Source organism: Micromys minutus (genome assembly GCF_963924665.1).
Source record: "Micromys minutus genome assembly, chromosome: 30".
Classification (NCBI taxonomy): Eukaryota; Metazoa; Chordata; class Mammalia; order Rodentia; family Muridae; genus Micromys; species Micromys minutus.
In genome coordinates this window covers 28,253,151-28,397,329 of record NC_137965.1, presented here as the reverse complement: position 1 = coordinate 28,397,329, position 144,179 = coordinate 28,253,151, and the positions used below count along the sequence as shown (strand labels likewise).

Genomic DNA, 144,179 nt, shown 5'->3' with positions numbered 1-144,179 from the left:
ATACAAACCTACTGAGACAAAGTGAAAACACTTAAGTATAGTAAAATATTAATGAGTTATTACCTGGTTGAGGTCTACAACTGGATTAAGTACATATAAGTTAAGTAGTTTTTTGCAATCATTATTTTTCAGTGGTTTTTCATTCATGGATGACTATTATTCAATGTAGGTACAGAGCCAACAAACCTTTCCTTATACTGCTTATGCAAGAGTATTGGAAAAAAAGCCTTCTCTCATGGATATTATTATTATAGTCAATGATCTCTGTAACAGACATAGAAAAGTCTATTCAGGTTGTAAAAATAAGCAGTGGATAAATTACTTTGTTGACTGCTGTTAAATCTCTTATCATTCTCCACTTTCTGGATACAATTTTTAGAACAAACACTTTTGTTTGATAACAAAATAGTGACATAGACGTAGATTCGTTAACATTCCCTTTAGAAGTATCTCTTTAGTGAATGGCTATTTTTCTATATATGTAATGACCTATTTCATTACAATTTGAAGAGCAAAGCTGCCGGTAAGTCATCAGAGGCTACATTAAAATTGGAAAATTTGATGCCTATGATGTTCTGAATATCTACCATATCACTTTAAAGTCTCTTTCCCTGTCCCTGGTACATAGGAATATTAATCTGCATGAGTTATTGTTGTAAAAGATATATTCTGCATAAATTCATGGGCATATCAACCATAAAAGATTTCAACTTCCACATTGACCCTTATGGTTTCACACAATGAATTTATAGCACACATTGTCTTATTTTTGAAAATTAAACAATTTACTGTGTATATATCTCCTGGTGTGGAACAGGTTTTTACATATCCTCTTGGACCAGCAATCTGTTAACCAATTTACCCCATTAACACAGACAATAGAATGCTCTAGAAACAGTTATGGTTCATAAAATCCAGAACATACTGTTTTCTTCCATTAACACCATAGTCTCTACTGTCAATGTACATGTTATTTTGAACTCTGAAACTTACAGACTTACAATCTCCTTAAAAATGGCCAAGTTCACCACAATTAAAAACACATAAATTTTGATTGCTAAGACTTCTGGCTATGTCTTGACCTCCTATATTAACATGATTACTTCTGATAACCAATTCTAGTTGTCTCTGTTGACCATTAGTCTATTGGAACTCCACTGACTTTTAATTCTCTGGTTCTTCTCACATATTCAGTATTTGTTTGTTAAAGGTCAATATTTCTATAAACAACTATCTGGATTCAGTGTCTGATATGGCTCTATTTACAGCTGATTCCAATTTTTGTAAGATATCAGTGAAGACATCCAATGGTTTCTATATTAAATACAGAAATGAGGCATATTTTTTATGGCCTCTCAATCATATCTGAGGCTTTTAATACCACAACAAACAATATTCAATTATCTCATCATCAGATCAGATTAGTTTTTATAAATGAGCATAATATACTTCACCAAGAAGTTAGTTTTTAGTAACCACACAAAGGTAGGTGATAAAGAATGATACATAGGATAATAGGATTTGGAACTGTTTAAAGGTATTTCTTTGGCTATTCAGAACTGTCTGGGGCTATTATCCAATTATCAGTGACTGTATGTCAAACAAATCACAGACCTAATGATGCTCAAAAGGGAGGAAGGCCAAAATGTGGAAGCCTCAATCATTCTTAGAGTAAAAAGAAAAAATGAAAGAGAAAGAAACAACAACAACAACAACATGTATTCATCATATATTATTATGTAACAAATTTTGTGAGCTATAATAATTAGAAAAGTCAATTAGAAAAATAAATGTAAAAAAGGGTGTATGGAAGTACCATAGCCTTGGGTTTACTCTTCATATTCATTGTTGTGATGGAATTAAAGATACAATGATTCCTGATTTTAAAAAAAAGGAAAGAAAAACTATTTCTTTGTCTGTGATTCCAATCTCTGTACTCAGGGTACCAGCACTCCAGTACAAGAGTATCAGGATACAAGCAGTACAGTTGAAAAGTGTTAAACACAAATGAATTAACCATGGAGTCAAGATCCAGCAGAAACTGCCAGGCCGATTACTCTGAGGAGAAGCCTTTGTTCTAGGAAATGCTTGTTATCCCAGTGTAGGGGAATGCCAAGGTGACTGCCACGATTTCTTTGCTGTGATGTTGTCAATGAAGTGAAATCAAAGAATCCATACCAATGAACAGCTTCAGTTCCATCCAAAAAATACATGCTGTCACTGTCCAGGGAGTCTCATTTATACTCTCTGCAAACACCACTTATAAAGTCATGGGTCTTGTCTCAGTAATACATTATGAGTCTGCATCAGCAAAACAGCACAAGTGTCTCCATCCCTTCACACAACCAGAAAATCCCACTTCAGTTTCGTCTTCCAGAAGACCTTTGTTACATGCACAGCCACCACATGTCAGCTCACAACCATCTATGACTCCAGTTCTGAGGTTTAAACCGTATTCTCTAGCGTCCATGATTACTGCAGACATGTTGTAACTAGACATATATGCAGGTAAAAATTAACTATATATCTATACTTATGACTGGCTATCTGTATATATATATATATATATATATATATATATATACAGATAAATTGGTAGATATGTATGTACATAATAAAACAGGGATCTAGAGAGATATCTTGGTGATCTGGAGGATTAGTTTCTCCTCCAGGGGTCATGGGGTCCTTGGGTCCTGTGGTCCTGGGGTCCAGGGTTCAGTTTTCAGTAACACATATCATTTCAAAACACTATGTAACTCTATCCAAAGTAGCCAATCACCATTTTCTTGACTCTTATAGAACAAGTTTAAATGTAATACACAGACATCCCATATTTAAAAATTAAATATATTTTGCCTTCTCTGCCAACCAAACAATTTAAACAGTATTCTCAGATAAGAAAAAATTTATTTTCTCCTGAAAAAATTAAATATGTAAGAGACATTTTTGTCAGTGGTGATGAGCAGGAACGGGCTGAATGCTGGGAAGCTTGCAGCTAGATAAACAGCAGCATCAATCAACCACTTGTTTGGGTCCCTAGTAAGAATAAGACAAAATGTTGAAATGGAAGAGAGACAGAAGAAGAAAACAAAAGTGGTCACCAATATAAGGATAACACATGTAGCTCTAACCTCAGGGCCAGGTCTTAGGTAGAGGCTGTTGCTACGAATGTATTGAAGTTGCTGTTTGTGTCTGTAGAGAAAACAGATAATGGAACCACCAGCCCAAATTATGAATATCAAACCTAGAAAATCTATAATAAAAAACAACATAGAAAATAATACAACTTCATATTTTTTTGGAATCGGTGATGAACAAAATTTGTAATTCAAATTCATACTTATAGTTTGATTGTACATTGGGCTAGTAACTCTTATAAGACTATCAATATTTACCAAGAATTGAAAGATCCATAAACAGAAGCAACAGAATCCAATACACTTTGGGGATGGCATTAGGTGCTGGTTAGACCAAGATAAAGTGGAACCAAGCTTGGTGGCCTGAAAGCCACTCAGAAGGCAAGTGGTGTAAAGAGAAACACCCCTGGCTACTCGGTGAATATATAACACAAGTTTACACTCAGCATCACCCATGAAACCTTTCCATCCAAAAGATGCCAGTATCTGAGGGATCCCTCTGAAGAAAAGGACTAAATTGTTGGCAAAGACCAGTTGGTTGAGTATCAAGTCTGTGGGTCTCATCTTTTGTCCAGTGAGTAAATTGAAGGTATAAAGACAGAGAAGCAATGAGTTTCCCATGATTCCCAATCCAGTCTGCATTAAGAAAATAATCCCCACTCCAAAGTTGATGTCACTCATCACTTCCAGTTGGGGAATATAGATGATATCTTCAGACAGCAGTAAATCCAAAAAGAGTTATTGGTTCTAGCCCATAATTTATGTTGCTCAGTCTAAGATTACTTATGTTTCTGTAAGATTCCTTTTCTGTTCTCATATTTTTCATTGGTATTTTATGCATATGAATGTTTACCTTCATGTATATATGGGCACTGTGGGTATGTCATGTCTTCAGAATTCAGATGGCATCAGATCTTCTCACTAGATTTGAGCCACTATGTGTGTGCACAGAAATAAATTTAAGCACACTGAAAAAACAGAAAGAACATTTTACTCCTGAGGTATTGCTTTTTCGCATCCTTCTCTTTTTTTTGAAATTAGCTTCTAAATTAATTATTCTAGATTAAGTTTCATTATATACATATACATATATATATATATATATATATATATATATATATATATATATATATATATATATAGTGTATAATGGGTGTGTGTGTGTGTGTGTGTGTGTGTGTGACTCTCAAATAAACAAAGATGCATTGGAGATAAACTTTCAAAAAATAAAGTAGAAGTCATAAAGCAGAATGTTTTATAATTTCTTCTATGTATGAATAAGACTATATATATATATATACATATATATACTATATATATATATATACACACAATGATTATACCAATGATCACATATGTATTTTAATTTACACTTCAGATAAGATTATACCTATCAAAAACATCAATGGCATGGAAATATTAAGAACAAACATACTTGAATCTCATATTTCCTTCAATTTTGAGTTAATTCTTAGACATATTTATAAAATATGTTAATATTTGTGTTACATTATAAAATGTAAAAAAAATTATAATTTTCTATGCTTCATCAGAATCCAAATTCAAGGGCTAAATTAAATCAGATTACATAACAGTTACTGATGAGAATAGTAATATTACGTTCAAGCTTGAAAGGTAAATTTATTTTAAATTTAATTATATTTTTATTTTGAAAAGTATATTTTCTGTGCTTTCTTCAAATTGTACAACTGAACGGAAATTCTTGCCTCAAGAGTTCAACTTGCTGAAAGTTCAGCCATGCAGTGAATTTACAAGTAAACATGTTTATTTTGTTTAAGTTCTGACTACATTTATATTAAATGTGTGTGTGCACATGAAAAGAAATTGGATACTTATATATTTATGTGTGACTTATCTATATAGATTGATAAAATACCTATTTAATATATCGTTATTTAATATTAGTAACATAGTTTTTATATAGTGGATACACTGTGTTTTATAAATATAGAAAAGATATAAACAATTAAATTTGCCTATTTTTTTTTTAATTTTCTGAGGTACCACCAAATTGATTTCACAGAGAAGCCACCTTATCTGGGGATCCACCACATATGTAGTCACCAAATGCATACACTATAGCTGATCCCAAAGAGTTCTTAATGGCAGGAACCAGACAATGATGCTCCCTATGGTCAAGGGTAGAGTCATATAGATACAGCTGAGCATGCCTGAAGCTAACCATGGGTGTGAATTTGAATTTCTCTATGAGGTTGCAAAAGTAAGAACCTAAGGAGCTGAAAGGGTTTGTAACCTCAAGTAAGATAACTTTATCAACCAATCAAATCCTCCAAAACTCCCATGGAGTAAAATACCAACCTTTGTGCTCAATTTGAGAGACGTATTGATCCATTGCATAGGTAGCTGAAGATAGCAGTGTCTGGCATCAATGTGAGAAGAGGCTTTTGTTCCAGAGAGGGCACATTTTTCCAGTTTAGATGAATGACAAGGCAATGGGGTGGAGAGGGGGATGAGAAGGAAGTGCACCTTTGTGAAGGTTACTGGAGGGGGAGGAGGATGGGAGCAAGGCAGGGTAAAGGGATGACATCTGAAATGTAAGTATAGAGTATCTAGCAAAGAAAAGAGAAAAAAAGAAAAAAAAAGCCAAAAGAATATTGGTGGAATTGAAATGAATTTTCTGAATTTTGAACAACTAAAATGTATATATTAATAAAATATAAAATGTTCTAAGTTAATTAAAAAAATACATAATCCAAATCATTCAGATAATCCAAGACACAATAAGAAGATTCAACCAAAGGATAATAGGTATAGAAGAGATAAAGCCTCCAAATAAAAGGCTCAGTAAATATTTTCAACAAAATCTTAAAAGAAAACTTAAACTTCCCCAATCAAAAAAAAAAAAAAAAAAAAAAAAAAAAAAAAAAAAAAAGGAAAAATAGATGACCATGAACATACAAGAAGCCTAAAAAAATCCAACTAGAAATAACTCCTAACAGATAATAGTCAAAACACCAAACGTTCAAAACAAAGAAACAATACTAAAAGTTAAGAGATCACAAATACACCAGACATCTCCACAGATATAATCAAAGCTAGTAGATCAAGGAGAGACATTAAGAGACCACAAATGCAAGCCAAGTTTACTATATACAGCAAAACTCTCAATTATCATAGATGGAGAAACCAAGATATTACAGGACAAAACCAAATTGACACTATCTGTTCACAAAACTAGGCCTACAATATAAAAGAGATTGAAAATTCTAAAACCTGGAGGTAAACTATGCCCTAAGAAAAGCAAGAAAATAATCTTCTTGCAACAATACCAAAAGAAGAAAGCAAGAATATAAATTCTACCTCTAACAACAAAAATAGCAAGAAATAACATTTATTATTCCTTAATATCTCTTAACATGATTGAACTCAATTCCCCAATAAAAATACATCAAGTTATCAGACTGGTTATACAAACAGGAATTAGCCTTTTGCTACAAACAGGAAATTCATTTAAATGAGAAAAACAGACACTACCTCATAGTAAAAGGCTGAAAAAAATTTCCAAGCAAATAGTTGTAAAAAACAGGCTGGACTAGACATTTTAATGTTGAATAGAATAGATTTTTGATAAAATGTTATAAAAAAGATAAGAAAGGACACTTTTTATTCATCAAAACTAAAATCTATTAAGATGAACCTTCAATCCTGAACATCTACTCTTCAAATACAAGAGCACCCACATTCCTATAAAAAAAAAACCCTACTATAGCTCAAAGTCTATATTACACCAAACAAAATAATAGTAGGAGACTTTAGAACTCCACTCTCAATAATGAACAGATCATGGAAGAAGAAACTGAAGAGAAATACAATGAAACTTACAGAAGTTATGAACCAAATGGATTTAACAGACATCTACAGATTTTTTTATTCTAAAATAAAAAAATATAACTTTTTCTTAAGAACCTTGTTGTACCTTCCCCAAAATTGACAATGCAGTCAGTAATAAAAGGGGCCTCAACAGATACAAGAGGATCAAAATAATTCCATGTATCAGATCTGATCACCATGGACTAAGGCTGGTTTTCAATAAAAACAAAACAAAACAAACAAACAACAAAAAAACCACTAAAATTCCGTATTTACATGAAAGCTGAACAATGCTCGATTCAAAAAATTGGTCAAGAAAGAAAGAAAGAAAGAAATTAAGAATCTTTAGAATTTAACAAACATGAAGGCACAATATACCCAAATTTATGGGAAATAATGAAAGCAATACTAAGAGGAAAACACATACCTCTGTGTGCTTTCAAAAAGAAACTGGAGATAGCATACACTTGTAACTTGACAGCACACCTAAAAGCTCAAAAAAAAAAAAAAAAAAAAAAAAGAAGCAGATTCTCCCAAGAGGAGTGGAGGCCATGAAATCAAACATAGAGCTGAAATCAACAAAAAAGAAATGTAAAGAACTAGCAAAATCAACAAAACCAGGAGCTGGTTCTTTTAGAAAATCAATAAGATTGGTAAACCCTTAGCCATAGTACCTAGAGGGCACAGTGAGAGAATCCAAATTAACACTAGAAGAAAGGAAATGGAAGATATAACAAGAGAAACTGAGGAAAATCAAGAAATCATTAAATCCAACTACAAAAATCTATATTCACAAGTCAAAAATCAACAGAAAATGAACAAATTTCTAGATAGATATCAGGTACTAAACTTAAATCAGGCCAGATAAACAATTATCTAATATATCTAAAGAGTATCATATCTTCTAAAAAATAAATAAAAGCAGTCCTCAAACGCCTACCAACCCAAAAAAAAAAAAAAAAAATCTAGGACAAATCATCACTGAAGTCCTAATACCAACACTCTGCAAACTACACCACAAAAGAGAAAGAGAAGAAATATTACCCAAGTCATTTTTTGAAGCCATCAATTACCCTTACACCTAAACAACATAAAGATTATACAGAGAAAGAGAACTTCAGAACAATTTCCCTCATGAACATTGATGCAAATATATTTAATAAAATTGTTAAAAATCAAACTAAAGAACCCAACAAAACAATCATTCCCTATGATCAAGTAGGCTTGATCCCAGGAATGCTGGGATGGTTCAATATACGGAAATACATTAATGCAAGTCACTATATAAACAAACTCAAAAAATAAAACCCACATGGTCATCTCATTAGATGTGGAGAAACTATTTGAGAAAATTCAACACCCCTTCATGGCATATGTCTTGGAAAATCGGGAATTGAAGGCCCATACCTTAACATAGTAAAAGCAATATACAGCAAACCAGTAGCCAACATCAAATAAATGGTGAGGAACTCATAGCAATCCCATTAAAATAATTGACTAAATAAACTGATTGCTTTCCTTCTGCCTATTAAATATAGTACTGAAAATCCTAGCAGGAACAATTAGGCAGCAAAAGGATGTAAAACTGATACAAATCAGAAAGAAAAAAATTCAAAATATCTCTATTTGCTGATGATATGATGGTACATTTCAGTGACCCCAAAAATTCCATCCGAGAACTCTTACGACTCATTAACAACTTCAGCAAATTAGCTGGTTATACAATTAACTGAAACAAATGAGTAGCCTTCCACTAGTCAAAGGAAAACAGGCTTAGAAAGAAATGAGGGAAACCACACCCTTCTACAATATTCACAAACAATATAAAATACCTTGCTGTGACCCTAAATAAGTTAGTGAAGGACTTGTATGACAAGAACACCAGGTCTCTGAAGAAGAAAATTTAAGAAGATCTCAGAAGATATAAAAATCTTCCATGCTCAAGGATTAAAAGGATCAACATAGTAAAAATGGCCATCATGCTGAAAGCTCTCTAGAGATTCAATGAAATCACCATCAAAATTTCAGCTCTGTTTTTCAAAGAAACAGAAGAAACAATTTGTAAATTCATTTAAAATAAAAATCCCACAATATCTGAAACTATTCTCAACAATAAATGAAATTCCTGGGAAATCACCATCCCTGACATCAACCGATATAACAGATCAATTGGAGAATATTCACATTATATTAGTACAGAGACAGGCAGGTGGATCAATAAAACACTTTCAAAAGTGGTGTTGGTTTGAATGGCAGTCAGCATACAAAAGAATGCAAATCAATCCATTCTTGTCTCCTTGTACAAAGCACAAGTTCAAAGTTTGACAAAACACTTCCAAATAAAAGCAGGTACACTGTAACCAAGAGTGGAGAAAAGGGGGTAGAGTTTAAAACACTTAAGGACAGTGGAATTTTTTCTGAACAGAACATCAATGGCTTATGCTCTAAGATAAAGAATGAACAGATAGAACCTCATGAAATTGCAAAGTTTCTGTAAAGCTATGGACAATTTTAAGAGGACAAAATGGCAAGCAACAGATTGGGGAAAACTAATCCTAATTCTGAAAGAAGGCTGGTATCCAATATATACAAAGAACTAAAGAAGTTAGACTCCAAAGAATAAATCATTCTCTTAAAAACAAGGTTCAAGCTAAACAAAGAATTCTCAGCTCTGGATTATCAAATGGCTGTGAAGCACCTAAAGAAATATTGAACATCCATAGTCATTAGGGAAATGAAAATCAAAGAAACCCTAAGATTCCACTGCACACCAGTCAGAATGGCACTATTGCTGATACCTAAAAGTGCTCATTGGCAGGAGCCAGTTATGGAAGCCTCTACGGAGGCTCTGCCAGAGTCATACAGATGCAGTTGAGGATGCTCGCTGTAACCATCGAAGTGAACTCTTGGTCCTCAATGATGGAGCTAGAGAAAAGACTGAAGGAGCAAAAAGGTTCTGCAACCCTGTGCTTAGAACATCATCAACCAACCAAATTCTATAGAGCTCCCAGGGACTGAAACACCAACCAATGAGCACTTATGAAGAGACCCATTGCTTCGGTTACATATTGCAGCGAACAGCATTGTTTGGCATCAATGGGACAAAAGATTTTTTGTCATGTGAAGGTGTGTTTTCCCATTGTAGGAGAATTCCAAGGAGCTGAGGTAGAGAAGGTGTTTGGGAGAGGAAGCACCTTTAAGAAAACAAGGCAGGATTGGAGTTGAGAGAAAGCACTTGAGTAACATTTGAAATGAAAGTAGAGAGAATATCCTTTAGAGAGAAAAGAAAAAAAAAAGAAAATGAATATTCAAGTGTGTATTTTTATTGTATCATTTGTTCATTCACATATTAGCTGCTTCCTAAGATTATGTAAAATGTTCATGAATTAGAAACATTCAATTAAGTGTCTTAAGTGATAAACTAATTAAAATTAAATTTGTTGACAACCAAAAGTGTTCAGCAAGCACAAATTGCAAATATTAATTCTGGGATATCTGTTTCAAAGACTGAAAATAAAGAGAGAATAAAATACATAGAGAAATGAAAGATAAACTTAATATATTTAAAACTTGTTTAATACCATAAATTTTAATAATTCATGACTTAAACTCAGACAAGCAGTATAAACTACTTGAAATGTGGAGAAAAACTTGTTCCCTTTTTTAAAAAATAGTAATCAGCTTTAAAAAAAAATTCTAACATTAGTCTATTAAATTAATTGCCAATGTAAAAATATGTTTATATAGGTGTTTTTAATATGTAATTAAACTTCTAATACCTCACACTTCGTTAACATTCATAATATCATATGTTGCTTTTGGGGCTGATCAAGAAGAAAAGGCATCAGAAACATTTTCCAGCTCTTAACCCTACTAACTACAACACCAACATTTTAAGACATTGCACCTAAAGATGCATGTTCGAACATCTCTTTAATCCAGCACAGGGTGGCTGACATAGGCAGTAATATGACTTTGAGGTTAGTATAATCTACACAGTGAGTTTCAGAATATACAAGTCTACACAATGAAATCTTATATAGAAGTAGGAGGGGAAGGCAGAGGTTACACCAACCTTTGAATTAATAAAAGCCTGAAATATATTTAAAATTTATAGATACATACAAAATGAAAACTAACAAATAAGAAAAAATATTCTGAGAATTTTATGATGATCAGAGAAGAAAGACAAATATTGGGTTAATATTCAGAAATATCTTACACTGCAATATTAAAATGAACAGGAGTATCTATAAGGGAAAAGCTCTAAATATTAAAATAATTCTTGGATTGCATTTATACATTTTTTTAAATTTTGCTTACGAATAAGAAAATAACAGATAAGTGGCATTTTCATTTCCTACAACATTTGTACTTTTAGATCATAAATGCTGAAACTATAACATAACATATCTTGACAGTAATATTCAATTCAAATAAAATGATCATAACAGACTGTCTGCACAGTACATAAATTAGCTCAAGGTTTATTCCTCAGCTGGTTGAAGACAGACTAAGAGCAACTGGTGTCACGGGACATAAGAATATAGGGCAGAAATCTTGAAAAATAAATTTCAGAAAAAACAGCTGCTCACTTCATAATGTACATGTGTTTCATTAAGAATGATCAAAAGAGTAGAACTATCATAAACAGAATAGATGGCAGTGAAGAAACTTTTAGGAATCAGAATGTTGTATATTGCATTGATCTTACTGAAACTAGAAGAGGGCTTGTAGCTGTAATAGTGCTCACCTCTGTTTATGTTAGTGAGGCACACTACCAACACACCAGTCAAGAAAAATCAAACTCATTATATCAGAAAAAAATGTATATGACAATATATAACAAAGCATATGTAGTTAGCATTGTTCAGGAACATTCAACACAATTTCTTCACTGATAGTTTTCCAGTTCAATGGTCCGTTCATTAGAAATTTAACAATAGAGTTTAGAAGACAAGAGTAGCTGGTACTATGACAAGGATTTTCTAAATGTTATCTATCCTTAATCTCTCTTACTCACTATTTGTCAGACTATATTTCCCCCATTTTTTTTTTACCTTTTTTTGTGAATGTCTCCTTAATTTCTTCTGCTTTTTCTATGTTAAGTGTGGTTCTTTACACAGTACTATATTCTAAGTCACAAGAGTCAAATCTAAGTCACAGTAACATACTTTTTAACATGCGATTATATTCTATTTTACCCACGTGAAAAATAAATCAAACATAAATTTTGAACAAGTTTCATAGTGTGGCAGTGTGGTTGTATTTCTCAGTAAATGTAATATACTGTGCCATATGTCCTTTCTGCGTTCTATATCATATTTTATACATACTGATTCCTTATTTTTGGCATTAGTGCAATGGGTTTCTGATGGGAACCTTTGTGAATCAATTTGACCTCTATCATAGATGCACACAGCCAAAGAATAGTTTCTGCATACAGTGACTCTGTTCTCAGTCATTAGATAGATAATATGAGAGATCACAAATCAATACACACTTAATAAAAAACATAAGAGATGACATCTCAGAACAAGAGAAGCTGATTATAGAATTTTTTTAGAGTTTAATCACATGACTAAAATGTACATTTCACTTACTCACACACACAGGCACACATAAACCCACTCTCAGAGAGAGATGGGGGGGAGAAATAAGACAGGCAGAGAGTGAGAGAGAGAGAGAGACAGAGACAGAGACAGAGAGAGTGAGAGAGGGGAGAGAGAAAAAAAACAGACAATAACAAAATCTTAATCTTAACTTTGATGATTCCAAATCATCAGTCACTGAAACACTAAACTCTAAATGAATAGTTCAAACTAAATTGTGTACCTTTCCATGAATCATTTATATAACATTTCACAAATATGAGAATAACGAACATAACACCGCACTATAAGCAAATACCTACATTTGACTGCTTCTTATCCAGCAAGTGTTTGCTGGGTTGCTGTATGTGAATGTGAAATGGTTTCTGTAATATAGGTTTGGGATTGAATGATCTCACCACTTTAGTACCTTTTGAGATTTAATGATCTCAACAACTCAATTTCCCATAAGCTTACTGACAATTCCTACATGGAGACAGATTATATTTGTGGCAGTATGTAAACGGTGCAACACCCTAAGTGCTACTGAAAATTATTGATAATGATGTTTGTCAAGATATGTATAACTGCTATAACTGCTGGTCTAAGATATACAAGATATGTGTCTTTTGTGAACTATAATATGATAATTTTGTGGCTAATAAGTTGTGGGTGTGAAGAGGATCTTGACTAAAGTCATGCTTAGTGAATATAATTTTAAGTGAATTAGTTCAGAACTATGTTTGATGATAATGTGGAGGGTAAAAAAGGAGGAAAAACAAGAGAGAGAGAGAGAGAGAAAGAGAGAGAGAGAGAGAGAGAGAGAGAGAGAGAGAGAGAGAGAGAGAGAGAGAGAATACAGGTGCTTCAAAAGCAGTTTGCAAGATAAGGCATCTTATGCTTCATAAAACAATAAAATTAAGATTTGGTTTCTCTTATATAAAATAGACATTACAACCTAAAGTATTCTACACACAATACAGAATCTGGCCTCCAAGAATCAGTTACAGAAATTATGTTTATGATCTAATTAGTAGTAATGGATAGAAATATAATGGAATGTATAAATAGATCTTCTTTTCACTACTATGACATCTTCATCATTAGAGGCCAGTACTAGACCATCTTTTCTCTGACCAGTGTTTTTAGCAGTGTTGATTTCTGAACAAAAGTATTTATTTCTGAACAAGAAAATATTTTGGATATACTAAGTGACAATCTTCTGACAGCATTACTAGAAATTTGTTTTAGAAACCCTGAGCTACTAAAGTCATGACTTCTGACAGAGAATTTTTCCAGGCTGTTGAATAATGGTTTCTACTGTTATGATCCTGCAAGGACTCTTTTTAAGAAGTCTTAGTTATGGTTTCTATAGTTGGGACAAACCATAATGAAATGGTAGTTCTTAGTAATATTAATAAATAATAATAATAATAATAATAATAATAATAAACTTTTATTGGGTTGGATTATATGTTTATCATAGTAGTGAGCATGGGCACATACTTCCAGACATTACACTAGAGAACTTGAGAGTTCTACGGCTGGATTGGTAGAGCACCCGGTAGATAAATAAACACTGTGCCAGGCAATTTTTTGAAATTTCAAAGTTCAACACAAGTGACATGTTTCTTTCAAAAAAGTCCTACATACTCCTAAAAAAGAATATCTACTAAAATATTCTTCCCTAAGCATATATAGGGAACATTTTTATTTAAAATATCTGAACTATAATAGCTAATACTTTATATATTTTCAAAAATTTCATTACCCTGACAATATTCACATGCATACTCCCATACAGAGTAAAGAGTAAATCTGGGTGTCTTTCTTAGGAAATTCAAGTTTCAAGAAGTCCCTTGAGATCAAAACAAATGCCTGGAAGAAAACAAAAGCAAGTACAGCTAAATGTATTGTTTAGAACAACTGCGTGGAAAGGACATTCTCCACCTGGTTCAGCAGCCTGAATTTGGACTCTGTGTTACAGGTTTCTACCTTTTGTGACTTGTCAAACATCCTAAGGTGGAGTCTGATAGTGCAACTGTCTCTGAATCATTTATGCTCCTGTAAGTAATACCTCACTCATATCACCATATGTAACACAAATAAAACTCAAAGTTCATCAAGATGGATGTTGGTAATTTCCACACTTTGGTTTGTCATGGGTTATCTATTTCTGCTTAGATGACATATGTGTTGTTTCTCTCTAGAAAATGTTTTGCCACACACCCACCTCTTTGCTTGAACAGGATAATGTCTTATTAAATCGTATTGTAGATACCACAGACAAATGTAGCTACCACAATTTATCAAAAAAAAAAAAAAAAAAAAAAAAAAGAAAAAAAAGAAAATCAACCAAGGAAAAATTGCACAACTGAACATATTGCAACAAATCATGTCACAATAGGGCTCATGGAGTTCAAGAAATTGTTGGGCTGTGAGTTCCAGTGGATAATATCTACATCCCATGTCCTGAATACATGAATCACGGATTACCACAGAAAAGGAATAGAAAATTTGAAAGAGGCAGATGTAGGTTGATGTCAAGGTAACACAAGATTGGACAGTGGGGAGTGGGGTATAAAGAAGAGGTTGGTAAGGCAGAAGAGGAGAAGCAGGAGATTCAAGATGGAGGTGGCAGAGGAAGATGGTTCAGGTCAAGATGAACTAGATCAGTTTTATCTTATCTAGGAGGGTGGTTTACTTCTTTATTAATTGGAAGTGAATTTATTGTTTAGACCTATTGAGGATTGAGAATTTAATATATAAAAATGTTTGATATGTTACTGATTGTTGAGTCATGCTTTTACCGGGCTGTGGAGGACAGTGTGTGAAAGCAATGGCTGAGAGGCAAGAGGAGCATGCAGTTTGAGCTCTGTTATTCGTGGGAGGTGAGGGAGCATGGGGCCTGTGGAACGAGATGTGTGGGTGTCAGGCTTGAGAACTAACAACCTAGAGGACGGTGTAGGTCGGAGTCCCTGACTCAACAATGGAATGGTTCCTGTGGAGCAAGACAGTGGGGCCAGTGGAAACACAATTACTTTTTTTACAGCAACAGTCAGAATAAAGGAAAGTCTTCTGAAAGGCTGAATCTGAAAGAAATGGAAGTAGAATTCCAAAATTAATATGTTAATTTTGAAATGAGAAGAAGTTCTAGTGCCACACACTTATACAAGAAGTAGAGCATAGTTATAAGTGAAGAAAGTGGAGAGGTAGCATGTCCCAATTATAAGCCTCATAATACAGTATCTAATAGATAATGTTCAGTGCTTCAATTATGTATGCAAAACAATAAAAACAAGCAGCAAGTTTTGTTTATATTTATAGATTTAAATATTCCATTTATAATAAGGTAAAAAGAAAAGAAGATATCTATGTGAATGGTCATTGAAGTAAGTTTAAAGGAGGGCACAGGTGCTAGAGGAGCAACATGAAGGACAGAAGCCATACAATTATGTATTAATTCAAATGTATTTTTCAAAATTTAAGAACAAAATATGCCAATTTTATACTTAAGAGAAATTTTAGTACATGTAAACCATGTTGTGTTCAATATGGGCCCATTTTGCACAAATAAATGACTATTGTACATAATACATGGAGATAGTTACTAACCTGGATCAGGTCAAATGATATGGTTGATGTATTGGATCCTTTGGGAAATTTGAGAGAATTTCATACATTTCCAAATCAAATAGTATGGTAGAATTTAATTCATTTGTGCTGAAATTACACACATCATCAGGATTAGATGTCCATTACTTTATTGATAATTGCTTTCTTTTTAATTAAAGCATGGTCTTGCTTTATTTTAGACACTAAATATAGGGAAGTTTGGTTTGGTTTCTTTTTTGTTTTGTTTTGTTCTTGAACAGTGGTAGATTTTGGTAAATATCAGAAAACTGAAATCACCAACCCTTGCAAACACCTACACCGAATGTGTCACATGGCATTTGCAGGGTATTTTCACCACATTCAGCAATACATGTTTATCCAACTAGCTATGTACACACTTTTGATTCCAGTCCCATTTATGTCGTGTTAGATATCAAAGCCAGACCTTGACTTGTGCTAAAGTAGAAATATGACAACTGAGCAATATACATGATAAATACAATGAAAAGTAAAGGAAATGTTATAAAATTAAAAAAAAATGTGATTAACAATATACAAAAGTTGTTTCTACAGAAGCAAGTGAGGCAGGGCCAGAAACACATGTGGGACTCCAGGGTTACAAGATGAGAGATCAGACATTCTGTTCTGTAGTTTTGAGTTCATCACTAATTGTCTTTGCCAAAGACATAGTGTGGATTTCCACACAATATATTTCACTGAGCCTCTCTTATGATATTAAGCCTTCCATAAGTTCCCCTTACATTATCTACAGTTTACAACAGGACATATTTTGGCACTTTTATTCTATTTATAAAGCCAGGAATAAGTGTATCTAAATTACATATAGAAAATATGCATTTTTTCATTTTTTACTTATCCATTTATTTGTTCTTTGTTTCTTCCTTTCCTTATTCATTCATTTCTTTTTTTGTGACAGGTTCTTGTTATTTAGCACTGGCTGTTTGGAATTCACTTCATATACTCAAAAGGCCTAGACTCACCAATCTGCTCTCCTTACCTCCTGAGTCCTGGGATTAAATGATTTATTACTAGTGATTCTTCCTTCTTCCAACCTTCCTTTCTTCTTCTCTTTTCTTCTTTCTTTTACTTTATTTCTCCTGCTTATATTGTTTGTGTGTGTATTTGATTCCTATTGGTTAATATTTTTATGCTTTCCTTTTTGTGTTATTATTCTATGCATACATTTTCTTCCTTTTTCATTTTTCTTTGGTCTTAAAAGTATTTAAAATGCTTACTTTATTAGTTAGATTTAAAATGTTATCCACTTTTCTTGTGTTCTCTCCACATAACCCCTTTGTCCCTTCCCTCTGTTTCTGTGAGAGCTCCCATTCACACTGCTCATCCATTCCAAAGCAATGTCTATCTCCATCATCAAGGATTACTACAGTAGAGACTGTCATCTAAAGATCATAACATAAATCTGCCAGAGACAGCCTGTCTTCCAGTATCCCCTACCCCCTGTACTTTTGACTCACTCAAAACTAGACCAGATTCCAGCTCTGTCCTGCAATCACTTAACTATGTCTTTTCTTCCAGGTGACACTCAAAACTAGACCAGATTCCAGCTGTCCTGGGATCACTTAACCATGTCTTTTCTTCTAGGAACAAAGGAGAAGCATGGGTCTTTGGACACTCAATCTCAACTTCCTGTGGTCCACAGTAATTTCTGTAGGCAGAAAAGGCTAAAACTTATATTCTCAACACTTGTAATTCCCCAGTAGGATTTGAGTATACTGCAGATTGAGAACTACAGCATCAATCCCTGATCACAGTGTTTCTCACACCAAATAACAAGGGCTGGGGCCGAAAAATTTGGAATGTGTTTTGTTTTCTTGTTTGACATGTCAAGATTGAACTTAGATCAAAGCAAGGAGAAAGAATGCAGAGAAAATGCACACATGTATCTCCCCATCGCATGGAGGCCTACAGTGTTATTCTTGCAGGGTTTCAAAATATAGTCTTTTTGCAAGTCTCAATACCTGCCATAGTATCCAGGGATACAGTAGTATGTCTGATCTGGACAGATTAACCATTGGTTCCATCTTGGAACACATTTTCATTGTCTGGAAGCACTCATTGTGATTTAGAGAACTATCTAGAATATCCAATAGAGCTGATATAGCAAAGGGTGTTCAGGATATTTATGGTAGTTGACTCAGATTGGATGGTTACATATTAACCTTCCAAACAACACCAAAAATTAGGCATAAAATACTGAAATTTTTGAGAATGTAATATATTTATTACAGAAGCTACCACAAATATCTATATTTCCCCCTTAAAGACTTAATTTTCACAATCCATCAGGTGGTGGTTTATTTCTACCTCCTAATGAGTTGCTGAAATTAAAGATAAACACTATGCTTAACCGCCATTCACATAGATTTCTGGGGACCTAAACAGCCAAGAAACCTAGTGATTTCATAATGCATTCATCATAAACACCAGCTTAACAATTTTTATAACTGCCCATTATTTGAATATGCTAAATCTCTGCTGTTATGTCTTCATGGGAATGTTGTATTTCTTGGCAAATTTTTCAGTATAGTGTAAACCCAGTCTAATTGGGTTTTAATACAATACCTTAATTGTATGTCTTGCTATTTTTGGGAAGACATAGCCTTTATTTTTCTCCATTTTTAAAATAAATTAATCATAAATGACACAGTAGAATGAGTAACATTCATGCAAATTTCAAATTTTATTTAATTTGTGATTTTAAACCCTTAAGACCTCCCAAGTATTCTGCTGTATACAGAGTGACAGGTAATTTGCCCTCCCGAAGAACCACAGCATCTTGGAAAAAAAGGAACATGGCCTCTATCAGATGTGGGGTTGGTATAGACCTTTTCCCACTCTGTTGGCTGCTGTTTTGTTTTCTTGACAGTGTCCTTAGCCTTACAGAAACTTTTCAGTCTCATTAAGTAGGAGTGATCAGGAACAATCTGAATATCAAGAATTCTCTATCATGTCTCTCTCGATAAAGTGAGGATCAGCACAGATGTGAGACCAACAGATAGCTATACATGTAGTTATTTAAGAGTATAGTAAATGTATATTGAATCCTATTTATACTCTCTCCAAGCAACCTCTGTCCTCTTATGGGTCTCTCTTCAGAAAACATCACATGTATCTCCTGTAGCAAAACACCAGGTGAGTCTACATCACATAGGACAACCAGAAACTTCCATTTCACATTTCATTTTGATTAAAACATGTCTTTATCTATAGCGTTAATAATCTACATATAATAAAATGATGTGAAAAACCATAATACTAGAAATTTACATCATATTTTAAATGAACCTTAACTTTGCATTAATGTACAATAACTCAAATATTATTCAGTACAGATGATACTTCTCTTAGCTGATTCTTACAAAACTGTTTTAGAGAATAAGTTTTACATAACCTTGTATTATTTTGGAAGTTGTAGATTGCTAAAGAAAACTACAAACAAAAAATTATTTGGGTTTTAAAAACATTCAAAATATATGACCACAAAAATACAAACCTATTGAGACCAATTGAAAACACTTAAGTATAATAAAATACTAATGAGTTATAAACTGGTTGAGACCTATAACTACATTAAGTACATATAATTTAAGTAGTTTGTTGCAATCATTGCCTTCCAGTGGTTTTTCTTTTCTGGATGACTCTTGTTCAATGTAGGTACTGAGTGAAAAAACCTTTCCTTATATTGCTTATGCAAGAGTATTGGAAAAAAGCCTTCTGTCATGGCAATTATTATAGTCAATGATCTCTGTAGACATAGTTAAGGATATTCAGGCTGTAAAATATCCAGTGATTGAATTACTTTGATGACTGATGTTAAATCTCTTATCTTTCTCCACTTTCTGGATTTAATTATTACAAGAAATACTTTTATAACAAAATAGCGACATAAACTTGGACTAGTTAACATTCTGTTTGGAAGTATCCCTTTAGTGAATGTCTATTATTCAACATATGCACTGATTCTACCTTGAAATCTCTGCTGCTCATTTACCAGTTGGTCAAGTGCCTGCAATTTTTCTTCTGTTATGTGCCAGTTCTCTTACAATACAGGTCTACCCCACATCAGATAGAGGTTTGATATCCATGTTATACAAAGAACTTAAGAAGTTATACACCAGATAATCAAGCAAACTTATTTTAAAAAAATGGGGTATAGAGCTAAAGAAAAAGTTCCCAATTGAGGAACATCAAATGGCTGAGAAGCATCTAAGGAAGTGCTTTCCATCATTAGCCATCAATGAAATGCAAATCAAAACAACCCTGAGATTTTACCTCACACCAAACAAAATGGCTTAGATCAAAAATTCAGATGACAGCAGATGCTGGCGAGGATGCAGAGAAAGAGGAACACTTCTGCATTTCTGGTGGGGTTGTAAACTGATACAACTACTCTGGAAATAGGTCTGGTCATTCCTCAGAAAATTGGATATAGTACTACCTGAAGAGTACAATGGAGTACTACTCAGCTATCATCAACAATGACTTAACGAAATTCTTAAGAAATTGGATGCATCTAGAGAATATCATCCTGAGTGAGATAACCCTGTCATAAATCAACAGACATTATATGCAGTCAGTGATAATTGGATACTAACCCCAGAAAGCTCTGAACACCCCATAAATAACTCAGAGGATATTAAGTTCAAGAAAATACAAAGGCAACAAAAAATTAAAAAACCATTATGCTTAACCTTCACACACCAAGAAATCTTTGACTATTTCCAGGTTATGTCTTGTTTTACATGTACTTTATGCTCATTGTAACTATTAAGTTTTCAATGCATACTATCAAGCCTTTTAAAAAAAATCAAGTTCTGACAAAAATGTATTCATATACTTTTATGCAAAAATTCTTAAAATCTGTACATTTATCTTTTATTCAAAAAACGTTGTTCAATTAAAAAAAAAACACGAAAAAGCTAAGACAAGCAGATTGGAGACATAAATGGGACCCAGAATTTTTCTGCATGTATGAAACACACCTTAGTAAAAAAGGACAGACACTACCTCAGAGTTAAAGGTGAAAGATTCCAAGCAATGGGGCCCAAGAAACAAGCTATAGTAGCCATTCTAACATCAAATAAAATCAACTTTCAACCAAATGTTATCAAAAAAGATTAGGAGGAATACTTTATACTTTTCAAATTAAAGATACACCAAAATGAACTCTCAACACTGAAGTTCTTTGCTCCACCTGCAAAGGCATCTATATTCGTAAAAGAAAAAAAAAAGTTCAAAGCACACATTGCAACTCACAAAAAAAAAAAAAAAAAAAAAAAAAAAAAAAAAAAAAAATATAGTGGGAGACTTAAACAATCCCCTCTTATCAATGGACAAATAATGGAAAAAAAAATAAGTAGACACAGTGAAAGTAACAGAAGTAATGTATCAAATGTATTTTAAAGTTATCTATAGAACATTTCATCCTAATGCAATAGAATATATCTTCTTCTCAGCACCTCATGGTAACTTCTCAAAAATTGACCATATAATTTGTCACAAAGCAGGCCTGAGAAGACACAAAAAGATTGAAATATGCATTCTATCAGATAAGCATGTACAACTTTTGATCTTCAGTAACAAAACTGACAAAAGTGCAACATGCATGTGGAAGCTGAGTAACTTCTACTCAATGATAACTTGGTCAAGAACAAAATAAGACATTTTAGAATTTAATGAAAATGAAGGCACAGCATTCCCAAAATTATGGAACACAATGAAAGTAGTACTAAAAGTAAACCTCATAGCTCTGAGTGCCTTCAAAAAGAAACTGGAGAGAGCATACACTAGCACCCTGACAGCACACCTAAAAGCTCAAGAACAAAAAGAAGCAAATAAAATCAAGTGGATTAGAAGGCAAGAAATAATCAAACTCAGGCCTGCAATTAACAATGTAGAAAATGGACTATACAAAGAATCAACAAAACCTGGTTCTTTAGGAAAATCAACAAGATAGATAAACCATTAGCCAGAATAACCAGAAGCCAGAAAGACAGTATGCAAATTAACTAATTCAGAAATAAAAGGGAGCTATAACAATAGAAAATGAGAAAATTCAAGAAATCAGATGCTACTACAAAAGTCTATAACTTAAAAAAAAAAAAAAACCTTAAAAATCTGGATGAAATGGACAAATAGCAGGTATCAAAGTTACATCAGGATCAGAGAAAAAATTTAACCTGTCTCACAACCACTAAAGAAATTGAATTATTAAAAGTCTCACAACCAAAAAAAGTCGAGGACAAAATGGGTTTAGTGCAGAATTCTTTCAGACCGTCATAGAAAACCTAATACCAATACTCTCTAATCTATTCCACAAAATAGAAACAGAACTACCCAATCCCTTCTATGAAGGTACAATTATGCTTGTACATAAACCAAACAAAAATCCAAAGAATCTTTGAGAACAACTTTGGTTATGATTATCAAAGCAAAAACACTCAAAAAAATTCTCACAAACTGAATCTAAGGACCCATCATAACGATCATCCATCATGATCAAGTAGGCTTCATTCCACGGATGCAATGATGGTTAAATTTATGGAAATCCATCTACATAATCTTCTTTATAAACTGACTCAAAGGGGAAAAAACACACTTGTTAATCTCATTAAATGCTGAGAAAGCATTTCACAAAATTCAACACCCCTTCATGGTAAAAGTTTTGGAAAGATGAGGAATTCAAGGCCCATACATGCATATAGTAAAGTCAATTTACAGCATACCTGTAACCAATATTAATCTAAATGGAAAGAAACTTGAAACAATTCCACTGAAATTATGTGCTAGACAAGACTGCCTACTTTCTCCCTACCTATTCAATATATTACTAGAAGTCCTAGACAAAGTAATTAGATAACAAAAGGAGAACAAATGTATACAAACTGAAAAGGAAAAGAATAAAAATATCACTATTTGCAGATGTTCTATGTCAGATGGATGCCACCCATATGGCTGAGATTGGTAATCATACAGGTGTTCATGTTGTTGTGGTTACCTATAGAGTTGGTTTATCTTCACCTTTCTACAAACAGGAGAAACAGGCAAGCATGTTATTGCCCATATGCTACAAGCCATTTCAGTCCTTGTCCTACCTGAAACAGTAAAAATTTTCAGGACTGGTTAGTCAGAGAAGGGTAAAATGGATTGGATAGTTACCATCCTAAAAACCCAAGAGAGGGTTCCTGGAGAAAGAATGCCAGTTGATCCAATAGTGAGTAAGAAGGATGGTTGTTTCCCAACCTAAGACAGGCACAGTCCACACAGTTTCTAGATGCACCATTTGAATAAATAAAAACTGGGAAAATGTGGTGAGCCCTCACCACAGGACTACTTTCTTGACATCACCTTTGCCATTTTAACCTCATCTACCATTTCTGAAGCTACTATCAAAGCCTGCTTTTCTTTCAATTCCTGCCTAAGTCCTCACTTTAGTTCCTCTTGTACAAGTTTTCATTTACTCTATCTAGAGCTGTATCTTTTACATACTTTCTGCCTGTGGCCAGTTACCATGGTAAAATCTATGTTGTTGTTGACCTGTTTTTTCTCCAGTTTATAACCTGTAACCCATGTCATAATCATTGGATTTTATCAAAATATCTATTCTTGTCCCACATCTGTTCCATTCTCCTTACCCTCTCTCCCAGGTCTATCATTTATTGACCTGCAGGCCAGGTCATTTGTCAAGAGATAAAACCTTCCGGTAGAAAAGACAGGATGATCAGCAAATGGTGCTGATTCAACTGGAAGTGAGCATGTAGAACACAAGTCATACATTTTAATTGGCTGTACAAAGCTCAAGTCCAAATGGATCAAGGACCTCCACAAAAAAAAAAAAAAAAAAAAAAAAAAAAAATACACTGAAACTAATGAAAGAGAAAATAGGGAAACCTTAGGACACATAGGCAATTCTCCTGAACAGAACACAAATTGTTTATGTTCTAAGATCAACAATCAACAAATGGAATCTCATAAAATTAATTGCAAAGCTTCTGTAAGGTAAAAGACACTGTCAATAGAACAAAACCTCAATGGACAGATTGGTAAAAGAACTTTACCAATCATACTTTAAATAGAGGTCCAATATCTAATATATATATAAAGACCTCAAGAAGATAGACTCCAGAGATTGAAATAAACTTATTAAAAATTGGGGTATAGTTCTAGAGAAGAATTCAACTGAAGCATATCAAATGAAGCACCTAACGAAGTGTTCAACATCCTTAGCAGGGAAATGCAGATTAAAAGACCAGTCAGAATGGCTAAGATCAAAAACTCAGGTGACAGCAGATCCTGAGGATGTGAAGATAGAAGAACACTCCTCCATTGCTGGTGTGATTGCAATCTGGTACAACCACTTTAAAATCAGTCTAATCTTTCCTCAGAAAAGTGGACATAGTACTAGATGAGGGCCAAGCTATAATAATCTTATATATTATATAATAAGGCTATACCCAAAAGATGCCTCAACATATAGCAATGACACATGTTCTACTATGTTCATAGTAGCCTTATGAATAGAAGCCAGAAGCTGAAAAGAATGTTATTCAAATGAGGGTGGCAGGACGCAGAGCGGAGCCTGGCCCATCTGCCACCCGGAATGGCGACTTCAGGACGCAGAGCGGAGCCTGGCCCACCTGCCACCCGGAACAGCGGCTCTTAGAGGCTGAGCAACTGGTGAGTGGGAGACCTAGGCTGCTGGGGAGCAGAGGGATCTCTGCGGAGTGCACATGAAAAGTGAACCCCCTGCCTTGACCTGCCCTGTTCTGCCTGATACAGTGACCGGGAATAGATCTTCGGGTGGGAACAAATCAGTAGCCTTCCTATACTCAAAGGACAAACATGTGGAGAAAGAAATTAGGGAAAAGATACCCTTCACAATCGTCACAAAAACTATGAAATACCTTTGTGTGACTCTAAGCAAGTGAAGGACCTGTATGACAAGAACTTCAAACCTCTAAAGAAAGAAATTGAGGAGGATCTCAGAAAATGGAAAGATCTCCCATGCTCATGGATTGGAAAGATCAACATCTTAAAAATGGCCATCCTATCAAAAGCAATCTACAGATTCAATGCAATCAACATTAAATTCCAACCCAGTTCTTTAAGGAATTGGAAAGATCAATGTGCAATTTCATATGGAATAACAAAAGACCTAGAATAGCAAAATCCATCCTCAACAACAAAAAAACATCTGCGTGAATCACTATTCCTGACCTCAAGCTATATTACAAGGTAATTGTGTTGAAAACTGCATGGTACTGGTACAGAAATAGGCATGTGGATCAATGGAATAGAATAGAAGATCCAGAAATGAGCCCTCATGTATATGGTCTCCTGATTTTTGACAAAGGAGCAGTAAACATTCAATGAAAAAAGGACAGCCTATTCAACAAATGGTGCTTGTCCAACTGGCACTCAGCATGCAAAAGAATAAAAATAGACCCTTTCTTATCTCATTGTACAAAGCTCAAGTGTAAGTGGATCAAAGATCTCCACATTAAAACAGATACACTGAAATTATTAGATGAGAAAGTAGGGAAAACCTTAGAACACATAGGCACAGGAGAAAATTTCCTGAACAAAACACCAATGGCTCAAGCTCTAAGGTCAAAGATTAACAAATGGGACTTAATGAGATTGCAAAGGCTAAGGAAATTGTCAAGAAAACAAAAAGGCAACCAACAGAATGGGAAAAGATCTTTACCAACACCACATCAGATAGAGGCCTAATATCCAAGGTGTACAAGGAACTCAAAAAGCTAGACACCAGAGAATCAAATAACCCTATTAAAAAATGGGGTACAGAGCTAAACAAATCATTTTCAGTTGAGGAACACCGAATGGCCGAAAAACATCTGAGGAAGTGTTCAACATCCTTAGCCTTCAGGGAAATGTAAATCAAAACAACCCTGAGATTCCACCTCACACCAGTCAGATTGGCCAAGATCCAAAACTCAGAAGACAGCAGATGCTGGCGAGGCTGCGGAGAAAGAGGAACACTTCTCCACTGTTGGTGGGGTTGCAAACTAATATAACCACTCTTGAAATCAGTCTGGCGATACCTCAGAAAATTGGATATAGTACTACCTGAAGACCCAGCTATTCCACTTCTGGGCATATACCCCAGAGACACTTTAATACACAACAAAGATATATGCACCACAATGTTCATAGCAGCTCTATTTATAATAGCCAGAAGCTGGAAAGAACCCAGATGTCCTTCAGAAGATGAATGGATACAAAAATTGTGGTACATTTACACAATGGAATACTACTCAGCCACCAGAAACAATGACTTAACCAAATTCTTAAGAAAATGGCTGCATCTAGAGAATATCTTCCGGAGTGAGATAACCCAGTCACAAAAGAACAGACATAATATGCAGTCACTGATATTGGGATGCTAACCCCAGAGGCTTGCACTCCCCCAGAAACAACTCACAGACTGTATGAAGTCCAAGAAATAAATAAAACAAAATATATATATATTTACAAAACAAGAAGACTTTGAGTATTTCCATGTTGTGTTTTGTTTTGCCTGTACTTTAAGCTCATTGTAACTATTAGGTTTTCAATTCATACTGTCAAGCCCTTGAAAAAATCAAGTACTGACTAAAAAATATATTCAGTGTTTTATGTAAATATTATTTTAATATCTGAAAAAACACTACTGACAAAAATGTATAATTTTAAGCAAAAAATGTTTAAAATCTGTACATTTATCTTTGTTTTGTAAAATAAAGTCATTTAAATAAAATGAGGGTGGATTCAATAAATGTGGTACATTTACACAATGGAGTACTACCCATTTATTAAAAACTATGACTTAATGAAATTCTTACGTGAATGGATGAAAATAGAAAGAACTATATTGAATGAGGTAATCCAGACACAAAAGTAAACACATGGTATGCACTGATAAGTGGATATTAGCCCAAATGTTTGGAATACCCAAGATAAAATCCACAGATCACATGAAGTTCAGGAAGACCAAAGAGTATATGTTTTAGTCCCTCTTTGAAGAAAAAAACCAAATATATATATATATATGTATATATATATATATATATATATATATATATATATATACACAGGAGAAATAGAGATAGAAGTTTGGAGCAGAGACTGAAGGAATGGCCACCCAGAGATTACTCCACTTGGGGATCCATCCCATATGTAGTCACCAAACCTGTTGAGATAATCATGCCAACTCTTGCATCCCTTGGGGTTGGCTACACTACCTGCTTGCTTTGCCCAGACCCTCTGGAGATACACAACCCCCTTTTGCTACACTATTTGGCCCAGTCACAGCCCTACTTTCACACTTAGCCTTCCTGTTTCCAGCTGCCTCAGCTTACAAACTTTACCCTAGGGGGTGACTTACACATAGTAGCTTGGAAATTTGCATACCTAACCTGTAATTACTGAGTGTATAATACTGAGGTGACTGCTGGCTGTCCTGAGATGGCAGTTCAAGGTGATGTAAACATTCTGGTAACATGAAAAATAGACTGGTGTATTTCATATAAACCCTTAGGCCTTTGCCCGATTCACAATAGCTGTTCATAGTGCAGGCAACAGAAATGGAGGCCCACATCACCTCCCACACAAACCTAGTCACTATTGTATATGCCAACAAGTGTGTAATGACATAGCCTGATATACCTGACTCTAGTGTCCATTTATGCTCTGCAATTTAGGGAAAAAATACAAAATTACACCCCGTATATACATGCGGGCGCACACACACACACACACACACACACACAGACATTCACAAACCACACAACACATACAAGAGGCATTTATGTTGTAGTGCCATTTTCTTATTTACTATATATCAGGTACAAAATACAATCTAAATTTTTAGGCATTAGGCATTTGTCAGAACAGTCAAATGGCATGCTCAACACCTTCATATTGCAGTAGAATCAGACAGACTGAACAAATAATTCAGTATCTATATTGCCAGAAGCCATTAAGGACAATCTAAAAAGTAGCAGGTATCTTGCTGAGATGGGTTCAGCATGGACTATAAATCTATGGTGGTTTTGCTTCTTTAGGCAAAGCTGAAAACTTACATTTTAGGAAACATTACTGTTATTAATATCCTTTCATTAGATGGCTCCTTGCAATATACATTACATCATTCACTGAATAAGTTCTGTTTAAAAGCTATATGTTACTTCTTGTGCAGATGAGGCATGAGACTGAAGCCCTGTCAGATTTGTGGTAATTCCTCAGATAACTGGGGTATATGGGTGTTTTATGGAAGCTATTGTTACACCTAAAGCAATGTGAATGTGAATTCTGCAGGTTAGTCTAGAGGTCTTTGCACATGTGTTATGTGAATGTTTTCTTCTGCTCATGGATAACCTTGTGTACATGGAAATCTACTCCATTATAGAAGATGTTCAGATACTTGGGGCAGGAAAATGACTTCTCTGGTTGCCTAAATGATTAGAGAACTATTTGAAGGTGCCTATTTGTTGAGTCTCTCTTGGTGAGTAGAGTTTGCCTCATTATTTAGGAAAGGTTGTAAAGGCACAGAGGAAGGCAGGTCTTGCCTTAGTACTTCCTCTAGGACATCTTCAGAAGGTGCCCTTGACAAATATCCTAGGGGACTCAATGTCCCTTGAGGTGCTTGTGTAAGACCATCAACACCATAAAGAACACTACTCTCTCCAGATTCAGAATACTCTGTTTGAGTAAGGAGACAAGAATCTATCTCATTTTCAGGGCTGCTAATACCACAGTTAATTTTACCAGCATTCCAGAAAGCATTGAGGCTATCTTCCTTGTCTTTAGTCTGGTCTAGTCTACAGAAAAAATCTGGCTTTGCCTCCATAGTCACATTTTCAGAGGAATGTGTCCTCAGGGACTCTCCTGGGTACCTAAAAGTGCCTACATTTGTCTTTCTGGCTCTCTCGGGGACATGATGAGAAACAGCACTATCTCTAGGCTCTGAATTTTGATCTGTTTGGATAATGTGAATGTGATATAACTCTCCATGACTATCAACACTACTATTTCTTTCACTAGTGTGCCAGGGATTCTTGAAGCCATCTTCACTGTTCTCAGTTCCTGTGAAAATAAAACATTCTATAAAACTGTGTGCCAGAAGGGATTCCTATACAACTCCATTATTCTCTCCAGTGTCCATGCTTACCTGTTGTGGAGAACATGTCTTGGTGTATCTGCAAGTATCTCCTTGAATTCTCTGGTGATAACATTGGTGTTGCTTGCTGTTTCAAATATTTGATGACTTCTTTTAAGGACATGTTTTCAGAACATAGGGCTTTCTGATGCTGCATAGAGACAAGAACCTGCAAACAAAGCCAGCTGAACATTATAAATGAATCTGTGGATGACAGAAAGCCTGCCCTCAGTCTGCTTATATAGGATCACTGGCCTATGGGTTAGCTCATTTATTTAGTCCTTATATCTAATGATATTGTTCTGAAATTCAGATTCTGTCCTGTAAAGTCACTGTTCACACAGTGTCTGCATACACTGAGTCACTTTCAAGAGGAATGCAAAATACTAGTTTTCTATTAACTTTGGCCACAGGTTTTTCTTCAATTATTGAATACATTAAGAGATCAGAGGAAGTCAGGCCAATTCCCAAAGTAGGATGATCCCCTTCAAAATGTTGCTCCTTCATGCAAACATTGTGTTTTCTTTCACCCAAGATGTTTGTCTAAAAAAAGAACTACCAGTGGTGTCTTAGTCAGGGTTTCTATTTCTTCACAAAACGTCATGACCAAGAAGCAAGTTGGAGAGAAAAGGGTTTATTCGGTTTCCACTTACACAGTGATGTTTGTCACCAAATAAAAAGTTGAGACTAGAACTAAAGCAGGTCAGGAAGCAGAAGCTGATGAAAAAGCCATGGAGGGATGTTACTTTCTGGCTTGCTTCCCCTGGTTTGCTCAGCTTACTTTCTCAGAGAACCCAGGTCTACCAGCCCAGGGATGGCTCCACCCACAATGAGCTGGGCCTTCCCCCCTTGATTACTAATTGAGCAAAAGCCTTACAGCTGGATCTCATGAAGCATTTCCTCAAGGGAGGCTCCTTTCTCTGTGATTAACTCCAGCTTTTGCCAAGTTGACACACAAATCCAGCCAGTACTATGGGCCAGGAAAAGCAAAAAGGACATGAGTCTGGAGACTGGGAGTGTCTAACAGAAGCCATAAATGTCTGATACAGAATCCCCCTGAGGTCTTTCACCTCTAGAGTCTCTCTTATCCATTGAAGGAAGCTGTCGTTTTGATAAGGTTTATGTTTGTAACAAAAAAGTCAAGACTGATATGTTTTCGTTTTCTTTAACTTGTGGTTTATTATTATCACTCCTTTACCTACCCCCAAGATTTACAGCCATTTTAAGCCATTTTAAGCCCAAAACCCTTGGCTACATCAAATTAATTTTTGTGACTTCTGTTCTATTGAAATCTCATACAATCCAGCCCATTATCAAAAATTGATATTTTGTATTTGGAATCCTCAGAATTTCCACTTTAATTTTGCAATAGCTGCTGTATTGGTGTCCTGGCTTCTGGGTGGCAATTGTTATTTTGTCTTATACCCCATGATGTTTGCCATTTTAATCTTAATCTTTCTCACTTTTCACCTCTAGCAATTAGTCATTATTTGCCCTTACAAAACTAACTTTAATTTCACTTTGCTATGTGAGTGGGTGGGATTTATTTCTAACACCTACAACTCTTTGTCCTTGTTAGTAAATATGAGCCTAGAGAACCACACTTAACTCGAGGTGATTTTAACATCATAACTTTAATTTTAAGGGATACACAGGAAGCTCGTTTCTTTACTATTGAGTGATTCAAAAATATTTGTCTCCACAAGATGTGCACTTCCTCTGCTCTTAGGAACATGACTGGAAATTATGGTATCTGTTTACTTGGATTTCAGTTGCAATCACAAAATTTTCAACTTAAAGCTGAAAGGAGTTAAATTGTGGAGAAAGATAAATTGTAAAATGACAACTTGTTTACAGACTTAAAAATTCAGAGTAGTGTGGTGGTCAACAAATTTGATTCAGTACCTGGAAAGCAGAGTATAATTGCCTTGAAGTCTACAGCTAGTTGCTACAACACAATCATGTCACAAATACAGTTAAAACGAAACAAGCAGAAACCTCACTCAATCAACCATACAAACCAACCAACCAACCCAAATTTTAATTAAAAACCTAAAAGAATGTTACTTGTACAATAACATTCAGAAATTTCTGTCAATGAGTGAAACAAAGTAATTACATCTGTATTGAATAATTCCAGTTTTGAAGACATTACTGAGGCATGAGTATTGATCAAATCTTGTGGGTGTGTGAATATTAAATATAAATATGAGAGCCATATTTTAACATCTGAAAACATACTCTGTGATTCTGTCCCCTCAGGTTCCATAGACTTTTTAAAAAGTGGTGTAAGCACTTTAAATCCCAGATTCACCACCTCAGATCCTGGGATCTGATCTACTGCTGTCAGCCATATACATAGGTGTGTGCTGAGGTTCCAGCTCAGTCCTGATTGTAATGTAGGCACTGCCATGACTCAACCACATCACAGACACAAGACATCTCCTCTAAATCTTTAATGTCTTGTCCAATTGTCAATTCTGCAGCCTCTCTGCCATCATGTTAACTAGGATCTTAAAACAATTGATGGCCCTCTCTCTGCTTTATATTTGCTAATTTGGGGCAGTGCAAACTCTCTTTGTATGGCTTATTGTGGAGTGAAACTACCAGACCTGCCTAATTTTTTTTTTTTGCAAATCCAAAAGACTACTTTTCTTCCCAAGATATTCATTTCTTCCCCCAGGTACTCACCATGACAGGAGGCTTCAAGCACTCATCAGTCAGACCCTCCATGAATCTCCCCATGTTTCTTCCACTTGACTCCCAATTCTCTAGCAAGGCAAACTTGTCCTTGCAGCGCCCAGTGAGGAAAAACTGCTCTAAGACCAGTTGAGAAATTATCTGCTCCTTGCTATGCTTTTCAGGCCGCAACCATGAAGTAAACATCTCCCAGAGTGTTTGAAGCTCCTGCTTTACCAATGAGCCATTGCCATTTGGTGGAAAATTGAGTTGATCACATGGTAAGGTAGAGATGTCTTCTCTAAACTGCACAACAGATTGCTGCTGTGGAATAAGCTCTTGATTGTCTAATTGAATGGCATTTGTTTGTGACGTAGAACAATATGTTTCTTCTACCCAAGAAGCCATTATGGAAAGAATCCTAAGAAAATTTCAACTATCGAAATTTACTATGTCTTGTAACTTTAGAACCTGTTTCAATAGGTGGCGAGGTGCAAAAGCTGTAGATTCAAAAGAGAAAAATCAGTTTAAGAATTGTCATAGATAATTACATGGTGGGCCTGAAAGAAAATAATTAATAGTGTTACAAAGATGCTTCCAAAAGCAGAACACAATGAAGATAAATTATAAGAATACTTGACACAATAGGAAGAAAAGTCCTGTGTCAAAAATGGGAAAACCTATTTAAGAACACAACAAAGTGTGCAGTAGCTTGGGTCTATCTGTTTCCCCCATTGAAAAACATGAAGTTCTTGTTGCTAAACCTCAAAATAAGGTTCACCCTTTTTCTTATATTATATAGTGCCACAGAATAATACTTTCTTAACAAACAAAAGACATTAAAAGAAAATGATCTATAACATTGAGTTCATGCAACAACAAAAACATTCCATAAACACACACATATATAATTCCTGTCCTTGAGTAACATTCAAAGTTTAAAATGCCAAACCCTTTATCATAATGATTGTCTATAGCAACTTTCTGTATTACAGAGCCCCAGACATAGCAGGCTTCATGAGATTTACCTACCTGGTTCTATTTAGAGGTACAGATCAGACTGTAAAACACAGGTTGTAGAACTGTCCATGGGTAAGGAAAAGTCTTAGTGTATTAACCTTGTTTTTCCCTGCTTTAGTAAGTCTGCTTCTTGCTAACTTTCTATTAACTGACATATCAACCCAAAATAAGATTTTGTGCTTAAAATCTCACTCAGAGAAGGGTCCAAGGCGGGCTAAGAAAAAAAAAAAAAGTCAATTGGCTTACTTACATTCATGACTCCCAAATCCTTTGTTATGAATTGCATAGAAGTTTCACAAAGATCTCAAAAACCAGCCCATTATGCATTCATACTCTCAGAACTTCTGGGATAAAGTTCTGTTGTCAGTGGGTTCTAAATTGTGTATATACTGAGATGTTAAACTCCCTAGGGCTCCCTTTGTGTGGTGATATCTTACTTAGGACTTCAATTGCTATGAAGAGACACTATGACCATGGCAACTCTTAAAGGCAAACACATTTAATTGGGGTGTCTTACAATCTCAGGGGTTTAGTCTATTGTCATCATAGCAGGAGCTATGACAGCATGCAGGAAGAAACACTGCTAGAGAAGAAGCTGGGAGTTTTATGGCTTGAATCCATTTAACTAGACAGGACTAGCTTCCAGGAAGCTATAGGAAGGTTCAAAGACCATCCCCACAGTGACACACTTCCTCAAGCAAGACATCCCCCACCCCAGTCCTAACAGTACCACATTCTATAGGTCAAGCATATATCACACCAACAAGTGGTCACCTCAATTTGTTTGTTTGTTTATTTATTTATTTATTTATATTTTATGTGCTTTTGTCAGTTTTTTCTTGATAAACTAATGGTTTTCTCTGGTTTGAGACCCTACCCCTTCTCAGCTTAAGACCTGTGCCCCCTCCCATTTGTGGGTCTGCAAGGTCATCCAGGGAAACAAAGAAACAAACCTCAACTTTTCCTGCTCAGGGAAACACTTGTTTCCTAGCTTGACTCCTGCTCCTAATCAAGGTGAATGCCTTCTTTCAATAGCCTACTGGTGGCTAAGAATATACATAGGGAAAAAAACTAATTCACAAAGGTAAGAATTTCCTTTTTTCTCTATGACAGTTTGGTTCTAAGAGATTCTAGGGAAAAAGAAAAGTTTCCTCTTTCTGAGGTCAAAGGAAAAGAAAAGGTTAATTACTTCTTCTTTCATAATTTATGTTGTCTTTTTAACAAATTATCCATATATTGAGAAAAAAGAAACAAAAAAACAAAATCTCACACACAAAAACAATTGAACAAACTCAACTGGGCTGGGCAGAGGATTGCTGCTGAACAATATATCTTGGACAGAATGCAACACTGACTAAAGTGACTGTAAACAATTTTAACTAAGTCATTTTGAAAATGATTAGACACAGCTGCAAAGAAAAATTATTTGCGACTCGGAACATCCACCACCAGGAAAGGTGGAGACCCAGACAACACAGGACTGGCAAGAACTGGGTAAGAACGAATTCTGACAAGCCAGGGGGCAGAGAGACCTTAGCTGAGCACATAGAAAGTGTGCGCATGCCTGCTCAGCTTGATCCAGGGATGCAGAAACCACTGGTATTAATCAGGCCCACTGTTCCGGGCCAACAGCTTACGGGGTGCACAACAGGCACTCAGAACATCCACAACCAGAAAAAGCAGATATCCAGAGACACAGGCCAGGTACAGGGGAAAGGTGAGAACCAATCACTGACAACAAGATGGCAAGAGGAAAGAGAAAGAAAGTACCCCAGGGAAACCAAGACAACCTGGCAACACTAGAACCCAGCTCTCCCATCACAAAGAGCAGAACCCCAAACACTCCAGAAAAAGAAGACTCAGACATGAAATCCTACCTCAAGATGATGACAGAGATCCTTAAACAAGAAGGGGAGGAAAAGCATAAAGAATTAGAAGCTTTTAAGGAAGAAACAAGAAAAACACTCAAAGAACTAGAAAAAAACAGAACTAAAGAGATGAAGGAATGGAAAAAGGAATTAAAAAAAAATAGACACAATAAAGAAAACACTAAAAGAGACAACCCTAGAGGTGGAAAACCGAAAAAAGAAACCATGAGTCACAGATGCAAGCATTTCCAACAGACTACAAGAGATGGAACAGAGAATCTCAGGAGCTGAAGACAACATTGAAAACATAGACAAAACAGTCAGAGAAGATGCAAAAACCAAAAAGCTCCTAACCCAAAATGTCCAGGAGATCCAGGACACAATAAGAAGACCAAACCTAAGGATAATAGGAATAGAAGAAGGGGAAGAATATCAACTAAGAGGCACAGTAAATATCTTCAAAAAAATCCTGGAAGAAAACTTCCCTACCCTTAAAAATGAGATGACCACAAGCATAAAAGAAGCCCACAGAACTCCAAATAGGTTGGACCAGAAAAGAAATTTCTCCTGACACATAATAGTCAAAACACCAAGTGCCCAAAGCAAAGAAAGAATACTAAAAGCAGTAAGGGAAAAAGGTCATGTAACATATAAAGGCAGACCAATCAGAATCACACCCGATTTCTCAACAGAGACTATGAAAACTAGAAGAGCCTGGACAGACATCATGCAGACCCTGAAGAGCACAAGTGCCAGCCCAAGCTTCTATACCCAGCAAAACTGTCAATCACCATAGAAGATGACACAAAATATTCCAAGACAAAACTATATTCACACAATATATGACCACAAACCCAGCACTACAATGAATTATAGGTGGAAAACCCAATACAATGAGGGGAACCCCCTCATAATAAAAACAAGAAAACTCCTAAGGAAGAAAACCAAAAGAAGAAAGAACACAGGCAAAATTTTACCTATCAAAGCAACAACAGCAGGAAACAGCAACCACTATTCCTTGATATCTATTAACATAAATGGACTCAATCCCCCAATAAAAAGATTTAGGCTATCAGACTGGAAACAAAAAAACCCCAGCATTTTGCTGCATACAGGAAACTCATCTCAGAGACAAAGATAGACACTATCTGAGAATAAAAGGTTGGGAAAAAAACTTCCAAGCAAATGGCCCAAAGAACCAAGGTGGAGTGGCCATTCTAATATCGAATAAAGTAGATTTTCAACCAAAAGTTATCAAAAAAGGTAAGTAAGGACACTTTTTACTCATTACAGGGGAAATCTGTCAGGAGGAAGTCTCAATCCTTAACATATATGCTCCAAATACAAAAGCACCATATTCATAGAAGAAAACCTACTAAAGCTCAAAAAATACCTATCACCCCACACAATAATGTGAGACATTAATACCCCACTGTCACGAATGGACAGATCATGGAAAAAGAAAGTGAACAAGGACACTGTAAAACTAACAGAGACTATGAACCAACTGGAATAATAGATATTTATAGAACATATCATCCTAAAACTAAAGAATACACCTTCTTTACAGAACCTCATGGCGCCTTCTTGAAAATTGACCATGCAATTGGACACAGAATGAGCCTCAATCGGTACAAGAAGATATAAATACTCCCATGCATCCTCTCAGATCACCATGGTCTAAGGCTGGTCTTTAATAACAACAAAGACCAAAAAAAAAAAAAGCCCATATACACATGGAAACTAAACAATGCTCTATTAAACAATAGCAAGGTCAAAGAAGAAATAAAGAAACAAATTAGGGATTTTCTAGAATTCAATGAAAATAAAAACACAACATACCCAAACTTATGGGATGCAATGAAAGCAGTACTGAGAGGAAAACTCATAACTGTGAGTGCTTCCAAAAAGAAACTTGAGAGAGCATACACTAGCATCCTGACAGCACAGTTGAAAGTTCTAGAACAAAAGGAAGCAGTACACCCAAGAAGAGTAGACAGCAAGAAATAATCTAACATAGGGCAGAAATAGACCAAATAGAAACAACAACAAAAAAAATCCAAATAATCAACAAAACCAAGAGATGGTTCTTTGAAAAAATTAACAAGATTGATAAACCCTTAGGCAGACTAATTAGAGGGCAAAGGGAGAGTATCCAAGTTAACAAAATCAGAAAGGAAAGTGGAGAAATAACGATTAAAAATGAGGAAATTGAAAAAATCTTCAGATCCTATTACATAAGCCTATACTCAACAAAGCTGGAAAATCAGTAGGAAATGGATGAATTCCTAGACAGATACAAGACACCAAAGTTAAACAAGGACCAGGTAAACCAGTTAATAATCCCATAACACCTAAAGAAATAGAAGCAGTCATCAATAGCCTCCCAACTAAAAAAAGCCCAGGTCCAGATGGGTTCAGTGCAGAGTTTTGACAACATAATACCAATAATACTCTCCAAACTATTCCACAAAATAGAAACCGAGGGAACACTACCTAACTCATTTTTTGAGGCTACAATAACACTCATTCCTAAACCACAAAGACCCTACAAGGACAGAGAACTTCAGACCAATCTCACTTATGAACATTGATGCAAAAATACTCCACAAAATCCTTGCAAACCGAATCCAAGAACACATCAAAATTATCATTCATCATGATCAAGTAGGCTTCATCCCTGGGATGCAGGGATGGCTCAATATAAGGAAATCTATCAATGTAATCCACCATATAAACAAACAAAAAGAAAAAAAAAAAAAAAACACATGGTTATCTCACTAGAAGCTGAGAAAGCATTTGACAAAATCCAACACTACTTCAAGTTAAAAGTCTTGGAAAGAACAGGAATCCAAGGCCCATACCTAAACATAATAAAAGAAATATACAGCAAACTAACAGCCAATGGTGGGAACTTAATGGTGGGAACCTTGAAGCAATCCCATTAAAATCAGAGACTAGATAAGACCGCCCACTCTCCCCCTATGTATTTAACATAGTTCTGGAAGTCCTGCCTGGAGCAATTAGACAAAAAAAGGAAATCAAAGGGATACAAACTGGAAAGGAAGTAAAAGCATCACTCTTTGCAGATGACATGATAGTGTACATATGCAATGCCACAACTTCTACCAGAGAACTCCTACAGCTGATAAACAAGTTCAGCAAAGTGGCTGGATATAAAATTAACTTAAACAAATCAGTAGCCTTCCTAAATTCAAAGTACAAAAATGTGGAGAAAGAAATTAAGGAAAAGATACCCTTCACAGTAGTCACAAAAACTATGAAATACTTTGGTGTGACTCTAACTAAGCAAGTGAAGGAACTGTATGACAAGAACTTCAAACCTCTAAAGAAGGAAATCTAGGAAGATCTCATAAAATGGAAAGTTCTCCCATGCACATGGATTGGAAGGATCAACATTTTAAAAATGGCCATCTTACCAAATGCAATCTACAGATTCAACGCAATCTCCAACAAAGTTCCAACCCAGATCTTCATTGAGTTGGAAAGAGCAATGTGCAATTTCATCTGAAATAACAAAAGACCTAGAATACCGAAATCTATCTTCAACAAGAAAACATCTGCAGGAAGCACTATCCCTGACCTCAAGCTATATTACAAGGCTATTTTGCTGAAAACTGCATGGTACTGGTACAGAAATAGGCACATGGATCAATGGAATAGAATAGAAGATCCAGAAATTAGCCCTTACGTATATAGTCAACTGATTTTTGACAAAGGAGCTGTAAACGTGCAATAGAAATAGAATAGCCTATTCAACAAATGGTGTTGGTCCATCTGGCACTCATCATGCAGAAGAATAAAAATAAACCCTTTCTTATCTCCTTGTACAAAGCTCAAGTGTAAGTGGATCAAAATCTCCACATTAAACCAGGTACACTGAAACTATTAGATGAGAAAGTAGGGAAAACCTTAGAACTCATAGGCGCAGGATAAAATTTCCTAAATAGAACACCAATGGCTCCAGCTCTAAGGTCAAAGAATGACAAATGGGACTTAATGAGATTGCAAAGTTTCTGTAAGGCTAAGGAAACTGTCAAGAAAATGAGTTTTGGATCTTGGCCAATCTGACTGGTGTGAAGTAGAATCTCAGGGTTGTTTTTATTTGCATTTCCCTGATGAGTAAGAATGTGGAGCACTTCGACAGCAGATGCTGGCGAGGCTGCGGAGAAATAGGAACACTTCTCCACTGTTGGTGGGGTTGCAAGCTAATACAACCACTCTGGAAATCTGTCTGGCGATACCTCAGAAAATTGGATATAGTACTACCTGAAGACCCAGCTATTCCACTTCTGGGCATATACCCCAGAGACACTTTAATACACAACAAAGATATATGCACCACAATGTTAATAGCGGCTCTATTTATAATAGCCAGAAGCTGGAAAGAACCCAGATGTCTTTCAGAAGATGAATGGATACAAAAATTGTGGTACATATACACAATGGAATACTACTCAGCCACCAGAAACAATGACTTAACCAAATTCTTAAGAAAATGGCTGCATCTAGAGAATATCATCCTGAGTGAGATAACCCAGTCACAAAAGAACAGACATAATATGCAGTCACTGATAGTGGGATGCTAACCCCAGAGGCTTGCACTCCCCCAGAAACAGCTCAGACTGTATGAAGTCCAAGAAATAAAGAAAACAAAACAAAACAAAAAAATATTTACAAAACAAGGAAACTTTAACTATTTCCATGTTACATTTTGGTTTACATGTACTTTAGCTCATTGTAACTATTAAGTTTTCAAGGCATACAATCAAACCTTGAAAAAAAATCAAGTACTGACTAAAAAATATATTCATATAGTTTTTTGTAAAAATTATGTTAAAATCTGAAAAAAAGTACTGACAAAAATGTATAATTTTAAGCAAAAAATGTTTAAAATCTGTACATTTATCTTTGTTTTGTAAAATAAAGTTGTTTAAAAAAAAGGAAAGAAAGAAAATGAAACGGCAGCCAACAGAGTGGGAAAAATCTTTACCAACTCAACATCAGATAGAGGCCTAATATCCAAGTTATACAACGAACTCAAGATGTTTGACACCAGAGAATTAAACAACCATAATAAAAAATGGGGTACAGACTTTAAAAAAAAAGTTCTCAAGGAATATTGAATGGCTGAAAAACATCTAAGGAAGTGCTCATCATCCTTAGCCATCAGGGAAATGCAAATCAAAACAACCCTGAGTTTCCACCTCACACCATTCAGATTGGCCAAGATCCAAAACTCAGATGACAATAGATGCTGGGGAGGATTTGGAGAAAGAGGAACACTTCTTCACTGCTGGTGGGGTTGTAAACTGATATAACCACTCTGGAAATCAGTCTGTCGGTTCCTCAGAAAACTGGACATTGTAGTACTTGAAGATCCAATTATTCCACTTCTGGGCATTTACCCCAGAGAAGCTCCCACACACAACAAAGATACATGCACCACAATGCTCACTGCAGCTCTATTTATAATGACCAGAAGCTGAAATGAACCCAGATGTCCTTCAGTAGATGAATGGATACAAAAATTGTGGTACATTTACGCAATGGAGTACTACTCAGCTATCAGCAACAATGACTTAATGAAATTCTTAAGAAATTGGATGCATCTAGAGAATATCATCCTGAGTGAGATAACCCAGTCATAAAAGAACAGACATAATATGCAGTCACTGATAATGGGATACTAACCCCAGAAAGCTCTGAACACCCCAGAAACAACTCACAAACTGTGATAAAATAAATAAATAAAATAAAAAATTAATATAAATAAAAAAATTATTTGCTCACTCATATTAGCAGAAAATTAATTTAGTGGTATCACTAGGCCCAAATTAGTATAGATAGCTCAGATAGCAAAGGAGAACGGACTAGGACAAGCCCTTTTGGAAAAACTAAAAGCCACTTTCACCATTTCTGATGAAGTGATGCAGTTAGATTTACTGATATTCATAAAATTTAATGTCTTACTGTACTGGCTGGTTTAATGTATCAACTTGTCACTGCAAGAGTTAAAATTTTAAGTTGGCCCCACTGACCCTGCCTTGAGGACAACAGCTGCAGACCACCTGGTCTCGATAAGGTCTGGCTCTGCAGTCCTGACAAATGCTAGTATGATGGTCAGTGTGCTCCAAAACAGGGTGGCATAGAGTTGAACCATGTCCAAAATACGCAGAGTGTGCCAATTTTAATGAACCAATGATATTGCTACGCACCTGTTGCTAACTTCTTATGTGATTTTTTTTTCCCTACAAATACTTCTCCCCATTTTGTTTCAGGGTCAACTCCTTCTATCGCCTGCATGAGACATGTAACATCCTCAGAGCTCTGATCTCCTAAAATAAACCTCTTGCCTGATTGCAGCAAGATAGGCTCTTCATGAGTTCTTGGGTTTGCGTTCTTCCGGTACTTGATTCCCCAATGTGGGGATCTTTCAACACAAGCTGGAGTTAATCACAGAGAAAGGATCCTCCCTTAAAGTAACACCTCAATGAGATTCTTAAGGCAGTTTCTCAATTAGTAATCAAGGGTAGAAGGTGGTGGGTGGTGTCATCTCTGGTCTGGTAGTCTTGGGTTCTATAAGAAAGCAGGCTGAGCAAGCCAGGGGAAGCAAGCCAGTAAGTAACATCCCTCCATGGCCTCTGCATCAGCTCCTGCTTCCTGACCTGTGTGAGTTCTAGTCCTGACTGTCTTTGGTTATGAATAGTACTGTGGAAGTGTAAGCTGAGTAAACCCTTTTCCCTCCAACTTGCTTCTTGGTCATAGTGTTTTGTGCAGGAATAGGAAACTTATGTCAAAATGCTTACTAGCTGTCATTTGTACCTTCAAACAAAATACATACTTGGAATATCTTATTTACAAAGATTCCAGGTGATATGATCAGAACCCAAATTTCTGAGACAACTTGAATGTGAGGACTATTATAAGTTCCTCTAATTGTTAAACTAACTTGTTTAGCTACTCCAATCTTCCTTAAAAAGTAATCAAAGAAATTGGAAACAAAAGAAAATTTTATTTCTTCTGTGAGGTTTGATTTGGACCTATTCAGAGACACCATGAAAGAGACTCATAAGGGTGGTAACTGATGCAAAAACAAGAGATAGTTGAATAAGAACTGACGCTTCTGTCTTTCTTTGAAAAAAATGTGTATAGCACCCTCTCAGAGTGAGGTACACCTAGACCTTAAATCATTAATAACTCAAAAGCTAAGAATGTAGCCTTGTGAAAATTTTGGTATTTAAAAATAATTATGTTTAATCTTTACACACCAAGAAAACTCGACTATTTCCATGTTATGTTTTGTTTTACATGTACTTTATGATCCTTGTAAATTATGATCAATGCATACATTTAAAAAATCAAGTACTGATGAATATATATTCATATGGACTTAAGCTAAAATGTTTTTAATAATCTGTACATGTATCTAACATTTTAAATAAAGTTGTAAGAAAAGAGGTAGTTTAATTATTTCAATATGTTGGGTTTATCCCACTTCAAGGGGGAGATAACCCTGAGCAGATTCTAAGAGGGGATTGAATGCCTTGCAAATAATTGGGGCAGAATTCAAACAACTGTGGCTGAACATGAACAATGGTAACTAGGCCTGTACTATGCACATTTGGTGGAGCTAAACATCTTCGAAGTTGATTCAATGTACAGAACTTTCCTAAGGGGTGTAAGTTGGGAGTTATAGGTAACTTTGACAGTTTGGCTTGTTCTAGGAACTAGCCTTTTTTCTTCCTGGAAGGGATGAGTCTTTGTGCTCAAGAGATTTTTCTTTTGTGCTCAAGGAATTTTCCCAATGGCATTAGACTCAACTCTGGCTCTTTCACTTCATTTTGCCTAGATTGGATACATTTGCATCCTGCCTCCCTGCCAGTCACCCTGCAATACAACTCTCCTACATATTAAGAAATCTGGGACCTCAGATGTTCTTGAATCTGTTTCCTCTATAGAAACAGGTGCACATGTCTTGTATCTGAAAGATTTGTTCTTTATCCAGTAGTTGGCAGAGATTAGTCAACCTATCTTTGCATTGAAAGGGACAGACCTAGAGGGATGTTACATCAGCCTACATACATGGTTCAGGTGGCCCCAGGATTTCAAGGCAGCAAATGCTGGATCTGTGCCTTACCATTGCAGGCATCCCTGGGTAATCCTATAATAGAAGGGTCAATGTGGAAATACTGAAAGGGTTGCAAGGCTATCATGTTCTCTAGTAAAACCCAAATTTGTAGATGAATATCTATCTTGGCTACCAGCTGAATGGAGGCAAAAGGAGCCTGTCTTGGGATAGGAATACTATCCACCTTCAGATGTCACTTTCAAAGACTAGAGCTAAGTTCAAGGGTTCCTAGGTGCATTGGTGTATTCCTGCCTTTAGATGTTGGTTGAAGTCAAAGTGGTACATTATTATGCAGTTGAGACTGGGTGGAGACAGAGTTCTGGTAAGAAGAGAAGAGGTGAAGAAATGGGAGATTTGAGAGGAGGAAGATGGAAGCAGGCATGAATGTTTCAGCACATCTCTAGATTTCTTCTAATTATTTCTAAACGTCCCTATGGTTCTATTAATCTTAAGTAGATAGGCAGTTTATATCTTTGTCCACTGTAATCTTATTGTGTAGAGTTTTTGTGGGTTGAGTGTTTATTATATAAACCTGTTTGATATCTTAATGATTGTAGAGTCATGTTTATACCATGGAGGAATTAGGGAAAACAATATGCAGCTGTGAAAACTATGCAGCTGTGGAGTGAATGGTTGGCTAAGTTAGAGTTACCCTGCAGTACTATTTGGCCCCACTGGTGAAGGCAATAGCACTGGATAAAATGCTTCTACTTTTTTTGTGGAAACATCTGGATACTGGAGTTTATGGAAATAGCAAGGCCACTATAAAGCACACAAGTAGTCACTGATCCTCTAATCTAGTCTGACATTAAACTAATTTTACCTGAGGCTTTATAAAGACCTCTAATTTTGGTTCCATCCCTAGAATTTCCATACATCTTAAAACCTTCTCTGTTCATTAATCAAACAATGAACACTTTGGGGCCATGGAATCTTTCTTTTTATAGCTATTCAAAAAACTGTACCCTATAGCCATAGCATGTCCCACCTGAATAAGAGCAATGGGAACTGTTAGGTTAATAAAAACAAGAAAATATGTTAACAAAATTTTTATGCTCACAGGATCTTATGACAAATCCATCCTCTAAATACCACCAAAATGCTGTCTGATATCTATCTGACACATTACCAACTCCCCTGTAGCTTCATGATGTAGGTGCTCATTTGTTTGGCAAGATAAAGATAAAAACATACACAATAAATACCATAGTTACTGAAACTAAAACTCTGAATGAGACAGGTACCCCAGCCCATAGAACAGAACTGATTGATTTTATCCTGACTCAGATGGGCATTTTGGTGAAAGTCATCATTTCAGATTCCAGGTCTAGAGACCTTTCCTAGAGACCTATCCCCCATGTGTATCTTCAAGTATATTATCATGCATCTCTTGACATGAATGTAAATTTCACTTGTGTGAAGTATATTGCCACAGTAGCAAGTGCTGAAAGGCAGTGTCTGTCCTGGGTTACCATGAAGCTCTGGACACTAATGTGTAGGTTTCTTAGTCATAGGTCACCTTTTCTACTGTAGGGGTGGTTTTCAGCACACTGGAGCCACACCATCTACATAAGGGACTGAGAAATCTTTTAAATAAATGTTCACCAATCTTTTAAATAAAAGTTCTAGTGCAAAGGTGTCCACATCACAGGAGCAAATGCGTTGAAACAATTAGGAGTAATTCGGAACAATCTGTGAGTCCACAGTGTCACAAGGAAGGATACAAAAGGCTCAGAGAACCAATGCTAAGAACAGAAAGTTAGTTCCTGGCCTTGATAACTATGAGACAAACTGAGAACATTTCTAGTGCCCCAAACATCCTAATATATATATATATATATATATATATATATATATATATATATATATATATATATATATATATATATATAAACACATAAACTATATACACATATTTACAAATTATATATACACACATAAACACACAAATACACATGTATTAGTCAAGGTTCTGCAGAGTTATAGAACTTATAGGTAGTCTCTATAGAGTAAGGGAATTTGTTGATGACTTACAATCTCCTGTTTAACTCACCAAGATTAGTCAGCAGCAACTAGCAGCAATCTAGCAGATTCTTAGTCCCACAGAGCAAGCAGGCAAAGAGAAAGAGCCTTTCTTCCAATGTCCTTATATAGTTCTGGCATAGGTGTGACCCAGATTAAAGGTGTGTCCCACCACACCTGAATCTGGATCTTGCTTTTTCCAATGTGACCTTGAATGAAGAGATCTCCTTCTCTAAGTATCCTTGGATTCATAGTGATTATGTCTCAGGGTCTTCATGACAAGGGCTAGGTCAATAACTTGTATCTCTCAGCCTCAAGATGAGGATCACAGGTGAACCTTCCATTAATGGATGGTGATTCATTCCAGATATAGTCACATTGGCAACCAGTAATAGCCACTACAATCAACCCCTTGTCAATTTGACACAAATGATATCTTATGTCCCCATAACAAAATAACAAGATCATGAATACTCCTAACATCATATGACTATTTCTCATATATTCACAAATGCATTTGTAAATTACAATGGGGCAATGTCACTTGGAAACTTAATTTTAGTATCTGAAATTAAATACCAATTGATTTTACTAATGTATTCTTAACAAAATATAACAGGAACATTCATATTACTTTATAATCCTCCTTTCTGCAACTTATTATATGGCCTTAGCTGGTATTTGTAACTACCTTCCTCTACTACCTCTATACCCTCTGCAAGCACCTCAGCAGGTCTTGACTCTTTTCCTGGAAGAGTGAACCTGATAGTTCTGTGTTCTTTGTCATCCTGCTTGGATCAGACTCTTGCAGTTTTCCATTGACTTTAATCATAGGACATGGTAGTATTAAGAAATGCCCTAAGGGATCTCCTGGACTCTGGATATAATTCTTCTTCTATTTGGAGAGGCAATCTAATTTTCCCATGGCAATCTGGATCTATTACCCCTTCTAATGTTGTAAGACCCCAAAGAATCTTAGCTCAGGAGTGTGACCCACAGAGCACAATTAGGCGATACACCGCTGCAATAACAAAACATTTTTATTCCATGTACATGGGGTTGCTCATCCTCACAGGGAGAGTCAACCCTGAATTCAAAAAGTACACATCTTTTATACTTTTTGTAAGGGGGCTGAACTACTATTTCACCATTGGTCAGTAGTATAATTTTTAGAAAGAGGAGAGGAAGGGAGAGGAAAGGGGCAGGAGACTTTGGCAGTAAGATTGTTGACAATTTGCATTCTCCTTGAAATTCAGTACAGGGAGGGGTAGGGGAGCTGTTCCTAAAACAGTCATTTTTGTTTTGTCTTAACTCAGCTTGGTCAGTATAGCTTGACCTGTCCACTAAAACTTTGTTTTTACATTTTCAGAACCTTGTTTATATATTTCAAAACCTTGAGTGGTTTTGTTCTTGTTCTGTTTCTCAGAAATGGGTGATCAGAGCATGAGCTAACTATGACATGCGTCAGGACCCTATCTAGGCTAGAGGATCAAGTGGCTATCAGTCAGTAAATTCTGTGGTTTTTTTTTCTTTTTTTTCTTTTTTTTTGGTTTTGTTTTGTTGTTATTTTGTTTTTTGGTTTTTTTTTTTTTGTTTTTTGTTTTGTTTTGTTTTGTTTTTTTTAAGAATAACTCTGGGCTATTGTTTTTATTTGTCAGGCACAGGAAGGATCTCATAGCCTTGGGATGACTGGAAAATCTCTGAGTCTAACAAACCATTTCTGTGTCCTGAGGATCTCACATTCTAAGAATGGGGTATTTATAAAAAGTCTCAGAGCTCCCTAAAACCGTCTTTATTTTTACATCAATAACCCTGTTATTCCATTCTTAGCCTGCTGGTTTAGGGGGCATTAGAAGCCCAAAATGACCTGGGGAAAGTCTGATATTCTAGTTCAATGGAATGTTTGTTGTGGTTCTTGGTAGGAGCACTCCCCACCATGGAACCAAAACTTTTAGGCCAACAGAACCTAAAGTTGTGGGGACAAGAAACAAATATATTCTGAGAGGGTCACTAGAAGTGATAGTGGGAACTATCCCCTTTTCCACCCCAGGATTCCTGAACCCATGGATCTTGGCAATGGGAGGAACTGTACCATATATTGGATGCTCATTCAAAGCATACACTGCCTTCTGAAAAACTCTGCCCCAGCCCTCCATACCACTGCCCCCCCATTGGCACTGTGACTTGTTGAACCTTCATGGCCTAAAAATCAGGGTGTCCACTCCTACAGAGATACAGATAGACTGAGACACTGATACACTGGGCAAGAGGTTTAATTAATTAATAACTCCAGTAAACTGGGGTCATTCTGCAAGTGAGACAGAGACTACCCTGAGGTTTCAAAGTACAAATTTTTTATACAGTTCTGAGAACAAATGTCAGCAATAGGTGGTGACATCGCATTGGTGGGATAGAGTGACCTTTGAATTCTTTGGAATGAGGGGTTTTAGACTGTTGATGATATATATTTGGAACTTTTCCATGAGACCTTGTGGCTGTGGGTTTTGCATGAGCTAATTATGACATGTGTAAGGACCCTCCCTATCTAGGGCTTTCTAGACAGCCAGGTGGCTATCAGTTGGTATATTCTATAGTTTTTCTGAGAATTACTCTGGGCCATGGTTTTTATTTGTCAGGCACAGGCGGAACCTCACAGCCTTGGGATGACTGAAAGTTTTACTGTGTCTGACTTTAGCCATTTCTGTGTCTTTAGGGCCCCACAGACTGTCTTCAAAAGGCCATTCTATCTTTTAGTCAGACTAGCTGCTTCAGGATGATGGAGAACATGATAACACCAGTGGATTCCGTGATTGTAGGCCCACTGTCACATTTCAGGAATGTGTGTGTGTGTGAGTGTGTATGTATATATAATTTCTTTTTTACTTTATCTCCCTCCCAGCCCACCATCTATCTGACTCTTCCACATCTCATACCTCTTCCTCCCATTTACAAGAAGGTGTTCTCACTTCTCCAACCCCATCCCACCAGACCTCCCTACTTCCTGGGGCCTCATGTCTCTTGTAGGTTAGGTACATCTTCTCTGTCTGATTCTAGACCTTGTATATGTGTTTGGGGCCTCATATCAACTGGCATAAGCTGCCTGGTTGGTGATTCGGTGTCTGAGAGATCTCAGAGGTACAGGTTAGTTGATACTGCTGGTCTTCTTATAGGGTTGACATCCTTCTCAGCTCCTTCTAGCTTTTCCCTAATTCAACTCCAGAGGTCACCATCTTCTATCCCATTGATTGTGTATGTTTTTAAACTGTGAAGAACAAAATTAATAGTCTTGAAGTAGTTACAGTGAATGATCTTTGTCTCAATATTTTCTAATAGATTCATTTTACTGTGTAGTTGTCATACATTCTTTTGAATTTCAGTTTACTGCATTCTATGCATAAAATAATTTATGTTGGAAGTTAATATGTGACTCTTATTAGGATTATTTTGCTCTGAGCTTTTTTTTTTTTTTTTTTTTTTTTTTTTTTTTTTTTTTTTTTTTTTTTATAGTGAACACATACAAGTTTGCCCTGCAGACTGAAGACTACCTGGTTCGTGGAGTTTTGAAATACTGTCTTTTCTTTAAATTTTTTGATATTATCCTATATGTAAAAATTCACCTTGGTTATGTTCAATTTACTTACCGGTCCTTTGTAGTTTGCTAGATTCACTCTATATTCTCAACATCCTGAAGCTTCATGTCTTTTACTTTATATAACCCAATTCCAATTTTTGCTGCTTATATACGCATAATTGTACAAGGCCTTCCAGATTATTGATATTCATGGAGAAACATAAGCTCATCTCTTAGCACCTTCCACATTTCCCCGATAATCAGAATGCTACTCTTTGTTTCAAAAGAAAAAAAAAAGCATTCTAGTGAAAAATCTAAGCCAGGATTAAAAGTAGACTTTACCAACCTTCTTTCTTTAGAGAACATGAAAGTATTTTTGTCAAAATGAAATCTTTAAGAAGATAAGACAAACTACTACCCTAAAGATTTATAAAATGAAAACAAAATTTTCAGATGTTTTGGAGCAGATCCCCAAGTGAAAATTTCTATAATATGCAGAAAAAGCTCACAGATAATGCACTAGACAAAAGACTATAAATTAAATCAGAGATGGTTTAAAACAATGTCCTGCTTCATACAGAAAATAAAGATAATTGTTTGTTTTTTTGCAAATGGGTAAATAAAGAGAAAGTAAACACAATATATATTAATGAAACAACTGTAGAAGTATGGGTATTGTTCCTGTCAATAAAGAAAACTTGAGGCTGTTGCACATGGATTATTATTTTAATTAGCTTCTAAAGAAGGGCAAGCTGGGTGGTGGTGGTGCTCAAGTTCAGCCCTAGTACTTGGGAGGCAAAGGTAGGCAGATTTTGTGAGATCAAGCAAAGCCTGGCATATATTCTTCTATCTCTGCTGCCTTGTCCTTCCTCTATGGAAGAGGAAGTGCTTAGCCTTTCAGATACTTGTAGTACCTGGGTGGGGGATAACAGAGGGCCCCCACCCATTCAGAGTAAAGGAGGATGGGGAAGGCTTGTGGGAAGCAGTGACTGGGAATAAGGCACAAAGTGGGATGTAAAGTTAATAATTAAAATATAAAATAAAAAATAATTTGAACATTAGGACAGAGGGAAACAATTGAAATAGTTCTGTATATATTTGAATTTATCAAAGATGTGGTGATTTGGCTGTAACATTTTCAAAATAAACTATATTTATTATAAAAATGAAAAATGAATGGCAAGCTGGGGTGGTGGTGGCATGTCTTTAATTCTAATACTTGGGAGGCAGAGGAAGGCAGATCTCTGTGAGTTCAAGGTCAACATGGTCCACAGAGCCTATTAGAGTGGGGTATAGATCTAAACAGAGAATTGTTCATAGAGTAATCTCAAATGAATGAAAAAAAAACTTGAAGAAATATTCAACCTATTTAAGAATAGCCATTGTGGAAATGCAAATAAAATAATTTTAAAATTTCATCTTACACCAGACAGAATGGCTAAGATCATAACTCATTTTAGAAAGGATGTGAACCAAGAGGAACACTCTTCCACTGTTGATGGAAGTACAGTCTTGAATAGACACTTTTGTAATCAGTATAGCAGATTGTCAGAAATTTGGGAATCAGTCTACTTTAAGACCCAGCTATAGCACTTTTTGGCATATTCCCAAAAGCATGTTCTACCTTAACACAAAGACACTTGCTCAACTAGGTTCAAAGCAGCTTTACTGATAATAGACAAGAAGTAGAAACAACCTGGATATCCTTCAACTAGAGAATGAAAAACCATATGTGCTTCATTTGTACAATAGAGTATTATTCAACTATTAGAAAAATATGACATTATGAGATTAGCAGATAAATAGATTGAACTAGAAAATATCATCCTGAGTTAGATAACCCAGACCCAAAGGGCAGCATGATATGCACACTTGATCAGAGAGAAGAATTGCTAAGGTTGAGTAAGCCCAAACCCCATGAAACTCAGAATTGAGCATTGTATGTGTGAAGCCAGATCCCTGCCAACTACCTGCTCTGGAGCATATAACCATGATACCCTGCTGAGAGAGCCACAGCAATTAGACACATTGCATAAAATGCTGGATTTCTCCATACTAATAAGGTATCTAGATATGGCTTGAGTGTTCAGCCAATGTGCTCCTCTTCCTGGGCATCCCTTCCTGTCCAGGGTATTTAATTCCTAGTTCACCCTAAGTAAGGCATATGTATATTGATAACCACTATCACATAAAGCAATTTGGAGAATCAAGGAACTTCTCTTTATGAAAGATCAAGGTGGGTATTCATCTTAAGAAACCTTGCCTAAATCACCAGGAGAAGGCTTTCACTATCCCAGCCTCTTCTTACTCTAGATACTGACTTGGAGGTCAAACCAGGTTCTGACCTCATCCTCTTCAGGAAAGCACAGGCCTCCCCTGAATACCAACCAGCCATAGTGTATCAAGTGGCAATAAGCTTAGTTACCTCTTCTCCTATTAAGGCTGGATGACACAACTCAGTAAAAGGAAACGGTCCTAAAAGCAGCAAACATAGTTAGAGACAGCTTCTTCTCCCACAGTTATGATGCCCAAAAGAAGAACAAGTTACAAAACTGTAACATATGTGCAGAGGGCCCAGGTCAGTCTCATAGTGACTCTCTGGTTGGTAGTTCAGTCTCTGTGAGCACCTATGAGCCCAGGACAGTTAGTTCTGAGGGTTTTTTTGTGGTGTCCTTTATCCCTCTGGTTACTACAGTACTGCTTCCCATTCTTCCACTGGATTCATCAAGTTCTGCCTATGTTTGACTGTGGGTATCTGCATCTGTTTTCATTAGTTGATATGTGATGCCTCTGACGTCATTTGGGATAGACCTCGATCTATGAGTATACCAGAATATCATTAGGAAATATTTTAGTGACTTTTGTGCAATTTTGTTTTGGTTCCATCTGAGGACACTGGGTTATTAAGTTCCTAGATACTGGTCCTCTAGGCATTTTCAGGAGTTGGTTTCCTTTCAGAGTATAGTCTCAAGCTGGACCAGTCACTGGTTGACCACTCTTCTAATTTCTGACCACTTTTACACAATTTGTAAGCAGGACAAATGTTTGGTTTTAGAATCCCTCCACTGGAATTTAAGCCTTGTTACAGGAGATGGCCGAATGTGTCTCTATATGCTTCATTTCAAAGAGTCTTAGGTAGGGCTACCATCATAGATTCTCTGACATATTCTATTTCAGAAGATTTATAGATAGTCCTCCAGATATCCCTGATTCTACTTGTACTCTCTTCCTCGATCATTTTCTTGATCTATCCTGGTCCCATCCCTAATAATCTGATTACTTTCTTGATTAGAATTAGATTTTTGGATTTTTGCTACTTTCATTAAGTTATGATATGCTCTGTAACCAATGCTCTGTCCCTTAGTCTTGTTAAAAGTCTAGTAATTATTATTTCATCAAGATTCCCCTGACTAGACCTGACTAGGACTTTAATTCAGCAGATGGTAAGGATCACTTGAAGGTCTACACCATGCTCTATTAGAAGGTTTCAAGCGGGTCCCAGGAGGGACTGGAGCATTCACCCTCAGCCTCTCTAGAGAGGCTCATGAAGGCATCTGCCAATATACACTCTATGACCCCAACAGCAAATAGCACAATGCTACTGTGACCATAACCCTTATAGACCAGGATAGTAAAAATATCAGGAAAAAACTTAAGAGGCCAGAGAGGAATACAAGATAAGTACTTGAGGAAGTTAGTGCAGGTTGCTGCGAAAGTCTACCATAACAGAGAGACAGAGGAAGAGAAGAAAAAAATGAAAAAAAAAATTACGAAAAATCTTGGCTACAGTAGTGAGGGAAAACAAAGAGAGACTCCAACCAAAGATAAAAAAGCCCTTTAAAAGGATCATCACATATTTTCCTAATAGAGGGGCCACTGGGCCCAAAAGTACCCTAACAATCGGAAGCCAGGGACAGGAAATCCTAGACCTTGGAAAAAGCATCCCCAAATGGTGAAAGTGTTAGCCCCAGGGGAAGTAAAAGACTAGAGAGGATGAGTTTCAGACTCCTTCCTAGAACCTAGGGTAACTCTAAGAGTGGAGAGGAAACCTACCCAATTTTTACTGGGTAGTGGGGCTCAACACTCAGACTTCCTCCAAACTGATGGCTCTGTTTCTTCAAAGAGCCACTGACACCAAAATATAATTATGGACTGTCCAAGGCCAGCTCAGACACCCAACAGGTCCTCCCAGAGCCAGATTGAGGATTGAAAGAAAAGCGACAAGTTAGTTAAAGTTGCAGCATGACTTCGGCTGGACTTGAGGCCTAAGCCTCAATTAATTTTTAAATCATTTTAATTACATGCAAAAAGGTAACATCAGTTCTGAGACAGGGATCAAGCAAAATACCAACCAAAGATCCTGCAAACTTCATACTGGAGGTCAGGTGAAAGTGTCAAAGACAAAAAGGGGAACTCAAAAGGCAAAGAGAATGCAGAGCCTACATTCTGAAATCCACCCTGCCCTAAGCTTTGTTCCTAAGCCTGGAGCTTCAATACGAACTTACTTCCCTATGCATCATTCTTAAAAGCCCTGCCCTGAACTTCAGATGTAGATGTACTTTCTTATAGCCTTATTCTTGAGAGGACTGCCCAAACTTCAGATTTAGAAGTGCTTGATAATAGCTCTGTAGCACAGAGGCCAGATTCCTGTCTTGGCCAGCCCCAAAGAAACCCTTTTTGACTTTCCCACTTCTAAAAAGAAAAGGTGACAATGATCCATTTGTGGAGAGTGCTTTTGAGGAGGCTACCGCCTCTGCTGCTGCTGTGCCAGAAGAGGGTCAGTTACAGTCTGCCTGGAGTGCTCAGAGACTCACACAGTGCAGTGAGAGTCCTGCCAGTCTGCCTGGCTGGCCCTCATTTACCACCTTGACAAAAAAAAAATAACAACAAAAAAAAAAACAAACAAAAAACAAACAAACAAAAAAAACCCAAAATAAAACAAAACAAAACAAAAAAATCAAACAAAAACAAAAACAAAATGTAAACTGTTTCAGAGTTCTTCAAGTGGGAACTTGAAGGTCAGTAGACATCCTGGCTTTCTAGTTCTCACTGGAGAAAGGTCTAGTTCTGGCTCTGGGTCTCTTAGGAAGAATATCAGGGTCCCTTTGACACATGTAGTTCTCTTGTCTTGTGTGTTTGTCTCTTGGTGCACCAACCTGTCTGTCAGTCCCTGTGTGTCAATTTATGTCCATGTTTTCTTTGTTTAAATGTTACTCTTATTTCATGTTCAAAAGAAAACTTTAGGTGTTTGTCTCTTGATTCAGTTTTAAAAGGATACATTTTTTTAACTTTATTTTAAAAAACAAAGATAGAAAAAAAATTTAAACATTTTTGCATAAATATATACAAATACATTTTTGTAAGTGCTTGGCTTGTTTTAATTTTTTTTAAGGTTTGATACTCTGCATTAAGGTCTTACTAGTTACAATGAGCAAAAAGTACATGTAAAACAGGATGTAACCTGGAATTAGTCAACATTTTCTTGGTGTGTAAGGATTGAGCATAATGTTTTTTGTTTTTGTTTTTTTTTTTTTTTTTTTGTTGTTGTTGTTTTGTTTTCTTTTTTTTCTTGAACTTTACACAGTCTGTGAGTTGTTTCTGGGGCAGTCCGAGCCTCTGGGGTTAGTATCCCACTATCTGTGACTGCATATTCTGTCTGTTCTTTTGTGACTGGGTTATCTCACTCAGGATGATATTCTCTAGATGCAACCATTTTCTTAAGAATTTTGTTAAGTCATTGTTTCTGATAGCTGAGTCGTACTCCATTGTGTAAATGTACCACAATTTTTGTATCCATTCATCTACTGAAGGACATCTGGGTTCTTTCCAGCTTCTGGCTATTATAAATAGAGCTGTTATGAACATTGTGGTGCATGTATCTTTGTTGTACATTGGAGTGTCTCTGGAGTATATGCCCAGAAGTGGAATAGCTGGATCTTCAGGTAGTACTATGTCCAATTTTCTGAGGAATCGCCAGACTGATTTCCAGAGTGGTTGTATCAGTTTACAACCCCACCAACTGTGGAGAAGTGTTCCTCTTTCTCCACAACCTCGCCAGCATCTGCTGTCATCTGAGTTTTGGATCTTGGTAAAAAGGATAAAATTAAAGATAAAAAAGCAGGCATTTAGGACCCTACACCTAAACACCTAAAGTTAATAGCTTAGCTCAGTTGAAGACCTGTTGGAAGCTGATTTTCAGGGTGCTCCTAGAAAAGGGTGCAGGCAGCTTATTCACTTGGAGCTGTTCCATTGCTTCTCCTAGAAAAATCTGTGTTTGTGGAGCTCAACAGGTGACAAAGTTTTCTTCTCTTAAAATTACAGTTAAAAAAGAAAAAAAAAAATCTGGTTTAAATATATAAGATGTGTGGTCACTTTATGTTTGCTTTTTACTGGTTTTAAAAGGTATAAATATGCTCTGCATCTCTAAATTATTTCCTTACAAGTAATTGGGTATAATTCAAAAATTGCAATATTAGTAAGAAAAAATTTGTTTAAAACTAGTAACTTGGTTACAGTCACTCTAAACAACAACACGTGGCATAAACCAACACAGAGTAACAGGTTTCTAAAATACCTCTAAATTGGGTTATATTATATGTAATAAAATAAGATTTAAGGCAGTATTGCTGCACTGTAGTGTGTTTGTGTACGGGAAACTAGCAGCCAAACTTTGCAACATGAAGCTGATGTGCTCTGATGCACACTATGTGCTGATTTTGGAGAGACTAGATTGTTTAGGGCTCAAGTTTTGCTTTCTAAACTTTTACAAGAGTTCGTTGATAGGCTAATTAAAATGTCTGAGAAAGTGGAGCTGCTAATGTTAGAATGCTTTTGGTAAGAATGGGGATGCAGGCTCTTCCTACTGAAAAAGGATTTTGCCTTTCAGATGCTTATATTGGGTGCAAGCTAGAAAGGCTGAAAGACCTAAGTTAGCCTTAAAAATAAATAAAAAAATCTTGGCCTAAAACAGTTAGTGTTACCCAGTTAGTAGAGATAGGGCAAAGTCAAAGTCCTGAGCAAAGCAGTGATCTCATACATTGGGAAGATGAAGAAGGTCACCTGGGATACTTTCAGCCTTATATTGTCCCTGATTTACCTGTAAATTTGTGGGGCAGGAATACAATGAAGGACATGAGAGTCCCTTTATATAGACTATGTTACACAACAAATGTTTAACTGTGGTTACCTGCCTAATCAAGGTCTGGGAAAGCAAAATCAGGGCTAAATTAGAGATCCCTGCAGTTACCCCTAGAAAAGGAAAAACACATCTAAGGTATTTTTAATTGGCAAGTCTCCAAATCATTCAAATAAAATTATTTTAAAAGGTGATGTCCTTATATGTCCTCCTCCTCTTTCTCCTCCTCCTCCTTCTTTTTCTCCTCCTCTTCTTTCTTCTTCTTCTCCTCCTCTTCCTCTTCCTTTTCCTCCTTCTTCTCCTCTTGACCCTGACCCCTATTTCATCATTCTAGCAATGTGGAACCATGTTGGTTTGTTGTGGTTTCCCAGATGTAAGCCAAGAAATGTATCACAGCATTGCTGGGCTGCAGGAGGATAGATTTCCTGGAGACTGCCCCTGCTCTGTGTGCCCTGCCAGGCTTGGCAGTGGCTGCCTGACCTGTGTTGCCACCTCCATCTTCCTTTCAACACTGCTAGCACTGAATCTTTCTGGCACCAAAGAGACTGTGCTTCCACAATGTCTTCCAGTCACCACTGCTTGTGCCAGGATGCCATGTTCAAAATGCCATTCAATTACCACCACCTGCTGGCATCCGTGGGACTCACAGACTTTCAGCAAGTTGCTACTATAACTGTGTTTAACACACAGACTCCTATGGGGGCTGTTGCCCTCCGTGGCCTAACACCTGCCAATAGCTTCTGCCAGGGGGTCACTTAGGTAGGCTTTCAACAGCTACTCGGTTTCATATTTCCTGATACCAGATTGAGACAATATCTCACACATACTCTTACAAATTGGTAGGTTTATCACTCGAGGTGACAAGGAGACCACTGATTTTCCAGATAAGGTTTGGCCAGGCTTTCAGGGGTTGGAAGTTTGGTGCTCAACAGCCAAGGTCCAAAATAATACTTCGACCATTGGGCGAGATTTCTCTCGAAGGTGTTCCTCACTCCTTTCCCCCAGGGCTCTGACAGCTTAGCTCTCTGCAGCTGAGTGGAAACCCCAGGCCTGAGAGGGAACATTTTTCTTCCAGTCTTGGATCAGTTGTATCCCCAGGAGTCTAAGTGATGACTCAGACCTTTGGGCTTTGACAGTTTTTTTTTTTTTGTTTTTTTTTTTTTTTTTTTTTTTTTTTTCTTTTTTTCTTTGCTGTTAAACTTACCCACTGGTACGCTGGTATGAGATAACTCAATAGCTCCCCCAATGGATGACTCAATATCTCCAAACATACTGCTAGGCTCCCCACTGGGTTGTCTCCTAGAAAATTTCAAATCTCTAAAACTAATGCCTCACCTGAGAACATTAAAACTGATTCACCTTCACAATAAGGTTTGGACTAAATATCCACATAGACAATAATTCAATGTGGTTACGAGATGGCACCCTAGACTTGTTAATTTTATGAGATCTTCATACTACTGCTTATCTGGTAAAGGGAAAACGGTTTACGGTTTATGCTAGATGTCAGGAACGGATCCAAACTGCTGTCATCCCTGTGTCAGTTATCCCATCTAAATATTAGTATCTCTTTATTTGATTTCTCTTTGACCAGAAGAAAGAAATTTAAAAAACATGGCCAAACCAATATGGGGGCTGCCCATATTGGTCTTGTCAGATACATATGCTAAGATCACAGACCCACCACTTCTGATATCAATAATTTAAGGCAATCTTTTTGTATATACAAGATCCATGGGATCCCAGGTGGGAGACAGAAGTTTTTGGTAAGCATTACTATAAAAATCAACCTGGCTCCCCAGTAAGTACTATCCAAATTCAGAGAAAAACATGTCTCAATTGCACAACATCTAAATATCAGAAAGGTAGAAGAAGTAATCAAGGGCGAATGACTCTTCTGAGGGTTATTCACACCCTCTGAAAAGAGCTCACAATTTCCACTAAGGGCTTCTCCAGTGATGTTGGCCACCCTTTGTTAGCTGCACTGACTCTGATGTCACCATGGCTTCATATGTTTTTCTATCCCTATTTCTGTCATGGTAAGTATTTCAAGACACCCGGGACTCATTGTGTAGAGACACCAGCCTCCCTAATCTGGAAACAGGTCAATAGGCGTATGGTATACAGGGAAATATCCCTTGATATTCAAGAAAAAAAATACCTCTATCTAAGAAATATTTATATCACTAACATACAGTGTTTTCAGATTACCATGTCAGATGATAAGCAATTGGCAAAAGTCAAGTGCTCTATGATTAAGTCTTTGGGCATTAAATGTTTTCCAGTGAATATCAAAATGACATAATAAAATAGTATTGAGTAATTGCCGAACAACTGTTATCTGACAGAGAAGAAATATTCCCATCTCAAAATGTTGAGAAGTCATTCTCATTTCTATTTAAAAAAGTAAATACATTTATTGCGGTCTAAAGGTCTTAGAAATACATTGAAAGTGTGCATTACTTCATGTATTGAATAAAAATGCATTATTATATTTATATAGCTTTCTCACTAAAAAGGTGTTTTTGTTTATAAATTATATGTTCTTTATTTTTTAATGTAATGAGAAGAAATGGAGATATTTACTCAAGTTTAATGTTTTCTCTGGATGTGGTGCTGGGTACCATTAAATTTTAGAAGCCAAAAGTCAGAGATAAACAGATCTATGCATTTAAGGCTAATATGACCTTTGGAGGCCTCTTTTTAAGACTGTTAGGGGATACAAACAGAGAAACTCATAAAAACAAAGAAATAAAAACTAAGATTAAAGTTTTGTTTGTTTGTTTAAAACCCAGTGTAAATAGACACTATATTTGCCCCTGTCTCTTCCTAAGAATGAAATTTTCTTATGGTCTTGTAATTACTCCTCTTCCCTAATCATTGAGAAAACTTAAATTCTGCCCACTTCTTCATCTATATTTGTCTCAATAGATTCCCAGTTAACCAAAAGATACCATAGAGGGAGGCGCGTGTGCCACAAACTGTTGAGTCATTAACTTCCTGCGTCATTGACATAAACCGGTCCAGCTGATGTGATTCCATTCTCTCTCTTCAGCTGGGTCAGCTAATCAAATGACCCTAAAATTGTCCTAGTTCCCAGCTTTTGGTCACCTTTTGATTCTACCTGGACACTTACAGCCAATACTCAATTTTAGTTGGAAGTAATTACAAACAGAGTACGTCACTTCTCCATTAATAGTTTGAAATACTAAGTGATAAGCAAATTATCTGTGGTGAAAACTTGTTATTTTTAATGCCATCCATTCAAAAGTATTCTGAAATACTTTAGAAACATGTTATATAAAGAAATAGATGATTTCTTAATGCCTAATAATCATTCAATAAGAATCCCTAAATTTACACTAGTAATTATAATTATAATAAGCTCTTTATAAGAAGAAATGCTAACATTTGGGCCCTCTCTAAGATGAAAACTGGAATTAGGACTCTGCATTTCTTCATGTTTCATAAGATAATTCTGTTTAGCTAGAAAGAAGATTTCCAGTTAAGGAGTATGAATCTTTAGGCTATGAAAGTATTATTTAAAGATTGTAAAGAAAAATAAATTATTTTTGTAAGTGCAAGGACAAAATATAAAATGTTTACTGGTTTTATATATTTTATAAAATCATAATACTATTGAGACATCAGAAAAGTAATCTGCTGCTTGAAAAAATGTGCTTACCTTAAAAGAATTATTTTTAACTTTAAATGAACCTATTTACCTAGTGAAAGATAATGAATATTTAGTTAGATAAATAGTCTTAATGAAAGCATATGTAACAATCATCAATTTTACTTTAAATTGAGCTTAGTATTTGAATTTATGTTTTAAGTTGTTGTAAACTTTTGTGGTCTAGTCTCCTAAAAATGTATAAATAACAAGAATGGTGACATTAAGAAGGCAGAAGGAGAATGAAAGAGGAGAGTAGAAGAAAAATAGACTACCCCACCTGGGGAGCCACCCAATAGGCATCCAATAAACCCATGCACTATTGCTAATGCCAAATAGTGCTTACTGGCAAGAAACTGATACAGATGCCTCCTCAAAGACTCTGCAAGAGCCATAATGATACAAAGGAGAATGCTTGCAGCAAATCATCAGAATGAACACAAAGACCCCAATAAAGGAGCTAGAGAATGGACTGAAGGAGCTATAAGGGTTTGTAACCCCATGAAAAGAACAAAATTATCAAACAAGCCCACCACAACTCCCAGGGATTAAAACACTAACCAATGAGTTCACATGGAAAGACCCATTGCCTCAGGTGCATATGCGGCAGAAGATAGCATTTTCTGACATCAGTGGGAGGAGAGGCTTTTGGTCCAGTAAAGGCTCATTTTCCCAGTGTGCACACGAATGTGTGTATGGTGTGTGTGTGTGTGTGTGTGTGTGTGTGTGTGTGTGTAGGGAGCCGTTTGTACTGCACCCAAACATGGTGCCGGCTTTCCGCCGAGAACTCAGCAAACAGAGCTGTTGCCCAGCCAAGAGACTTAATGCGCATGCGCCACATACGTCACAGCCCAATCTCGGGGCACGTGAATGAGCTACTGGAGGATGCACCAATCAGGTAGCAACACAAGTCTCTTAGGCATTTATAAGCAGTGCATTTCTCCCCCACGTGAGGAGATTGCGGAAGATAGTGGAGAGACCCCACATGGAGAGATCGCAGAGAGATCCCACGTGGAGAGAGACTGGGCAGAGAGATCGCACTTGGGGGACTGCACGTGAGAGGTCGCCTATACAGTAGACCCCGGTAGGGAGTCCCCGGCTCAGAGAGAAGTTTCCTGCTCAAGAAGTCCCATGCTCAGAGTGCTGTACAATAAAGGTTGTCCGCAAAAGAATCTGTTTGTTGCATGCCTGTTCCTACCAGTGGGAAGCGTGGGCACGTGACATGTGTGTGTGTGTGTGTGTGTGTGTGTGTGTGTATGGCTTTTGATAAATAATATGCTAATCGCTGTATCTGTGGCAGGGCAAACCAAAAAATGGATAAAGTGCAGCAATGCTGAAAAAAAAAATAGGACAGAGAATGATGAGAGAACAGGAAGAAGGCCCATGGGTAGAGCAGAGAGAGCCACATGGTAGGCACCAGGTGGCAAGGGAGTCAGTCAGGTCTAGAAGACTATCTGAGAAAGTGTCCCATCAAAAATGCCAACAGCCTTACATGATGCAAGTTTCTCTGTGTCCTTACTATTAATCCCCAAATGGGACCACACAAGACAGTACATTACTTTTGAGTGATTATACCTACAATGGTTTGTTTTGAGCCCTTTCATTTTCACTTAATTAGGCTCTTCTGATGTAACCTGTGGGTAACACCCTAAGTTGTTTACATTTGAAAACTTTCTTGCTTCATATTTTTAGCCAGATCATCCCAAGAGAAGCTCATCTCTGATCTCTTGCTATTTTTAGTACTTGCTGAAATCATAATGACTTTGGCTAGTGAAGAATATGAACAGATGTATTTTCCAAGTTGTTTTTCACCTGAATACAGCAACTCAGCTACAGAGCCAAGAGAAACACATAGTCCCAAAATACCAAATGTAATCTATGAAGCAACAGAAAACTTTGGAATTATTAGTGTGACAGCCTCACTCATCAACTAGGTATAAACTTACATGATCACAAAAATATGAATTGAACCTACTTACTGGATACTGTTTGATCTGTATCAAGCAAACCCATGAAGTAATAGGATGTTCTGTTGGATTTTTATCCAGTTGCTCTTGCAGATTCCTAATTTTTTCTGTGCCTTTATATACTTTAATATCAGTAAATGCTATTACTTAATCACTGAAGATTTTCACCAAAAAGGCGATGTGGTTATTGGTGCATTTTTTCCTATTCATACTTACTATACCATGAACAAAATTCCACATTCATATCTACCATACTATTATATGGACTATTACCTTCAGTAAGTACACTATTTCATTTTATGAGTTCAGAGTTATAATTTAGTCGGTGTACACGTTAAACTTAATCTTTGGGGTTGTCATTTTGACAACTTTTTTATTAGAGATTCAAAAATGTTTTTTTTCTCAATTTTATTTTCTTTTTGGCTTTTTTTTCTCTCAAATGTGAAATTAATTAGTAACTTTGACTTTGCTCATTTTAGTTTCCTCATTTGATGACTATAACCACGAATTTGACATTTCTGTTATTTCACAATGTCTGAGTACTTATCAGTATTATGAGTTAATGAAATCATGATAGAATCTAAGTCTGATCTTGTTTTTCAAAGCATTTCTGAATTCCAGATTTGAGCTTTTGGTATTAGATGATGTCTTTGGATACAATAAGTTGTCATTGTTATAATAATTGAGTAAAGAGGTTGTCTTTTATTATATGCAGTGGATTCCAGACTTTGATAATCACAGTTAAATTGTAAATACTTCTGTTCTCCACAGATATTTATTTCAACTTTTGTCATAAATGTTTGTTTGCTAATTTAATTGTTCTTCTTGCCTTTACTGACTGTGTTTTCATGTGTCTTTTTTTGGTTTCAATTATTTATTCTCATTTTTATGGGTGAGTTCATCAAAACATAGTTACTATGAAAGTATTATCTTTGGGATATTTCTTAGCTTGTGCAATATATTCCAGATTAATGGATAGAATCAGGCAAGTCTAACTGAATTAGAGAGAATTATTAGTTCATGAAGGAAATAAGAATTGTTTATTCTAATTACACATTCCTATCCTAAGAAGTCTTTCCTTTATTTGTACTGATCCAGGTAGTAAGAGAGCAATTACACTTGTAAATTTCCATGAACATAGGAAGAAATGGGCTGGGCATCAACAAATGCAAAATGACCAAATGAATTAAAAGTGTTTGACAATATTATTATTTGTTTTGTCAAAACTTAGTGAGATTATTAAGTCAATAAACCAATAAGACAAACTATTTTATGGCAGTTCTAATTTTTTACAACAGTAATTTTGTCAAAAATACTATCATAGTTCTTTCATATGCATAATAGATGTGGCAAGTTTGGATGTTGAGTGAGGCCTTTTCAATTTCATCATAATTAATGCTCTGTATGAGTCCACTTTTCCTCTACCCTTTACATCAAGAATTTGTACACCACTGAGCATTGGTATGTGCTTGGCTTTATATTGTGTAGCATCAAGCCCTTTGCTGAAATGATTATATATTTCAGTTATGTTAGCATTTTGTGCTCAGCTACTGCTATTTTATTATTAATAGAGAATTGTTTCCTGTCAAAAATGTTCAAGGTGTCATAGATTCAGAAAAAACAAACAAACCAAATTTGTGACAGAAAAACAATGGCTTTAATTAAAAAAAATAACATAATTATCATATACAGTTCAATCTCTATGTGTACTTTGCCAATATAGCATTGACAACAGAAAGAAATGTGTTCCACAAAGCTGAGGATTTCCTTTTATCTTTCTCACTTGATCCTTTATTTACTTGTTTGAAATTTTTTATGCATTTCAAAAGATGACTATTTCTTTGTTTTTTTTAGTTCATATCCTTACTGTTTTTATGAGCTTAAATGCATTAATTTTTAATTATTAAGTTTGTATTTTTCTATATAATTATATATATATATGTATATGTATGCACATATATCATGACAAGTGAACATTTTTGTATTGTAGAGTGTTCTGGAATAATATTATAATGTTGAGAGAAAATAGCTTTTACCACTGACATATTCATGGGAAGTATTTTAACACTTGCTACTGCATTCATTATTTGTGTGTACACATAATTTTGATGAAACTCATATTTTCATGTGAAAGTCAACTGTGGGAACAAATGACCTCACCCTGCAGTGAATATGCTAAGAGCAAACACACGCTCTCTGAGACAGCAGCAGGAACCTGTACTGGCTAAGACAATTTGTTGGCAAACATGTTGAATTATTTCATTGATCTATATATATATAATTCCAAATCAAATTGAGAATTTCCTTTGACGTTTTAGAGAGTTATCTTTTCTCACATCAATTAAAATATTGGTTTATCAACCATATAATCATATCTTACTTGTATTGCTTGATAAAAACCAATGTATCTCAGGAATATACTCCTTGGCAATTTAGATTTGAATCAAATTTATTATTTGTTTATATACCATTATGAGCAGTTCACCATCATAATAGACAAACTTTATGCAGATTGGATACTTTAAAGTATTTTGCAGTGTGATGTGTGTTTTCCACATATTTCACATTTTATACTGGAAATAATCAGTATCCAGTCCCTGAAAATAATAAAACTTTATTATTAGTTTTAAATGAATGCAGAAAATTTAAAAACAAATATACGTCAGTTAAACAAATGTGGATCACATTTATATCAGTATAGAAAACCTATAAAATATTCCATCACAAATTTTTTAGATCATTTCCCATGTAGAAGATACCATCTTGGATTAGTTCTATCTTGTCTCACCTTATGCTTATTTGCAGAGAATATGGGTTCAATACTAACTATACTATGATTCTGCCATTCAGTTATGTGGGTTTTCAATGAATGGAGATAAACTGGATTTGAGTGCTTATTCAGTTCTTCCATGGTATTCATATAATTTATATTGGCTAGAAATGACCATCTTTTGTGTCTCACCTGCCCTTTCATTCAAGTCTATTTAGTGCTTCTCATTGGCACTCAGGTCTTTATTAGATGCCCCTTTCTAAGGAGTATGTAATCTGCAAAGGTCTATTTCATCAAAGCTCGAAGCACAAGCCTCTTACATGATGTACACTGATGTATACCAACCTTTAGGGTGTGTGTTTAAAAATTACTGTGATAAATACTGATGGGTCTTGTGTGTCAGCACTGGAAAGATTATTTCAAAATTCATCATATATATATATATATATATATGTGTGTGTGTGTGTGTGTGTGTGTGCATCCAATTAAGACATTCACATTCAGTCACAAGTCAGAATTTTGCAGACTTGTAGATTTGTAAAAATTCATTCTAAGCTGAAATACATATAAAATTGAATTATGCAATATTTCATTTTGCTTTATTGCAATTGAATTAGTAAACAAATAGTGATCTTATCTAAGTATTTGTTAAAAGTTTTATTATACAAATATATATTAAAACATTTTAAATGATATCTAATGTTTCCAAGTGATTTGTCTTCTTATTCTGCAGTCATTATTATCCTTCATATATTTTTATCAATTCTCTTTAATTAAAATTGCTTTTAGTGTGCATTTGGAAAATTACATTTAATTTTGCCAAATCTTTGATTTCCTGACATATTTAAAAATCTGAAACCTCAATAATTAGACACATTCAAGAACAAATAGGTATTTTACATATATTAATCAAAATAAAATCACATCTAATGATTGAAATGCAAAACTCAAAATCTCTGTAGTAAGAAACGATAAATAATTAGAATAGAGGTAGTTTTGTTCCTATCATTGCTTTGTCTTTTATTGGGTGAGTTTAGAAATATTACCGCAAATGTTTCTTTCTTTTTCCCTGGGTCTTACCTTAGATGTTGTCCTGAATGTGAGGGTCTATTTATGATTCTGAGAATCACTCTATTTTCTTTAACTCTAACTTTTCCATTCTGTCACTGCTTAAGCAACATGTTTCTGAGCTCTCATGTTGCTGAGCACTGCCCATTTCTTTTATTGTCCTGACTTGAACTTTCCTCTGTGCAGTGGCTGACATTGAAAGCTCAATTTATCTTTGGATTTTACAGATAATCTCTAGTGAAATTGTTTAGTCTTTAAAAACCTTTTCAGTCTGTATAATTTTATTTGTATATATAATTTGAGGGTTGAACATCATCAACCAGACAAGGCACTGAGGCAGAGAGGGTGACTGGGAGAGGGAGCACCTTCATGGAAGCAAGTTGAGGGGGAGAAGAAAGGGGGTGGGAGGAAAGGGTATAACTTTTGAAATGTAAATACAGAGAATATCTAATAAAATTCAAAAAAATTCTTATGGAATATTATACCTTTTAAAGACTGTTTCACGGCATTACTTAGTTACCTACAGGTCTGTGTGTGTGTGTGTGTGTGTGTGTGTGTGTGTGTGTGTATAGGGTTGAGTCAGCCAGTGAAATTAATAAAAAAGATTCAGTGAATTTAAGAATGAAAAATGAGGTGCATAAGGTTTTTCATAGAACAGAAAGGACAAATTAATGCAATTATATTGTAATCTGAGGAAAATAAGTAATAAAAAGGGTTTTTATTACCAACATATATTTATTATACCACGTGCTTGCAAAACTGTGTATGCACAGACCAGACCACACGTGCTTTATTAAAGTCTCTCTTATCATTGCTCTGTTATTGGAGAGTTGATCCTCTTCTGCTTCTGTAGTATTAAAAAAAAACAAAATAGTGAATGTTGCATAATTATGTACATATGCAGAATTTTCAAAAATTGTAAGAATTTTTAAATTTACATATGTATTTATTTGAGCATACAGTGTTTATAAATGAGGAACTGTCATTTATCCTTTTCCCTCACAATCAGACATTCTTTTTATCAATTTGTTTCCATTGAAAAATATTGTTTTTAGTTTTTAATATTTAAAATTTTAGGTGCTCTTTTTCTATTTGTTTAACCTTTTACATTGGGTAATTTATTTATTTACATTTTAAATGTTATCCATTTTCCCAGTACCCCTTCAGAACTTCCCTATCCTATCCTATTTTTACACTGCTTCTCTGAGGGTACTCCACTACCCAACCACCCACTTCTGCCTTCCTGCCCTGGCATTCCCATACATTGGGGCATCAAGTCTTCCCAGGACAAAGGGCCTCTCATTCCGTTAATCTCTGAGAAGTCCACCCTCTGCTACATAAGCTGCTGGAACCATGGGACTCTCCATGTGTACCTTTTTTTTTTTTTTTTTTTTGGTAATTTAGTACCTGAGAGCTCTGGGAGGTTGGGGGTCTGGTAGGTTGATATTCTATTTCTTTCTGTGGAGTTGCAAATACTTTGGCCCCTTCAATTCATTCTTTAACTACTTCATTGAGAACCCATTACTCATTTAAATGGATGACTGAGAGCAGCTGCCTCCGTGTGTGTCGGGCTTTGGCAGAACCTCTCAGGAGACAGCTATAATAAGTTCTTGTCAGCAAGTATTCCTTGGCATGGATCATAGTGACTGGGATTGGGTTTGGTGGCTGAATATTGGAGGGATCCGCAGGTAAGGAAGTATCTGGATGACCTTTCCTTTAGTACTTGCTCCAATTTTAGTCTCTTTATTTCCTCTTGTGAGTATTGTGATCCTCTTTCTTTTCTTTTCTTTTACATTATTTTAATTAGATAATCTGTATTTACATTTGAGATGTTATCCCTATACTCTGTCCTGCTCCCATTCCCTGTCCCCCTGCATTTGCCTTCACAAAGGTGCATTGCCTCTTGATCACCCTCTCTACTCCACTGCCTTGGCATTCCCCTACATTGGAAAAACATGCCCTCCATGGAACAAAAGTCTCTTCTCACATTGATGCCAGACACTGCTATCTTCAGCTACATATGCAACTGGATCAATAGATCTTTCAAAGTGTGCATAAAGGTTGGTGTTTTACTCCATGGGAGTTTTGGAGAGTTTGGTTGGCTGATAATGTTGTTATCACCCATGAGGTTTCAACCCCTTTCAGCTTCTTAGGTCCTGTCATTAGCAACTTGATTGGAATCCCTAACTTTAGACCTATGGTTAGCTGCAAGCATGCTCAGCTGTATCTATGTGACTCTAGCATAGTCTCTGAGGGGGCATCTCTGTCTGGTTCCTGCCAGTAAATACTTTTTGGGATCAGCTGTAGTGCTTGGATTTAGTGACTGCATATGTGGTGGGATCCCCAGGTGAGGCAAGTAATCCACCTCATATGCAGTCACCAAAAGATTCCGAGTGATCTTTTCTTCAAGCCCTGTTCCTCCATTTGACCTTGCATTTCCTCCCATGAGAGTTTTGTTCTCTTTTCTAAGAAGGACTGAGGCCTCCCGATTTTGACCTTCCTTCTATTTGAGCTTCATAATGTCTGTGAATTGTTTCCTGGGTACTGGGTATCAGAGCTTTCTGGGGCTAGTATCCGCTTATCAGTGAGTGTATACCATGTGTGTTCTTTTGTGGGTTACCTTACTCAGGATGATAGTCTCTAGTTCCATCCATTTGCCTACAAATTTCATGAAGTTATTTAATAGCTGAGTAGTACTCTACTGTGTAAATGTACCACACTTTCTGTATCTATTCATCTGTTGATAGACATCTTGGTTCTTTCCAGCTTCTAACTATTATAACTAAGGCTGCAATAAACATGGTACAGCATGTGTCCTTTTTATACATTGGAGCAACTTTGGGGTATATACTCAGGAGTGAAATAGCTGGGTTTTAAGGTAATACTATGTCCAGTTTTCTAAGGAACCACCACCCTGATTTCCAGAGGGGTTGTACCAGCTTAAAACCCCACCAACACTGGAGGAGTATTCCTCTTTCTCCACATTCTCACCAGCATCTGCTGTCACCTGAGGTTTTTATTTTAGCCATTAAAACTAGTGTGAGGTAGAATATCAGGGTTGTTTTTATTTGCATTTTCATGATGACCAGGGATGTCGAGCATTTTTTCAGGTGCTTCTCAGCCATTCAATATTCCTCATCTGAGAATTCTTTGCTAAGCTCTGTACCTCATTTGTAATAGGATTATTTGATTCTTTATAGTCTAGCTTCCTCAGTTCTTTGTATGTATTGGTTACTAGCCACTGAAGCATCCAGATTTTTCTCTTTCTTCTTCTTTAACTTCTATAGTCATGAATTGTTTTTTTGAGTATTCTGAGATTTTGGGGTATTATCCATTTACCAGTGAGTGCATACTATGTGTGTTCTTTTGTGACTAGGTTAAATCACTCAGGATGATATTTTCTATTCCATTCATTTGCCTAAGAACATCATGAAGACATAGTTTTTAATAGCTGAGTAGTAATTCAAAAATGTACTACATTTTCTGTGTCCACTCCTTTGTTGAAGGATATCTGTGTGGTTTCCAGCTTCTGGACATTATAAATAAGGCTGCTATGAACATAATGGAGTATGTATCTTTCTTATATGTTAGAGCATCTCTCAGGTGTATAATCACAAGTGGTATAGCTGACAGTAATATTTCCGATTTCCTGGGAAATTTCCAAAATTATGTCCAGAGTGGTGGGATCAGACTGCAATACCACCAACAATGAAGACACGATTCTCATTCTCCCCATCCTTGCCAGCATCTGCTGTCACCTGAGTTTTTGACTTTAGCCAATATGACTGTCGTGAGGTGGGATCTCAGAATTGTTTTGATTTGCATTTCACTGGTGACTAAGGGTGTCAAACATTTCCTTAGGTGTTTCCTGGACATTCGACATTTCTCATTTGAAAATCCTTTGTTTAGATCTATACCACATCTTTAATAAAATTATTGTTGAGAATAGTTTTTAGTATCATGAATTTTTTATTATTGCCCCTTTCTAACTCTATGAAGAATTGGGGTGTAATTTTGATTGGGACTGCATTGAACCCATAGATTGATTTGGTAAGATGGCCATTTTTACTATATTAATCCTGCCAATCCATGGACATTGGACATCTTTATATCTTCTGAGATCTCCATAAATTTCTTTCTTCAGAGACTTGAAATGCTTATCATACAGACCTTTTACTTGCTTTGTTAGAGTCACACCAAGGTGTTTTATATTATTTGTGGTTATTGTGAAGGGTGTCATTTCTCTAATTTCTTTTTATGCCTGTTTATCCTCTGAGTAGAGAAAGGATACTAATTTGTCTGAGTTAATTTTCTATCAAATCACTTTGCTGAAGTTATTTATCAGCTGTAGGAGTTCTCAGCCATAAGTTTTGGGGTCACTTAAGTATACTATCATATCATCTGCAAAAACTGATATTTTGATTTCTTCCATTTAATTTGTAACCCTTTTATCTCCTTTTGCTTCTAATTGCTCAGGCTAGGACTTTGGGTACTATATTAAATAGGTAGGGAGAGATTGGACAGCCTTGTCTAGTCCCTAATTTTAGTGGGATTGCTTCAAGTTTCTCAGCATTTAGTTTGATGTTGGATACTGGTTGGCTATATATTGTTTCACTATGTTTAGTTATATGCCTTCAAATCCTGATACTTCCAAGACTTTTAACATGAAGTGTGTTGAATTTTGTCAAATGATTTCTCAGCATCTAATGAGATGATCATGTGTTCGTTTTTTTTTTTTTTTCCTTTTAGTTTGTTTATATATTGGATTTCGTTGATGGGCTTCCACATACTGAACTATCCCTGCTTTCCTGGGATGACGTTTACTTGATCTTGTTGAATGATCATTTTAATGTTTTCTTGCATTCTGTTTACAAGAATTTTATTGAGTATTTTTGCATTGATATTAATGAGGAAAGTTGGACAGAAGTTCTCTTTCTTTGAAGGGTCTTTGTGTTGGTTCGTTATGAGCACAATTGTGGATTCAGTTGGGTAGTGTACCTTCTGCTTCTATTTTGTGGAATAGTTTGAAGAGTATTGGTATTAGGTTTTCAATGAAGGTCTGATAAAATTTTGCACTGAACCCATCTGGTCATGGTCTTTTATTGCTTGGGAGGCTTTTGATGGCTGCTTCTATTTCTTTAGGGATTTAGATGGTTTATTTGATACTGATTTAACTTTGGTACCTTGTATCTGTCTAGAAAGTTGTCCATTTCCTCTAGACTTTCCAATTTTGTTGAGTATAGGCTTTGGTAGTAGGATCTGATGATTTCTTGAATTTCCTCAGTTTCTGTTGTTATGCCTCCACTTTCATTTCTGGCTTTGTTAATTTGCATACTCTCTCTGTGCCCTCTAGTTAGTTTGCCCAACGGCTTATTAATCTTGTTGATTTTTCTCAAAGAACAAGCTCCTGCTTTTATTGATTCTCTGTATAGGTCTTTTTGTTTCTACTTGGTTGGTTTTACCTCTCAGTTTCATTATTTCCTGCTGTCTACTCTTTTTGGGTACATTTGCTTCTTTTTGTTCTAGAGCTTTCAGGTGTTCTTTCAAGCTACTTGTGTATGCTTTCTCCAGGTTATTTTTGGAGGCACTCTGAGCTATGAGTTTTCTACTTACTACTACATTCATTGCATTGCATATGTTTGGGTGTGTTCGGCCTTTATTTTCATTAAATTCTAAAATATTCTCAATTTCTTTCTTTATTTCTTCCCTGACCAAGTTATCATTGAGTAGAACATTGTTTTGGGCTTCTATGTGTATGTGAGATTTTGTCAATTTTGTTGTTATTAAAAACCACCCCCCCCCCACGGTTATCTGACAGAATGCATGGGAGTATTTTGAACTTCTTATATCTGTTGAGGCCTGTTTTGGAGAAGTGCCATGAGGTGTTAAGAAGAAGGTATATTCTTTTGTTTTAGGATGAAATGCTCTATAGATGTCTATTAAAGCCATTTGCTTCTCTTTTATCTCCTCCATTATGTTGGTGATGCTTGCATCTAGGGCTCCTGATCTTTTTCCTAGGTTTTCTATCTCCAGAGTTGTCTCCCTTTGTGATTTTATTTTATTTTATTTTCTATTTCTATTTTTAGATCCTGGATGGCTTTGTTCAATTTCTTTACCAGTTTGTTTGTATGCTATTATAATTTTTTAAAGAATATTTTGTTTTCTCTTTAGGAGCTTCTACTTGTTTACCTGTGTTCTCCTGTATTTCTTTAAGGGAGATATTTATGTCCTTCTTAAAGTCCTCTATTATCATCATGGGATGTGATTTTAAATTTACATCTTGCTTTTCCAGTATTTTGGAGTATCCAGAACTTGCTTTGGTGGAAGACCTGGGTTTTCATGATGCCAAGTAGCCTTGGTTTCTGTTACTTGGTTCTTATGCTTACCTTTCCATATTTGGTTATTTCTGTTGTTAGTTGGTCTCACTGTTTCTGACTGGAGACTAACCTTTCTGTGAGCCTGTGACTATGTGATCTTTTGTATGTCAACACCTTGGGAGACCAGCTCTTTTGAAGCAGGATTTGGGTATGGAAAGCTGTGTCACAAGGTCAACTCCCAGGTGCAGATGGAAACCTGAAAGACTCTGTCCCCAGTTTCTCCCTAGTTTCTGATGCCAATAGACACCTTGTGGGTCTCTCTTTGGCCAGTTATTGAAGCAAAAGTATTCATCTCACTAAGTAGTGACAACACTACTGGGAGACCAGTTCTCTCCTGACCGGATATGGGTACAGGCAACTGTGCCACAGGGTTAACTTTGGGGCACAAATGAAGTCCAGATTGGTATAATATAATTTGCCAACCTAGATAAGTTAAATGATCTTGTACAATTCCATCCCTAATAAAACATTCATAACAACCTTATTTATGAAGGGATGCATCCAGAAACATCTGCCTCCATCTTTATTTCTCCCCAAGTCCTCTCCTACCCTCTTTTTCTGTTTTTCCTAGCCCCTTTCTGCCTATGTCTTCACTGTAAAATCATGTATCACCTTAACATCAACCTACAGCCCTTATCTTTCTACCCACACAATTTTAAGTTCAACATTTTTCTCCTCAATCAAGCACTCTTTGTGTTTCTCAAGTATTGTTGAGTTCGTACCATCCCAGAATATCATTTCCCTATTATAGATCAGATTATTGAAGAAAAGTTGACTCTTCTTAAAGAAATTATCAAAGTGAAAGGATGCTCATCTTTAAGAAAAAATTTCTATCAGAGAATCACGTATTTGAATGCTTGGTTCATAATGAAAGGCACATTTAAGAGATTGGCCTTGTTGGGATAGGAATGGTCTTCTTGGAAGAAGCATGTTAATAGACCTAGGTCTAGTTTACAGGTTTAAGAAACAAACCTCTGTCCATGATATTAATTTCTGCTACTTGTGGATGAAATGTAGACCCTTTACTTTCTTCTTTAAGATCATATTTGCCTTCATACTGCCATGTTTCCCACCACAGTAAAATGGACAAAACTTCTGAAACTGTAAAGCAGCCCAAATAAATCTTTGCCTTCATAAGAGTTCATATGGTCATCATATCTCTTCACAACACTAAAAAGCAACACAGAAATTGTTACCAGAGATGGGATAATTGCGGTGATAGCCAATGTTTCATTTGTTTGTGTGCTTGCTTGTTTGTTTGTTTGTTTGTTTAGAGCTATATTGACTTTGGAATTTGGTTTAGGAAAGCAGTTAAATGCTTGATATGCTGATTAAAGGACCATTCTGAAAGGAACATGAAAAAAATGTGGTGGTGTGACTTGAAATCAGCATTCCTGGCTCAACTGGTTTCAGAGGGGACAAATGTTAATATGTTTCCAAGAGACTGTTCTTATGATATCTTATCAAAGATTGTTACCACTTTTTTGCTCTTAGACCAAAAGAATCTGCCTGACTCTAAAGTGAATAGTATAAATTAATCACTTTTTGCTAGAAGAAATCAAAACATAGCCTAGAATTGACTCTGTTGTCTGTTTATTAGTATTCATGCTTATGAAGATTTAGAATGGGAAGTAGGAAGTTAAGGAAGAAAATCACAAAATTTACGATTGAAGAAAAAGGAGGTCTAGGAATAGGAATTGAGCTATATCCTCTGTTCAAATAGATAAACTGATTAATTGAAAGCACTGCATCAAATGGAATAAAGAAAGTTGATACCTCAGGGCAAGATTCTACCTAGCTAAGCTACCAACTTGTGTAAATGAATTAAAGAGAACCTTGAAGCTAGATATGATGGTTTACAGCTTTAATTCCTGCTGGTGCATTTCTCATGTTAAGGACTTCCTTGAATACAGATTGAGGTTCAGGATATACAAATGTAGTCAGAAAAAAACTGTAATAAAAACAACAAAAATAGAACAGAGCAAAACAAATAATAAAAATGAAAGCTGGTCAAGATTTAATTGAATGCATAGGTAAGCTCCAGCCACACCATGCAGCAAAACTTGACATTTTAAGTCATGTGGTCCTGAAATTAAAGTCAAGGATAGAAGAAAAGATTTATGAAATCATTCTCTGTGGTTATGAAAAGATTTAAAATCGAGGAGTCTATCAGGGATATCAATAAATGGAGACTCAGAGGTACCATTATGCGAAACTCTGAAAGAAGAGCCTAGAGGGCCATGGACATCCCATAATTTCAAAGACTATAGAGCCCTTGCCTGCCTGCCAAGAAGCACTGCCAAAATGAAATGGAGCAAGCCCAAGCAAAAGATGTATTTTGCAGCCAACAAAGTTGAAATGAAATAGTGACCTGAGAAGCATGTTACCATACTGCGGGGAGACTGTCTGGCCTGCAGTGGGTTGAAGTGATATGGAATTAAACATAGGTCAGCATTTTGGGGATCACTGACTTTTAATTACACAAAGAATACTGTGTTCTGAAGCTGAAGGCTAGAAGGAGGGTCAAAAAATCTTTCTTGATTATTCTGAGGTTCAAGGACACCTACCTAGCTTGGCTTGTTGCTTAACAGCTGAGGATTAAGTAAAAGAGTTCTTTGTTCTTTCTCCAAAGGTCCTTTGCACCCAGGGACCAAAGGCTGGAATTTTATTTAACACTTTGTCAGCTAGAGAAAGTCACTCAGGGTGGGGGGAACTCTGAAATGAAGGGCTAATAAGAACTTTTAAGTAAAAGTTAGAGGACTGACCTATAAGACTTTGCAGGGTCAAAAAAAAAAAAAAAAAAACAAAGAAATTAAGAATTTTCTAGAATTCAATGAAAATGAAAACACGACATACCCAAACCTATGGGATGCACTGAAAGCAGTACTGAGAAAAAAATTCATAGGTCGGCGTTCTTCCAAAAAAAAAAAAAAAAAAAAACCTGGAGAGAGCTTATACTAGCATCCTGACAGCACAATTGAAAGCTCTAGAACAAAAGGAAGTAGATATACCCAAGAGGAGTAGACAGCAAGAAATAATCAAACTTAGAGCAGAAATAGACCAAATAGAAACAACAACAACAACAACAACAAAAAAAAAAAAAAATTCAAAGAATCAACAAAACCAAGAGATGGTTCTTTGAGAAAATTAAAAAGATTGATAAACCCCTAGCCAGACTAACAAGAGGGCAAAGAGAGTATACAAATTAACAAAATCAGAAAGGAAAGTAGAGAAATAATGAATAAAAATAAGGAAATTGAAGAAATCATCAGATCCTACTACAAAAGCCTATACTCAACAAAGCTGGAAAATCTGGAGGAAATGGATGAATTCCTAGACAGATACAAGATACTAAAGTTAAACCAAAAACATGTAAACCATCTAAATAATCGCATAGCACCTAAAGAAATAGAAACTGTCATCAAAAGCCTTCCAACCAAAAGAAGCCCAGGTCCAGATGGGTTCAGAGCAGAACTTTATCAGACATTTATTGACAACATAAAACCAATACTTTCCAAACTATTCCATAAAATATAATCAGACAGAATACTACCTAACTCATTTTTTGTGGCTACAATAACCTTCGTTCCTAAACCACACAAAGACCCTACAAGGAAAGAAAACTTCAGACCAATCTTACTTATGAACTTTGGTGCAAAAATACTCAACAAAATCCTTGCAAACCGAATCCAAGAACACATCAAAATGATCATTCACCATGATCAAGTAGGCTTCACCCCTGGGATGCAGAAATGGTTTAATATATGGAAATCCATTAATGTAATCCAACATATAAACAAACTCAAAGAAAAAAACACATGGTCATCTCACTGGATGTTGAGAAAGCATTTGACAAATTCCAACACTACTTCAAGTTAAAAGTCTTGGGAAGAACAGGAATCCAAGGCCCATACCTAAACATAATAAAAGCAATATACAGCAAACCAACAGCCGACATCAAACTGAACAGTGGGAAACTTGAAGCAATCCCACTAAAATCAGGGACTTGACAAGGTTGCCCACTCTTCCCTAACTATTCAACATAGTACTGGCAGTCCTGGCTGGACCAATTAGACAGCAAAAGGAAATCAAAGTGATACAAAATGGAAAGGAAGAAGTAAAAACATCACTATTTGCAGATGACATGAGAGTGTACTTAAGTGACCCCAAAACTTCCACCAAAGAACTCCTATAGCTGATAAACAAGTTCAGCAAAGTGGCTGGATATAAAATTAACTCAAATAAATGAGTAACCTTCCTATATTCAAAGGAAAAACATGTCCAGAAAGAAAATAAGGAAAAGATACCCTTCTCAATAGTCACCAAAACTATGTAATTCCTTGATGTAACTCTAACTAAGCAAGTGAAGGACCTGTATGACAAGAACTTCAAACCTCTAAAAAAGGAAATTGAGGAGGATCTCAGAAAATGGAAAGATCTCCCATGCTTAATGAAGGATCAACATTGACAAAATGGCTATCTTACCAAAAGCAATCTACAGATTCAATGCAATCCACTTCAAAATTCCAACCCAATTCCTCATTGAGTTGGAAAGAACAATGTGCAATTTCATCTGGAATGACAAAAGATCTATAATAGCAAAATCCATACTCAACAACAAGAAAACATCTGCTTGAATCACTATCCTTGACCTCAAGCTATACTACAAGGCAATTGTGCTAAAAACTGCAGGGTACTAGTACAGAAATCGGCACGTGGATCAATGGAATTGAATAGAAGATCCAGAAATGAGCCCTCACATATATGGTCACCTGATTTTTGACAAAGGAGCTGTAAACATTCAATGGAAAAAGAACAGCCTATTTAACAAATGGTTTTGGCCCAACTGGCACAAAGCATGCAGAAGAATGAAAATAGACCCTTTCTTATCTCCTTGTACAAAGCTCAAGGGTAAGTGGGTCAAAGATCTCCACATTAAACCAGGTACAGTGAAACTATTAGATGAGAAAGTAGGGGAAAACCTTAGAACACATAGGAACAGGAGAGAATTTCCTAAACAGAACACCAATGGCCTGTGCCCTAAGGTCAAAGATTGACAAATGGGACTTAATGAGATTGCAAAGTTTCTGTAAGGCTAAGGACACTGTCAAGGAAACAAGACAGAGTGGGAAAAGATCTTTCCCAACCCCACATCAGATAGAGTCATAATATCCAAGGTATACAAAGGACTCAAAAAACTAGACACCTGAGAATCAAACAACCCTATTAAAATATGGGGTACAGACTTATACGAAAATTTCTCAATTGAGGAATATCAAATGGCTGAGAAACATCTAAGGAAGTGTTCGTCATCCTTAGCCATCAGGAAAATGCAAATCAAAACTACCCTGAGATTTCACCTCACACCAGTTAGATTGGCCAAGATCCAAAACTCAGATGAAAGCAGATGCTGGTGAGGTTGTGGAGAAAGAGGAACACTTCTCCACTGTTGGTGGGGTTGTAAACTGATAGAACCACTCTGGAAATCAGTCTGGCGATTCCTCATAAAATTGGACATAGTGGTACCTGAAGATCTAGCTAATCCACTTCTGGGCATGTACCCCAGATACACTCCAACATGCAACAAAGACACATGCACCACAATGTTCATAGCAGCTCTATTTATCATAGCGATAAGCTGGAAAGAACCCAGATGTCGTTCCATGGATGAATGGATAAAAAAATTGTTGTACATTTACACAATGGAGTACTACTCAGCTAGTACATCAGGTAAATAGCTAGGAATAACTCTGTAGGTTGTCTTGTCTTACCTTCATACTTAGTGACCTCAGTAAAACTGTACCTACAAAAAGACACACAAGCACAAACTGATATGCACAAATATCATAAATATACACAGAGATGGAAAATGTAACAGGCATGTTGGTGTATGACATTATTTTGCAAGTTCAGTACTGGTATATAATACACTAGAAAATCCAGGCTGTCATACTGAGAAAAAAAAAAAAAAAAAAAAAAAACAATCTCAGAGAAATAGCAACTGAGACCTTGAATAGAGTGATATTTACCTTAGAAAATAATTTAAATTAGATATTGCTTTTGAAAATTGATTAGATAGATGATTACATTTACATACATATACATATAAATTTGTATTTATAAATGGAGAGTTCAGAAAACCAAGAAATTGTAACAGCAAATCTGCTATTATGAATGAAAATTATTTCTGATTTGCAGACAGTTTTCATTTAACTTGCCTATAAAATATGAATAAAGTATGCTTTGAGCAACTGAAATTAAAGAATGATAATGCTAAAAGATTTTGCATAATTATAGTAAATGTACTCACTTTAGTTCCACACACTTATGATGAAGAAATTAAATTATATGTTTCATAGAAAAAATGAATTAGAAAATTTGCTGTACAAATATGCAGACATGTATATTTCATGAAATTTTCATTTTGTGTATTTTATGCCATTTACACAGGTATAACTTTAAGAACTACCAGTATATTCTGGCTCTGATATTTGCCATTGAGGAAATCAATGAGAATGCCAATCTTTTACCTAATATATCTCTTGGATTTGATTTCTACAATGTACAATTCACTGAGAAGGACACACTTATGAATGCCTGTATGTGGCTTACAGCTCATAGTGAGAAATATGTTTTACCTAATTACAAGTGTGGAAAAAAGCATCTTACTGCTGCACTCACAGGAACATCATGGACAACATCTGCCCAGATTGGCACCTTATTTCAACTATTTAAATTTCCACAGGTATGAAAACATGCTATTTAGCAACTGGGATATTGCAGGTGTATTTGAAGTTAAAAGGGAGACACTTGAATTTTTCATACATAAAAGCAAGTACTCAAATACATGGAGATCAGTCCACATTTCTCTTGCTTGCAAAAGATCATATGATGAAGTAAATAAAAGAAATGTAAGTTCATTAAATAGCAGGCTTTCTAGGAATTTCTCTAAAATGATGGAAGTGAAAATTTCCTTTAAAATTGGAGAAAAAAATATATTTGACTGTTCTCATCTTTTTATTGTGGAGTAAAATTTTATTTGATATTAATAATGTTCCTCTTCTTTCTCAATTTATTTCAGCTTTCCTTTGGCCCTTATGATCCTATTTTGAGTGACCAAAATCAGTATTCTTCTCTCTACCAGATGACTCCCAATTACTCATCTCTTTCACTTGGCATTGTCTCTTTAGTGGTTCATTTTAGGTGGTCCTGGGTTGGTCTCATTCTCCCAAATGACCAAAAAGGCAATAAAATTCTATCAGATTTTAGAAATGAAATGGAGATTAAAGGAGTCTGCATAGCTTTTGTGAAAATGATTCCTGCCACATGGGCTTCATATTTTAACAAATTCTGGGAAAATATGAATGACACTAATGTCATAATTATTTATGGTGAGACTGATTCTCTAGAAGGTCTAATGAGAAATATTGCACAAAGGTTATTGACTTGGAAAGTCTGGGTCATGAGCACTGAACCTCATGTTACTGACTATGGTGATTATTTCATGTTAGACTCATTCCATGGGAGCCTCATTTTTACACCCCATCATATAGAAAGATTTGAGTTTACTAATTTTATTCAAACAGTTAATCCCTACAAATACCCAGAAGATATTTATCTTCCTAAGTTATGGCATTTGTTCTTCAAGTGTTCATTTTCTGATATTGGTTGTCAACTTTTAGAAAACTGTCAGCTTAATGCATCTTTGGACATATTGCCTTGTCACATATTTGATGTGTCCCTGAGTGATGAGAGTATCAGCATATACAATGCTGTGTATGCTGTAGCTCACAGTCTCCATGAGAGACTTCAGCAAGTACAAATGCAACCATATGAAAATGGAGAAGAAATGTTTTCCCCCTGGCAGGTAATATACTTTCTACTATGTTGTATTGTCAGCACTCTGATATATGATATTTGCCATGACACTTACTTTGATATTGTAAAATATAGTTTAGGCTGTTCACAGTTACAAGAAATATTGTGTTTCTAAATTATCTAGATCAGAAAAGATTCACGTTTGTTTTTGAGATTTGAAGTGACACATACTTTGATATGTAAAATTTAAATTATATAGTTCACAATCACAGGATTTTTTTGTGTTTTATAAGCTTACCTAGAGATTATGATAGTTCCCCATATCTGTTGTTGAAAGATGGGTTGGAAGATACCAAGAGGAAACATGCTTAACCATTATCAAGTTCATGTCATTAACAGCTAGCTGTAACATATTCTTATTGTAATATTTGCAAAAAAAATCAACGTTTTTTCTATAAATTTCTTACACCAGAAATAAAAAGTAGACATTTAAGTAAAACAATGGCAGGGCTTTTTACTTTAACAATGACAATTATTTATTATTTAGACATCAAAACCCTCATTTTAGGTACTGGTCCTCTGAAGATATTCTGCAAACAAAGGGGTTTGTGTAGGTTTCAAATAAGTAACATGTACAAGAGTTAAAAGTCCTTGTTTTATTATCTGAGATTGATTCAAAGGTTTCCATTAGAGTACAATGACCTTTTAGATGAAGAATGGCATCCCACAAATCTGAATTTTTATTTTAGCATTACAGGAAGCTTTACTAATGTTGACATTCACATCAGAAATTAAGAAAAAAAAACATATTCCAAAACACAGGTTCTGATTTGACAGTTGGACACAATGTAATATAAATTTGTGGATCTTTTTCAGCTTAACTCTTTCCTGAAGGACGTTGTTGAGGTTAGAGACAAAATGAGTTTAGATTGGAGGCAAAAATTTAATGCAGAATATGACATTCTTAACATTTGGAATTTACCAAAGGGTCTTGGACTAAAAGTAAAAGTAGGATCCTTTTCTGCAAATGCTCCCCAGGGCCAGCAGTTGACTTTATCTGAGTGGATAATACAATGGCCAGAAGAATTTTCAGAGGTTTGTTACATCTTATCTCAATGCTTTGAATTTGTATTAGTAATAAAAGTATGCTTTCCCAGTATAATAATGCCTGTTTTCTGACTCAAGGGTCCTCAACATTCTATTATCAATATAACACACAATAAAACTAGTACTAGTATTGGCTTTATATATCCCTTTATGTAGATCAATAGAAGTATTGAGGGTTATGTTTCTCAGTTCACTTGTATGAAGATTAGATGTGCTCCACTTTTCACAAAATAGGAAAACTAGGGAAAAGCAAACTTCTGTCTCCAAGTTAACTCATGGTTCAATGTTGTAGAGAAAGTATTTCATTTGAGATGAATATAATAGAAAATATAAAAGGCATTTTATTGTGTAATCAAACACAATTATCAAACTCAACCTTTGGACAACAGAGAATATTGTTTCTTATGGTTCTATAACTATGATATTCTACCATAGGTAGAAGCATAACAGCATGGGGTAGTCATGGAGACAGGCATAGAAACCAGCAAGATACTGTTTCTAACCACACACATTAACAGTTACTAAAATGGAGAAACTGAACCTAAGAGAATGATTATTATTGCCACCCCCAGCAACATAATTGCTCCAGCAAATATTCATCTCCTAAAGTTTCAATAACTTTCCAAATAGGTTCACCAATAGGAAAATAAATATTTTATTTATTTAGTTTTTACTTTAACATACAAGGAACATTTTTTATTCTAAATCCCATATAGTAGCTGTGTTAGAATCACTTAAATCTCTATGAATACTTTGTCCATTGTCTTTCCATGCTTAGAAGTTTTAATCCATAATCAGTTATTCTTTACTCAGTAGGCCATGAGCAAAGAACTGTATGGAATGTACATGTATAAGTTACTGAGGTTTCTTTCTGCAACAAATAAATATATATCTGAAATAATTCAAGAAATAGTTTGAGGGTACAGCACATTGAATTTCAAAATGTATAATTTTCAAGTGTATGATGTTGATGCAGACAGCAATGAATAGAACCGTTTTGTTCTGTCTCCTATACTTTTGTTCCTACAAACAAGCAAATAAATAGTGACATAAAAAATTTAGGTTCTTTTCAAGTTATCTATATTCATGTTTCAATTCTTTCTAAGAAACACACTTATATTTTTTCCATGATCATTTTATATTCTGTCAAATTGACAGTCAAGATTCCCATTTATGGTGGAAATAAAGCTGATCGATATTGTAGTCAAAAACTACAGAGATTGTGTCAGTCTGGAGAAGACCCATAGTCTTGTATATCATATCTCAACTCAACTAACTTTTTCAAATATTTCCCTAACTCATTAAGGTTTCAAGTTCTCTAATACTTCAATAATTCACAGACCAATCATTAAACACATTAGACTCCTCAAAGGTATATTCTCTCTAAACCTCTCTATATTTATAAGAATACATGAGAATTTATTGTATAACATTCAAATCTGTAATTATTAGATTTTTTATAATACACTTAGCAATAGATAACATTCTTTATATACGTCTTAGATCCCACGTTCTGTGTGCAGTGAGAGTTGTGGGCCTGGATTCAGGAAAGTAACCTTGGAGGGTCAGGCCATCTGCTGCTACAAGTGCACTCCTTGTGCAGACAATGAGATTTCTAATGGGACAGGTAAGTGGAAACTTTACAGAACAGGTTTCAATTTCTCCATAGGACTCCACAATATACTGGCATGTATAAATGATCTAAATAGAAGGTCAAAATTCTTTTACTTTATTTGTTTATAAAATTATATGTCACAATCCATGTCTATCCCCTTAAAATGGCCCAACATAACCTTAAAATAAATGTTTCATATCTGTGTTCAACTTCTAATAACTATTATTATAGAAAAATATTCCCTAGTACTTTACTGTATGTCTTATTTCCCTTTGACATTTAACATCTATTAACAAATTATCAAATATTTTTATTCTAACTGTATATCAGCAATTTTTAAAACTCATAAAATGCTCAGATCTGTTATATCTACATGGTGATTGTTCCCCAGTCATTATTCATATTTTCTCTAATTTTTAGGTGTCTAATAATTTCATAGAATGTGTTTTGATCATAATCACCAGTCCCACACTCATAGATTTATGACCCTCTTCCCTATCTACCCACATTTATGTAATTAACATATCTAAGACAGTTGGTGATACTCATTTGCTCTTGGGTATATCAATGTCACTTGTAGGTTTTCAAACAAGGTAGGTGTTGCATGCTAACAAAGAAAACAGACACTCCTACAAATAGCTGTAAATTGCCAATATCTAATTTCCTGGGTGTGTGCCCTCATGACTACCTCCACTTTCTATGCTGGAATTTTGTCTAGCTTAAGCTTGCTTACATTGTCTCATGCACCATGAATTCATAGGGCCATCTAGGTTATTTATATGTTAAGAAAACACTGTTTGCCTGTAGTCATAGAAACAGGAGGGGGAGGAGTGGGATGAGGGTTTCTTGGGAGGAAACCAGGAAAGCGAATAGCATTTGAAATGTAAATAAAAATTATTCAATAAAAAAGCTACCTCAATAAATAATAACAAAAGAATGAAAAAAATATTTTCATGTAGTAGCTTTATTCACTCAACCACTATTTCTTCTGTCCATGCATAGTTTCCTGTATATTTTGCCTTAAGAAAATCTCTGTAGTTAGAATAAACCTGAGGTGATGTATGTGGTTGCATGACCCCTTTCACTGTCATATCCTCTGTATTCTATACCTAAAACCTAATGCTGAGGAACAATTTTGAAAATTTCAGTATTTCTTAATGTCACTTGTAGGGGCAACCAGGATTTTATTCTTGGTTAAACATTAGGAAAAACTTATGAATCAAAACCAGCCAAAGACATTTAAGATACAGCAGCTGTACAATCCCTACATAACTCCTATAAGTTTACATGATGAAAATATTAGAATACTAATATTCAAGAAAGACAACCAATACTTAGCCAAAATAACACTTAGACAAACTAAATAAAAGGTGTAGAGACAATATCCAAATTAACATAATCCGAGACAAAAAAAAAAAAGGAAACATATAATGGAAACTAAAAAATTCAAAAATTCAGATCCTAATAAAAAAAGCCTATATTCAACAAAATTGGAAAATCTAGATGAAATGGATGATTTCTGAAAAAATACCATGTTCAAAAGATAACTCAAGGTCAGGTAACATATCTAAATAAATTCCATAATGCCTAAGGAAATAGAAGCAGTCTATTTCTATGCCTTAACAAGAGACACAAAAATTATATAACATCTTGGTGTAACTTTTACCAAGCAAGTCCAAGTTCTGGTCCACTTGTAGAAGAATAAAAATTGATGGAACCTCATGAAACTGAATAGCTTCTATCAGTGAAAAGACACTATAAAAATGACAAATCGGCAGCCTATGGGTTAAGAAATAGACACTAACCCTAAATCTCATAGAAGGCCAATATCCAAAATATATAAAGAATTCAAGAAGTTAGAATCCAATAAAACAAATATCCAAATTAAAGATGAGATACCATGCTAAACAAAGAATCATAGCAGAGGAATCGTGAATTATGAAAAGTACTTGAGGAAATATACAAAGTTCCTTGTCATCCAAGAAATGCAGTCAAAATGATTCTGAGATCTCAACATACACCAATCAGAATGTCTAAGGTCAATACTTCAAGTGGCAATACATGCTGGTAAGGATGTGGAAAGAGAAGAACATTTTTTCATTGATGGTGGGATTGCACAATGGCACAACCCCTCTGAAAATCAATCTGACAGTTTTGTAGAAAACTGGAAATAGTTCTACCTGTGGACCCTGCTATATCATTCCTAAGAATATACCCAAAAGATGATCTGCCATATTAAAAGAACATGTGCTCATTTATGTTCATAGCACTCTTTCTAGTAGGAACAAGAAGGTAGAAACAACTCAGATATCCCCCAACAAGAAAAAAGGGTACAAAAATTTAGGTCATTTACATAATAGAATACTATTCAGCTCTTAAAACCAAGGACATCATGAAATCAACAAACATATGGACAGAACTAGAAATTATCATGCAGAGTGAGGTAACCCACATAAAAAAATATACTCAATGATAATTAATTATTAGCTAAACAGTATAGAATACTCAGATTGTAAGAAGTTTTTTTATATATAAATTTAACAACTTTATGTTAAAAAAACAAAGATAAATGTATAGATTTTAAGCATTTTTGCATAAAAGTATATAAATACATTTGTGTCAGTGCTTTATATTTTAAAAGGTTTGATAGTATGCATTAAATCTTACTAGTTAAAATGAGCATAAAATACATGTAAAACAAGATGTAACCTGGAAATAGTCAAAGTTTTCTTGGGGTGTAAAGATTGAGCATAAAGGTTTATCAATTTTTTTTCTTTTTATTTGGCCTTTGTTTTTTTTTTTTTTTTTTTTTCTTGAACTTCATATAGTCTATGAGCTGTTACTGGGGTGTTCAGAGCTTTCTGGGGTTAGTATTCAATTATCAGTGAGTGCATATTATGTCTGTTCTTTTATGACTGGGTTATCTCACTCAGGATGATATTTTCTAGATGCATCCATTTTCTTAAGAATTTCATAAAGTCATTGTTTCTGATAGCTGAGTAGTACTCAATTGTGTAAATACACCACAATTTTTTTAACAACTTTATTTTACAAAACAAAGATAAATGTACAGATTTTAAGCATTGTTTGCATAAAATTATACAATACATTTTTGTCAGTACTTTTTTCAGATTTTAAAATAATTTTTACATAAAACTGTATGAATATATATATTTTAGTCAGTACTTGATTTTTTTTAAAGGATTGCTAGTATGCATTGAAAACTTAATAGTTATAATGAGCATAAAGTACATGTAAAACAAAATGCAACATGGAAATAGTCAACGTTTTCTTGTTGTATAAAGATTTTTTTGTTTTGTTTTGTTTTGTTTTCTTTATTTCTTGGACTTCATACAGTCTGTGAGTTGTTTCTGGGGCAGTGCGAGCCTCTGGGGTTAGCATCCCATTATCAGTGACTGCATATTATGTCTGTTCTTTTGTGACTGGGTGATCTCACTCAGAATGATATTCTCTAGATGCAGCCATTTTCTTAATAATTTGGTCAAGTCATTGTTTCTGGTGGCTGAGTAGTATTCCATTGTGTAACTGTACCACAATTTTTGTATCCATTCATCTTCTGAAGGACATCTGGGTTCTTTCCAGCTTTTGGCTATTATAAATAGAGCCACTATGAACATTGTGGTGCATATATCTTTGTTGTGTACTAAGGTGTCTCTGGAGTATATGCCCAGAAGTGGAATAGCTGGCTCTTCAGGTAGTATTATGTCCAATTTACTCAGGAATCACCAGACTGATTTCCAGAGTGGTTGTACCAGTTTACAACCCCAGCAACAGTAGAGAAGTGTTCCTCTTTCTCCACAACCTCGCCAGCATCTGCTGTCGTTTGGGTTTTTGATCTTGGCCATTCTGACTGGTGTGAGGTGGAATCTCAGGGTTGTTTTGATTTGCATTTCCCTGATGGCCAATGATACCGAGCACATTTTAGATGCTTCTCAGCAATTCAATATTCCTCAATTAAGAACTTTTGTTTAGCTCTGTACCCCATTTTTAATAGGGTTGTTTGATTCTCTGGTGTCTAACTTCTTGAGTTCTTTCTATACCTTGGATATTAGACTTTGATCAGATGTGTGGTTGATAAAGATCTTTTCCCAAAATGTTTGCTGCCATTTTGTTTTGTTGACAGTGTCCTTAGCCTTACAGAAACTTTGCAATCTCAGTAAGTCCCATTTGTAAATGTTTGACCTTAGAGCACAAGCCATTGGTGTTCTTTTGAGAAAATTTTCTCCTGTGCCTATGTGTTCTAAGGTTTTCCCTGCTTTCTTTTCTAATAATTTCAGTGTACCTGGTTTAATGTGGAGATCTTTGATTTACTTGCACTTGAGCTTCATATAAGGAGATAAGAGAGGTTCTACTTTCATTTTTCTGCATGCTGAGTGCCAGTTGGACCAACACCGTTTGTTGAAAAGGCTGTCCTTTTTCTATTGAATGTTTACAACACCTTTGTCCAAAATCAAGTGACCGTATACGTGAGGGCTCATTTCTGGATCTTCTATTCTATTCCATTGATCCATTTGCCTATCTCTGTACCAGTACCATGCAGATTTTAGCACAATTGCCTTGTGATATAATTTTAGGACAGGGATTTTGATTCCCTCAGATATTTTCTTGTGGTTGAGAATGGATTTTGCTATTTTAGGTCTTTTGTTATTCCAGATGAAATTGCACATTGCTCTTTCCAACTTTGAAAAATTGGGTTGGAATTTTTATGGGGATTGCATTGAATCTGTAGATTGCTTTTGGTAAGATGGACATTTTGACAATGTTGATTCTTCCAACCTATGAGCATGGGAGATTTTTCCATTTTCTGAGATCTTCCTCGATTTCCTTCTTTAGAGGTTTGAAGTTCTTGTCATATGGGTTATTTACTTGAGTAGTTAGAGTCACACCAAGTTATTTCATATAGTTTTTGACTATTGTGAAGGGTATCTTTTCCCTAATTTCTTACTCCACATGTTTGTCCTTTGAGTATAGGAAGGCTACTGATTTTTTTGAGTTGATTTTATATCCATCCATTTTGCTGAACTTGATTATCACCTGTATAGATTCTCTGGCGGAATTTTTGAGGTCACTTATGTGCACTATCGTGTTTTCTGAAAACAGTGATGTTTTTACCACTTCCTTTCCAAATTGTATCCCATTGATTTCCTTTTGCTATCTAATTGGTCCAGCCAGGACATCCAGTACTATGTTTAATAGGTAGGGGCAGAGTTGGCCACCTGTCTAGTCCATGATTTTAGTGGGATTACTTTATATTTCTCAATGTTAAGTATGATGTTGTCTATTGGTTTGCTGTGTATTGCTTTTATTATGTTTAGGTATGGGCCTTGTATTCCTGTTCTTCCCAACACTTTTAACATAAAGTGGTGTTGAATTTTGTCAAATGCTTTTTCAGCATCTAGTGAGATGATCATGTGTTATTTTTTTTTTTTGAGTTTTTTAATATGGTGGATTATCTTGATGGATTCATATATTAAACCATCCCTGCATCCCAGGGATGAAGCCTACTTGATCATGTGTCGTGCCCAACCTCGACCAGCAAGGAAGACAGGACCCGGGGAAGATCTTCTTCATGCAGTTTATTCAGGATCCTTGAACAAGTTTCTGCTTCTGCTTTCCCTCTGCCTCCGCTGCTGGGGGTCCCCCCCCCCACAGGCTTAAATCCTCTTGTGGCTGCAAACCCCCTTAAGCCATGTGGGCCCTGCAGATAGGCTGCTTTAATGGGAAAACAGGGAATCTGAACACGCACAGCCAAATGGGAACTTGTTTACTACTGAGAGCATTTGCCATCAAGGAGGCAGAAGGCAGAAACCAGTGCAATCTTCAGGGTGAGGCACCTTGTAGCTCTCCACAATCATGGTGAATAATCATTTTGCTGTGTTCTTGGATTCAGTTTGGATGATTTTTTTTTTTTTTTTGAGTATTTACACATCAATGTTCATAAGTGAGATTGGTGTGGAGTTCTCTTTCATTGTAGGGTCTTTGAGTGGTTTAGGAATGAGTGTTATTGTGGCCTTGAAAAATGAGTTAGGTAGTGTTCTATCTGACTCTATTTTGTGGAATACTTTGGAGAGTATTGGTATTATGTCATCAATAAATGTCTGATAAAAGTCTGCATTGAATCCAGATAGGCCTGGGCTTTTTTTTTTTTGTTAGGAGGTTTTTGATGACTGCTTCTATTTCTTTAGGTGTTATGGGATTATTTATATTGTTTACCTTGTCCTGGTTTAATGTTAGTATCCGGTATCTGTCTAGGAATTCATCCATTTATTCCAGATTTTCCAGCTTGGGAGAGTATAGGCTTTTGTAGTAGGACCTGATGATCTCTTGAATTTCCTGTTTCAGTTGTTATGTCTTCACTTTCCTTTCTGATTTTGTTAATTTGGATACTCTTTCTTTGCCATCTTGTTAGTCTGGCAAAGGGTTATCACTCTTGTTAATTTTCTCAAAGAATCAGCTCTTGGTTTTGTTGATTCTTTGAATGGTTCTTTTTGTTTCTATTTGGGCAATTTCTGCTCTGGGTTTGATTATTTCTTGCTGTCTACTCCTCTTGGGAGTATCTGCTTTTTTTTTTTGTTGTTGTTGTTCTAGAGCTTTCAACTGTTCTGTCAAGTTTCTAGTGTATGCTCCCTCCAGTTTCTTTTTGGAAGCACTGAGAGCTATGAGTTTTCCTCTCAGTACTGCTTTCATTGCATCCCATGATTTGGGTATGCTGTGTTTTCATTTTCATTAAATTCTAGAGAATACTTAATTTCTTTTATTATTTCTTCTTTGACCATGCTATCGTTTAATAGAGCATTGTTTAGTTTCCATGTGTATATGGTATTTTTGTTGTCTTTGTTGTTATTAAAGACCAACCTTAGACCATGGTGATCTGATAGGGTGCATTGGAGTATTTCAAACTTTTTATATCTATTGAGGCTTGTTGTGTGACCGATTATATGGTCAATTTTGGAGAAGGTCCCATGAAGTGCTTAGAAGAAGGTGTATTCTTTTGTTTTAGGTTGATCTGTTCTGTAGATGACTATTAATTCCAAATGGTTCATAACCTCTGCTAGTTTTACTGTGTTCTTGTTCAGTTTCCTTTTCCATGCTCTGTCCATTGCTGAGAGTGGGATATTGAGGTCTTCCATTATTATTTTGTGGGGTGCAATGTATTTTTGAGCTTTAGTAAGGTTCCTTTTATGAATATAGGTGCTATGTATTAGGAGCATATACAACAGAGTCCCTGCTCCCCTGAACCAATTGGGGGTGGGGGAAGGCACACTTTCCAGGTGCTCGGCCTAGACCTCTCTGCACCCCGGCTACTCGAAGCACAGTCTCACCAGGCCTGTGTCCCTGGATATTCTCTGTCCCTGGTGGCAGATGGCCTGAGCTTCTCTTCTGCACGCATGTGCCCTTTGGTTGGAAACCAAATCCCTAGAGCAGAGTTCCTGCTCCCCTGAACCAATGCGGGGGTGCTTTCCAGGCTTTTGGCCCAGACCTTTCTGTTCCCTGGGTACTTGCAGCACAGTCTCACCAGGCCTGCATCTCTGGATCACAGCTCTTCCTGAGTGTAAGAAGTTTAATAACCCACAGACTGTAAGAAGTTTAACAGGAGGAAATTTCCAAGTGAGGATTCTTCAATCCCACTTACAGCAGCAAACAAAATAATCACAGGAGGTACACTGAGAGAGAGAGATCTGGGTGAAAGAGGCAGAGGGGAGGAGAAAAGGGCAACACAATTAGGATTGGAGTGGGGAAACATGACAAAAGTCCAGGAGAATGAATGGAACTATCGAGCTTCTGGGGGTTGGAAGTGGGGGACTGTGATGGTTTTCATATACTTTGCCCATGGAGTGGCAATAGTAGAAGGTGTGGCCTTTCTGGAAGAAGTGTGTCACTCTGGGGGTGGGCTTGGAGACACTCCTCCTAGCTGCCTGAAAATGCTCAGTCTGTTCCTGGCATTTTTTTTTTTTTTTTGGAAGAAGGTGTGGAACTCCCAGCTTCTCATGAACCATGCCTGCTTGTATGCTGCCATGCTCCTGCTTTGATACTGGACTTAACCTCTGAACCTGTAAGCCAGCCCCAATTAAATGTTGTACTTTATAAAAGTTGCCTTGATTGTGGTGTCTGTTCACAGCAATAAAACCCTCACAAAGACAGGGAACCTCCAGAAAGCCCCAGAATCCTAGAATATGAGAGACTCTCAGGACTAAATAGGGGTGACCTTAGCTAAAATATTCCAGTAGGCATGAGGAACATAAGAAACCACCTCCAACTAATAGATAGGGCCTCAAATAGAGGGACTAGGTTACTAACATAGAGCAATAGAAAACCACCTGACCCAACTAATTTTGATCCCTAGGACTTCCCAAGAGACTGAGCTTTAAACCAGGGATGCATAGATAGGCTGATCTGATTACCTTTACCTTTGCATTCATATATAGCAGAGGATTATCTTGTCTTTTTTCAGTGGGAGTGTATGTACCTCAAGGAGACAGGAGTTCCAAGGGAAGGCCAATGCCAAGTTGGAACATCCTATGAGAGGCAAAGGGGAGAAGAAATGAGATGGGAATCTATGGAAGGGATGACAAAAGAGGAGAGTGAATTCTGAAATGTAAACAGATAAAAATATTAATTAAAAAAAAACTGAATCAACTTAGCCAAAGACATGCAAGGTATGTTTAATCCCTGAATAACACCTAAAGCAATATATGCTGAAGATATTAGGATATACTAATTCAAGAATGTCACCTAACTTGCCTTAAGTTAGATATCTAATATTTGAATACAAACCACTTATTCTATATTATCAGTCTTAATGCTAAGTCAATTTGAATAAATCATAACTAATTATTAATTTTATGTCTTAGCAGTTGTAACTTACATCAATTTCTATCTCATTTCAATACAAGGAAGAAAATAGAAAATTCTGTTTGATGTCCTCATCATATTTACTTTCTACTATAATTAAAATTTTAAATTTTTTAATGAAGAACTCTTTTTTAAAAAAACAAAGAAAAATGTACCAATTTTAAGCATTTTTGCATAAAAGTATACAAATACATTTTTGCCAGTGCTTGGCTTTTTTTTTTAAAGGTTTAAGAGTGTGCATTAAGATCTTACTAGTTACAATGAGCATAAAGTATATGTAAAACAGGATGTAACTCCGAATTAGTCAAAGTTTTCTTGGTGTGTAAGGAATAAACATATTTTTTTTTTCTTTTCTCTCTCTTTTTCTTTTCTTGAACTTCACACAGTCTGTGAGTTGTTTCTGGGGTGTTCAGAGCTTTCTGGGGTTAGTATCCAATTATCAGTGACTGCATATCATGTCTGTTCTTTTGTGACTGGATTATCTCATTCAGGATGATATTCTCTAGATGCACCAATTTCTTAAGAATTTCATAAAGTCATTGTTTCTGATAGCTGAGTAGTACTCTATTGTGTAAATGTACCACAATTTTGTATCCATTCATCTACTGAAGGACATTTGGGTTCTTTCCACCTTCTGGCTATTATAAATAGAGCTGCTATGAACATTGTGGTGCATGTGTCTTTGCTGTATGTTGTACCGTTTCTTGGGTAAATGCCCAGAAGTGGAATAACTGGGTGTTCAGGTGGTACTATGTCCAATTTTCTGAGGTATTGCCAGACTGATTTCCAGAGTGGTTGTATTAGCTTGCAACCCCACCAACAGTGGAGAAGTGTTCCTCTTTCTCCGCAGCCTCGCCAGCATCTGCTGTCATCTGAGTTTTGGATCTTGGCCAATCTGACTGGTGTGAGGTGGAATCTTAGGGTTGTTTTGATTTGCATTTCCCTGATGGCTAAGGATGTCGAGCACTTTCTCAGATGTTTCTCGGCCATTCGGTGTTCCTCAACTGAAAATGATTTGTTTAGCTGTGTACCCCATTTTTTAATAGGGTTATTTGATTCTCTGGTGTCTAGCTTTTTGAGTTCCTTGTACACCTTGGATATTAGGCCTCTATCTGATGTGGTGTTGGTAAAGATCTTTTCCCATTCTGTTGGTTGTCGTTTTGTTTTCTTGACGATGTCCTTAGCCTTACAGAAACTTTGCAATCTCATTAAGTCCCATTTGTTAATCTTTGACCTTAGAGCTAGAGCCATTGGTGTTTTGTTCAGGAAATTTTATCCTGTGCCTATGTGTTCTAAGGTTTTCCCTACTTTCTCATCTAATAGTTTCAGTGTATCTGGTTTAATGTGGAGATCTTTAATCCACTTACACTTGAGCTTTGTACAAGGAGATAAGAACGGGTCTATTTTCATTCTTTTGCATGTTGAGTGCCAGTTGGACCAGCACCATTTGTTGAATAGGCTGTCCTTTTTCCATTGAATGATTACAGCACCTTTGTCAAAAATCAAGTGACCATATATGTGAGGACTCATTTCTGGATCTTGTATTCTATTGTATTAATCCACGTTCCTATCTCTGTACCAATACCATGCAGTTTTCAGCACAGTTGCCTTGTAATATAGCTTGAGGACAGGGATAGTGATTCCCACAGATGGTTTCTTGCTGTTGAGGATGGATTTCACTATTCTAGGTCTTTTGTTATTCCAGATGAAATTGCACATTGCTCTTTCCAACTCAATGAAGAATTGGGTTGGTATTTTTATGGGAATTGCATTGAATCTATAGATTGCTTTTGGTAAGATGCCCATTTTTACGATGTTGATCCTTCCATTCCAAGAGCATGGGAGATCTTTCCATTTTCTGAGATCTTCCTCAATTTCCTTCTCTAGAGGTTTTAAGTTCTTGTCATACTGGTCCTTCACTTGCTTAGTTAGAGTCACACCAAAGTATTTCATATTTTTTGCTACTATTGTGAAGGGTATCTTTTCCCTAATTTCTTACTTCACATGTTTGTCCTTTGCATAGATGTTTATGATTCCTTTTATATTGTCAAGCTATATGTAGTAAAACTATTATTTGCAACTATAATCTCAAAACAACATAAAAAGTTATAGAATATATAATTTGCACCTAGAAGAATAGGTAATGACCACAATTATGGCAATTTCAACACGAATTTATAAATAATATTACATATTTCTATCCCTACTAAAAGTATCTCAGTTGTATTTACTTTTGTCAGATTCTATTATAGTACAGTTGACTTCCATTCCAACTTGTCCTAGTCAAATATGTTTGAATGTGAGACCGAGAAATCTAAACTTTCAATTGGTCACAGATTTTTAAGAATGGAGACTTAACAAACGAAACTGAGGAAATTTAAAAAGCTATCATATCCTGCTACAAAAGCCTACACTCCACAAAACTGGAAAATCTGGATGGAATGGAGGACAATTTTCTAGAGAGATACATGTGCCAAAAATAATCAGGATAAGGTTAAAATTCTAAATACCTACATAATTCATAAAGAAATAGAATCAGTTGTTAAAATTCTCCCAAGCACAAGAAGCTCAGGACCAAATGGGTTTAATGAATAATTTTATCATACCTCCAGAGAAAACATAATACCAATATTTTTCAAAGTATTCTACAGAATAAAAAGAGAAGGAACACTACCCAATTTGTTCTATGAAATCAGAATTATGCTAATTTATAAACCACATAAAAACTCAAGAAAGATCTTCACACTAATTTCCCTTATAAATATCAATGCAAAAATCTTCAATAAAATTTTTGCATACTGAATCCAAGAACATATCAACATGATCATCCATCATGATCAAGCAATCTACATTCCAGGGATTCAGGGATATTTTGATATACTGAAATCCATTAACATAATCCAGTATAAAATGGAACTTGAAGAAGAAACCACAGGATCACCTCATTAAATGCTGAGAAAGCATTTTGACAAAATTCAGCAACCCTTCATTATATAAGACATAGAAAATAAGGAATTCAAGACCCATATATAACATGGCAAAAGCAATATATAGCAAACAAGTAAGGAAAATCAAACTAAATAGAGAAAAATTTGAAGAAATCCCACTAAAATCAGATATTAGACACGACTGTTTACTCTTTCCCTACCTATTCAATATGACACTTGAAGTCCTAGCCATAGCAATTAGATAAAAAAAGGAGTTCTACATGATAAAAGTTGGAAAAGAAGAAGTAAAAATATCACTCTTTGCAGGTGGCATGATAGTATACTTAAGTTACCAAAGATTTTACCACAGAACTTTTCCACCACATAAATACTTTCAGCAAAGTGGTGGTATATAAAATTAATGCAAACAAATTAGTAGCCTTCCTCTTCTCAAAGGATAGACAGGTTTAGAAAAAAATTAGGGAAACATTTCCCTTCTCAATAGTCAAAAATAATTTTAAAAAAATGCCTTGGTATCACTCTAACCAAAGAAGTGAAAGATAAGTATGAAAAGAAGCTCAAGTCTCTGAAGAAAGAAATTGCAGATCTCAGAAGATGATATCTGTAATGCTCATAGAGTGGAAGTATTAGTATAGTGAAATTGGCCATCTTGCTGAAAGTATTCTCTAGATTCAGTGCAATCACCAACAAAATTTCAACTCAATTCTTCATAGAGTTAGAAAGAGCTATTTCAGACTTCACTTGGAATAACAAAAAACTCATGACAGCCAAAACCATTGTCAACAATAAAAGAAATTTTGGAAGAAAATACATCCCCAATCTTAAACTGCATTACAGAGCATATGTGATAAAAACTGCATGGTATTGGTGCAGAGACAGGCAGGTAGATCAATGGAATAGAATTTGGAAGTCAGAGAACAACTTTGGGAGAATCGGTTCTTCTCACTCACTTTTATATAGATAACAGGAGTAGATTTCAAGTTGTCAGGCTTTTGTGGTAAAAGCTTATAAGTGTAGAGAAAGAAAAGAAAGGAATCAAAGACAAAGAAATGATCCCACAAACATACCTTTACTTTATCTTTGACAAAGAAGCCTCAAAAGAAAAAAAAAAAAAAAAAAGAAAGAAAGAAAAAAGAAAACAATTTCAATGAATGGTGCCATTTCAACTGGAGATTAAGATGTAGAACAATGCAAATTGATGCATTCTTATCTCTTTGTAAAAAACTCATGTCCAAGTTTATCAAGGACCTTGACATAGTAGATAAAGTGAAACTAAGACCAAGTTTGTAAGAGTCTCAAACACATAGGTACAGGGGAACAGAACAGAACACCAATGGTTATGCTCTAAAGTCAAGAATCGACAAATAAGACCTCATAAAATAGCAAAACTTTTCTAAGGCAAAGGGCACTTTCAATAGGACAAAATGACAGTCAACATTTTGGGAAATGATTTGTACTAATCCTATATCCAGTAGAAGGATAATATCTCATATATACAAAGTACTCAAGGAATTATACTCCAGAGAAAAAAACGATGCTATAAAATATGGGGTTCAGAACTACAAAAAGAATTCTCAACTAAAGAATATCAAATGGTAGAAGATGCACCTAAATAAATGCTCAACATCCTTAGTCATTGGGAAAGGCAAATCAAAACAACCCTGAAATTTCACCTCATACCAAATAGTAGGCATTGAGGGACCCATGGCTACAGCTGCAGATGTAGCAGAGGATGGCATTTTCTGGCAGAAATAGGAAGAGAAACCCTTGGTGCTATGAAGAGGAATGCTAGTGTTTTGAGGTGGCAGTTGGTAGATGGGAGAGAAAGCATCCTCACTGAAGTAGGAGAACAGGGATTGAAGATGTGTGGCAGGGAGGAGGATAACATTTGAAATGTAAATATATAATATATCCAATAATAAAAAAGAAATTAATCTAGTTCCTCGGGTAAGAATGGGGCTTCATATTAATCTTTCATCCATGATGATTATGTGTCAGGCATGAGCATGCACCTACTGTGTTCATGCTGTCACAGCTATAAATTTATATGTCTAGAGTTATGATGTTTTAGGATAATACAGATTTTTCAGTTTTCAGAGGCTCTTGATTCTTGTGAAGTTTGCATACTCACTTTTATAAATACCATTCTTCTTTAATAGTAAAACTTACTATCAATTTTAGCCAAAAAAATCTACATATATCATGCATGTAGTAATAAACTGTATACTCATATAAATATACATATATATATGTATACAAATACATATATATTTATGTATTGTGGGGGTTTGCGTGTGTATGTATAAATTCATGTGTGTTGCAAAATCAGTTTGATAATGTATTCTGTATATGAATAATAACTGCGTCACTCAAGACCAATCTGACAGGTGTTGTGTTTAATAACTCTACATACATCACTACATGGCCCAAAGTATTGCAAAACCCTGCAAATTTTAAAATATTGTTGAGTGAAAATTGTACAATAATGTAATACCCCTTATAGTTGAGATATTTTATTATTACTAAAATAATATTGATATTATTAATAAAGTAAAATTAAAAGTCTAGTGAACAATTCACACGAGAAAGTTAGAGACATTTGGACATACTGATAATGTAGCACATAAATATAGGTACATAAAGTTTATGTAAACAATCAAATTTAAAAACTTAAAAGAGCAGAGTGTGATAAAAGTGTTTTCTAAACTCATTCAACTCTTGTGATAATTTTCTATTTATGTGAAATAGATCCTTTTCTCAAATGTTATGAAATAAATTTACATTTCTTCCATATAACGTACTATTCTAGGTACTTTCAAAAGGGATATATCAATGTCAGAAAAGTCAGAGAAAAGTTACAAGTAAAGAGAGAAAAAGCATTAGTTTACTTCAATTTAAATAACTACGATGAAGATGGATCATTGATGAAGATCCTGGAAGTAACTTTCAGGATAAAGGGAAACATGACATTATTTGGGCAGTGTAGAAAAGAATGTCTACTTATGGTCCATCCCCAAAATATACATACTGGTAAAAATAAATAGACTCACTGGTCATTGCAAAGTAAAATGGGGGGGCAGATAGACAAGGATGGAGGCAGGAGACAGTAGGGGGAGAAAGATATTGGGGGGAGAGAGAGACAGAGAGAGGAGAGAAGAGAGAGAACATACTAAGTCTGGAGGAAAAACTGAGGGAAGAAATGGAGGTTATTTTGTCACAGAGAAAGTAATGAAATGTAACATAAGTAACAGTCCAGGTATTGATCAATGTCTCCCAAATAGAGGGATCAACTCAGCTTGGACTCATGATCTCATGATAACCTATATTTCTGTCTAGATGTGGATCAGTGCGTGAGGTGTCTAGACAGCCATTATGCAAATACAGAGAAGAACCGTTGCCTGCAGAAAGCTGTGAGCTTTCTGGCCTATGAAGAACCCTTAGGAATGGCTCTTGCAAGCATAGCACTGTGCTTATCTACACTCACAGTCTTCGTTATTGGCATCTTTGTGAAATACAAAGACACTCCTATTGTCAAGGCCAACAACCAAGCCCTCAGTTACATTTTGCTCATCACACTTACCTTCTGTTTTCTTTGTTCTTTGACTTTCATTGGCCAGCCTAACAAAAACACCTGCATCCTGCAGCAGACCACATTTGGAGTTGCATTCACTATTGCTCTTGCCACTGTGTTGGCCAAAGCTATTACTGTGATCATTGCATTCAAGGCCACTTTTCCAGGGAGAATGATAAGGTGGCTGATGATATCAAGGGCCCCAAACTACATAATTCCTATCTGCACCCTGATCCAAGTTGTTTTTTGTGGAATTTGGATGGCAGTTTCTCCTCCATTCATCGACCAAGATGTTTATACAGAACATGGACACATCATCACCTTTTGCAACAAGGGTTCATCTGTTGTCTTCCATTGTGTCCTTGGATACCACTGCTTCTTGGCACTTGGGGGTTACACCATGGCCTTTTTGTCTAGAACTCTGCCTGATACATTCAATGAATCTAAATTTCTGTCATTCAGCTTGCTTGTGTTCTTTTGTGTCTGGGTTACCTTTCTTCCCGTCTACCACAGCACTAAGGGGAAACTCATGGTTGCTACAGAAATATTCTCTATCTTGGCTTCCAGCACAGCACTCCTTGGCTTCATATTTGCCCCCAAGTGTTACATTATCTTGTTGAGACCACATGAGAATACATTTAATTATATCAGAGACAAAATGCATTCTAGAAATAAACAAGTCTCACAAAATATAGTTGCAAAACCAAATTGAGCTTTCATTTTAATAACATCATAAAAGGTTTTATTTCATTCCCTATATCTTTCTAAGCATGTAAACATGTGCTATAAAATTATAATATGCATTGAATTCTGTTAGATTTTCTTTCTTTTTGTAATTGTATTTGTTTTGTTTTGTTTTGAAAATCATTTCTGCTCTCTGAGCCTCCTCTGTTTCCAGTCTAAGAATTAGTAGTCCTATATATGGATCATGTTGGATTTTCGTATCTTTATTTGATATAAATTCTTTCTTTTCATCTTATTGATTTAATTTGCCTTTGAATTTGATAGATATTTTTACTCTGCCTGATTTAGGAACATTAAACTGCTAAAATCCTTCTTTTTATAATTTTATCATTCTTCCTCAGTCTTTCCTGAGAGGATGCTTCCAATCTCCATGCCTCACTAGGCTTCCCCACTCCCCAGGGCCCAAAGTCTATCAAGGATTAGGTGCATCTTCTCCCACTGGGGCCAGACCAGGCAGTCCTCTGCTGTGTATGTACCTCAAGCCTCAGACCAAAAAGCATAGGCTGTGTTGTTGGTGTCTCAGTCTCTAGGATATCTCATGGGTCAGGGGTAGTTGAGACTATAGGTCTTCCCATGCAGTTACCCTCTCCTTCAGTTTCTTCAATCCTTATTTTAATTCAACCATAGGGATCCCCAACTTCAGTCCAATAGTTGGGTGTAAGTATCTACATCTTCTTCACTCAGATACTGATAGGGCTCTCCGTGGGCAGTCATGCTGCACTCCTTTCTGTAAGAACATCATAGTATCAGTAATATTATCAGGCCTTGGTGCCTCTTCCTTTGAAGTGGATTCCAAGTTGGGCCTGTCAGTGTCTTCTACATGTTTTTGTAGTTCTTTTAGACAGAAACAATTCTGTTTCAGAAATTTTGACTATGGGTTTGTAACCATGTCCTTCTACCTGAGATCTTGTTTATCTACTGGGGGTGGACTCTTCAAGTTCCCTCTCACCACTGTTGGGTATGAACACCCCCTTGACTCCTGAGATTCTCTCACCTCCTAGTTCTCTGGAACAATCTAGAGGGTTCTCTCACCTTCCATCCCCAGAGGATGTAAGTTTCCATCCAGACCCTCTGGGCTTCTCTCCTGTTTCTGCTCCCATACCTGATCCTGGTCCACTTTTTGCTTTCTCTGCAGCTCCTATTCAGAACCTCCTTCCTTCAGCCTCCTGTAATTATTTTATTCCCCCATTCTAAGTTTACAATTTTCTCTTCTGTTAGATTCAGTGTATAGCATATTATGTTGAAGTCATTGATTCACTTGAGCTTCAGCTTTGTGCAAGGTGATAGATGTGGATATATTTTATTTTATTTAGACCATATATTTATTGAAGTTGTTTTATTTTTTCCACTGTAGGTGCTTTGGTTTCTTTGTCAAATATCAAATATACACAGCTGGGTATGTTTACTTCTGCATTTCTGATTTTGTTCCATTGATATACTTATTTGTCTCTGTACAAATGCCATGTGGTTTTTATCACAATTGTTTTGTAGTATCAGCTGGGACGAGGAATGGTGATTCCAATGGAAATTCTTCCATTGCTGCAATATTTTTTTTTCTATTCTGTTTTTGTTTGTTTCTTTGTTTTTCTATACAAAGTTGAGATTTACTCTTTCTGTGTCTGTGAATAACAGTGTTGGAATTTTGATGGGGATTGAATTGAATTTATAGGTTGCTATGGAAAGATGGTCATTTTTATTATGCTTATTCTATGAATCTATGAACATGGGAAACTCTTCATCTTCTGAATTCTTCTTCCACTTCTTTATTCAGGGAATTGAAGTTCTAGTCAAAAGATATGTCACTTGCTTTGTAAGAGTTACACCAAGTTATTTTATACAATTTGGGACGATTGTTAAGGGTTTTGTTTCCCTAATATTTTTGTCTGTTTATCATTTGTATAAAGGAAGGAGACTATTGAATTGTTTGAGTAAATTTTATATTCAGCCACATTGCTGAAGTTGTTGATCAGTGGTAGGAGTTCTCTGGTGGAATTTAGGGGGTTGCTTATGTACACTATCATGTCATCTGCCATAAAGCTAAACTTTACTCTGACTAGATCATAACTAAAGCTAACCCTTTCTATTTTATCCTAGATTTTGGCCCATAGCTGGTTACCAGTGCTCAGGTGTCATCTGTCCATCTCATTACAACTTCCAGGACTGATCACCCTCCTGGCTCTCTACCAGAAATTTCCCTCTCCCCTCCATTTCCACCTCTATTTCTTGATTAAGTCATGTGATATATGCTTTTAAATTTAATTAATTTTAATTTCTTCTTGAATTGATGTAATGCTCCCTATGATACATGGATATTTTCTTTCTGAACCAGCCTCAAAAATATAAATGTACTGTATTGTATCTTGAATGTGGATCTTGCCTTAGTTAGTTACCATTGTTGTTCACCCTTAAAAAAAGCCTGGAAGAAACTCAAACAGAAAAGAAACAAGGAAGCAGATATTTATACAGAAGTAACAGAGGAGTGCTATTTACTTCTTATCGAACTGAGGGATAGCACTACCCACAATTGGCTGGGACCTTTCATATCGTTTTTTGGGGGTTTGGGGACATGGATTTCTGATATTTCCAAGACTTTTAACACGAAAGGGTGTTCTTTTAGCATCTAATGAGATGAGTATGTGACTTTTTTCATTGAGTTTGTTTATATAGTGTATGAAATTAATAGATTTTCATATATTCAACCATTCCTGCATCCATGGGATGAAGCCTTGGTCACGATGAATGATCATTTTAGTGTGTTCTTTAATTCAGTTTTTGGAAATATTATTGAGTATTGTTGCATTGATATTCATAAGTGAAATCTGTATGGAGTTGTTTTCTTGGGTCTTTGTGTGATTTAGGTATCAGTGTATCTGTGGCTTCATAGAATGAATTATGTAGTTTTTCTCCTTTTTCTGTTTTGAGGAATATTGGTATTAGGTCTTCTTCAATGTCCTGGTAGAATTCCTCACTAAAGTAATCTAAACATGGGCTTTTTATAGTTCAGTTGTTTTTAATGTCTATTTCTTTTGTTATTGGTTATGGGGCTGTTTACATAGTTTGCCTGGTCTTGATTTATCTTCGTTCCATATTTTCTGTCTAGAAAATCATGTATTTCATCTACATTTTTCCAGTTTAGTAGAGTAGATTTTATAGTTGATTCTGATAAATATATACATACATATATATATATATATATATTTACTTTTCTTGCTTTCTGTTGTTAGGTCTCTCTTTTCATTTCTGATTTTGTTAATTTGGATCCTGTCTTTGTGCCTTTTAGTTAATTTCACTTGTTACTTTTCCTCAAGGAACAAATTCTTGGTTTTGATGATCCTTTGTATCATTATCTTTGTTTCTCATAGACCTATCCGCGGTTCCTGGTGGCAGATGGCCTGAGCGCCTGTTCTGCATGCACGGGCTGCCGTCTGGAAACACACAACTCCGAAGCAGAGTTCCTACTCCTCTGAACCAGTCGGGGCCGGGGCACAGCTTCTGCATGCTCAGCAGATACTTTTCTGTTCCCCGGCTACATGGCTACTCACCAGGACTGTGTCCCTGGATCTCTGCTGTTCCTGGTGGCAAATGGCTCAAGAGCCTGTTCTGCATGAATGGGCCGCCAGCTGGAAACAGACAGGCCAAGGCAGGGTATCTGCTTCCCTGAACCAACCCTGGAGGGTGGCACAGTTTCCGTGCGCTCAACAGATACTTTTCTGTTTCCTGGCTACTTGGCTACCTGGAGCACTGTCTCACTAGGCCTGTGTCCCTGGATTTCCGCTGTTCCTGGTGGCAGATCGGAAAATTTTTTATCTGTACAATATGAGGATATGGGATCGATGGGATATTTCTGATGTATCAAGTATGTCTTCTCTTAAGAATATTGCTTGTGATTTTTTGCAGCTCTGTCTTGATGATACTACCCTCCTGTTTTTAGAAAACTCTGTACACGTGAATATGGCAGAGATCTCCCTGTGATGGGTGACTCCGAGATACTTTTGGAAGTTCTGCCTCTGTATTTACTCAGGGCAAGATAATCAGTACAAAGAAAACTTAAAATAATTAATAAGATATGTTGTGCTAGATGAGTTGTCAGCAGATCTTATTACAAGGCTCTTTCTAGTATATACTCCTGTATAATTAGAAGATTGGATGCAACATATGCTATGCACCTCATGGAAAAGATAAAGCAACAAGTGTAAACTTGTTAGAATTATCTCTGCCCTTAACCAAGGGACAATTATTGCTGTGAAAGAATGATCAACAAAGAAAGTATCAGGATACATCTTTCTTAGAAATGTTTGATCATCCAGTGTCACTGTGGTATCTAATGATCAAGAAACAAAAGAATACCAAGGTTAGACAAAGAAATAAATTATAATATGATATAAAATTTAAGTTTCATATTATAGCAGAGGTGGAATAATAACTGTAGCACCTTTGGTTTGTAGATTTTTGGACCCTAATGACTGTTGGTTATCTGACTAATAACTGTAGATAATAAAATGCTTGGAATAGGGCATCATTCCAGGCTTTCTTAGAGATTTTTGGTTTCACAAATTGAAACTACAAAAGTTGCCTGCGTGGGAATAGGTTGTCAAAATATGCTTCTAGATCCTTAAAATTTTGGTTTTTGGAATTGATGAGAAAAAATATTACAAAAGACAACTCTGTTCTATAGTGGCTTATTAATGATGACTAAACTTATAACCACATTCATCTTTGTAAAGGATAACTGTGTTCCATCACTGTTTATTAAAGATGGCATGTATATGACAAAGAGGAAGTTAAAACATGTGTCTTAGAAGAGAAAAGATACATTCTATGTTTTATCAACTTTAATCCCTTTCTGCTTACTAAATTCTATATAAATAAAAAGCACTATGACTGCTAGTCATGGAAATTTACAAGATTCTGTTGCTCATCTTGCCTGACTCATTTCTTATTTACTTACTCCTCACCTTCTCTCTAGAACCCGTCAACCACTGGTGTTGGACCTCTTCACAACTTAACAGCAAAGCATTCTAAATAGTTATGCTCATACATAAACATAACTCTTGTTCCCAGCCTTAATCAAGGAAACATCTCATTGCCACAGATTCAAGTTATTAAAGTGATACAAATTCAACTGAAATGTAGTATTGGGATGATTAATCCAAACTCGTAAGTCCACTACACATTACCAAACAGTGCTCAGGGTTGATTGGTAAAGAGGAAACAGAAATCTTTAAAAGCCACCAAATGAGGAAAGTTTCTGAAAGACTATGATTTTGGTCTGCAACCAACTTTCCACAAACATATAACATCTCACTATCTATCTATCTATCTATCTATCTATCTATCTATCTATCTATCCTTCCATCTATCTCTATCTATCATCTATTTATCAATCTATCATCTGTCATATATCTAATTATCTTATTTATTTATCATATATTTTATTGATCTTTTTAATATAACTTATTTCACTTTGTGTCCTCCAATTGATATATTAGAGTAAAAAACACACATCTTAACAATACAGTTACTAATTCTTTTACAGTAAAATGTTGTTTGAATGCTTAGTAGGAATAGATACAAATATACATTACATATATATATAGTCTTATAAATATATCACTACTGTAAGAAAATTTCATAAATATATCAGCTCATGGTCATGTGAGTTTCCCAAGAATGAATTAATTATTTTATATTTGCATTGCTTACTATAGTATTGGTTCTGAGGAAGGAGCTTATATAGATCACTTAAATGGGAGAAATATTATTTGAAGTATTATTTTTCCATGTTTTTACACAGATTCAAGACTATCATGGCAGAAAAGAATAACAGCAAGGTCAGGGTAATGAGAGCTTTTCTACTCCTCATGTGATAAGGATTAAGTGAGCAGATAATATAGTATATAAAGAAGAGTATATAAATGGTCACAGGTTTGTAACTAATGATTTCAGTCCAACCAAATGTCAAATATCTCAAAATTTTTACATAACTTGAAATAGTGACAGATGTTTGGGACAATGATGACCTCAGTGCTGAATATATAGCAAGTTTAAAGACAAATATAAAACTAACATATGAGGTCCTACTGTATATCAAGGAATCTGCATTTCACATGTCCAACCCTCCTCATTATTATATAAAATATTACATCTCTAATAATCAATACTCATTCTTATATATTGATTTCCTCAGATAAACATTCCATACATGGCCTGTCCCAACAAGACCACTTTTTGGCATATATATTTCACATATCAACTGAGTGTTGATTAAATGTTTGATTCATAGTTCTCTCAGTATGACCTGAATTATTACTGCTGGCTACTAAGGCAATTCTTAACAAATCTGACAGCAATTCAAACCAAAGCTCAATTTGTGTACTACATTTACTATAGATTCTCTTTATAACTTGTTCCCTAGGAAGTTACCCTTTAATTATCATTCAGCTCTTGCATTCTCCTTTATAAGAAAGTTGTATTTTTACTTTGTTTTTTGTTGCTGTTGTTATTTGAAGTTTTCTTTCTTTTTTTAATTGGATATTCTCTCTATTTCCATTTCAAATGTTATTTCCTTTCCTCTCACTACCATCACCCATTCCCCTCCACTTTTTGCCATGAAGGGGCTCCCCAACCAACCACTCTCTTCATTTCAGTGCCTTGGATTTCCCGTTCACTGGGAAAAGACATATTTAGTGGACCAAAAGGCTATGCTCCCATTGATCAAACGATGTTGTCCTCTGCTATATTCTTGCACTGTTGGTGGGGTTGTAAGTTCACACAACAACTCTGGAAATCAGTCTGGCAGTTCCTCAGAAAAAAATGAACATAGTACTACCTAAAGACTCAGCTATTCCACTCCTGGGTGTATACTCAAAGATACTCCAACATATAACAAAGACACATGCTCCACCATGCTTATAGCAGCCTCATTTATAAGAGCCAGAAGCTGGAAAGAACCCAGATGTCCTTCAACAGAGGAATGGATACAGAAAATGTGGTACATTTACACAATGGAGTACTGCTCAACTATTAGAAAAAATGACTTCATGAAATTCCTAGGAAATTGGTTGGAACTAGAGACTACCATTCTGAATGAGGTAACCCAGTCACAAAAACAATAAAAATAAAAACAGAAAACCAAAACAAACAAAAATAAACAAAACCAACCAAGCAAGCAAGCAAGCTAACAAACAAACAAGAAAACCATAATATGCAGTCACTGATAAGCAAATACTAGCCCCAGAAAGCTCTGAATACAAAAGAAACAATTCAAAGGCCTTATGAAGCTCAAAAAGAAGGAAGGTCAAAGTGAGAATGCCTCAGTCCTTCTTAGAAGGGAGAACGCAACACTCACGGGAGGAAATACAGGTCAAATAAAGGAACAAGAATTGAAGAAAAGATCATTCAGAGGCTAGCTCACCCAGGGATCCACCATATATGCAGCCACCAAATCCAAGCACTATTGCTGATGCCAAGAATTACTTACTGGCAGGAACCAAATAGAGATGCCTCTTCAGGGACTCTTTCAGAGTCATATAGATATAAATGAGTATTCTTGCAACTAAACATCAGACTAAACATGGGGACTCCAATAAAGGTGCAAAAGAAAGGACTGAATGGTCTGAAAGGGGTTGCAACCTCATAGGAAGAACAACATTATCAACCAACCAAACCCTCTAAAACTGCCATGGACTAAAACAACAGGTTTTGAGCACACATTGAGAGACCTATTAATCTAGTTGCATATGTAGCTGAAGATATCAGTGTCTAGTATCAGTGTGAGAAAAGGCTTTCGTTCAGGGAGGGCAGGTTTTCCCAATGTAGGAGAATGCCACAGCAATGGGGTAGAGAGGGTGATTAGGAGTGCACCTTCCTGAAGTAGGTAGAGGGGAATGGGGGATGGGAGCAGGGTGGAATGAAGGGATACTATCTCAAATGTAAATACAGAGTAACTAATAAAAAATAAAAATAAAAAACACCTTATAAACAAGCTTGCTAGTCAATTAATAGTCTAATTAAATAGACAATATATATGCTGATAGTCCGGACTTTATTGTTATCCTGTGTTTAGCTTGGTGCAAAAATGCCCTCAGGATGTCAGGCCCCACTGGTCTCCCAGAAGACACCTGTATTCTGGGTTACTCTAAGTTTCTGATTTTGGTCTCAGACAGGGCCTTTAAAAAGAAGCAAAGTGGGGCTCACCCTCTAACATGAAGTAAAAGCACTTAATTCATAACCGCAAGGAGGAAGAGAGGGCCAGGCATGAAGGTACTAGAATGGAAGAGTAACTGAGACTAGCCTCGGTCTTTCTCCTGCTTCCTGATCTTGGTTATTGCATGGAGGAGCAGGATGGGAGGGCCTGCTCAGTGGTAGAACTTCTTCCTAGAGCTGTTAGCATGGTAGAGGAGCAGCCAACATGAGGTAAACTATGATCTGTAGGCAGACTCATACTTCCTGAAATGGCCCACTCCCTTCTGAGAACCACACAGATCCACAAAGCAGAAGGGCCCTCTGAGACAAGGGGGAAAGCCAAGCCCAAACACTGCTCCAATGTCTCCCTGTGTAGGTGTACTAGGATTCCTTCCTTTAGTGACAGGACTGCCTCATTCACGAACTTCGTTATCACGCTGTATTTGATGTATTCATCAGCAGAGACCTTGGGCTTGGCAGGTAGCCTCAAGTTTGCCAAGGTACTATCCATTTCAGAATTCAAAGTCTCATTCTTTAAGCCATCCTGATTGATGTAAATGCCCTTACAAGACTTGTGACCCTAGAAGGCCTAGGTGACCATCTGCTTTAGTAGTTCTATGCTGCCACCTCAAAATTGCTCCCCGAAGGCTTTGACTAGCTTTTCTGCTATGTGCTGTGCTACATCCACATCTACTTCATCTGCCAGAGTGGAAGAACCCACAAGGATGCCAAAGCCTGTGGTCCAGGCATCCAGCTCCTTAGGGTCAACTTCTTCCTGGAGGATTCACATAACTTCAGACATTATGGGAGCAAGACACCTGGTGGTGTAAAAGTCAGGTCAACCCTTGAGGACAATGATGACTTTGTCCTTCTGGAGACCCACAGCTACCACAGAGGCCATTGTGTCCTTGGAGGTTTTGTCAGTTGTCATGATTTCTAGAAGCTGCATCTTGTCCACAGGAGAGAAGTAGTACATGCCCACCACCTTCTCAGGACTTTTGCTGACAGCAGCAATTTGATCGATTGGGAGAGATGTATTGCTGGTAAAGATATGATGTTCTAGAGCCATGTCTTCCACTTTCTTTAACACTTTGTGCTTAACACCGAGTTCCTAAAAAATAGCTTCAATCACATGTCAGCCTTCTCAAAGCCCTTGTAATCCAGATGCCCAATGAAGTTGCTGAAGATAAAATCACTTTTGAGTAACATGAGAGCTTTCTTCTTGACTTTTTTATACAGTCCTTTGAACACTTGCTACTGACCCTGACCCACCCAGCCCACTAACTGTGATGTCTATGCTCCAACATACAGCAAGGGCACATGCACCACAATGTTAATAGCAGCCCTATTTATAATAGCCAGAAGCTGGAAAGAACCCAGATGTTCTTCAGTAAATGAATGGATACAAAAATTGTGGTATATTTACACAATAGAGTACTACTCAGCTATCAGAAACAATGACTTTATGAAATGCCTGAGAAAATGGATGCATCTAGAGAATGCTATCCTGCGTGAGGTAATCCAGTCACACACACACACACACACACACACACACACACAAAACAGACATAATATATGGTCAGAGATAATTGGATCCTAACCCCAGAAAGCTCTGAATACCCCAGAAACAACAAACAGGCTGTATGAAGCTCAAGAAAAACAAAGGCCCCACCTCCAAAAATGTCTCAGTCCTTCTTAGGGAAAAAATAAATGTATAGCACTCTCTCAAAGTGTGGTACACCTGGACCTCGAATCATTAATAATCCAAGAGGTAAGATAATAGCCTTGTGGTAATTTATGGAATTCACAGATTATTATGCTTAATCTATACACAACAAGAAATCTGTTTCCATGTTATATTCTGTCCTACATGTACTTTATGCTTATGATAACTAGAGGGATTTCAATGCATGCTATCAAACCTCTAAAAGAATTAACTACTGATAAAAATATTCATATAATGTTATGCCAAAATGCCTTTTAAAATCTGTATATGTATCCATCTTAAAAAAAAAAAAGTTTTAAGAAAGAAAAAAAAGGAAAAAGTAAAAAATTTTAAAAAAAGTCAAAAAAAAAAAAGAGTTTTCAGTCCTTCGAACAGTTGCTGTTCTTTCTGGTCCAGATGAGTCACTGTCATGTCTTTAAAAAGAATTTTCCATTCCTTATCCAGAGAGACATGAACAATGCCGGATTCCATTAGCCATGGGCCAAGGATGGTTAGCTGCTGAACATTTTTTTTTTTTGTGGTGCTCTAAATTTATTATTCTTGCACATGACCTTGCCGTTATAAAGCCCCATCAAGGCCCTTAATGTTTGGTCAATGTAAGCTCTCCAAATTTTGGTGAGATAACCAGCTTCATTTTCTTCTCAAGTCCAGCCTTCACAGCATCAATTACTTTCAAAGGTGCAGGATAAAGGTCTTCAGTCTGCATCTTCACTTTAACTTCTATTGCTTTGTAAATCTGTTGCCTGACAAATGGGATAATCCTGGTATACAGGTGTCAGCTTTTCCATCAGGCCTTTGTTTGCTTTGCAGAAACCTTCTAGTCAGCCAGGCCTTGGGCAAAATTAACTTCAACTTTTTCTGGTATTCAATTGTCCTTTCCTCTGGAGATTTTATTCTTAGTCCCAGCTGTTCCTAACTGGTCAACCAGTTCCAGTTTCTTTCCTCTGTCTGCACAAATTTCTCTACCAGTCAGCATCTTGTCAAATGCTATAGGCACACCCACAATTTTGGGCAGTCTTAGGTACCTTTGGCTCCCTGTAAGATCCCTAGCAACACTTTAGGGACACCTAATACTATTTTTTTTTTTTTTTGTCTTTTCTTGATATTATGTATTGGCACACTATAGCGCTCAAGTCCTCTGCCCAAGCAGGATCCACTAATGGCAGCCACAACAGACTTTGGAGACTTTTCAAGTTTCTCAAACATTCTCTGTACTTTCTGCGATATTCGTTTTGGGTCTTGGGATGTTTGAACAATGCAGCCAGGCTTCAACAAGAGAGGACAGTGAACAAAATTACTAAAATTATTAAAACAGTCCAAGACCTGCAAATGGAAATAGATGCAGTAAAGATAAATTGAGAGAATACTGGAGATGGAACATATAATTGGATGAACATGAACTTTAAAGGAAAGCATCACCAACAAAACACAGGAGAATGAAGAGAAAGTATAATCCATAGAAGAAACAATTGAAGTAATTGTTACATTGATCAAAGAAAGTATAAAACCTATAAAGGTACTGGCACAAAACATACACAAAACTGTGTCACTTGGAAAAGACAAAACCTAAGAGTAATAAGAATAGAAGAAAAAGAAGCTTTTCAGCTCCAAGGCACAGAGTATATTATCAACAAAGCCACAGAAGAAAAATTTTCAAACAACAGACCTTAAGAAGTTTAACAAGAAGGAAGGAACAAGTGAGGATTTTCAATTCCACTTAGGAGGAGCTAAATAACCATGAGGTATAAAAGTTGGGAGGTACTTGAATGAGAGAAAGAAGAAAGAGAGGGAATGAGGGCAAGATAAGATATGGGCAGAAACAGGAGATTAGCCCAGGGACATCAGGAGAATGCTTGGAAATATGCAGCTGCATGGGGTGGTGGCAGGGGAAACCTATAGAAAATTCCAGAAAATTGGAAAGTGAGAGGTTCCCAGGACTCAATGGTGATAACCTCAGCTGAGATTCCTAACAGTGTGGAGATGAAACCTGAGGAGACAACCTATAGTCAATAGATAGGGTCCTTAGTGGAGGGAAGGGGTCATTAACCTACTTTCAGAATTTTTGTCCCAGAATTGTTTCTGACTAAAATAAATAGAGATAAAACTGGAATAGACATTGAAGGAAAGGACATCTAGTGACCAGCCCAACTTGGGATTTATCCCATGAGCAGGCACCAAACCTTGAATCTATTACTGATACCATGTTATGGTTGCATTCAGGAGAATAGCATGGCTATCTTTTAAGAAATTCTGCCAACATCTAACTGAGGTAAATGCATATATTTACAGCCAACAATTTGACTGAGGACATAAACCTATATGCAAGAGTAAGGGAAGAGATTGACAGAGCTCAAGGGGATGACAACCTCATAGGAAGACAAATAGTAGCAGCTAACCTAGAACCCTAGGACCTCCCAGAAACTAAGCTTACAACCAAAGAAAATAAATGGGCTGCTCTGTGGCCCCTGGCACTTATGTAGAGGAGGATTGGGAGAGGATGAGCCTAGAAAAGGAGATTATGTGTGAGTAAACTGGGGTGGGCTGGTGAATGGGTGAAGAAGGTGGGCAATGGGGGGACTGGGATGGGAGGCACCCTCTCAGAGGTAGCAAATATTAGTCTAGACTACCATACTCTGCAGATCTTCCAATAACAATAATGCAGCAACCAGATATTTCACAACAAAACTAAATTTAAATAATATTCCAGTAACCAGCCCATAAAGAAGAGAATAGAAGAGAAACTCCCTAGAAGGTTGATTCTACCTAAGACATAAATAATTGTAAAACACCAAAAAAGAAGTGAAATACAGTTATAAACACACAGACACAAAGACACAGACACAGACACACACACACACACACACACACACACACACACACACACACACACTCGAATTTACTCTACCAGTACCATCATGAACATAACAAGATTCTCAACACCTGCTGCTGCCCAAACACCTCAATAAAGAGATGGAAAATAAGAGAATGAATGGTAAAACAGCATCCATCATTTGCTGCATTCAAGAAATATAAGTAAACATCAGTGATGCATTTTGCTTCATAGAAAAGGACTGAAAAGATATTTTTTAATCAAAGAAATCAAAGAAGCAAGCTGATGTAGTCATTCTATTATCTCCCAAAATAGATTTCAATCAAAATTAATCACAAGGTATGGAAAAAGATACTTCATATTCATCAAAGTAAATATCTAGAAGAAATTGCATTCTGAATAGATAGGCCCAAGTGTAAAGACACTAACATTGTAATTGAAACATTACTAAAGGTTAAGTCTCACATCTTCCCCAGAGATTTCCTGGTTACCCTCTCTCCCATAATGCATCCCCCTGCTTCTCTGATAATGCTCTCTTTCCCACTAACCCTCTCCCATCTCAATACCCTCTTATTTTACTACACTAAAGAAATGATACTTCACAGTACCAAGAACTTCTCCTCTGATTAATTCCAGACTATGCCATCCCATGCTAAAAATATAGCTGAAGCCATGTGTTCCCCCATGTATATTCTTTGGTTTGCAACTTAGTTCCTGGGAGATCTGGGGGTTTCTGGTTGGTTGATATTATTGTACTTCCTATGAGGTTGCAAACACCTTGGGATCCATGCAATATGCAGCCACCAAAACCAGTCACTAATGCTTGTTGACAGTAGCCTGAAATAGATGCCTTCTGAGAGTCTCTTCCAGAGCCTTACTGATACAAATTAAGAAACTTGCAGCTAACCATCAGACTGAGCAGGGGACCTGAATTCCAGACTGAAGGAACATCCTGCATCTTATCATATCACCATGGTTACAGCTGGACCTCAATAAAAAAAGAAGCATTAGAATACATGCAAACCATTCAAAACTTAAAAACTCTCCACTAAGTGGCCACTGGCTTAAGGAAGAAATAAACACAAAAAGTAAAGATTTATTAGAATACAATGAAAAGGAATATCAATTATTCTCAACCTTATGAAACACAGTAAAAGCAAGAACACAGAGACTCAGGAGCAGTCTGGGACAACAGTTCTCTGTACCCAGACCCATTTGTGAGAGAAACCCAGTTTTCCAAAAGTACTGACACACCTAAGAACACAGGTAATGCCACCACTTCTGTTCTGAGAGACCTATGTGGAGTCTTTGGGATACAGGAATCAAGAATCAGTCTGGGACAGGATCTTCTGGTTTCAACCTTCACACAGAACTGTCCCTGTGCCACAGCTTTCTGAACCCAGACCCACTAGGAGAAAGCTGGTCTCCTAGCAGTGCTGACACACCTGAGAGTACAGGTTAGACCACCAATTCTGCTCAAATTTCTGACCCAAGAAGAATTTGCATGGAGCCCTTAGGAATCAAGAAGTAGTTTCAGGAAAGGAATCTTTCAGCTTCTGTCCACACCCTAAGTTGACTCTGTGCTACAGCTCTCTGTTCCCTGACCCTGCTGTAAGAGAGCTGGTCATGCAATAGTGTTGACACAAAGGCATACAGGAGGGTAAAGCCACTATCAGCATCAGTAAGAACAGGTGACACCAGAGATATGCAGAAGTCTAGAGGCAAGTCCAAGGACCTATCAACAGAAAACAAGGACACTTGTTATTATGAGAACCCAGTTTCCCCACCACAGCAAGTCCTGGATACTCTTATACAATAACACACTGGAAAAACAAGATTCTGATTTAAAATTACAACCACCAATGAAATTAGATGGCTGAAAAGTTCATAATTTACTTCCTTAAACAAATAGAGGACAATACAGGTAAGCTGGTAGAAAACCTTTAAGAGGAAGCACAAAAATGAAACAAACAGGTGAAGGAATTGAACAGGACCTAAAACTGAAAGTAGAAATGATAAAAGAAATCACAAAGGAAGACAACCCTGGAGAAAGAAAATATAGAAAGAGATCAGGAGTCATAGATGCAAGCATTACCAACAGATTACAAGAGATAAAATGTAGAATCTCAGGGGCATTAGATACCATACAAAACACTGGCACAGCAGTCAAAGGAAATGAAAAATGCAAGAATCTCCTAACCCAAAACACCTAGAAAATCCAGGACACAATAGAGGAGAGCAAAGATTTTTAATTTAAAATAAATATATTCAACAAAATTATAAAGAAAACTTCCTTAACCTACAGAAACAGATATCCATAAACATACAAGAAGCCTATAAGACTACAAATATATTGACACAGAAAAAAAATTTCTCCCATCACATGATAATCAGAAGACCAAATGGACAAAACAAAAAAAATAATATTAAAAACAGCAAGAGAAAAAAGTCAAGTAACATATAAAGGGAAACCTACCATAATCATGCCAGAATTCTCAACAGATACATGAAAGTATAATATACTGGGCAGATGTCATACAGATCCTTAGAGAAAAAAAGATGCCACCCAGGCTACTATATTCAACACAGTTCTCAATTAATGTAGATGTAAAATCCAAGATATTCATGACAAAAACAATTTTACACAACATCATTCCACAAATCCAGCCATACAAGGATAATAGATGAAAAACTCCAACACAAGTAGAGAAATTATACCTGGGGGGGGGGGGGGGGGGACAAGAGTACAATCTTCTTTGAACTATTTCAAAAGAAAATATCCACAAAGAGATATTTCTACCTCTAACAACAAAAATATAAGAGTAAACAACAATTGTTGTTCTCTAATATCTCTCAATATAAATGGATTTAATTCCACAATAAGAAGGCATAAACTAACAGATTATATATGTAAAAAGGACCCAGCATAGTGCTGCATACAGGAAACACACCTCAGTTCCAAAGACAAATACTACTTTAAAGTAAAAGACTAGAAAACAATTTTCTAAGCAAATGGTCGCAAGAAACGAGCTGGAATAACCATTCTAATATCAAATGAAATAGACTTTTAACCAAACCTTTTTTAAAAACATAAAGGAGAATTCATACTCATATAAAAACAAACAAACAAGCAAACAACAACAAAAACACCGAGATGAACTCTCAATTCTAAATATATATGCTTCAAATGCAAGGGCACATACATTCATAAAAGAAACTTTACTAAATCTCAAAGCATAAATTGTAAATTCCACAATAATAGTGGGATACTTCAACACTCAATGGACAAATCATGGAAACAGAAACTAAACAGAGATAAAGTGAAACTAACTGAAGTTATGAACCAAGTGGATTTAAAAGGTATTTATAGAACTTTTCATCCTAAAACAAAAGAATATAGCTTTTTCTTAGCACCTTGTAGTACCTTCTCCAATATTAACCATATAATTTATCACAAAACAGGCCTCAACAGAAACAAGAAGATTTAAATAATCTCATGCATCTGTAAGATCACTATGGACTAAGTCTGGTCTTCAATAACAAAAAACAAAAAACAAAAAACAAAACCAAAAAAACAAAAAAACAAAACAAACAAACAAAAAAAAACCGACAAAAATCCCACACACAAATTGAAGGTAAATGATAACTTGGTCAAGGAAGAAATTAAAGACTTTTTAGAATTTAATAAAAATGAAGGCACAGCAAACCCAAACATATGGGAAACAATGAAAGCAGTATTAAGAGTAAAACTTATAGCTCAGAGTGCCTCCAAAAAGAAACTGGAGAGACCATACACTAGCAACTAGACAACACATGTATAAGCTTTGGAATGAAAAGAAGAAAATACACCCAAGAGGAGTATATGGCTGGAAATAATTAAACTCAGGGCTGATATCAACTAAGTAGAAATAAAAAGAACTATACAAATAATCAAGAAAACCAGCAGATGTTTCTTTGAGAAAGCAGGATAAATAAGCCCCTAGCCAGATTAACCAGAGGGTGCAGAGAGAATATCCAAATTAACAAAATAAGAGATGAAAAGGAGTCAAAACAACAGCCGCTTAGGAAATTCAAGAAATCATCAGATTTTATTACAAAAGTCTATACTCAACAAAACTAGAAAATATAAATGAAATGGAAAATTTTCTAGACAGATACAAGGTACCAGAGTTAAATCAGGATCATATAAACCATCTAAACAATACTGTAAACCCTAAAGCAATATATGCAGTCATCAAATTATTCCAGATGGAAAAAATGATCCATGACCAGATGGGTTTAGTGTAGAATTGTCTTAGACCATCATAGAAGACTTAATACAAATACTCTTCAAACTATTCCAAAAAATGTTAACAGAAGGAGCACTACCAATTAGTTTTATGAATCTACAGTATGGTCAATCCTAAAAATACAAAGACCCAACAAAAACAACTTCAGACAAATTTACCTCATGAATATCAGTGTAAAGATACTCAATAAAATTCTTGTAAACCAAATCAAAGAACAAATCAATATCACATCCATCATGATCAAGTAGGTTTCAACCCAGGGATTCAGGAATATTTTAGTATATGGAAATCCATCTCTTAAATATCAACTAATCATAGGTGTGTGGGTTCATTACTTGGTCTTCAGTACTATTCCATTGATCTACCTTCCTGTCTCTGTACCAATACCATACAGTTTTTATCACTATTGCTTTTTAATACAGCTTGAGGTCAGGAACAGCGATTTCCCCAGAAGTTCTTTCATTATTGAGAATAGTTTTTTACTATCCTGTTTTTTGTCATTTCACATGAATTTAAACATTACTCTTTCTGTCTCTAGGAAGAAGCTAGTTGGCATTTTGATGGGGATCGTATTGAATCTGTAGATTGCTTTTGGCAAGATGGCCAGTTTTACTATTAATATCCTGTCAAGCCATAAGCATGGGAGATCCTTCCATCTTCTGAGATCTTCAATTTCTTTCTTTAGATACTTGAAGTTCTTGTTGTACAAATCTTTCACTTGCTTTCTTTAGAGTCACACCAAGGTATTTTACATTATTTTGACTATTGTGAAGGCTGTCATCTTCCCAATTTCTTTCTCAACCTGTTTATCCTTTGAATAGAGGAAGGCTACTGATGTATTTGTGTTAATTTTATATCCAGCCACTTTGCTGAAGTAGTTCTTTAGCCGTAGGAGTTTTCATATGGAATTTTTGGGGTCACTTAAGTGTATTATCATGTCACCTGGAAATAGTTACATTTTGACTTTTTCCTTTTCAATCTGTATCCCTTTAGCCTCCTTTTGTTGTCTAATTGCTTGGGTTAGAACTTCCAATATATATTGAATATGCAGGAGTGAGAGTGGGCATCTTTGTCTAATACCTGATTTTAGTGAGATTGTTTCAAGTTTCTCTCCATTTAATTTGATGATGGTTACAGGTTTGCTGTATATTGGTTTTATTATGTTTAGGTATGGGCTTTGAATACCTAACCTTTCCAACACTTTTAACATGAAGTGGTATTGAATTTTGTCAAATGCTTTTATTTAGCATCCAATGAGATGTTTAATCTATTTCTGATTTTTTGGGGTTTTTTTGTTTGTTTTTATTTTTTTAATTTTTATATGCAGTGGTCTGGGTGTGTGCATCTAGAGCTGGCCTCCATGGATGCAGGTAGAGCTATGTTACCTTGGCTACAGCCAGTCTTCTTGGTGTCAGGCAGTGTTACCTCTGGTTAGGGGGGGATCTCTGTGTCTCTGTGTCTTCAATCCTCCTGAGAGGCAGACAACCTATAGTGTATGGCAGTGTTGAGGAGCAGATCAGATAAAAAAATAGAGTCTAGCAGGGATAGTGAGATACCATGTCAGCTGGTCTCTGTAGTTATCCCAGCTGGTTTGAGTATTTGGATGAGATTCCTATCTGTGTCTTTGATTTTTTGCAGATATTCTGGGGGGGCATATATGCTTTAGCATGTGGGTGAGTATAGGTCCACTGATCTGGCCCTGGTAAGTAAGCAGACCAGAGCAATAAAAATTTCAATAGTAACATAAACAAATTCTGTTATAAATAGTACAATTTGAACTTGCCAGTAAAATAAAAGTAATTGATGTCAACATTTAGATTTCTGTATTTCATATGTATCTGATTGAAGACTATTCCATGTCATGAGTGAGCAGCCATAAAGAAAAGGTATAAATAGAACACTAGCCATTGCTGGTCATGACTTTAGGTATGATCTGCCATGTTAAACAAAAATTACACAAAATATATACAAATGTTACATTCAAATTTTGCAGCATTTGACAACTTTCACTCAGAATAGGGAATGAAATAAAATAATTTTCTGGTTGCATGGTGATTAGAATATGCTTTCCTAGGCCTTCAACAAGAATGTGAAAATTATACATGTCAAGGCTTTCCCAGTATCATTACAAACAACTCCACAATAGTGGCCATGTCTTCCATACTGAAACCTAAATGTGTGGTTTAGTGTCATTATGCCAAATCTAATCCTGGAAACCTAATTGTAGAGATCAGTCTTTTCCCTGATTAACAGTGTAGTATTGGCTTTTTGTCTATATTCTTCTCTCAGTGACTCTATTGAACAGTGCAGCCTTTAGAGTGTCCTGTGCATACACTTCTCTCTTATATCCCACTCAATAAAATTTACAAAGCACTTTGCACTCATCTCAATCAACTGATGTTATAATAATTCCTAAGATATGCTGACTTTTTCTGAGATATAATTAAATGGTGCTTCCCAGGTACAGCATGGCCCCTTAGTAGAAGTTATCAGTACCTTCTAGTTCATGATGAATTTGCAGTTCTTGATGTAGAGACAAACTCAGGTAACCTCAAATCTATAAAACTTTTCCTTCCTGATTTCATATATTTACAGGGAAATCTAGACCCTATTCCAGAAGCAAATCTTTGATGAGTGTTTTTTTGTGTGTTCTGTTGACAGAAATCTCTAGTTAGGTATTTATGTGGAAGCTGACTTGAAGACAAGACAGTGTTTTTGGCTTAGGATTAAAGATCGCTTTACTTGAACCATAGGAGGTTGTGAGCATTTTGCAGTGGGGGTGTAAGATATATGCTTTGGCTACATGGGTGTGATGATTAATCTTCTTTCTATGTCTACCTCAGATTGGATATTTTCCAGTAATGTATACTATTTAAGTAGGTCTAAGTAGCATTCTGGTGCCCCCAAATTTAGCAGGAATATATAACTAAAGGGTTCTGAACACTGTTATTAGATCTTATATAGATATGTCTAACACACACACACACACACACACATGCAAGAGAGAGAGTGGGTAGGCAAGAGAGGGAAGATTTCTTTGTTATCTTGACCTAGATAGCTAGACCAAATATTTAATGTAATTTGAGAAACTACACAGTTGAACAGTTGTGGGTTCTTGTTGGTTTATGGCATTGTCTTCTTTATGCTTTACTGTTGTGGGGCACAACTTAAAAGGAATCATGAATCAAATCTTGAGGCAGAAAAGACTGCTTTAAATTCCTGCTTTGCTCTTATTAGGTGAGTCAGAACTCCCGAACATATTATTCAGCCTTAGAACAACCAAGCGGTCAGATTTGAACACAAACACCACTAGGAGCTCTCCTGCAGAAACTTGTCCATACAGTCTCCCCTTGCTAAATCCAGAGTAATAAGTTTGTGTCAGATACGACCAATCCTAGAAAATATTAATCTCAATAAAAATCTACTTAAAATATTTTGTCCTGCATTTTTTTTTATTTTGGGGAGTCTCTGTATTATATTCGAATTATCTTCCTTATAATATATTAATAGTCATACATAGTCCTTAAGTGTTCAATACATACATGCTAAACCTATGGATTAACCTTCTCAAAGACATGTAAACATAGTCAGATAGCACACAACATAAACAAGCTTCCAAAGTTTAAACATTTTAAAAAGAGAATCATTGCATTATATGTTTAAATTTATAATATAATTGAGTAACAGCAAATCTCTGCTCCTCTCTTTCCTTTTCCTTACTTAAAATATAGCTTTTGTTGTACTCCTCAAGTTTCCCTAAATTTAAGTGAGTTATGGGTAATTTGAACTCAAGTTTTCATGTATAGCAACATCATTGAGCTATATCTCCAATCTAAAATTGTTCAATTTTAATGTTGTTTTATATGGTTCAAGGATTTTTTTTATTAACTTTGATTAAAAAGGTTAGTATCACATTCCACACTAGATTTCAGTAATCCACTTGGTATGAACATTAAGCTATTTATTACATTTCAGTAGATCAGTCTGGAATTGTTGGATCTTGTCTTTTTGTTTACCCAATTGATTCATATGAAATCAACATTCTTCCCCAAGAAACAGTCTGTTCCCCCAAGAAACAGACAGGTTTCTCTGTTGTTTTTAAATCTAACCATTGCTGGTATTTTAATACTGCTGTGGCCAGTGAGTTTATTTGGCCTTGGAAGTTAAGGGTGGTCAGAGATACCCTTTATAGATCCTGGATAAACTGAAAGGAAATCTCATGGGAAACACTTAGAGAAGTAGTCAGTCATTATGTTCCAATGGTAATATCAGCACTTGGGCCCAAGATTACTAGAAAAGGACCAAAATTGTTCATTTACAATACCATATAACTCTTAATCTGGTGATAGTTATTAGCAAAGGTTCTTCAACAGGTATCACTACGAATTTTGGAAAAAAATGAATACTAGGACAAAAGTCTCAGACACCTACAGGTTAGACAACTGCATATTTATGTTGAGCAGATAATTGAGAAATTGTGAATATTTGGACAGAGAGTAGGCATGGTGGTATTAAAATTTAAGAAATTATTTCAATCTGTGAAATCTAGTAGGCTCTTAAAGCATGTTTTTGGGAAATTAAAACAGATTATGATAATAAGGAGATAAATGCTGGAGATATAAGGGTTGCTAGGAATATTTTCTTTAGAGAAATTAATTAGTGATGAGGTAAGAGTATCTTTTAAGACAATGGATGTGGCCACAACTGGTGGTCATGAGTTTGACCCAGGAGAAACGAACAAGCAACATTCGCCAAAGCAGTCACATAGAACATTATTCACAAGCTGATATAAGGTGGTTAAGGTCTTAACCTCACAAAACCAGAGGAAAGATTTCTGGCCTATTATCAGAAAGTTTCAAGAACACAAGAGGGAAGGATAAAAATTGAGTAAGGTCTTTTCTACAGGAATACTTTAGGAAATAATGTAAAAAAAGCCACAGGGGTCTAGGGGAAATATGGAATTTGCAGGCAGCTCTAAAGTGAATGTAGGACAAGAGGAAAGGAAGGGGTACAATAGCCCAGTTGGGCCTAGGAAAATTTCAGAGATTTAGCTCCTAGGGTTGTAGGATTAGATGAGGTATAGTGTAGTGACATCAAGGACAGGCAAGGTTACCAAAAACCAAAAACACAATCAAACAACACTTAGAATAATAAAAACAAAAAAAAATAAGCTAAAATAACATTTTATTGGGAAGAAAGAGGAAAATCAGTAGGAAGAGAAATATGAAATTTTATAGTCCAAGTTTGTAAAAACCAAAGAGGTCTTACTCAAAATGGCGAATCTCTTCCTCTTCCTTTACTTTTCTATCTATCCCACCATGTGTATGTGTGCATGTATGCATGTAATGTATGCCACCATTTAACTGGTAAACTAAATCTCTCTTTAGATGTCGGTCTTTTACATGCAACCTTGTTTATTTCAAGGTCACTATGTACAGCCAAACTTACTTACAGACAAGCTTTCCAAAATTCTTTCTTTAGTAATAACCTCCATTCTCACCTTTAGACCACTGGGAGGTATAGGCATTTGTTCTTGTGTCAGGATTTTACATGGTGTTTTCATTTTGAAACCCAGGTACTCTTGCCTGCATTGCAAATAATTTTATACACTGAGAATCTTGGACTACAATACAGTCCAAATTATTATGGATTTGAGTGATAATTACTAATATAAGAGGTCTAATATGAAGACTTAAATGGATATGGATATGGATACAGAATATGAGGACCCCTGCTGTCCCTGCTACCCCTGCTCCCCTAGTTCTATGACAAACCAAAATTTAAAAAGTCAAATAGGTCACTAGAATAAACTTTGACAAGTTTTCTGAAAATGTGATGTTAGTATATGTTCAAGACTTGCTATCAGTACCGACTCCTTATCCTCATTTTGAAACATTAGCATCAGTTCTGTCATGAATATGACAGATATATTGCCTGTGATTTTGATGGAATCAGGCCAGTGGTATAGCTGACCCAATTACTAACTATTCTCTATTTGCGACAGACCCAGGAAAGTTTACATCCATGCTAATTAACTCAGATTTTCATGATTCCCAGGAGCATAATGTATCCTGGCTCTGAATTAATGGTTTGTTTGTGGCTGAAATATTGTCCCTTTGCACAGGATGTCATTGCTCGGAAAATGACAAGATAATTGCAGCTCATGTGCAGCAGTAAACTGGAAGATCCTGAGTATCTATAACAGCCCTTGTTGCCAATGGCCTATGTTTACAGATGGCCTCATACCTGACCTTGTTACAGTATCCAAGCTGAGCTCAGGTGAGTGGTTCTTTTGGATCAATTGCAAGTTAGGTTCAGTGGTTTGACTACAAGGGAATGACATGAGAGCAGTTGGAAAACAAAAGGTTTTCCTTTGGCTTCAATAGAGCATCACCTGTGTAATCCACGGCATCTGTGTTTCCAGAAAGATGCAAGGATGTAAATCTATCAGGCATGGAGATCCAGAGACAACAGGAAATCTTGGTTTGAGGTGTATGTATCAGGGTCTGAGAGTTTTAATATTCTATCTGCACTTTCCTTTTAATACCAAAGTGATACAGTGTCCTAAAGCATAGAGAATTGATGCACAAATTATAGTTCAGGGTACATATTCAGACTGTAGAATTTTGGAATATGGACTCTGTATTCATGCACAGATGCACAGAAAAACACACATATATACATAGAATCATACATATATATCTGCTTTTCCTTGTTCTTATTAGTTGTTAGTGAAAATTAAGGAATACAATTGACAGCCTCTCCTTTCAGTACTGAATATATACCTTATAACAAACTCTAAAGAAAACCCAGGTTCTAGAATCAAGTAAACTTATTTTTTTAATTGCTGACTTTGTTTCTAAGAACTGAGGGACTGAGAGGCTGAGAAGCTATTAATAGTGTGTCTGTCTTGTACTTTAAACCTATGAGACAAAAACTACAAGATCATTTAACAATAGCAGGTAAACAGTGACATTGCCAGTACACAAGTTTTCTCTTGTAAATTGTCATGTGAGCCTCTTCTGCTTGACTACAGAGTCTGTAATTTTTAACAAAGAAACTATAAAGTTCATGGTGTCTTTCATGCAACTGTGTAACTCTTTTGATGCCCTTACCTGTTTTCTCTTATATCAAAGTTTCTGTCTTAGAGATTTATATATTCCCCACTGTGAGAGACTCAAAGAAGCCAAGATAGGAGATGCTTAATCTATAAGAATGTATATAGAAAAATGAGGGTTAACTTACTCCAGGAGGTGTAAGCAGAATAAAACAGCAGCTAACAGGTCATATCACAACATGCCTTGTCTGCTAGTTACTGTGTTCCCCAGATTTTAAGAACATGCTACTCCTAATCTGTTTTACATGATTTCTACACTTAATGTATTTACATTTATTATCTTGGAAATATTCACACACAGAGATATATATGGCAGATGATTAAAAAGGTGTAGTTGGTTTCTCTGGTACTGCTGCTTGTATCTTATAGGTAAAAGTTGTTTCTCAAGACATGGTGGCCCTCAAATACTCAAGCAATGACATATGAGTTTTCTCCCCAATTTAATTGGTATAGAAATGGCTAGAGCTTAGAATTCAGTATTTGAGGGAATATTATGGCTTTAAAAGAGGGTGTAGGTACTGGGAGAGAGATAATGGATATGAAAGAGGAGGCTGCAACGAACTAAAATTGCATAAAGAGTAAACACAGCAAACAAAAAGGGGTTTATAACCATGGAATTAGTTAATATATGCTTAAATTCACCCAAACTAGACATTTGAGTTATAAATAAAATATCTGTATTATATGTTTTATATGGGCTTACTAGAGCCTCCAACAACACGAAGGTGTCAGATACCCTAGATCTCAAGTTATAGGCAATTTTGATTTGTCTGATTTGAGAGCTGAAAACTGAACTCAGGTCCTCTGAATAAATCTCAGCAAGTACTCTTAAATACTAAGCCATTTTTTCACTACTGTGCTTCATTTTTGACCTGAAAAAAAATAGGAGAAAATGAAATGAAGTGATAAATCATCAGTTAAGCATTCTTCCCGAACTTGTGGAAAATCCATGTATTCAGAACCCCCTTTGTGTGGCAGTTCACAACTGCCAGTAACTTGAGATACAGGAAACTTGATGCACCCATCTGCCTATCACACACACACACACACACACACACACACACACACACACACACACACACACAAACAACCCACAAATGCACAATTAAAATAAATTTTAAAAATCAAAAATCTGATGTTTATTATTTGATCAGAACAACCAATGTAATCAAGTTTGTGACTTCTGAAACTAGACTCAAAAGCAAAGAAGTAAATTTTTTTATCAATTTTTTTTTCATGGAAATGATTTTTAAGCCATTTTATTGGGAAGATAAATTAGAAATATTTGCAATTGGAAGATGTTTTCTGTTTATTTTACTTTTAATCCAGTATTTCATAGTCTAGGCCAACCTCATTCTTACTATGTATCCTAGGATGATCATGAACTCTGGGTCACCTTAACATCTGCCTCCTAAATGTTGGGAGTGTTTCACTACACACAATTCGGGTGGTGACAAAAATGTAATGAAGTTATACACTCATATCCTGTAAGATTTTCTAGGAATTCTAACACCTAATCCACATTCTAAGGTACAAAACATATGCATTCTATGTAGAGTATCTTAACAAGGTTTACTTTTAAATCTTAGTTTCTACCTTCCTTTTCTAATTTGTCTCTCATTGACTTTTTTTCTTCCTTTCTATTTAATTACTCACTGCATCCTTCTGTGGTCTCAGACTTCTTTGCTTTATTGTTCTATTAAATTTATCTTTGGTTACTAAGGTTGTATAAAGAATATTCTGAAATACTAGCTAAGAGAGATTAAAATAATTTGAGAGCATAAGGCATGTAGAATCACATCTTTTATAAAATAATGTGAAATATTCCTCCTAAGTACTAAGTTAAGTGGGGCTGTCAATTAGAACATGTTTGCCTTATTTTAGAGATTCAGCCATGTGACATTGTTATCAATTCATATAAAAACAAAAATTGGAACCTTTAGCACATTCTATAATCTGGGAGGTGATGAACTTTTAAATTTACAACTTTTTGATGAGCAAGCAGGACATAAGTAATGATAGGTAAATTTTCTGCTTGTTTCACATTTTCTTTGTTTGGATACTCAGTAATGCTGTCTTGAGGAATGCCTCAAGTGGAGAATAATGGACCTTGGAATTCTGTATCATCCTAGACAATGACATGACAAGAAACAATGTGTAACAGGGAAGAACAACCCTTAAAACATCTCAGAAGATGATTCTATATTACTCAAAAGCCCCCCTCATTACTCAAAATACTTTTAGTCTCAGAAAACAACTTTCATAACTGGGGGAAATTCTTTTGTTTGTGAGTCTATTAAGGTAGTACATTGCTGGGGTGGCCAAACATCATCAAGGCACAGTCTCTGATATGTAATATCATATACTATGCCAAAAGACCTGAACTCGCACGTTAGATATGTCACACTTTCATGTGACAAATCTAAATGTGAAAGCCAGAAACTTCGCTTTTACTGCTTATTTTTGGATGTTACAAATTATTCATTCCTTCATTTATTACTTAGTTATTCTTCCATTTATGTGTGTTCTTGTGTAAGAGACAGACATAGAAAGTAGGGTAGAGAGAGTAGGGAGGAAGAGAGAGGGGGGAGGGGAAGGGAGATGATAAGGAAAAGGGAAGAGGGCAGACCAAGGAAAAGAAACAAAGGCAGAGAAGAGCAAAATTGGGGTGTAAACATACCACAATGCATAGAAGGGTGTCTAAGGACAGATTTTAGAAACAGTTCTCTCCACTTTAATTTTTGTTCTGCCTCCCATCACAAAAAACTAAATACTGTTGGTGATAACAAGAAATGAGTATAGCAAGCCAAATTAAGATAGAATACAGTGTATGAAAGTCCAACATTCTTTGTGCTGGAATATTTTACATGTTTGTGAATTGTTATACACCCTGCAGTATTAATGTATGCATTTTCATTAGAAGATGTTAAATAAGAACAATGTGGTGCTTATTAATTATATACTTCTTTAATTATGTTTTAACTATATATGTCTTTTATTTCAATATTATAATATAAACACCATTTAAACATTCCCTTTCTTACCTCAAAATCTTCTGACATTACCATAGGTTGTTATTCCTCTATTTTTTATTACATTGTATTTATGTATGTGTATGTATATGTATATTAATACATATAAGTTCCCAAATACAACCTGCCCAATCTATACATTGTGACTTAAATGTGTGTATTCTGAGCTGATCTATTTGGTGTTGGATAAACAATTTAAAGTGCCCACCCTGGGAAGAATAATTTTTGTAACTCTCAACATTCCATAGTTGTCGGTAGTTCTCTTATGGGCTTTCCTCATCAATACCATCATCTTTACTGGTGCCATTCTGATTCAAGTCATTTTATTTAATATGTTGTACATTGGTAATTATAACTAAATTCAGAAGATTATCTGAGTTATAAGGCCACTAGATTATTTGTTTTTGAATTATAGCAGAGATATGAGAGTAGAGAAAATATAGACAGTGTGTTTTAAAAATGAAAGTGATCTCCAGAATAGAAGTATCTGTTTTAGCAATAGAGACAGTTCACTCAAAATGCACACTGCTGGGGTGTGTTATTGTGCTTCCTTATAGATCAGTTACATAACCCCAGACTGTCACATGCCATGCTATTGTGCTCTTTATGTGGGCATGCTCCAAGTGCTGTATAAAGCCTCACTTAGGTCTGACATTCCCGTCTTATTCTGCCACATAATCTCTTTCATATATTTATCTTGATGTCAGAAGCAACAGACAGACACCGGGTTACTTAATACAATTCCTGGTTTTCTCTTGTGGGTTTCTTATACAACCCTGCTCTCAAGTTATAACACCACAGCTGGTTGGTACTCCTCACATTAAGCATTTATAAATCAAATGTATCAGTCTTACCCACAAGCTAATCTGGCAATGATATATGCTCTATGAGGATTCTCTCTGGGTGGTCTTAGCTTGTCTCAAATTGACAAGAAACTAACCAGAAAAGACTTTAAAACCTGGACACCATATGAGAATTTGCTCAACTACTGATTTAGCACTATTGGCTAAATGAATATAAGAAATTAAGAAAGTATCTCTTCCTCCCCCTTTCCCTCCCCTACACTCCTCCTCTCTCCCTTTCTTTTCCCACCCCCGTGTAGTGTGTTTGATAATTTTTATATTTTGCTTCTCTCCAAAAGTATCATACAGTAATCATATCAGTGACACTAGGATTTCCAGCTAGAATATTGTATCATCCACAAATATGTGTACTTTGATTCTTTCATAAGTTTTGCATGCAGAATTCTATTATCTTTCTGATTCAAAACAGATTGCTAATTGAAATTAGAATCTCTTATACCCTCCTTTCTCTCTTCCTTTCTCTGAGAGGAGAAGAAGAAGACGAGAGAGAGAGAGAGAGAGAGAGAGAGAGAGAGAGAGAGAGAGAGAGAGAGAGAAATAAGTGATAGATAGATAGGTAGATATAGATAAATAGAATACAAATCTATACAACTATATGCAATCCATATCTGTGAACATTCACAGGTGTCTTTCCAACTCCCTTATGGCACTGCTCTTTAAATATTTCTTATTTGAAACAAAAGTATTACTTGCTGTTCTGAATCTTCCCATTTCTTAATCCCATCTAAGTAGATCTCTGACACAATTTGAATCAAGATCATTATTAGAATGTACAACTAGAGACAGAGAAATCAACTTCCTTTAAAAAGAAATCGTGACAGCAACTATTGAATTTTATATCATTGGCCTTGCTTTACATCCCTGCTATAAGTCTCACATGATCATCATGAATTATTATCTTTTCACTTACACGTACTTATTAGTTTTTTTATATTAGATGCCTGTAACATTCAAGCCTAGGATATGGGTGTTAATAATGAAATCAATGTTCTGCACAAGAGCTACAAACTCTTAAACACTGAGCCTTACATCTTATGCTCTTCCTCTGTGTCCAATCATTTCTGTTTTTCTCTCATTTTGTTTTATAGACAGGGTCTAACTGTGTGAACTTGGCTGTCCTGTAACTGTCCATACCCACCAGCCTCACCTTGAACTCCAAGAGAACCATCTGGCTCTTATTCCCAAATGCTTGGATTAAAGATGTTCCTTCTTCCATGCACAGAATTTTTTTTTTTTAACTTGTGTCTGCAGCACAGTATCTTGACCAATTTCAGTAACCCACAGTTTGAGCTAGGAGCAAAAGCCTAATGCTAACTTTCAAAAATTAAATGTTTCAGACAAGTTTAAAGGCAAATACTTTATTTTTAAATTTTACAACATGTGTCTTATAAGGATATGCCTAAAACATTAAAGATTAAACAACTCAAATAACAGGTTGCTTCAGAGAAATGGAATAAAAATAATCAGAAGATAGAAAAACAGATTAACACTTTTTACTCTCTATCTATAGCATATTTACTACTTATGATATTTGCAGAGTACGTTAATACTTTGAAAAACAATTTTAATTTAATTACAAATAATTTGTTCATCTTATAGAATCATTTAGTTTAAATTCCATGACATATATTTCATTATTATTTGTTCCTTTAATTTATAAAATTCTTAAGTTGTATGTATGTATATATTTATTTTTTATGTTTGTTTTGATACTGTGTGTCACTATGTAATGCAGGTTAGGCAGGAATTAACTCTTTAGACACAATAATATCATGCTCTAGGAGAAACAATAGTGACTCCTTCTAGAGTCTCTGTAGTGCTGGAATCAAATACTTGTGCTGCCAGGATCAGTCAATTGTAAATTTATGATTATCATGGTTTGTAAAACTGTCTTCCACATAAGACTCTAAATTCTTAGGATACATCCAGGTATCTTAATATGAGGATTGGCAGCCTGTACTATCATAAAGTGATACTTATGAAATATTCTTAATGTGAACCATACTTTTTTCTTAATAATAAATATTATCTTGGACAAACAATGAATAATCTAGAAAATAGAGTTTAGACTTCTGGCTAGGTTTAGTGAACAAAATCTGAATATATTTTGTTAGTCTATATATATTGCAATTTTGAATTCACTGATAAAGCATACCCTTAAATTCATTCACTGCCTTTAGAAGAAAAAGTTCATGAGGAAGAAGAGGCTTTATCATAAACAAGAAATAAATTGAAAGTATGAACTCATAACTTTCTGGTTTCCCAGCCATTTTTATAATCTGTGATCCTGGGACAATGGATTTTGATTTTATTCTTAGATTACTTTTACTGGCACAAAATATAGTTGTGGTATTGGCGGAAGCCATTGTTCTTGCATTCTATGCCTCCATGTCCTATTTTAGCCCACACTTAAGGCACACTCATCTCATACTCACCAACATGGCTATAGCAAATTTCTTTATTCTTATTTTCAAGGGCATTGCACACAGTATATGTATATGGGTAATACACATTTTGGGAAGCTATTGGCTTAAAGTTGCTGTATGTATGTTCAGAGTAGTTCAGGGTCTATCCCTTTGTACTACTTGCCTCTTGAGTCATTTTCAGGTAATATCTATCAGTCCAAGAATAGGTGGGTGGATGGGTCTCAAAGGTCAAGCTTGGAAAATCAGTATCTCTTGCTTTATGTGTTGGATATCTAACCTAATAAATACCTTTGGTCCTGTACATATTGAATGCTTTCAACATAAACAGAATACAACAAAAATGTGGGATTATAGGTTCTGCTTTTCTCAAGTGTCAAGTGTGTCTAAAGGCAGAAACAGAGTACTGATAACTCTCTCAGATTCTATATTAATAGGACTCATGGCTTGTGTCAGTGTCTACGTGGTTCATCTTCTCTACAGACACCAGCTGAGGGTAAGGCTTTTTGACTCATTCAGTACCTTCCAAAGACTGTCCTCTGAAGCTAAAGCTACACAAAGAATTCTGCTTCTTACAAACATCTTCATTTTGTTTTATTTCACCAAATCCATCCTGATACTTAACAATGATGCTGTTTTTGTATCACACAACTGGATGCAACATGCCACTACACTTCTGGCAACACCCTCAGCACTTTGGCACTAATATCCACAGATTATTAAGTATCAACTTTTGATTAATGATTTGAAAGAAAGATTTCAGGTATCACTACTGCAACAATTCACAGTGGTCATCTCCTAATTTTTCTAGAGTGTTTGCATGTCTATAACAGGGAATATTAATGCAAGAATAATAATTACAGAATTATTTATGTGATATTTATTTAGTGTTATGGAGGATTTCAGTCTCACTTAGGAGGAAAATGTGCATGCTGTGAAAATTGTAGTTTTTATTAGCTTTACTCATCTGTTTTGTAGTATAATATTTTCTTAAATTAGCACATAGAAGCCTAGCACAAGTGAATTTCGGAGATTATGAATTACTATTTATCTGTAGCAGCCTCTATAGATACAAACCAGGCTTCCCTTGAACTCTCAGAAAATTTTGCTTAGCTTACCAAGAATATACATTATATGGTCTCATTTAGTATAAACAATCATGTAGGGTTGATAGTGTTGGTTCTTTTAGACAGAGGATATACCTCCAAGCACTTGATTATGACAGAACTCTTCCAAATAACTATCCTTCCAGCACATTTTGTTTCTATTTTAAAAGAAGTTTAACTATACAGACCTGTTTAATTATGTAGACCTGTAAAATAATATGTAGCTAAACCTGACAGTGGTCTCATGATACTCTTACCTTGGTCACTGAAAGGTCTTCCTATTAAAGTTCTGATTTTATAAACCTACACAACTGCAGGTAACTTTATATGACAGGTTAAATGTGTGTTACTGTATGCATTTCAATATATTTGGGTACAATTGCAATGTCCATCCCAGAGAAGAAATTACAGAAGCACTTGTTGGCTCAGAGGTTAGAAGGTAACTCAGAATCAAGCTAACAAAATTGGTCTAAGCTCAATGACGACAAAATACAAGTATGGAACATAAAATGTTGGAATAATGACTGATCTCCTTAAATACCTCTTGGGGTTTGGTGACTTTTGTGAAAAATTGGGTTTGGTTTTATTCAATACTGTACCACTTGCTATATTGAGCACATTTCAGAGCCATATAAATTCACAAGAAGATTTAGTCAAGACAAAAGAACACAAAGAATGAGCTAGATATAGAGAAAGAGACAGATAAATAGGCACTTTTAAATACACATACATATAAATATACACAGAGAGGAGAGAGAGATAGAGTAGACTACATGGGATTTTGGATGAGGTTTTAAGAAACATTAGGCAAGAGACTGAACATGCTTAAAATAATTGCATAAAAATTTAAATTAATAAATATGCTGTTAAATACAACAGAAAAAAAAAACTGAAGGTAAAAAAAATCAGTCTTGTGACTCCACAGATGATAGACCTAAGTGAAGAGATCTCAGAGTATCAAAATATTTAATATAAGGCATATTTGTACCTGCCAAATTCTCTTAATTTCTGATCTGGAATCTTACTTTAGTAATGGTCTATTTTCTAGACATGTAGTGAGTTTATAATAATGTTAAAAATTTATAATTTTTACTGTGCATTTGAAAAAGTCAGCAATGAGCATTCAAATTAACTGCTAGACTTGTCTCCTAAACTGAAATTCTAACAAAAGTTTGTTCCTTAATCCAATTTATAATTCTGTTTATGTACGTGGGTCATGTCACATGTACATGTACGTATATATATATATATATATATATATATATATATATATATATATACACATATATTTACACATTTTATATATATATATATATAATACAAATCATAGTGTGAAAAGTTAACATAAATTACCTCATCAATAATCTTGTATCTACTACATGGTGAAATAAAGCTTGACTACATAGGGTTAGATAAGGACATTTTAAAGATATAAAAATCATTTCAGACTTTATAATAGGATCTCACTAAATCATATTGTCCTGTTGTATTTAGATGTAGTTGAAGCAAGTCTTAAACTTATAGAACCTTTGAACAGACCTTAAATATATGCTTCTCAAACATTAAGATTACATTACTTTCTTCTTTGGTAAAAGTTTCAAGGTCAAGCTTATTGATACCAGTGCGAAAAAAGCACCAGTTTTCCAAAATCTTTCCCCACATGTGTAAGGATAGAATGATGAAGTATTTAAATAATAATGACAACTAAATGTGATCCTAAAGGAGCAGTTTTAAGGAAATACAATGTGTGTTACACAGTGAATTCCTGAGATGGAAATGAGAAGCACAGGGACAAGAGACACAGAGGCAGGAAACCAAATGTGAAGAGTTAATGTAGGTACAATGGTAAAAACATTAACCACTCAGACCTTGGTGGCCTGAATCAAACCCATGATCCTCCAAACATCTTCCAATTCAACTTTTTGATATCTAAACACTATATTTTATAAGTTTCTCATAGGGAAGAACAGTTATGCAAATTAATTTATATCAAACTTACAATGAAGTACTCTAATAAATATAAATTGCAGGCAGCATCATTTTACATAGAGAATTGCTCAGAAGGCAAGAAAATTCAAATAACGAAGCCTCTCAGATCTAAACTAAATGGTTCAATAGTTCAGTCATATTGGGAAAGTCATATAAATTGGGATGGACACTTTGTTTAAAGGTGAGATAGTAAATATTTCATAATAGAATGCTGCAAATTTCCTATCTTAGCTTAATAATGTTAGTACAACTAGGATATGTAGCTGTGTATTGGGCTATGCCAACACATCTTCATTTAAGAACATATTGTGTAGATTATACATTCTTGTATGAATATATATGTATATATGTATATATGCACATATATATGTATACATATGATTTCACATATAAGATACATGAAAACATATATAAAATATATATTATATAAATATATATTTAAATTTGTATCTATGGTTGTATTTTCTGTACATGTATTGTGGAGGTCTGAATATATGTGGCCCATGGCATGGCATTATAATTAGCTGCAGTCCTTTAGACTAAATAAGGCCTAGATGGAAGATGTGTCACTCTGGAGGTTATCTTTGAGATCATATTATCAAATGCTATACCGAACAAGTCTTTTGTCTGCATTCAGATCAAGATATAAAACATTCAGCTCCTTCCCCAGCATCATGTCTACCTACATACTGTCATGGGCTCTGCCATGATGATAATGAACTAACTGATCATTTGAAAATGTAAGCCAGGCCCAACTATATATTATTCCTTATAAGAATTCCCTTGATCAAAGTTTCTCTTCACAGAAATAAAACTCTAATTAAAACATATGTCAATTTGCCAAATGTATACTTATTCACCATGTAAATCAGAAGGAGATGGCAGATCCCATGGGACTTGAATTACAGATACATTTAGGCACTATTTTGTTATGAATATTAAATCTGTATCTGCACAATAGCAATAAGAACACTTAACCTCTGACCCATATCTCTAATCAATAAAAAAATTGTCTTCTATCTGAGTATCTTCTTTTTGTGTAAAATTTTCTAGTTTAATTTCTGTCAACTTTTTTCCAATCTTTTCCTATTTCAACTTCTTTTGTATCTACAGGTAAATCCTTGGCTTAAATGTTTCATTAGTACTATCTTCAGTCCTGTTGCTCATTGCTTTTCCATACCCACTATCCTACGTTATGGCTTAAGTTGATGTTTTCTTCATATCAATATTATTTCCCTAATTACAGTGCTTTAAATTGTAACTACTTAGAATCAGAATACCTTTAAAGTACTTATTAAAGCAATATTGGACGCTAGAAGTAAAGACACCATGAAGTATAGGTTGTGCCCTTTAACTAGCAGGAAAGATGAGGTGTGGACAGAGGGAGGGGATACCTACTTATATGTGACAGTTAAAATATTTTAGGAAAAGATGCCACCCACATTGTAGGCATCCATTATCTACAACTGCAGGAATAAAAATTGCTATGATACAGAGTATCAGTTTATTTTAATTTTTAAGTAAACTTAAAAAATTAATCCACTGGGCTTTACTACAGAAATGCTTATCTCTAATAGAACCATAAATCAAGAAAAGTAGCACAATGTTGAAGAGAATGACAACGTATTATGCATGTAGTTGAGAGGATATTGTTTGACACTTTACTTGGGTAAGTGTAACACAAATATTTATTTAGTCACACACAGTCAATCAAGGACATATCAAAATAATGAACATCTAAAAATCTAAATTTATGAATGAATGAGTCGGTTGGAGTTATACACAGAGGACTTCATGATAAGTCACCCTTAACAGTAGAAAAAAATTCAAAGTTATTTCCTCCAGGTAGAGCATTGCTTTGCTCGTACAGAATACCAACTGCCCAGGTGTGAAAGATACAGTTTAAGTGTGGCAAAGGAAGACCTCAGAGGCCACAACATCTTGAATTAAAAGAGATTCACTATCACTCTTCAAATAATCTTCTCTAGGTTTCACAATTGTTCAAAACATTAGTTTATTCTTATAATAAAATATATAGTAAAGTCTTGTAGACTGACTGACATGCAAACATAAATATCTGTGTAGATTATATAATGCATGCAGATTAGGGAAAAAACCCAGTCCTCTACCAAAACTCTTTAGGTCCAATTATATCCCACATAACATTAAATCTACAGTCATGATCACTCTATAGAAAGCAATAGAACTCCATCTCAATAATAGGGGAAAACACTCTTTTAAATTTAGAGAGTCTTTACAACCTCATTGACTTCCTGCTTTTGTGAACCCAAAAGGAGGCATATTTTATTAAACAGAGGTTTTCACATTCCAATATTCTCTTCAATTCTAGATTCAAGCAATTGTTGTGGATTAACAGATACCCAATACTGTTCCTCAGTTCACCTCTCCATTGGGGAGTGGCAACTCTGCCAGGTAAACAAAACAGCAGGTGCTAGGCTGCATTTTACCCTACTCTGTCAGGTGTTAGACGAATGGAAAGCTCAGGAGTGGGGGAGCACAGCTTAGTATGGGGGCTCCATGGAATTATTTCAATCTTCTTGTATCTGTTTAGGCCTGTTTTGTGACCAACTACATGGTCAATTTTGGAAAAAGTGCCATGAGGTGCAGAGAAGAAGGCATAGTCTTTAGTTTTGGATAAAATATTATATATTTGTCTGTTAAATTTATTTGGTTCATAATTTCTGTTAGTTTCACTGTGTCTCTGTTCAGTTTCTGCATCCGTGATTTGTCCATTGATGAGAGTTGGGGGTTGAAGTCTCCCAATCTTATTGTGTATGATTTAATATATGCTCTGAGCTTTAGTAGAGTTTGTTTTATGAATGTAGCTGCTCCTGTATTTGGAGCATAGATGTTCAGTATTGAGAGTTTCTCCTGATAACTATTTCGTTTTATGAGTAAAATAGTGCCCTAAGCTATCATCCTGAGGGAGGTAACCCAGTCATGAAAGAAAACGTATGGTATTTATTCACTTATAAGCAGATACTAGCCCCCAGACCCCCCAGAAAGAACTCAGAATACCCAAAACATCATCCATAGACCTTATGAAGCTCAAAAAGATGGAAGAACAAAATGTGGATGCTTCAGTCCTTCTTAGATGGGAGAAGAAAGCAGGGGGAGGAAATACAAGGTCACATAGAGGAGCAGGGATGGAAGAAATGATCTACAGAGACTGCCTCACCTGGAGAACCACTGCATATGCAGCCACCAAAACCAAGCACTATTGCTGCTGCCAAGAAGTATTTACTGACAGGAACCAGACATGGATGTCTCCTCAGAGGTTCTCCCAGAGTCATACAGATACAGATGAATATGCTTGCAGCTAAATATCAGAGTGAACACATGGACCCCAATGAAAGAGCTAGAGAAAGGAATGAAATACCTGAAAGGTTTGCACCCTCATGGGAAGAACAACATCATCATAAGCCAAGGCACTGATTGGGAGAGGGGGCATCATCATGGAATCAAGTTGAGGGGGAAGAGGGAGGGGAGTGGAGGGGGAAGGGTATAACATTTGAAATATAAATACAGAATATATCTAATAAAAAAAGATGGGGCCCCAGCCCTGGTGAGAAATAAGGCAAGCTGAGGCTGAGGATGCAGAGGTTCCTGTGCATTTCCAGTGGCAGTGAAATCATGGATGAACCTGTGGCTAGGGGAAGCTGAACCTCTAGCTTAGTTCATCATTGACTATCAGGAGTGCAGAGGGCCTTTCTGTGGGTAACATAGGCAGCTCTATATGATGAAGAATTTCACCCACATTGATTCTTGAGAGACATAGTCCTTGGTCCTAAACAGTTTATTGATTATTTATAGTGAAGAATAGGTATATAAGACATACTAAGAGTGGATCAAAAATTAAATATTTTTTTAGGAAGGAATGACCGGGAAGGGATGCTTAAGGGCTAAAATCTCACTGACATGGAAATCTCTGTGCTACGTGACTAGTGGTTACATTGTTCCTGTGGAACATGGTCATGCGCTCCAGGACAGGAAGGAGCCAGGTAGGGAGGAGGTGAAACTCCTGTCATCTTCAGGTCTGATGGTAGAGAAATTTTTGAACCCACTTGACCTTCCCAATTTTTGTCTTGTGACACAAATTCACTCACCTCAGGACATAATATAAAATATATGCAAAAAGACTGTGTGTTAACCCAGGTCCAGGAGGAAGAGAGTGAATATATTGTTAAGTGTTTTTGTACCATTTCATTGACAGACGTAGATTTAAACCTAACACGAGCTTAACAAGAAAATAGAAGTGAGATTATTTGCCACTTCTATGATATTTGTTCATTGAATTACTGTTTGGAGTCATTCTTGAAGACATATTTGCACTCTTCCATATAAATATCTAAAATGTTACAAAATTTTATTGTTGCCACACGAAAGACTATTAATAAGGATTGGGTCCTTGCTATGATATAGAATCATTTCTATTCTTGTTCTGTGGGATATTCAGAAATGTTAAATTATGATGCATCCTAAATGAGATCTATGGCTCTGGGGATTGGTCACTTGCCTTTAAAAATGAAAACCTGAAAAAAAAAAATGGAGGTGCTTTATAGTCATCTTATTGGTGAGGCTTTAATGGAGATACCTCCTGCACATAGGCTGGCCAACTTGCTCCCCTAGTTTGTTCCAACAGTGAGAGGAGTCTCTCCAGTAATTTAAGTTGTTCAGCACATGAATAGTTCTAGTTGCATTTATAATAAACTATATAATCATAAGTGTGCAAAAATGAACATACATTCATATAACCAAACAGACACATGTGACTATGAACAAAAGAATTGTGATGTGTTATGATTTGGACAATGGTAATAAAAATCATATGATAGTAAATGTTTTATACACCTCAAAATCAGAAAATCTATATGAAAATCACAATGTGGCATTGAATTGAGCAAAATCACAAGAATTTTATAGTGTTCACTGAGCAGTGATGTCTTGTACCTAGAGGGGTGATTGAGTTTAATGAGGAGCCAATGGAAAAAGAAAATGCCAAAACAGTGGTAATAATATTACAGCTTGATTAAAAAGTATCATCTACAATATTTTTAAACATAGTCCAATATTTCTTCTAACTACTACTTATGCTTTGCTTGAAGATAAACTTATGCTTAGTGTAAACATTGTGTATCACAGTGAAATTATTTCCTACAAGAGCAAAAATTTATATAAAAAAAAACAATGAAGAATGGTCAATATACCCACCCCAATGCTCTACTCTTCAGTTCAGTATCTGTGCAAGGTCATGGGAGCTTATGGTCCATTGCATAATCAGTTTGAGGAGTAAAAATGCTCTTTGATAATGTATAGAACTAAGCTTTATATAAGAAACATTCAACAGAGAATCACTTTTCATATATTACACTCATCTCTCTTATGAAAGGTTATGTGTGGAGATTTAAGTAAACATGCAATAAGATAGAGCTACATCTGATAAAGAGTCATTATTGAAATGTTGCAGGTGTTGACAAAATGGAAGCAAACTTCTCCATGCCCCAGAATGGATCAGATGTGGTGTTTTATGATTCTACTACCTCCAGAGTTATATGGATCTTCTTAGTTGTGGTCCTTTCTACAACCTTTGTTTTTGGTGTGCTAGGTAATGGGCTTGTGATTTATGTGGCTGGATTCAGGATGGCACACACGATAACGACACTATGTTACCTGAACCTGGCTTTGGCTGATTTCTCTTTTATGGCAAGTCTACCATTTCAGATCATCTCAATTGTCATGAATGGAGAATGGCCTTTTGGTTGGATTCTTTGCAAATTTGTTCACACGATTATAAATATAAACCTTTTTGTAAGTATCTTTCTGATTACTTTCATTGCCATGGATCGCTGTGTTTGTGTCCTGCATCCAGTTTGGGCTCAGAATCATCGAAACGTGAATCTGGCAAGGAAAGTGATTGCTGGAGCTTGGGTCCTTGTTCTGATGCTTATATTTCCACATCTTATCTTCTTGACTACAGTGAGAGATGAAAGAGGGAAAGTGTACTGCATATGTAATTTTGAGTCCTGGGCTGCAACCTCTGAGGAGAAGTTAAAGGTGTCCACGATTATGAGCTTTATTTCAGTAACCATCAATTTCATTATTGGCTTCAGCATACCCATGATATTCATTGTCCTCTGCTATGGACTTATGGCTGCCAAGATAGGCAGACGAGGCTTTATGAATTCCAGTCATCCCTTACGCGTCCTCACTGCTGTGGCATTTTCCTTTTTTGTCTGTTGGTTCCCTTCTCAATTGATTTTTCTTTTAGGCAATATTGGGAACAAGGAAACACTGAATAGTCTTCACATGTGGGTGAACCCAGCAAGCACTCTGGCCTCCTTCAATAGCTGCCTCAACCCAATACTCTATGTTTTCCTAGGTCAGCAATTCAGAAAGAGATTGATCTACTCACTGTCAGCTAGTCTGGAGAGAGCCTTGAGGGAGGATTCAGCCCTGAGCAGTGACTAAGCGGAAACTTGTCTTCACATAATGAAAACTCTGAGCTATAGGAAGTGACAGGATTGATGCCATGGAAGTGTTTTCCTGTGCTACCCTATTTTTACTTTCTGCCTCATCATAATTTCCATAAGATATTTGACTTTTAATATAGAAGTCTAGAAGAAATTCTTCTTTGTCTTCTTATTTGGAAGAAAAATAAAAATGAAAAAAAAAGTATCACTGTTGTTTTGCAACTTTTTCAACTGATTCCAGAGGACGGGCTATTACTAAGGCAGCACAACAGTACAAGACACAGAACAAGACTGCAGTTATTATGTCAGTAGATGTGGAAAAAGTTCTATTGTGTGTGGAACCTATCCTTAGAAAGAGGACCCACCATAGATTATATAGGATTTCAACATGATATTTGACTCCTATGACACACTGTTTACAATGATTTCTACTGTTGAGTGTGGAGATAATATGACAACCTATTTAAAGCTTCTGCTCTTCTGATTTCCTTACACTAGAGATTATAATATATAACTATGATTTAAAAGTACCCATTTTGCTTTTAAATTATATTTGGAAGGGTATTTTATATTTTCATAGCAGGAAAAAATCTTGAATAAACTCATATTGAGACTGTGTCTTTGCTGCTACATATAGGATTTATCCATTTCCAATGTTTTTGGGAGGAAGGTTAAGGCCTTGAACCGTGTGATGGAAAAAAAATTAAAAATAATGAATGTTTAAAAAGATGAGGATAATTAAAAACAAATTAAATTAGAGAGAGGGGCTATCAGATATGATGTGCACATTTAAGCATAATAAAGTTTACATAAAAAATCCATATACACATATATCTTATAATAGAGAAGAGGTGTTTTAAAAAGTATGTTTCGTATATTTCTATTTCTAGGATCATAAGAACCTAAGCAGATATTTCTTTTAGCAAAGTGGAATATTAATTGTTAGTTTGCTGCTTATGTGTATTCCTGAAAACTGCCTAGGCTATTATTTTACTCTTATTTGTGCAGTATGATAACTTCTATTGGCTGAAGGCAGCATAAACCTTTCTTGCAAGATACAAAAAATCCATTAGGACATAAAAATGGCTTAGCTCCTAGCTAGAATTTGTAGATGCAGAGAATTCTATGGAGATGTTTAGGGAAATAACGGCATCAGTATTGGTCCAGAAGAGCAAAAACCCTGAAATAAGGATTTGGTTTCTGTCTAGAAAGCCAGTGCATGCAGACCAAACACTCAGGACACTGGCCACTGGGGACAGTGTATATCCAGGGACACAGGCTTGGCTAGTCTGCACTGTAAGTAGCCAAGGTACAGAGAGGGCTAGGCCTAGTGCATGGTAGGCATGGCCCTCCAATTGGTCCAGGGGAGCAGGAAATCTGCCATAGAGACTCAGTATCTGCCTGGAAAGCCCTTGCATGCAGAACAAACACTCAAGCCATTTGCACATAAAACAGCAGAAATACAGGGACACAGGCCAGGTACACAGGAGAGATGGGAACCAATCACTGACAACAAGACCACCTATAATCAAAAACAAGATGGCAAGAGGAAAGCAAAATAACTTACACAATGGAAACCAAGACAACCTGGCAACATCAGAACATGGCTATCCTGTCATAGCAAGCAGTGGAATGCCAAAGCCTACAGAAAAAGAAGACTCAGACCTGAAATCATACCTCAAGATGATTATGGAGATCTTTGAAAAGAGCATGAATAACTCACTTAAACAAAAATGGAAAGAAAACCATAAAAAATAGAAGCTTTTAAGGGGGAAACAGGAAAACTGCTCAAAGAAATCAAAGATCTAGAGGAAAACAGAATCTAAGAGAAAGGATTGAATATGGAAATGGAAATAATAAAGAAAACACTAAAAGAAACAAACCTGTAGGTGGAAAACAAAAAAAAAGAAATCAGGAGTCACAGATGAAAACATCTTCAACAGAATAAAAGATATGGAAATGAGAGGAATCTCAGGGGCCAAAGAAAACACAGAAAACATAGACAAAGCAGTCAGAGAAAATACAAAAGCCAAAAAGCTCCTAACCCAAAATTTCAAAGAGATCCAAGACACAATGCGAAGACCAAATCTACGGATAATAGTAATAGAAGAGAGTGAAGAATATCAACTAAGAGGCACAGAAAATATATTCAACAAAATTGTACAAGTAAGCTTCCCTACCCTTAAGAATGAGATGACCATGAACATAAAAGAAGCTTACAGAACTCCAAACAGAGTGGACCAGAAAAGAAATTCTTTCTGACACATAATAGTCAAAATGCCAAGTGTCCAAAACAAAGAGAGAATACTAAAAGTAGTAAGGGAAATGGTCATGTAACTTATAAAGGCAGAGCAATCAGAATCAAACTCGATTTCTCAACAGAGACTATGAATGCTAAAAGATCCTTGGCAGACATCATGCAGACCCTAAGAGAACACAAGTGTCAGCCCAGGCTGCTATACCCAGCAAAACTGTCAATCACCAGAGATGGAGAGATGAAGATATTTCAGGACAAAACTAAACTTGTACAATATCTGACTATAAATTCATCACTACAATGAATTATAGATGGAAAGCCCAATACAAAAAGGGAAACTACATCCTAGTAAAAACAAGAAAATAACTAAGCAAGAAAAACAAAAGATGAAAGACACACAGGCACAATTCTACCTCTAAAAGCAAAAATAGCAGGAAACATCAGCCACTATTTCTTAATATCTGTTAACATAAATGGACTCAATTCCCCAATAAAAACACATGGGCTATCAGACTGGATAAAACACAAAATCCAGCATTTTGCTGCATACAGGAAACTCATCTCAGAGACAGACACTATCTCAGGGTAAAAGGTTGGGAAAAAACTTCCAAGCAAATGGCCCAATGAAACAAGCTGGAATAGCCATCCTAATATTGAATAGAGTAGATTTTCAACCAAAAGCTATCAAAAAAAGATAATTTAGGACACTTTTTACTCATTACAAAGAAAATTTATTAGGAGGAACTCTCAATACTTAACATATATGCTCTAAATACAAGAGCACACCTATTTATAAAAGAAACCCTATTAAAACTAAAAAAAAAATGCATTGTACTACACACAATAACAGTCAGAGACCTCAATATCCCACTCTCATCAATGGACAGATTTTGTAAACAGAACCTGAACAAAGACTCAGTGAATCTATCAGAGTTTAAGAACCAATTAGAATTAATAGTCATCTACAGAACATTTAATCCTAAAACAAAGAATAAACCTTCTTCTCAGCACCTCTTGGCACCTTATCTAAAACTGACCATATAATCAGTCACAAAAGAAGACTCAATATATAAAAGAAGATTGAAAAACTACCATGCATCCTATCAGATCAAAATGAACTAAGGCTGGTCTTTAATAACACAAAGAAAACCAAACAAAACAAAAAAAAAAACAAACATATACACATGGAAACTAAACAATGCTCTATCAAACAATAGGATGGTCAAAAAGAAATAAAGAAAGAAATTAAGGATTTTCTAGAATTTAATGAAAATGAAATCACAACATACCCAAACCTATGGGATGCAATGAAAGCAGTACTGAGAGGAAAACTCATAGCTCTGAGTGCTTCCAAAAAGAAAACTGGAGAGAGCACACACTAGCAACTTGACAGCACAGCTGAAAGCTGTAGAACAAAAGGAAGCAGATACACCAAATAGGTGTAGATGGCAAGAAATAATCAATGTCAGAGCTGAAATTGACCAAATAGAAAAAAAAAAAAAAAAAAAAAAGAACAATTCAAAGAATTAACAAAACCAAGAGCTGGTTCTTTGAGAAAATTAACAAGACTGATAAACCCTTAGCCAGATCAACTAGAGGGCAAAGAGAGCATATTAAAATTAACAAAATCAGAAATGAAAGTGGAGACATAACAACTGAAACTGAAGAAATTTGAGAAATGATCAGATCCTACTATAAAAGCCTATACTCAAAAGAGCTGGAAAATCTGGAGGAAATGGATGAATTCTTTGAGAGATACCTGATACTAAAGTTAAACTAGGCCAAGGTAAACCATCTAAATAATACCATAACACCAAAAGAAACAGAAACAGTCCTCAAAGGTCTCCCAAACCAAAAAAAAAAAAAAAAAAAAAAAAAAAAAAAAAAAAAAAAAGCACAAGTCCAGTTGGGTTCATGTAGAATTCTATTAGACATTTACTGATGACCAAATACCAATACTTTTCAAACTATTTCACATAATTGAGTCAGATGCAAAACTACCTAACTCATTTTTTGAAGGAACAATAACCCTCGTTACTAATCCAAACAAAGACCTTACAAAGAATGAGAAATTCAGACCAATCTCACTTATGAACATTGATGCAAAAATATGCAACAAAATCCTTGCAAACCAAATAAAAAAATATCAAAACAATCATTCACCATGATCAAGTAGACTTCATCCCTGGAATGCACGGATGGTTTAAAATGCAGAAATCTATCAACATAATCCACCATATAAGCAAATTCAAAAAAAAAAAAAAAAAAAAAAAAAAAAAAAAAAAACCACATGGTCATCTCATTAGATGATGACAAAGAATTTGACAAAATTCAATACCCCTTCATGTTAAAAGTCTTGGAACGAACAGGAATCTAAAGCCCATAACTAAACATAATTAAAGCAATATACAGAAAATAAATAGTCAACATCAAACTTAATGGTGGGAAACTTGAAGCAATCCCAAGAATCAGGGATTAGACAAGGTTGCCCCTTCTCTCCCAACCTATTCAACATAGTACTGGAAGTCCTGGCCGAGGCAATTAGAGAGCAAAAGGAAATCAAAGGAATACAAATTGGAAAGTAATAAGTTAAAATATCACTATTTGCAAAGGACATGATAGTCTATGTAACAGACCTCAAAGATTCCACCAGATAACTTCCACAGCTGATAAACAAGTTCAGCAAAGTGGCTGGATATAATATTAACTCAAACGAATCAGTAGCCTTCCTCTACTCAAAAGAAAAACTTGCTGAGAAAGAAATTAGGGAAAGATACCCTTCATAATAGTCACAAACAATATGAAATACCTTTGTGTGGCTCTAACTAAAACAAGTGAAGGACCTGTATGGCAAGAACTTCAAATCTCTGAAGTAGAAAATTGAGGAAGATCTCAGAAAATGGAAAGACCTTTCATGGTCATGGATCTCCCATACTGATGGATTGGAAGATCAATATTGTAAAAATGTCCATCTTACCAAAAGCAATCTACAGCAAACCAGTAGCCAACATCTAACTAAATGGTGAGAAACTTGAAGCAATCCCACTAAAATTATGGACTAAACAATTCTGCCCACTTTACCCTGACCCATTCAACATACAACTGGAAGTTTTGGCCAATACAATTAGAGAGAAAAGAAAGTCAAATGAATACAAGTTATAATGGAAGAAGTCAAATTACCACTATTTGCAGATGATGTAATAGTATTATTATGTGACCACAAAATTCTACCAAAAAAATTTCTATAGGTGATGAAAAACTTCAGCGAAGTGGCTGGTTATAAAACTATCTCGACAAATCAGTAACCTTACTCTACTCAAAGGATAAACATGCAGAGAAAGAAATTAGAAAAAGACACACTTTACAACAGTCAGAATCAATATAAAATAACTTGGTTTGACTAAAGTAAGTGAGTAAAAGATTTATAAGACAAGAATTTCAAATCTCTAAAGAATGATATTTAACAAGATCTCAGAAGATGGAAAATTCTCCCATGC

General features: G+C 35.7%; 3 protein-coding genes and 1 pseudogene across 4 annotated transcripts; 2 read left to right on the top strand and 2 right to left on the bottom strand.

Moving 5' to 3' along the window:
• Nucleotides 1-28,721: 28,721 nt before the first annotated feature.
• Nucleotides 28,722-32,483, bottom strand: LOC308439939 (zinc finger and SCAN domain containing protein 4C-like; the record flags this gene model as incomplete). Its single annotated transcript, XM_080941884.1, has 3 exons — nucleotides 28,722-29,323; nucleotides 29,409-29,565; nucleotides 32,088-32,483. The coding sequence occupies 3 exons, from the start codon at nucleotides 32,481-32,483 to the stop codon at nucleotides 28,722-28,724; spliced, it is 1,155 nt and encodes a 384-aa protein (XP_080798010.1).
• A 29,057-nt stretch (nucleotides 32,484-61,540) lies between these two features.
• LOC308439600 (vomeronasal type-2 receptor 116-like) lies at nucleotides 61,541-98,326 on the top strand (the record flags this gene model as incomplete). Its single annotated transcript, XM_080941478.1, is given in 7 exon segments — nucleotides 61,541-61,761; nucleotides 78,149-78,443; nucleotides 78,780-79,565; nucleotides 80,393-80,611; nucleotides 82,127-82,250; nucleotides 97,397-98,304; nucleotides 98,306-98,326. Coding segments are annotated over 7 exon segments (2,574 nt in total).
• Nucleotides 98,327-108,776: 10,450 nt separating this feature from the next.
• On the bottom strand, nucleotides 108,777-109,491 carry LOC308439938 (trifunctional enzyme subunit alpha, mitochondrial-like; annotated as a pseudogene). The gene has a single exon. The product of its transcript is annotated as a trifunctional enzyme subunit alpha, mitochondrial-like (transcript).
• A 27,942-nt stretch (nucleotides 109,492-137,433) lies between these two features.
• Nucleotides 137,434-138,423, top strand: LOC308439603 (formyl peptide receptor-related sequence 7; the record flags this gene model as incomplete). The annotated part of the gene is made up of 1 exon (XM_080941481.1): nucleotides 137,434-138,423. The coding sequence occupies one exon, from the start codon at nucleotides 137,434-137,436 to the stop codon at nucleotides 138,421-138,423; it is 990 nt and encodes a 329-aa protein (XP_080797607.1).
• Between the last annotated feature and the right edge of the window lie 5,756 nt (nucleotides 138,424-144,179).